A 144,179-nucleotide genomic window follows, 5' to 3' on the forward strand; every position below is an offset into this window, starting at 1 on the left:
TTCAGATAAGTGAGGTGAACAGTAACCACCTAGAACTCAAACTAAGAAAGTATTTTGATATTATTGAAATTTGAGTTGACTTTCAGAAATCATGAAAACACATTTTAGGATCCCTACGAAAATGCTTTGGATTGAGAATTTGACTAGTTGGAAAATCATAGAACTATGACAGAAAAAGAATGGTGCAGGGCAAAATAAAGAATGGGTCTTTTGTCTTCCTGAATTTGTGTCAGCCCACAAGATAACCTCATTAAAACTCCTCTTTTCCCATGTTAGTAGGTACTTCACAAACATAGAGGTAATGGGGGTAGCACAAATACTGACATTTATATAATTATACTATTAACTATTGCAAAAAATAACTTTGCCACTTATTAGATATGCCAAATGAATATTCCTATGTCTTCCATTGGTTTACAGTTTTCTAATAATAATAAAAGGCAACATCTGTACAAACAGCATTATTATCTTTGGCTATTGGTCAGACAACCAACTCAGCCAAATGATACATCTAATGCTAAACCATAAGAACTAAGTCAACTTATCGGAATCGTTAACTGGTATACCTGTGAGACATGGTATTCAGGGCCATTAGTTAATGAGAAAGTCACAAACCCTTCTGTTGACTCTACATCGTCTGCAAACCAAGCAACAAATTAAAATACTATATTAGACACAGATTACACATATCTAAGTAGGTCTAAATTAAAGATGTGAAAATCTTGGTCATTTTCTAGGTACTAAAATTAAATTTACCCAAATTTGGCTTATCCCAACATGGTTTTAGATAATGGCCATCCTCCATGGAAAGACCCCCACTCTTTTTTGAATGAGAAATAAGACCCTGCTCTTCAAGCTCAGAACCATCTAAATTAACAGTGCCTCCTCCACCTGGAAGCTTTTCCTTCAAAAAATCAAGAAGGGTCATTCTTTGCAAGAAAAGAGTGAAAATTTAATCTCATTTTTTTAATAAATTCAACTAGAATCAGCATCTCATTGCAGCAGCAATTATGAATATTAATAAAGTTAAAAAAATAAAAATAAATAAAAATAAAAAGAAGGTAAAAGATCAAATTTACTTTAATTGCTCTTGTTGCTATAAGTAAATTTAACAAAAACGAGGAGAGATTAAACTTCTTTAAATTTTAAGAAAACAACAATTTACTCAAGAATTGACTAAGTTGACCAGAGTCTATACATCTGAAAATCTAAAATGATTCTCTCTCTCTCTCTCTCTCTCTCTCTCTCTCTCTCTCGCTCTTTGAATTCTACTCTATTTTCTCATCAAACAAACAGAGGTTAAGCAAATAACTCTGTCAATTTCCACATAAAAAATGAACTGATTCCAAAGGAAACAACATGATAAAAAATGGGTTTTGTTACTTTTGCACTTTTGTCGTGATCTCAATCTCAATTGCAAACAAATCCCATAAAAAAAAAAAAAAAACAAATAAATAAAGTAACAAACTTTGAAGTGCAATGAGAAACAGATCCAGATAAATTGAAAGCATATAATGAAAAAAAAAAAAAAAAAAAACACACACAATAGGGGTTGTTCAGACAAGACTCACAGACACAGAATGAGAAAGAGTCAACAAAAAAGAAACAGTGTGTGTTTGTGAGTGAAAGAGAAAAGAATGGTGGTTGAAGAAGTAGCTTACTTCAACAGAATCAAAATGGTCACGCTTGATCATGTTCCCAAGCATCACAAACATGGTTATTGTCAGTATCCCTGCAACTACTTGCCTCAAGTCCACACCCATTTTCTCTGTCTCTCTCTCTCACTGTAGGAGTGGTTAAACTTGAAGTGAAGGTTAAGGGTCTTTAGGATATTTGCTTGTTGGTACTAAAGAAGGAAAGAAAGATGAGAGAGAGAGAGAGTGTGTGGGTGTGAGAATGAGTGATTTGTGTTTGTGTGTCTTTGAAGGCTACAAAATTTTGTGGGAAGTTACAAAAAGGCACACGTTGCGCAGAGACAGAGAAGATACTGAATGTGATGATAACCAAATTCTCTAATTGTTATTTAACACCACCGACACTTTCCTCAGAAAATGACGGCCTGCCTAACCGGTAACTATATTCTTTTTTACATTTATAAAATAAAAAAATAAAACTATATTCTTTTTCTTTTTCTTTCTTATTATGTATTTTTGTTGTTTTTGTTTTAATACTTTTTTTTTCTTTCTTCCTTTATTTTCTCTTTTTAAATTCAATCCCTACAACAAGTAAGAGACAAGCCATTCAAATACTATTATTCTACTATTGTTAGTGGCGGTTCCATGATTTTTTCTTTTTCGAAGCCAAGTTAAATATATATTTATGACTAAAAATGTTTTATTTCATAATTAAATTTTAGTTCAAAAAAGTTATATTTTGCATACTTTTATGGTATTAAAATCATTTATAATTGGATCTAAACTATATATTTTAGAATAGAGTCAAACATTAAACTCTCTTTGGGTTTAATATCTACATTTTTAGCATTTGAAAAACAAGATTAAGCGATAGTTTTTGAAGCTAGAAATTTTTTTCATTTAAAATATGCATAAATTGTTAATAATTTTTATGTATATAGCTAATTTAAAAAGAAATAAAATATTTGGGTTCTATTTTAGTATTTAGAGGGTGATTGAGGGATGGACGTGGACCATCTAATGGGTTTTTTTTTTTTTTTTGGGTAACAATTTATCTTTTCTAGACTAATTCAAAATTTGAGGAGCTATTATAAATTTATAAAAGTATGGGTGAAGGTTTTAGATTTTGAGAGGTTAAATTTCTAAAATTTCAGGGGGCCATTAAGGAAAATTTTACATGAAAATTAATTTTTTTACTATTATAATCAAGGGTATAACTAAAAATTTAAAAAGCCAAGGGTGGCCATGACCTTCTCCCCCCCCCCCCCCCCAAAAAAGCCACCCTTGGCTTCGCCTATTACCATCACACCCTTTTGTACAAATTTTTGTAAGATGGAGACCAATGTTCAAATCGTTACGAAGGAGTTTTACACTAATATATATTTAGATTATGATAGAATAAAATTTCTATTTTTGATATAAAAAATATATTTATTATTTTTTTCATTCTACCTTTTATTTTTATTTTTTTAATTCTTACAATTGAGTCATTGAATAACCTCTTTTGGGCATGCTGCATGCGCATGGCTGCCCAGCGTGGGTGTGCAACTAAAGTCATAGCTTGCTCGCATGCATACTGCGTTATGATAGAGTAAAATTTCTATTTTTGATATAACAAATATATTTATCATTTTTTTCATTCTACCTTTTATTTTATTTTTTTTAATCTTACAATTGAGTCGTTGAATAACCTCTTTTAGGCATGCTGCATACCCATGGCAACCCAACCTGGACGCTGTCAAGGCCATGGCTGCCCATAGTGTACATGCAACTAAAGTCATAGCTTGCCCGTGTGCATACTGCCTTAGCCATGATAGCCCAAGGTGGGCATATGCAGCCAAGGCCAAGCTGACCTAGAAGTCATTTTGCTGCTGTACTAAATTACAGCAATTTTTTTTAGATAAAAACAACAAGTTACCAAATTACAACAATTTTTTAGAAGCTGTGATTATACCAAATGGTTGCACTAAATTACAATAATATTTCTTAGATAAAAGCAATATCTTCTTAATATTTTAAATTATAGGTGCCACTTTAAATTTATTTATCTAATTCTATATATTGATTATTCTAATTATTTTTCTCAAAAAAAAAAAAAAAAAGATTATTCTAATTACTTGTATATCCTACTTAAATACTTACTGTAAGGACTCAATTCGTAACGACCCCAAAATGATGTGGGGTTCGTACGTTAAAAGGCCCAAACAATAAAATTTGTAGAGCGTGGGTTTGAAAGGTTAGGCCTTGGTCACCGGACGGTAGTTAGTCGTGGTGTTCATACAGAACTGAACCATGTTCGCTCGAGAAGTCTATCTCCTCGATACGGTCTGGGAGGCTCTGGTTCTTGGCCTTTTTTCCCAGTCCCTTTTTCTGGACCGCTTACTTATCCTTTTATCCTGGCCTTTACCCCTTCCTCCAACGTCCACGTGTAGGTCCAACTTTCCAGGGCTGATACTTGTTCCATCAACCTATAACCAAAGTGGTTGGGAGTAGTTGTAAAAACTGAAAAGTATTGCTCTGTCTGGTGCAGAGTATTTAATTGCAGTAATGGCAGCCTTTCCTTTGTTCTTTTTTGCCATATTGTCTAGGGGTCCTTTCTTTATCAACGCGGATGTGTTCGGTCCTTCCCAAAACTTCTCCTATGTCGTTCTTGCCCTTTCTTTTAGGAGGGCCTTGGGGATGCCGAGGACAGAGTCATCCTCGACTATGTCTCAAGGCTACTTGGACTTTTATTGTATGTCCTCGGCTATATCCCACCTCGGCTCGGGCCTTGGGCCCTAAGGTAAAATGGGCCAGGGTCACAATTTCTTTGGCCCCACACTTACCTAGTTTGCTATAAGGTCAACTTCAAGTCTACTTTTCTTTGTAGTTAGACATGTTTCGTGTTTGACTTACTTGGTTTTGATTCTTAAGAAATAAAAGACTTACATGGATTTGAATCATTTTAATTTTTAAACTTACATTAACGTCATACAAAAAAATGTATTATTTTTTTTTTGTTAATTACGTAATTAAGAATATGACTAGTGGATTAAAGGCAGTTCTCCTTGTTAATTAATTAGCATAAAAATGATAAATTTATTTCCCTAGTACAAATACATTTGGTGTTTGAATTAAATGTATTTGACTTAATGGTGTATATTATTTTAAAATCTCATTACATTAATGTCAAAAAGATATGAATCATTAATTATTTGAAAAAATCATAAATCTTTCATTAATGTAGGACAATGGTTGAATCCATTATAGCTCCACAATTAATATCCCAAATTTTAAAAGAAAAATAAAAAAGGAGCGAATTGGAGTTGCAATTATAAAATTCATCGATTTTACAAATCAGTTAATTTTCATCATAAAATGCAATGTAAAATATTTTATGGCATTACATTTTTTTAATGTACAACTATATTTTTACATTAAGCCACAAAAATAATAGGGATAATCTGATGAAAACAAGCTCGTACTTAGCGAGAAATTATACAATCCTGTGGTAGATCACGTTATTTGTCTATCATTCCATTAAAAGACTCACATTTGTTTAAAATTGTTGAGTTAGTAATTAGTTTTTGTTTTAAAAAAATTTCTAACTCAGTAATTTTAAACAGGTGAGAGTCTTGTAGTGGAATGGTGGACCACATCACTTGTCCACCATGAGGACCTTATAATTTTTCGTGCATACATGAAATTCAAGATTTTTCAACAATTTTTAGGACTATTTTGACTATGTGCTGCATAATAAATTATTACCAACAAAAAAGAATTCAGGACTATTTTGAAAATTACAATATAAGCAAACAATATCGAACAAATTTAATTAATATATATATACCATGTGAGAGGGACTGAGATGGATGATATGTCTGAAACTATTCTTGTTCTTTTCCCACAGACACATGTTGGAGTTTGGATCAAACAAAAATTATAAAGGAGAATGGGCCACCATTATCAATTGACTAATCAAGGCTGTTTACCGTTTACCCATTGGCGAATTAGCTTTAATTAATTATTCCTTTTTTTTTTCAATACATAAAAATCTTCCACCAATCTTGCACATGATTCCGATTTTAATTATAACTTTCTATTCCAACTAATCAAATAAATGGTATTTGTATAAGTAAAAGTCTTTTTTTATTATAATGACAGATTAAGGGATTTTAAAATCTTGATTACCATTTACCAACTCATGATATGATGATATCTAAGGGTACGTTTAATACACTGAATAAGGATTAACGCAAGAATTGTAATCTTTATTATTATGAATAAAATATGTTGTAATGTAATAATTAAAAATATTCATTAGTTTGGTTGTGAGTTATAACATTAGAATAATACTTAACATTTATTTTAGGAAATTTCTTACTTATACAATTATATCTCCTTAAAAATTGTTATTTTTAAATTTAAGAGAGATATGTGTTATTTTTTATGATTTTTTATTTTTATTATTATTAGATGTATATGGAAAGTTTGCTTATTTGGAAATATATTAAGTTTTGAAATTGTTGCATTTATTAAGGAATAGCTAATACAACATTTTAAAGAGGAATAATTATTCCTCATTTTGAAGAATAGCTATTCATAAAGAATGATTATTTCTTGTAATAAAAACATAACCAAACTAAAGAATAATTAAACTTTCGGTGGGTCTATGCCATGATATTGAGATGTTGATAAGAAAATTTTGGTGGGGGCAACGTGGAGAGCAAAGGAAAATTCATTGGAGAAGTTGAGAGGTCATGTGTCAACCAAAGGAGCTTGGAGGTTTGGGTTTTAAAGACTTGGTCAAATTTAATGAGACCATGCTTGCAAAACAGGTGTGGAGGTTATTACATGATCAAAATTCTCTGTTTTATTGGGTGTTTAAAGCCAAATACTTTCCTTTTGGAACGGTGTTTGATGCCAAAAAGTCTTTCCGATCATATGCATGGCAGAGTATATTGAATGCTAGATTAGTCATAGTTGATGGTATGTTGTGGAGAGTGGGAGATGGCTTAACAATCCGGGTTTATTGGGACAAGTGGCTGCCTGGGAAATTCCCTTCCAGGATCAGTTCACCACAGCTTGCTACCCCAGGTGATGTGCGTGTATCTTCCTTGATAGACCAAGATACCAAGACTTGGGACTGTGCATGGATTGATCATCTTTTCCTACCTTTCAAAGCAGAGAAAATTAAGGCAATACCTCTATGTGTCACTCACCAAGCTGACTGTTTGATTTGGCCAAGAAGTAGGGATGGTGAATACTCTATTAAAACTGGATATGAATTGCTGTGTGAAAGGGAGCAAATGGAGAAGGCTTTGGTATCAGATACGGCAAATAAAAAGCTCTTATGGAAGCAGCTTTGGAAGATGAATGTACCAAATAAAATAAAATTTTTTCTCTGGCGAGCGTGTTCTGAAGCACTACCAACACGGTCCAACTTAGCCAAGCGAAAGGTCCTGGATGATCCAACCTACCAGCTCTGTGGAAGTGAGCACGAAAATACGATGCATGCTCTATAGTATTGCAAAAATATTCTTACGGTCTGGGAATCGGGGTTTGGGTGGTTGAGGAAAGATTTCCCAATGGTGGTGTCATTTTCGGACCTGGTATCACTGGTTGGGGAGCACTCGAAGTGTTTGGAGCTCTTTGCTTCTATTGCTTGGTTAATCTAGTGCAGGCGGAACAAAATGAGGTGCAACGAACCGTGTTTGCCTCTTGGGAAGATCATGGACTTTGCTACCTCACTTCCAATCAAATTTCAGAAACACTTAGTCAGGCTGTTCGTGCTCCAAGGCCATAAGATGTAAAATGGAAACCACCTACAGAAGCTATGATGTGGAAAACTAATTTCGACGGGGCGATGTTTCCAGAATCTGATCAGGCTGGGATTAGGGTGGTGGTTAGAAATCAGGCAGGTCAGGGCATGGCAGCGTTATCAAAAAGAATACAAAAACCCAATTCAGCTGAAATATTTGAGGCGTTGGCAACGCGGAGGGCAGTCCAATTCACCTTGGAGTTAGGATTTAAGCAGTCAGTGTTCGAAGGTGATTCGGAAGTTATCATTAAGGCTCTTGATAATGAAGTTTTTTCGTCGCCTAGTGTTGGTCATATTGTAAAAGACATTTGGTCTATGTCAGGTTTATTACAAATCAAGTCCTTCTCTTATGTAAGGAGGCAAGGCAATTCTGTGGTTCATGCCTTAACCCAAAGAGCAAGGTTTTCTTTTCCTGTATTAGTTTGGATGGAGAATGTTCCACTAGATATTTTGCGTTTTGTTTCTTCTGATTTCCCAAGCTTTTAAAAAAAATTTGTCACGGTGTGTGGCTTCTCGAGGAAAAAAAAAAATAACTATTACATTACAGCGTCTATTACAGTCTACCAAATATGTCCTAAGTTCATACTTGTGGTTGGGTTGGAATTTATGATTTTTCTTAAAATTGTAACTTTCAACTCATGATTTTAAGCTAAGTTGACAAAACATGGCTTCAATTTAATTTAGAAAAATGGTATGTTTACAATACTTTCACAACAAATTTTAAGTTTTAGATTGTTATTGGTGCAAAAAAGTAATTTAAGTTGTGAATTCATATTAAAACTAATAACAACTTACCATCTATGATTAGTTGTGAAAATGTTATAAACATAGCACTTCTCTTTAATTTATGGTGTCTTGTTAAAATCAAGTTTTAAGTTTTAACTTCTTCTAAAAAATTCTTCTCCAAAAAAGAAAAATTCTTCTAAAAAAAATAAAAAATTAACTTCCTTTCAAGTTTTCTCTTAAAAAAAAAAAAATACTACTACTAATTTCTATTATTATTATTATTATTATAATAATAATTTCGATAGTTTAGCGTAAAACTAAAATCATGAGTTTAACTGATGAGTTTTTGTTTTTGGTAAAAATATTAGAATTTATGAGTTCATCAATTTTTAATTCTTTTAGAATATATTGATAATTGAAAGTGGGAGGATTTGAACCTAAATATTTTCATTAGAAATGTTAACCAATGAATTACAACAAGAAAGCTCTTGACTATTGGCAACCCAAGTGGTGAAGTATGCAAAAATTAGTTCAATACAAAAAAAGAAAAGGGGGGGGGGGGGGGACCCTTATTCCCAAGTGTTGGAATTCGAGTTTCAGTACAATTTATTTGTGAAGAACTTGAGATTGCTTGAATGGTTTTGTGGGAGCATTAATGGGGATGCTACGATGGTGATTGGTGCAGGTTTTAAATTCCTTGAAACTTCTAACCATTTATAAAGTTTCAATCATATCAAAATTTTGAACGTGTTGAAACTTTAGCATTAAGTTTTACAAACAAATGGGTTTTTTGTGTTATTGATTTTAGGTTTAGTTTAATTCAAGAAAATTATATTTTCTATTTTTTTTAGATGGGTGATTACATTGTTGTTCTATTCTGATTTGGATAGGATTTGTACGTAGACCCTGCAACTCTGGGTTGATTTTTTTTTTCTTTTTTGGGTAGTTTTCTAGCTAGGTGAATTTCACTCTCTTTATAGTCTCTTTTGAGTCATTCACATGAAAAATGTTTTGTTTGCCCTCTACTTTATTGCGTTAATTTAGATTTGAGTTTAGAATTACATGAGAATTTCAATGATTAATTAGTAGTAATAAGATGGCCAAGCATGCTCTAAATGGGGAGGAGAAGAAGATTTGGATTGAATTCTTACCAGCTTTAGAACTGACTAATCCTAAGTTAAAGGGTCGAGAAACTCAAAGCTATTATTCCACTATTCTTGAATAACTTGGCGTTAGGAATAATTTGGAGACTCAAGTGGTGGATATGCAAGCATGATAACTTATATGCTATTCTATATCGATCTCCATTAATCTAGGAACTTTTGCTTGCATTGTTATGTACCAGAACTAAGAACATTAGAGATTATGCATTGCATATATATAGTAGTTATTATATCAGCAATAATGTCTTTACCCATGATAAATTAAAATTATTGTTACCTCGATATTCTTAATCTAGCTCACGTACCACTTTAATAGGCGAACAGTCCAACCCTTAAAAAAAAAACTTACATTGGGTTTAGGGATAATCAGGGTCGAACTGATAACTTCTACCACATCAGGATGACACTCTACTACTGAGTTATATCCCTTGCCCTCCATCAAAAAATAGAACTAACTAATCCTAAGTCAAAGGGTTGAGAAACTCAAAGCTACTTTTCCACTATTCTTGAACAACTTGACGTGATAAACCAGCATTTATATATAGATGTAGGAAGGTCTGTTTGGTAGGTAAGAAGCCCATTTGGCATCTTTTCATTTGCTAAGAATTCTTGATGTGAATTAAACACAAAGACAATACAAGAATTCATTGGTTATGCTTGTTGAATTAATTTTTAGACCTTCTAACCCTAAACTTGATGGATTGTTCAAACATTTATTCATTTTAATTTAAAAACTTATCAAGACAAAAATCACAACTTTTCCCTTTTATATTGTAGAGATAATAATACTTTAATTTATTTGACCGTAGACAATATGATCTACTTTTTTATCATATAGCCTAATTTAGATTTAGTCATATCATTGTGATTACTGAAACTAATATATATATATATATATATATATATATATTCAAAATAATAGTGAGAAATATCACAAATGGTATCCAGTGCATGTAGAGTTTTGCATTTCGTTTTATTTTATTTTATTTTTTCATATTTACATACAGTGTTTCTCTTACCATTTAAATGCAAACACTTTGAACAATCAATAAATTATTCGAGAACTCCAAAATTATGTAGTATTAATAATTATTATTTTACTTCTTTTTTTCTCAAATAAATTATGTACTATATAAGTTCATAAACAAGCAGGGGCGGCGCTATATATATTTGAGAGTGTTCACAGGACTACCCTCAACTTGGAAAATAAATATATTTTATATCTTAAAAGAAGGAAAATCAAAATTAATATAGGTTGTTGACCACCCTAGAAAAAAAACTTAAACATCCTAAATAAAAATTTGCCCATTAAAAATAAAATTTTACCTCTCCAAAATTTTGGTCCATTGAAAATTGAACCAAAAAATTGCGAGAAATGCTATGTTCATAATATGTCCTTAATATTTTCATAACAAATCTTAAGTGGCAGGTTATTACTAGCAGACAATTTTTTTTTTTTTTTAATGATATATAAATTAGAACTAGGAACTATTGTTAATTAAAATTTATTATGAAAATATTGCGGACATAACATTTTTAAAAAATTGTCCAAACAAACAAATTAGCCTAAATCAAATGTTTAATTGTAATATTTTAAATTGTGTATTCAAAAGGCATGTTTTAAATTTTTTATCTAAAAAAAAATGCATATTTTCCAATAGCTAGTCAGTTAGTAAGCACTTTAGTCTTTAATTGAATTTATTGGATTTATGTGATACATCTTGTACATACACATATGCACTAAAATAATACCTCAATACTTTATTGAACATGATTAATGTAACGATTTAATGCCTAAGTTGAATATGTTGGATGAACATGTAGTTTACCCTTTATTTTTTTGTTAGCAATATAGAAAAAATTCTTATAAGGAAATCACTTTTATTGCAAAATTTATCTTCTAAGCAAATTCTTATTCACTTAAATAATCTTCTTTTAGATCCTGAACTATGAGAAAATGTCTCATCTTTTCATCCTAATGATCGAGAGAAAATAAAAAGAGCATATTGACAAAGATGTTCTTGTCAACCTCTTAGCAATGATTTCCCTAAAAAAGAAATTAGTGGAGCATTACATTGATTTAATCTTGATTAGTTTAAAGAATACAAAATATTGGTTGGAACATATCATAAAAAAAATAATAATAAAAAGATGCATTTTGTTTATATTGTTACTTATTTAGGTAATATATTAGTAATTGAAAGTGAGATCGGTAGTTTAATGATTACTTGGTTGTGTATATTAAAAAAAATGTAACTAATAACATTGATAATGAATCTATCATACAACAATTTCAAAATATGAAAAACTTGTAAAAGAAAATTTTAAAACTTTATGTATTTGCGACTGTTTTTTTTTTTTTTTTAATGTCAATATATTAAGTCTTATTTTTATTAAATTTTGTCTAATTTAAATTTCTTAATGACCACCCTTAACAAAATTTCTAGAACCGCCACTGTAAACAAGAGCAAAACTTGTATCCAATGCTTGTGTGTAATTAAACCGTTAGGATTTAGACATGTGTCATATACTTGCTATATATCCATATTTTCTAAACCATGGAGGAGACTTGTAAGAGTTCTAAATTAAATAAACTTGAAAATATTTGGATTTAATTGAACGTTTTAAGAGACGGTATTTATCATATTTTTAATAATTTTAGTAGAAACGACTTACCTAGTTACCAAATACTATTAGAGTTCTAATATATAAAAAATACTATTACAGTTCGTATCCTGTTGGGATTATAATCCAAATCCTAGAAGGAAACGTTAAACCTTAATATATATTAAGCCCTAACCGTGCGATTGTTTTCTTATCAAAAATCTTAAGAAAGCTAAAGTATTCTCTTCCATATCATCGGAAACCTTAGTTAATTAAGAAAGCCAAAGCATACATTCTCTTCCATATCAACAAAAATGGCTGGGTATGATCCTTATTTGACTTCTTCCGGTTTTGATCCTCTGAATTACCATCCGGACTTTGTAATCAAGTCATTCAAATCTGAAGAACCAACCCCGGAAGCCGGAGTTTTTGAACTCCGACTGAGAAGAAGGCATCAAGTTGTAGTTGTTGGGACCCGTAGCAATGGCACAGTAGGGTCATTGGTTTTGATGGAAGACACAGATACTTTGGATATCGTTGAAGGGTTTGACATTCATTACCATATCTTGAAGTCACCCAAGTCGCTGGAAAAAGAAGTTGATCAGATTCTCGACTATTTGGAGCTTAACCCCTATCATTGTAAACTTATGAGGCCCTTGATTGTGTCCAATCTTATTGATGCCTCTAAATATTATGGGTTCAACAACTTTTTGGTGGCGGCTAAAGTGGACCTCATAAGGACTGAAGTGATTCATGACGAATCTCTTGCTCCTTTTTTTTGGGATATGGATGATGATTGTAACGAATCTCTTGCTCGTTTTCTTTTGGAGAATTCAGAAACAGAAGTTGATGCTGATTACAGTGAATCTCTTGCTCGTTTGTTTTTGGATACGGATTCAGAAACAGAAGTTTGATGATGGACGTGGAAACACAGTTTGGGTGTTTAGGGGTTTTCGCTAGAGTTTTTTGTAGTGTTTAAGGTGCTGTATTTGTGTCATATCTGTTTTGTACTAGCCGTTTTATGTTATAATTTTTCTGAAATTGTGTGCGTCTTGTGTCTTTTTCTATATAGTGTTCCTAGGGTTTTCGTTTACTTTTTTTATTTTATTATTATTATATTAATATTCAAGAATCATATTCTGATCTGGATAGTTTTGGTTTTTTACTCCCTGCAACTATGGGTTTATTTATTATGGGCTTATTTATTTATCATTAGTTTTCTTGTTAAAATTTCAAAAAAAGAAATAATTGAATTTGGAATCATGAATCAATTGGAAATAATTGTTCAAGTATCTTACACAAAATAGTGGTTACATGTTTGTTTATTTATAAATTAACAATCCAAACTTGAGTCTTAGTTTTAAGATTGTTTAATAAATGAGCAGAGCAAGCAAAAAAAAGAAAAAAAAAGCATATAATAAACAAATAAATTGTTCATGAACATGCTCCAAAACATTAGGGCACGATTAAAAAATAATTTGAGCCTAAGCTCATTTATGGGCTTTGTAATAACCTTGATATGATTAGCTTGAGAAATAAACTCATATTACTATTACTAAGACTTTAATTAATTATTTTGTGTGTCTTGATATGATCCGCTTGAGAAATAAACTCATATATTACTATTACTAAGACTTTAATTAATTATTTTGTGTGTGTATTTTTATCATGTGAATTAGTTTTTAGATGCTTCTTTGTGTTATTATGATTCATCTAATCAGTTTTCCTATTTTAGGTTTTACATTTGTAGATTTGATAGGCATAATAACTTGATGTCCTATGCCTTTAATTACAATCAGTCCACACAATTAGAAGAGACAATTCAACATCCGACATTTGACAGTATATATCATATTAGATTACCATCCTCCAATTTGATCAGACAGAAACAGTAGAATGCATGCAGGATATCACTTCACCGAAAACCCAAAACATCCCACACATTTCATTTTCCCACAACATGATTAAACAAATGGTAGAAACAGCTTTTCTCTAGTTGGAAGCCTTAACCTTATGCACTTATTTTGCCATTTGTCATTCTTATTTGAATAATTTGGAATTTGCATTCTTTGGACTAATGGCATCATGCCTTGTTGTAGAATGGAAATTACCAATACAAAATAAGTGAATGAAGGAGTAACTATAGGGCTTGGCTTCTCTTTACAACGAAACCATCTTCACAAGCCTTTACATCAGAGGATCCTTGTCTAGAGGAACATGTTAAACTTAGCACATAACCTACTCAGGCTCAAAAAATATATAGCAGTGCATGCTAGCATCACCATAAAAATTATTACATAGAACACATGCACTAAATGATTTCCCAAAATTTCACTTTTAAATTGTAAGGTTTAAAAAATATAGGTAGCGCTTCTTGCTTTTTTGATTGATAACACATGCTTGATTGATCAGATTGTGTCTTGTTGAGTTGAAATTGTCACATAAAATTAATTATGTCTGTGGGGCCAGAGAATCTGTGATCCTGGCCCACTTTGCATTAGGGCCCAAAGCCTAAGCCGAGGAGAACAGTTGCTGAGAACGCATAATGAAAGTCCAAAAATGGCCTAAGAATCTGGCCAAGGACGATCTTATGCTCGGCACCCCACAGAACGCCTGAAGGAAAGGACGAGCTCAATGTAGAGGCAGGACAAGTGAAAAAGCTGCCAATACTGTAATAAAGAACTCTGCGCCTGACAGGTCCATGCTCTTCACCATGCTGTTCAACTTTTACAACTGCTCCCAACCACTCTAGGTATGGGCTGATAGGACAAGTCTCCACCCCAGAAAGTGAAACTGACACGTGGACATGGAAAGGAAAGTAAATACCAGTATAAAAGGCAAGAAGAACGAAGGGGGAAGGGGATCCCCCTAGAGAAAGAAGTCCTAAAAGAGGGAGAATGAGAGGAGCACTAAGCTCCTCGGACGAGGTCCGAGGAATAAAACCCTACAGGCCGCATCGATGGAAGGTTTAGTTAGTCACGCTAGGTCCACCCTCATATAAACTTCCATAAAAGCCACGATTAGACTGTTGTCCGGTGACCAAGACCTAGTCTTTTAAACCCCCGCTCTACAAATTATATTGTTTGGGCCCTTTACGTATGAGCCTACTATCATGTGTGGGTCGTTACAAATTGTGTCCTTACAATGTCCATCTCTATTTCATCTAGAAATGTATTTAGGCTTAAATTTTATATACGGGGTAAGGAGTGATGTAGGCATAGGAATGTGGAGTTCAGTTGAAATGGGATAATAATTACTCACAATTGTATGTTAAGTAAGCTCCAAACAATGCAGGCACACTCCCATTTGGTTGTATTAAACTGATAAATAAATTACTCATTTTGTTCAATCTTTAGCAATAATTAATTAATTAATCATTTTTTTTTTAAATTTTGAAAAGCAGATTATAGAAATAAATAAATAAATAATGGCACCAATTGCAAAAATAAAATAAAAATTGCTACTGTTAATGTATGGATCAAATATCAAAGGAAACAAGATCGAAATTCTCTTAGTGTTGTGAGATATTATTTGTTTGAAATAGTTGAACCTCATGTTATTATCATGGACATTTTACATTGATGATTGCGATAATATTAGATAACTCTATACTTGATTCGTGAATGTAGAAGTGCATAATTAAAGCAATGGTAACATAGCAGCCCATGCAGATAGCAACTTCAAGCTCTCATTAAGATATTAAGCTTCCCTATATCTATATTAATTATACCAGCTAGTCTACATATATATATATATATATATATATATAGCTAAAACGGAGAGAAAATTGAATTAAATTCTAAATTGAAGTCTAATTTTTTATTATATGTCTCATCTAATTTTTAAATTTATGTGTCAATTGAATTATTAGGTGTAAAAACTGAAGAGTTTAAATTCAATTAGATTCTAAGTTGAATTTTAATTTTTTTTAGGGGAAAAATTGAATTTTTATTGAAGTTCAATTTTATACCATGTGCCATCTAATTTTTTAATTTCTATGACAAGTAAACTATTGGGTGCAAAATCTGAAGAGTTTAGATCTAATTTGATTCTAAATTTTATATATATATATATATATATATATGATTTATATGTACCTTGCGGAGTTACACACTAGTTTAATTAATTACAACTTTTTTTTTTTAATAGTCACTGTATATGTGGCAAAGAACTAGACAAAGGTTAATTACAACTTTCCTTACGGTATTGGCATTACCATTCAACCGCAGACATAGGGTACTAACCAATTTAGTGATGAGGTAAAACTATGAGTCCTGAATTTTATGACTTTTCATAAGCTGTCTGCATAGTTTACTAGAATCTTAATTATCGGTTGATCCAACCAACTACGTACCATAATAATTAATGTACTTTTTTTTTTTCTTTTGAAAACGTAATGACTAATGTATTAGAGATTTTTTTTTTTTAAAGGGGAATATTCATTCAATTAAATGGATAAAAGATCATGATACAAAGCGTCCATGATTGGTGGGGGAGAGACCTCCATCCAGTACAAATCCTCATCTAATGTATGTCTAGCATATTGAGCCAAAACATGGGTTACCCTGTTCCCACCCCTCCTAATACAGCAAACACTAGACCAATGCAATCCCCTTAACAAATGACAAATATCATCCACAACATTGCCAAATAGAGAAGCATTTTCCACAGAAGAAGAGATGGCATGAATAACATTACTGTTATCACCCTTAATAATCAACCTAGAAAAACCAGCATCCACAGCAAATTTTATAGCTCTTCAGTAAGCAAGTAACTCCGCTTCTTCACTAGTGTGCACATTCGGTCCACTAGCAATCATAGCAGCCATAACCTCTCCCTTTTCATTTCGAACAATTGCTCCATAACCAATTTTGCCTAAGTTCAAAAATAGTGCTGCATCAAAGTTGAGTTTGTATGCCTCTGATGGTGGTGGTTGCCCATACCTCTCCACTTGGTTGCTACCACGCCTGAACATTCAACTAGGTTTAGGCACGTTTGAAATCTTCAATGCACTCTTCTTCTCTTTTGTTCAAGCTAGTTGGACTCTTCAGTTTTCCTCCATGCAGCAAAGTGTTTCACTAATTCCAGATCAGCCACGCTTGGGTCCAAAACAGCTCCAGCTCTTCTACTTTCAGGCGCTTCAAAAACTCCTCCATTAGTTGCAACATATTGGGTTGTCCATGCTTATATTTTTGCAGTTTACGGACACTTCCAGCCCAAATGTCTTGAGCCGCTACACAATCCCATAGAGCATAGATATAGATTTTGGTTCTCTTGTACAAATCAAACATTTATCGTCATGGATTACCCTTATTTTGGTTAGATTCATTGCTGTTGGTAAAATCTCATGGTAAGCTCGCCATGCGAAAACTTTGATTTTATTTGAGATCCGAAACTTCCATATTGTAGCCTAAACCTTTTCTGCAACACAGCCCCTAGATGTTCCAACCCGAGCTGCATTAGTTAGGAGTCTCCTCGCCACATGATAAGTAGACTTAACAGTAAACACACCCCTTGGATTATGCAGCCAAAATATAGTATCAGCTATATCTTTGGCTCAACGGAATTTGGCAGATTGCATTAGCTTCGTCCTTGTGAAAGATAGTCATAATATCCTCATATCTCCATATATTCAGCTCCGGATTGGTCAGCTCACACACCATCAGTTCACCCCAATTTTCTTGGATCGGATTTAGGACTTTGTTTGTGGGAAAATTAGGGAGCCACTTATCCTTCGAAGCATTGATTGAAGCTCCATTACCAACCCTCCAACAGTGGCCGGATTGAAGAATAGGCAATGCAGCCATCAAACTTCTCCACACATATGAGCAATTAGGTGATTCCTTAGCCTCTAGAAAATTTGATCTTGGAAAGTACCTTGCTTTAAAACATTGATAGAGTAGTGAATCATTGCCTTGAACCATCCTCCAACCTTGCTTGGCCAACATGGCTAGATTAAAAGCTCTTAAATCCCGAAATCCCATTTCTCCTTCTTTCTTTGAAATAGTCAGCTTATCCCAACTCTTCCAATGAATTTTTCGTTCATTGCCCACTTGACCCCACCAAAATTTTGCACATAATGCATCTAATTCATCACATAGTTTCAGAGGGATTTGAAATACACTCATAGTGTAGGTGGGTATGGACTGTGCCACAGCCTTGATGAGGATTTCTTTGCCAACTCTAGACAATAACATGCCCTTCCATCCTTAGAGCTTCTTCCAGATTCTGTCTTTCAAGAATGAGAAGGTGTGATACTTGGCCCTCCCAATCAAGTTGGTAGACCAAGGTAAGTTTCAAACTGATCAACCTCCTTCACTCCCAAAACCTCCAAGATCTAACCCTTCTGCCTATCCGAAGTGTTACTACTGAAATAAGCTGAAGACCTTTCCAAATTAATAATTTGCCCAGAAGCTCTTTTATAGGTATAGAGGATCTTTGCTATGGTTTCCCCTTCATCCCGAATTGCTTGACAAAACAGCAATAAGTCATTTGCAAACATAAGGTTTGTGACCTTTGGTGCCCCTCTACAAATGGAAACTCCCTTAATCCGCCCTTTTGATTTTGCTTTTTTTTAACAGTGCAGTAAAGCCTTCTGCACACAATAGGAATAGGTAAGGGTGATAATGGATCTCCCTGGCGGATTCCTCTAGATGGATGGATCATGCCATAAGATTTCCCATTTATCAGAATCTATTAGAGATTTAAGATTTCATAAATTTATTTAATAACAAAATATATAATACTAGCAAGAACTCAAAAGGTATATATATATATATATATATATATATATATATATATAAAAGAATACGAAGATATAATAGTAACAATATTATATAAAATATAAAAGAGTAAATCACATCTTGCTCCCTTAAGATTTCACAAATAACACCCTCTCTAGCTCCTAAAATATATAAGCGAGATGATACTCTAAAAGCAACAGAGAAGTTTATATATACCTCCTCACCTCATAAAATAATATTTTTTTTTAAAAGATCATGATTCCTAAAATATATTTTCTTTTAAAAACAAATAGAATATTTCGTATATATTTCAAGAAACATAGCACTACTTACCATATTTTAAAAAAATTTAGTAGAACCGACTTATCTAGTTACCTAAATTCGTATCCTATTGGGTTTATAATCCGAATCCCAGAAGGGATAGTTAAAACTCTTACTATTTATTAAGCAGTGCGTTTGTTTTGTCTATCAAAAATCTTAGTTAAGAAAGCCAAAGCATAGTCTTCCCTATCAACGCTAATGTCCGGTTTTGATCCTTATTTGACTGCTTTTGATTTTAATCCTTTGGATTACCATCTGCACTTTGGAATTGAGTCGTTCAAGTCTGAAGAACCAACCCCGGAAGCCGGAGTTTTGGAACTCCGACTGAGAAGAAGGCATCGAGTTGAAGTTGTTGGGACCCGTTGCAATGGCACAGTAGAGTCATTGGGTTTTACGGAAGACACAGTCAGTTTGGATGTCTTTGAAGGGTTTAACATTCATTACCATATCTTGAAGTCACCCAAGTCGCTGAAAATAGAAGTTGATCAGATTCTCGACTATTTGGAGCTTAACCCTTTTCATTGTGATTGCATCCGGCCCTTGATTGTGTCCCATCTTATTGATGCCTCTAAACAATATGGGTTCAACAGCTTTGTGGTGGCAGCTAAAGTGGACCTCATAAGGACTAGAGTGGTTCGTAACGATTCTTTTGCTCCTTTGCTTTTGGATGCGGATTCAAAAAAAGAAGAAGAAAAAGCTGATGATGATTGCAATGAATCTCTTGCTCGTTTGGTTTTGGATACGAATTCAGAAACTGAAGCCGTGTCTCTACCCGTTCTGTGCTCTTAGGGTTTTCGTTTTTCTTTTTTGCTCATTTGCTTTTGGATACGGATTCGGAAACTGAAGCAGTGTTCCTAGGGTTTTCGTTTTTCTTTTTTTAATTTTTTTTTTTAAATTAAATTTTTTTTTTATTCAAGATTCCCATACTGATGTGGATAGTTCTGGTTTGTACTCCCTGCAACTATGGGTTTATTTATTTATTATGGGCTTATTATTTATTGATTTATTGTTAGTTTTCTTGGTAAATTTTCAAAAATAAATAATTGAAATTGGAATCATGGATAAATTGGAAATAATTGTTCAAGCATCTTTCACAAAATATTGGTTACTTGAATCAAGTTGTTTATAAACCGTTTGGGCTTGGTTTGATAAAAAGTATGTTTATCTTTGTTTATTTATAAACAATTCAAATTGAGCCTTAATTTTAAGATTTTTTTAATAAAAAAGCCGAACCCAAGCAAAAAATTACAAATAAAAAATAAAAGTATATAGTAAATAAAAAATTGTTCATGAGCATGCTCAAAAATATTAGGGCACAATTAAAAAACAACGTGAGCCTAAGCTCATTAATTTATAGGCTTTGTAATAAGCTTTATTTGATCCACTTGAGAAATAAACTCATATATTATATTTCTATTACTAAGACTTTAATTAATTATTTTATGTGTGTATTTTTATCATGTGACAGTTTTTAGATGCCTTCTTTGTGTTATTATGATTCATCTAATCAGTTTTCCTATTTTAGGTTTTAGATTTGTAGATTTGATACGCATGACATAATATGCTATGTCTTTAATTGCAATCAGTTCACACATCTAGAAGAGTCAATTCAACATGCGACATTTGATAGTATATATCATGTTAGATTACCATCCTCCTTTTGATCAAGTAGAAACAGTAGACCACCAAGAAGGGTGGTCTAGTAGTCTTGGTGCCCAAGGATAGTAGCCTTCTCGTGGGATTAGAGTGAGGTTTGTTCTCACCTTGTACAGCAATAGTTAAGACCTAATCCAACATTTCTTAGTAGATGAGTACCCCAATGATCACGCTCATGGGAGTCCGCCACAATAGTCACCTCCGCTCATCCATTCAAATTCATTAAAAAAAGAAAAAGAAAAAAAAGAAGAAGAGTAGAAACAGTAGAATACATTTCACCTTAACCCCAAAACATCCCACACAACACATTGCATTAATTTCTCACAACATGATTAAACAAATGGTAGACACAGCTTTTCTCTAGTTGGGAGCCTCAATCTTATGCACTTATAATTTTAAATTTTGGAAAGCTGATTATGGAAATAAATAAATAATGGCACCGATCACGAAAATGAAAATATTGCTACTGTTAATGTGTGGCTCAAATGTGAAAGGAAACAAGCCAAAATTCTCTTAATGTTGTGAATATTATTTGTTTGAAAAGTTGAACCTTGTGTTATTATCTTTGACATTTTACATCTTACATTTTACATTGATGATTAGGATGATATTATAGATAACTTTATATTTTATTTGTGGATGTGGAAGTACATAATTAATTAAAGCAATGGTAACATAGCATCCCATGCAGGTAGCAACTTCAAGGTCTCATTAACCTTCCTTGTTCTTCTATATTTAGCCAGCTAGTTTAATTACAAATCTTGATAGTCACAATGAGACAAAGAACTTGAAAAAGGTTAATTACAACTTTCCTTATGGTATTAGCATTACCAATCTACCGACTACCGCAGACATAGGGTACAAAGGATGTCTGCATGTCTGCATAGTTTATTAGAATCTTGATTATCGATCGGTTGATCCAACCAACTACCATAATAATTAATGCATTAGAGATTTAAGATTTCATAAATGTATTTTAATAACAAAAGATATAATACTAGCAAGATCTCAAAAAAAAAAGAAAAAAAAAAACGAAAACAAAAAACAAATGAAGAAGATATAATAGTAAAAATATTATTTAAAATATAAAAGAGTAAATCACATCATCAAGATTTCACAAATAACACCCTCTCTCCAAATATGAGTGAAATGATAATCTCCTTTGAAATTTGTATAAAAGCAACAAAAAAGTTCATACCTCCATGAGTTTATTTGTCACATTTATCTAAAACTTGAAAGAGGGTATTATTTTATCCATGATTAAGAGGGTGTCATCCCATGAAAACTCAAAGGAAAGTTGGTGTAATTTATATATTATAAATCACACAAAATTTGGTTACAAATTTAGTTGTGATCATTGACTACAAATAATGATTACAACTCTTACTAAAAAACATTAAAACACATATCAAATTCCGTGCTATTGAGTTTTATTTAGCACTATTTGATCTATAAATTTATTTATTATACATAATTTTAAATTAAAAAAAATTAAAATTTAAACATTCAATTAATGACATAATTTTTGATTTTTGATTTTTTGAAAATTTTGCAACTATAAAAGATATGAGAAAAAAATTTAATCCAATAATAGGTTTGTCAAAATTAACATCTAATAAAAAGATATTAAGTAGAGTTGTAGCCACTAACTATAGCTAACTTTGTAATCAAATTGTCCTTATAAATTTACTATGTGATTTCTAACTATATTTATAGACCCTATTTAGTTATTAATTTAAGTATTTTGTATGTTGTCAAAAGCATTGTAATTCAAGTTTATTCCACTCTTTGTAATAGGGTGAGGATGACTTATATTTTTTTTATTTAACTCTTCGACCCTATGGAGTCTTCTTTTCTTATTTTTTGGAATTATTAAACTAGTAAACCATTAAAATTTCAAATCCATCCTCCCTAATATTATAACACAAAAAAGTAGTTTGTATGATATTGTTGACTACGGCCTTTGTTAGAATTGGACCAAAATCAATTGAACAAGAGTACAAGACCCGTCTTTAGCTCCACATTTATGTCTTCGTCACGCCGGTAACTGCGCTCTACTGGTATATAATACAAATCAATTGATTAAAATGGTAGTGCATGTGACACTTCTGCTTTCAGAAATAGTATATTAGATAAGTAACATGTGTGGCGTGTAGCGAAGAAATTGCAACTTTTACTTAATTGCTTCTGTGATGGTTTTCATTGTTAGAGATTTAAACAAAAAAACAAAAGGTTTGTTGAGTCAACGACTGTTTTAAGTGCTTTGTCTTGTAAACGAATATGAATTAAGATCTTGGACATAAAATAAAATAAGCTTAAGAATACAACATTTTTCACAATTATTTCTAAGCAGCTAGGTTGAGATTGATTCCAACAACCTCTTCATTTGTTAGGAACTCATGGGTAGAACTCATCATTGACAATTGGCTTGCAAGAGAAGGGTATTTAAAAGCTTATAAACACATGATTAAGTATACACTTAATCCTTGTAGGACATTAGAATTATAACATCATTGTGACAATGAACATGAGTCTTTTAGCAATATGTGGAGATTTATTTTTAGTTTAGAGATGCTTTGATAAACCATTGCAAGAGGAGGGTATCTAAAATCTTATAAACACATGATTAAGTATACACTTAATCCATGTAGGACATTAGAATTATAACATCATTGTGACAATGAACATGAGTCTTTTAGCAATATGTGGCGATTTATTTTTAGTTTAGAGATGCTTTGATAAACCATGGTATTGAAATCTCTTTTTAAGTAATGCTAGGGACATAGTATTTTTCACAACTATTTATATAACTTATTGTGATTGGAGTAATATCATTTTTATCTGAATCTACCACTTTTATTATGCATCAATCACAACAGACTATATCTGCCATGTAAAAGATATTATGTCCTTATGCTTATTGTTTTTTTTTCATGTCAGGCATCCCTATAAATAAAACTCAATATACAGTCAGTTATATGCTGATTACTTCTGCATCTTAGAGCCAATTCTTGCTCTTTGAAGGGTAACTTTTATTATGCATCAATCACAACAGGCCATATCTGCCATGTAAAAGATATTATGTCCTTATACTTATTGTTTCTTTTTCATGTTAGACATCCCTCTAAATAAAACTCAATATATAGTCAGTTATATGCTGATTATTTCTGCATCTTAGAGCCAATTCTTGCTCTTTGAAGAGTCTGTAAACTTTAAAAACTTTAAATCAATTGTTCCTTTCGAATTTTTTTTCCTGGAGAGAGAATTCTTATGGTATCTGCTGCGAAGTACATATGTTAGAAGATGTACATCCATCTCCACAATGAACATTCATTTTGGCCCAATTCTTTTTAATGGTTCTCAATTTACCATGTTCTCTGTTCCAAATTCCAAGTGAGATATTGATACCAAGACAAAATATCTAACTTTTGGAACTTCCTTCCAGATCTTCACATCTAGCATATGTACCTAATCAAGGTCTTAAACTTTCATTGCAAGTACAATCCTAGTCATTCATGAAGAATAAATATAAGGCATAAAGCGAAGAGATCAAAGATCATTGACAGCACAGTGTAATTTTATCTTGGACACTACTACTATCAGTCTATCAGTATGCTACATTGGAATTATACCACATATGATCTTTGTCACATGACAATATTCACTTCTTGCCATTCAGGTAGATATGCCCAGTTCATTACTAGAATTCCTAATCTAGCATAATGTTCATTAGAAGACACTAATAATACTAAAATGCTAGCCTACCTAATTATGCAGGTAGATGATTATGTGCTAGTTTGGATAGCACTTATTAGTGCTGTGTCTGCGTTTCCTCAACTTTTTTTTTTTTTTTTTTGCCGCAATGGTTGACCTGTTTTTCTGTGAACAGTGTACTTGTGCATTGTTCACGGATCTCATAAACTCCACTTTTTATCAACTTTTTTATTAAAAATGAGTCTTACAGCACTATTCATACATTTAAAAATTATTTTGATACAGTATTTTCAGTTTTCAGTTCTCAATTTCCGCAAAATAAATTCTATCCAAACAGACCTTATGGTTACAAATGCCTGAAATCTGTGTTGGAATGGATGAGATTGCATTCTTTAAGCATCTTTGTTCCAATAACTTTTAAGTTTTAAGATGAGGGAGGAAGAAGAAGAGGGTTGGGCCTGATAGCAACTCTATGGCGAAGGAGCGAAAGAAACTGAAGAAAAAAATTTCTGTTTTATGAGGGTATTGGGCTAAGGATTTGGCCCAACAAACCCACTCAAAAATTATTGGTCTTCTTGATCCAAAATAGCTCATCATATTAAAATTTTCTTAGCCCAAGTGTTACTCGAATAAATTGATAATGGACTCTTAAAAAAAAGGATTCACTTTTCTTCTTCCGTTTAGTCTTCTTGATCCAAAATAGCTCATCCAATCAAAACTTTCTTAGCCCAAGTATTACTGAAACAAGTTGATAATGGACTCTTAAAAAAAAAATGGATTCACTTATTAATTTTAACTGAAGTGTACTTATGCTAGAATGAATTTATAAAATTATAAAATTCCCTTTTTATGATGTGCCAAGTCTGCAATTAAGAGAATAATGATTATTATGTTTGAATTTGGGAGTGCTGACATATATGAGTCCAAATCTTCTATCCCACTTTTCCTGCTCTACTCTGTGCTTCACCAATAAAAACATACTAGATGTTCACCTAACTAATTAAATACTACCATTATTGACTTATTAATACTACCATTATTAATTAATGGTAGTAATTAATTAATTAGGTGAACATGTGGCAAGTTTTTATTGGTGGAGTAAAGAGTGGAGCAGAAAAAGTGGGACAGAAGATTTGGACTCAACATATATATATATAAAGCACTTACAAGAAGAAATAGTACAAATAAGATTTTCCTGAAAAAGAATTCGGGAAAGATTACAAGTTTAGTACCTTCCAGAGGTAGCCTAGAGACTAAAGGGAAGTTTAAAGCTAGTAAGAAAATAAGTTATGAATACAATTTGAAAGTGATAGCCCTTTTATAGGTAAAATAAGCACTATTTGCATGGTGGAGAGCAACTAGAATCAACACTCGGTAGGGAGCAGCAAAAATCATTTAGGAAGTAATAGTAGCAAGAATCAACTTTTACTATTCAATTGAAATCAACTCTTGTGGGGAGCAATAGGAACCATTAAGGAAGTAATAGGAGCAAGAACTAGCTTTTACTATTCAATTATCAAAATCTAAAATATGATAGAGCTTTTGAATTTTGCGTAAAAATAGTGTCTCAGTACTTCTTGTTATTCCATCCATAACATCTTAACAAACAATTTGCATAAGGAAACAATTGATTTTCAATCAGTTCTTCATTTCCTTTTACAATAAGTTGTTCATTGCATTGATCTATGCACTGCAAAGAGATAAGATACGCTGCGCCTTTTGGATGATGCTTCAGTTCGCTAGTGCAATATTCAAAACTCTTAATAACACATCTTGCATAAATTAAATGCTTATCTTCTTTCAGAAAATCTTCACAACTCTGAAGCTCTCTTGCAATGAACCACTTATGAAATGGTGTTTGAAAATGTTTAAACGGACGAGCATGCAAGATTGGAGGTGAATCCAAATGACAATAAATAGTGGTAAGGTCATTAGTTCTTTTATTTTTTTATTTTATTTTTTTTTTTTTTAGAATACTAAGTATTTTAACACACATACACATAAAGGGAGAGGAGAGAATGTTTTAAAGAAACTAACAATGGTAAGGTCATTAGCTAGTGCTTTAACGAGGATAAGGACAACCAGCTCTATCTTTACAACTAGCAGTTTTTTCATAAATTTTTTAGCCATTGATTTTCTCCACTTTAGAAATTTTGCTATTTTAACTTTAATCTCAAACCAATAATCAAGGCTTAAACTAGCATTCCTTATATAAATATGAATGATTAAATACGTTTAATTAAAGAATCTTTTAATAAAAAGAAGTACTTGATTATTTTTTAAGTTGAATCTTCTAAATCAAATAATATCATTTCGCCAAGGTCATGAAATACCCACTTGGCACACAATATATTATGTCAAAACACCCATTTTAAAGTCATTAAATTAAAATATTGGTTATTTACCACAAAAGGTAAATAAAGCTAAATTTTAGGAGTTTTCTTAGTTTTTTATTTTTTAAATCAGGGGTATTTTACTTTTATTTGGATGAAAAAGGAATAAAAAAACTAAATTTTAGGAAATAAAAAGATTAACATGAAAAAAAAAAAAAAAAAAAAAAAAAAAAAAAAAAAAAACTTAAATTTTAGGAGTTCGTCCTATGAATTCAAAATGAAAATTTTTATTTAACATTTATTATCTTCTTTTTAAGAGTAGCTACCTTTTATTAATGAGCGTATTTTTGAATTAAAATTTTTTTTTTTGAAATCCTCTTATAAATAGGATAAAAGGAAAAAGAGAGTCCAACTCTAATTATGGGCTCTTTGCTCATTGTCTGTTCTATCCGGTCCAGTCCAGCCTAGTTTTTGGGACCGGGACCAAAACCCAAAATTTTAAACTACAGTTTGAGGTTCTATTGATAGTTAGCATGCCCATTAACCCGTCACATCACCCACCCAACTTACTGGTCCAACCCGGCCCATTTCCCAATTCCCACCCGCTTTCTTTTCTTCCCAATTCGATTCACCAGAAATCCAGATCTATTTTCCCCTTCCCCTCTCTCACACTATGTGATACTACTCTCTAGTCTCTCTCTACACAAAACCAATTTCCCACACAGATCCAATTCCCCAACAGATCGGAATTCCAATTCCCACCCAACAAAAAAAATGGAAAAATCATGCAGTCTCCTCGTCCACTTCGACAAAGCAACCCCAGCACTGGCCAACGAGATCAAAGAATCCCTGGAAGGAAACGACGTCGAATCCAAAATCGAAGCCCTCAAGAAGGCGATCATGCTCTTGCTCAACGGCGAGACCATCCCTCAGCTCTTCATCACCATCATCCGCTACGTCCTCCCTTCGGAGGACCACACCATCCAGAAACTCCTCCTGCTCTACCTCGAGCTAATCGAGAAAACCGATTCCAAGGGAAAAGTACTCCCAGAAATGATCCTCATTTTCCAGAACCTCCGCAACAACCTCCAGCATCCCAACAAGTTCATACGCGGCGTCACGCTTCGGTTCCTCTGCCGCCTCAACGTGTCCGAGATCGTCGAGCCGCTTCTGCCGTCGATCCTGTCCAATCTCGAGCACCGCCACCCGTTCGTGCGGTGGAATGCGGTGCTGGCGGTGATGTCGGTCTACAGGCTGCCGCATGGGGAGCAATTGCTGGATTCGGCGTTGGAGATCATCGAAAAGTTCTTGACTTCCGAGCAGGATAGTTTGAGCAAGCGCAACGCGTTTCTGATGCTGTTCAATTGCGCGCAGGATCGGGCGATGGATTATTTGTTCCGGAATGTGGATCGAATTGCCAATTGGGGCGAGCAGCTCCAGATGGTGGTGCTGGAGTTTATTCGGAAGGTTTGCCGTGCGAACAAGGTGGAAAAGGGGAAGTATATAAAGATTATCATCTCGTTGCTGAACGCGCAGTCGACGACGGTGGTTTACGAGTGCGCGACGACGCTCGTGTCGCTTTTGTCGGCGTCGACGACGATTCGTGTGGCGGCGAATACTTACTGTCAGTTGCTGCTGTCGCAGAGCGATAACAACGTGAAGCTGATCGTTTTGGATCGGTTGAATGAGCTGAGGATTTCGCATCGGGAGATTATGGTGGATTTGGTGATGGATGTGCTGCGAGCGCTCTTGACGCCGAATTTGGATATTAGGAAGAAGACGATTGATATTGCCTTGGATTTGATCACGCCGAGGAATGTGGATGAGATGGTGATGATGTTGAAGAAGGAGGTTGTGAAGACACAAAATTTGGAGCATGAGAAGAATGGAGAGTATAGGCAAATGCTGGTTCAAGTGATTCATTCTTGCGCGATCAAGTTCCCAAAGGTCGCGAGCATTGTGGTGCATTTGTTTATGGATTTCTTAGGCGATTCCAATGTGGCTTCAGCTATTGATGTGGTGGTTTTCGTTAGGGAGATCATTGAGACCAATCCAAAGCTTCGTGTTTCAATTATAACTAGGCTTTTGGCTACGTTTTACCAGATCTGTGCCGTGAGGGTTTGCTCGTGTGCACTTTGGATCATTGGTGAGTATTGCTTGTCTCTCTCAGAAGTGGAGACTGGGATCGCGATGATCAAGCAGTGTCTCGGGGAGTTGCCATTTTTTACAGTGACTAAAGAAGGGGAAGTGCAAGATCAAGGTGCGAAGAAAGTTCAGCAAATGAATTCCACCACTGTTTCTTCTCGAAGGCCCGCGATTCTCGCGGACGGGACTTATGCTACTCAAAGTGCTGCACTAGAAACTGCTATGTCGCTGCCTACATTCGTTCAAGGATCGTTGTCTTCGATAGGAAACTTGAGATCATTGATTCTATCGGGCGACTTTTTCCTCGGGGCAGTTGTGGCTTGTACATTGACAAACCCTGAGAAACAGGCCCTGGAAGTCTCTGGCTGAGGCATGAGAAACAGGCCCTGGAAGTCTCTCATGAAAAGTAAAAAAAAAAAAAAAAAACTGTCAACTACCAAAATTGCGAATAAAACAACTGCATACATGAAGGTTTTCCTTATTATGAGGGCACATGGAGTAAGCTAGTGCTTTATGCCCTTCAAAAGTTTACAGCTTATTACCAGTGGCAGTATTCCACACCTGCACAGAAATGAACTTTCACAAATGCAGTCCAACATTGTTTTTATACCGAAAGAATATGCCAAGTAAAGTAAACCATAACAGTCTTGTCCTCTCCACAAGTTATGATGCATAGTTTTCTGTTTTGATTTGAAAAGGCGAGATCATTAACCTTACCGAGATGAGCATCAATCTGAGAAAAAAAAAATTCCATGGCAAATATACAATTATTAACAAAAGGGGCTAAACAAACTAGTTAGCATCGTAGATGGTACTGCAAATCATCACCTCTATCATAGGAATATATTTGCACTATGTCTTTCGAATATACAATGCCTGATATGGAAAGTTTTATATTTTAGAACAATGGTTTAACCCACACGAGGGAGAGTGTTAGAACAATGGTCAAATGATTGAATTCACACTTTCCTAATACTTCAAACTTTTGGAACAAATGGTAATTTAATAATAAAAAAACCAATAAATAAATCCTCTGAAAGTAACATACCAAAAATGGCACCATCAGGACTGTACATCACACAGTTTACATATAATCATAATTATTGGCCAACAACGCCTATCATCTAGTGAAATAGAGATTATTAGACTCATAAATTTTCCTAGCACATATTCTCCAACTTAAAAAATTATATACTAGTTACGTCAGTCTATGTAGATGTTTGTCAAACTTCCAAGGCCATTGAACAGGCTCGAATGTCCCAAACATTGAAGTTTTGAGAAACAAGCCTCTCCCTCCTACCTATTTCCCAAATTTTGATATCCCCAATATTCATTCTAGCTGAATTTGATAGAACATAAAATATATAATAGAACAGAATTTTAGCTAAAACAACTACCCTTTGACTATCTTATGGTACAAAAATTTGAAGATCTATAGTACCAGTAGATGAAGCATTAAGAGCTTACCAAGAAGCAAGGCTTGTTGCAATGGATGAAAATTGATGGTGTTGACAGCAGAGCCCTGATTCAAGTTGACAATGACAATAGCAGGACATTGGAGGACTCAGATGGGATGAGAGTCTATAGAGGCCCCCACCTTCTTGACAAAATGCTTGTGAAAATGTGGCAGAGGAGATAGTCTGGTAGACTGCTGATAATGTCAATATCATTGTCATATAAAGACAAAACATGGAATTAGAAAATATTAAAAACAAAGGTGGCACTGCTTATGCTTTATTTTAGCAATACAAACATGAAATTGGAACTGTAAGGACTGAAATTGTATTGGCCCCAAAATAGGAATGGGCTCGAACGTTGACGGTCCCCACAATAAATTTGTAGAGAGTAGGCTGAAAAGCTAGGCCTTAGCGAGCGGGCAATTGTTAGTCATGGTGGTTATGGCGGTTGCGCAGAGATGAACTGAGCTTATACAAGGAGATTTTCTCTTTGGTGCAATTTGAGTGACTCCTGCTCTTGGGCTCCGGAGGGAGTCCCCCTTCCTGGATTGCCTCTTCCTCCTTTTATACTAGCTTCTACTCTCCCTTGAATGTCCACGTGTAGGTTGAGATTCGTAGGGTTGATACTTGTCCCATCAGCCCATACCCAAAGTGGTTGGGAATGGTTGTAAAGGCTGAAAAGCATGGCTCTGTCAGGTGCAGAGTACTTAATTGCAGTAACGGCAGCCTTTCCTTTGTTCTTTGTTGTTTTAGTACTTTTCCTGTTCGGTGGAATGACTCGGGGTGTCATCATCAGGACCGAGTCGCTCCCTTTGTCCTCGGCTATAGTTATGGCCAAGGAGGGTCCTTCCTATGGCTGAGGAGGATCCTTCCTTGGATCGGGCCTTGGGCCCAACGCGAACATTGACATGGGCTTCTCAGTTTTATACCCGCACAATAGCCCCTCAAAATCCTGCTCTTCGGCTCCTCAGACGAAGAGGAGGGTTTTGGTGACATCAGGCCTACGTCATGGCTTGCCAAGTCTCCTCCTTTAGCAGTGCTGGAGCCTTTTCACTTGCCTGAAGCACATTCCTGGCTGTGAGACATTCCTTTAGTTTACCCACGTTGCGTTCCTACCATTTAAGTACACGAGGCGCGCCTTCATTAAAGTCTCTTTATGAGGAGACGCTAATCCAACGGCTGAAGACTGCTTTGGGAATTGAGTGGGACTTATCTCATTTGTAGTTTTTCCTTGGGGATTTGGATGGATTAAATGCCACAAGGCTTGCCCCCTATATAAGAAGTACGGTGGGAGGTCATTCCCTTTATTTGCAGATCCTTTAAGCTTTTCAAATTCCTAACCCTCCAATTGTGCCAAAAGTCCCCATTACTAGTGTGACTGAGCCTTAGGAGGTGAGATGGTCAAAGCTAGGGTGAGGGTGAAAGAACTACTTCCTCTTTAGAAGCCTTGGGTATCTTCAAGATTCAGAATGGCCCGGTCAGTGCAATGGAGACAAAGACTCAAGACATTTCTTCTCCCCGATAAGGCAAGAAAGGAGCCTCTTATTCCTTCAGCCAAAATTCGAAGTAGGTGGAGGTTGCATTAGATTTTTGGTGCGATAGCACTGAGATTTCCCATTGCCGGTACCATTCGTGCTCACCCGATTGATGCTAATATGATACTTGCTCGATTGCTGTTAGAGTAGGTATGGGGACTTGGCGTCCCCGCTTTTTCCTCTCTTCCATCACTGGTGTCATCCAGACTTGCTTAGTTGCTGTTAGAGTAAGATTGTGGACCAGGTGCCTCTGCTTCTTCTTCTCTTCCATCACTGGTGCCATCCAGACTTGCTTAGTTGCTGCTAGAGCAGAATTGAAGGATCTATCGTTTCTGTGTAGTCCCCCCCCCCCTTTTTTTTTGTTTCTGTAGTTAGTTTCTGGTATAGGCTTGTCTAAGCCCCTTTTTGGTATGCTGTACTACTTCTTTGTCTAATAAAAGATGACTTTACCTCATTTTGTGTATTCTTTCTTTTCTACAATAGTTATTTTGTGAATGGATGTGCTGGTGTCTTTTTCTTTCGAACAGTACTTAGGGCTGATGCCCTCGTTTAGCAAAAAGTTACCTCTTTGAACTTATCAAAACTGGAGGGCGCAACAATGCCGACTTTAAATAGGTTGACCACATGAGACTAACCGGAATAATAGTTGAATGTTCTGTATTACGTATGGGGCGATCACCCGAGGATGTGTAACCTAAAATGAACTATCCAAGGGGGTCGTCGGGCACCAGGGTGCTCTACCACGTTTCAGATGGTATTCATAGCCTTAACTTGTTTTAGGCATTCGGTCCGAGGACCAAGGCATGACTGTACCTGGTCTAAACACTTGGAAAGGTGCCATTGTGTGTTAGTTTCCATAGAGCCGAGGTCCGAGGACCGCACGGGACTTCCATTCTGTCTAGGATTTAAGCCTTTCTTGATATGGTTAGTTTCCAGTAGGTTTGAGTTCGAGGACCATGCAAGACCTTGGTTCTGTCCAAAACTTATGTTTTCTTTTTAAAGTAGTTGGTTTCCTTATAGGTTTAAGTCCGAGGACCATGCAAGACCTTGGTTCTGTCCAAAACTTATAGGAATTCGGTGAATCGGGCTACTAGACCCGCGAGGGTTAGCCCCTTGACAAATGTGTGGGGCATATACTTGATGTTAGAAGCCCCTAGAACTGCTTGTGCCACTGGCACTTCGTAGTGTAGCCCTGAGGGTGAGCCGCATGTAGCACTGCCAAAATTCTCTCTTTCGAGGGACCCTTGTTGGTAGGGGCTTGATCCTACCATGACTAACAGCTGCCTGCACCAACGCACAAGCTTTCCCACAGATGGCGCCAATTGTAAGGACTAAAATTGTATTGGCCCCAAAACAGGAATGGGCTCGAACGTTGACGATCCCCACAACAAATTTGTAGAGAATGGGCTGAAAAGCTAGGCCTTAGCGAGCGGGCAATTGTTAGTCATAGTGGTTATGGCGGTTGTGCAGAGATGAACTGAGCTTATTTAAGGAGATTTTCTCTTTGGTGCAGTTTGAGTGACTCCTGCTCTTGGGCTCCGGAGGGAGTCCCCTTTCCTGGATTGCCTTTTCCTCCTTTTATATTAGCTTCTACTCTCCCTTGAATGTCCATGTGTAGGTTAAGATTCGCAGGGTTGACACTTGTCACTTAGCCTATACCCAAAGTGGTTGGGAGTGGTTGTAAAGGCTGAAAAGCATGACTTTGTCAGGTGCAGAGTACTTAATTACAGTAACGGTAGCCTTTCCTTTATTCTTTGTCGTTTTAGTACTTTTCCTGTTCGGTGGAATGACTTGGGGTGTCATTATCAGGACCGAGTCCCTCCCTTTGTCCTCGGCTATAGTTATGGCCAAGGAGGGTCCTTCCTTGGATCGGGCCTTAGGCCCAACGCGAACATTGAAATGGGCTTCTCGATTTTATACCCCCATAGGAACATTTATTAGAAGTATTCAAGTACTAAGCTTTGGCAAAGCCTAGACAAAATTCTTTAATAAAATAATGAAACCCCTATCCTTAAGTCTTACTATCATGATAAATATGGATCTGACATAGACTAGAAGTGTTGGAGGTTTTCAATTATCTTAAATATGCAAGAATACAAGTTTATTGACCAAATCGGAATCTAAACTAGCCTTAATTTAGTAACCTTAATCATTAATTTAGTTATAAAGCATGGATACTTTTCACATATCTCAGCACCTATATTTCACCAATAATATTGGTCAAGTCACCAGGTTTAATTGAAAGCTTGGTCATTTAGAACTGTCACTACTTCTCACAAACAACTAGGCAAATTTTTATAGGGAACTAAACATTCACATTGGTAGGCAAACAATAAGTGGAGCTTGATTTTAACAAAAAGGTCTGGATGATGACAGAATCACTATCATTGTAACCATAACTTTGGTATATACACTTGTGGGGCCAGAGAACTTACGACCCGGCCTACTTTCCACTAGGGCCCAGGGCCCGTACCGAGGAAGGTAGTCGCCGAGGACGAGTAGGGAAAGACCAAATGGCCTAGAGACACAGCCGAGGATGACCCTGTCCTCGGCATCCCAAGACTTCAAAGAGAAGAGCGACATGTCGACAAAGGCAGCCTCCAAAAGGCCCCTAAAAGAAGAAACGAGTAGAATGGGACCCACATGGGGGTACGGAATGAAGGTGGTTCAAGGTAAATACGTCTCCTCTGCATTGAATGCGCCCACAAATGTCTTAGCCATATTAATGAGAAAAGACGCCTGAACAGTGTGGTTTCGGTTAGCGCAACTAACAAAAAGCAGGGGGAGGCGACTGATGGGACATGTAGTTGAATAGGGACCTGCCGGATCAACAGGTGGAAGGTCAAGATCAACCAAGATGGGCTATATAACGTGAAGACCTATGCGCCAAAAAAGGGGGGCTCCCAGACGACGGAGTCCTAAACAGGAGAGAATAATAAGAACAAAAAGCTCATTGGATGAGGTCTAAGGACCGGAGCCACTCATGACATATCGGAATAGATTTTTATTAAACACGTCAGGTTCATCCTTGTGCAAATCACTATGGAAACCATGACCAACTACCGTTTGGTGACCAAGACCTAACCTTTCAAACCCATGCTCTACAAATTATATTGTTTAGGCCTTTTTACGTGCGAACCCAATACCATTTTGGGGTCGTTACAAATCGAGTCCTTACAACACTATTTTGAGAAGATCAGCCTATTAAGGTTTATCTTCTGTCTTATAAGATATTGTCTTTATTAAGTCCGTTAAAATCAAACATACTTCTAAATTAGATTATAGCCAAGAATATAGAAGTAGAACTGGATGCAAAAGCTACGGTGGAGTGGGTGTCTGATCCTTCTCTTTTGAACATTTCTCATTTTGCTCTCATTTCGGATTGCATGAACTTACTGGGACAATGATTCCAAGAGTAAAGATTAAGCATTGCTTTAGGGAAGCTAACTAGTGTGCAGATCATCTTGCAGCAACTAGATTTTATGCTTTTTGATGTTCCCCTTTCAGATCTTAAGTTTTTGTTGTATTTTGATTGTATGGGCAAATTCTCTGAGAGGAATTGCCTTATTTCCTTTTAGTTGTTTTAATATAATAGCATTTATTTGCACAAAAAAAAAAAAAAAAATGGTGAAAGTGATTTTGTATCATCAACACATCCATCAAGACCAAAGTCCAGTTTAATATATTAAAAGTCATTGCAACATGTTACCCAAAAACCGTGAGAAAATAGGTTGAATAGGATTTTAAATGTACAATAAAAGCATTGCAACTATTATGGTTGTAAAGGATTTTAAATGTAAAATAATATTTTATATATATATATATATATATATATATATATATATTGTGGGGGCCCAAGGACTGAGGAAGGGATTATTGAACTGTTAGTGTTGGTGTTAGGGTATCAGGTACCCGAGGAGGGAATCACCTGAGGAGAAGGGGAGAAGAGACAAAAGGTTCTTAGGAGTTTCAGGTGGGAAAGGCTGGTTGAGAAGAGAGAATCATGAATGTAGGAGAAGTTTCAAGCAAGAAGTATCCTGTTACCTCCGCATTAAATGGTGGGCAACAGCTTTATTAGCTACATTGATGAGGAAGTAACTTAAGCAGTGTAATTCATAGCTCAACAACTCCTTTTACTACCTTCATCAAATGTTTAAAGGGGCAGATGTCACACTGAGAACCTTGTTATGTAAAGATGGAGGGTCAAGATGTGAAGTAGGGAATAGTATATAGTATATAAGAAAGAAAAAGTTCTTAGAAAAGTGGATCGAGAGGGAGAAGTATCAGAAATAGAAGAGTAAAAACCAGGATATTGAGAGAAGAGCGTGAACATTGCAACTTTTGGTGTAATATTGGCCTCCTTGGGCAAGCATGTAACAAGCTCTTTACATACATAATCCACCCTATTTAGTCTTTTTCTCCCTCATTCCTATCCTTGGGCGAAGCCCTCTCTTATTGTTAAATCCATTCTCTTATAAATATATTGATTTGGCCCTAACTGAACTGTAGGAACTTTACTATTCTAAGTGGGCTTGTATCGTTTGATCGTTGTGTCCTTACACACACACACACAGATATATATATATATATATATATATATCAGTAAACTATATCAGATATGACTACAAAATAATTTAAATAATTAGTTTTAAATAATTAGTTAATTACTACACATTCTTGTATAAATACTATACAAGAATGACATAAATATTTACTCCACATCATAATCATAAAGGTAAACACAATAAGCGATAGTAATAAAATTAAATTATTGGATTAGATTTTTTTTTAAGCAATAGTAATAAGCAAAAGTCATAAAGTCCAATTAAGTTCTTAATGTCCGTACTATTCAATAATGAGTACCACAATAAATTCCTGAAAATGGCATTTGTGAAGTAGTTTTATTAAAAAGAAACATATACAATACCCCAAAAAAAAAAAAAAAAAAGAAGGGGAAATTTGTAAGAGGGAGAGTTGGTGACTTACAAAGAGTTCAAATAAAGAGGGTCCAGATTCCTGCAAGCCACCATTTGATTTCTGACTATCACTGAGAGTCATCACTCACCATCAAAGGGTTGTACTCTCTTAGTCTTAGGGTGTGGTATGTGAGTAGAGCTACCTTCTCCACTAGCTCCATTCTCATCATCACGACTTCGCTTACTTTTGATATCCTCTTCAAAATGATCAACACCCTCATTATAAGGAATTATGTTGCTGCTGCACTCACTCTGACCCATGCAGGGCCGGCCTAAGCGTTTTGAAGGCCTAAGGCGAAATCTTCAAATGGAGCTTTTATATTATCACTTAAATAATATTTAACTAGCATTTTATACAATAATTTTTTAAATCTATTATTTTTACTTTTTTTTTTTTGAGAAAATGATAAAATTATAACAAATTTTACTACAAACTAGTGTTATAATGAATGTGATCAATGACACGAGGCTTACAAAAATACTAGAAATATTATAAAATTTACAACATGAGAATTACAAAGATAAATCACCAATCACAAATATTTATTCAAAAATGCATTCAATAGTTTGTTGAAATTCACCTATCATATTCATTATCACATCAAATTATAAAAGTTATGAAGACCACCATACACCTTTGGTACAGTGATCACTCCACAAGTATAAGTTCTTGTGGAGTGTGAGGGGCAATTATTTAAGTTTTTAGAGGAGAGTTTCGCACATATATACACTTAGATTAAGTTAGAGTAGAATTTTTATTTTGTATAAAAATAATTAAATAAATAAAAGTTATATAGTAAATTTATAATATTTTTAACATTTTTTCTATTTGAATTACTTGTGATTAGTAACACACCTATTTATTTAAATTTGTCTTACCTCTATCTCTAGCATTACTTGAGCCTTCTTAATAGTGAAAAAAATATAAACAAAAATATTTTAATATCTCTAAAAAAAAATATTTATATATAAAAAATAAAAAAAATTGCCCTCAAATTTGAGGCCTTCTCTAGTAAAGGGACCCTAGGCAGTGGCCTAAGCTTAGGGCAGGCCCTGGACCCATGCTGCGTATCAGATCTTCAATTTCTTCCTCGTATACCACATGGCCCCACATTTCTTTGTCTCCAGCCTGTTCTGTTCCTCAATATCTCCATACATTACCTTATGGGACCCGCATTTCCTTGTCTCGATCATGCGTTCACCTTCGAGTATGAATTCAATCCCAACTTGACAGCTGGATCCATCAGCAATTTCAGGTAATTCTGCTCCAAGGAAGAATTCGATTGAACGAGGAAATAAATAAATGAACCAACAATGATCCGACTCAACCGTATTAAACTCTCCCGAAACACGTGCGGGAAAAAAACTCGTAAAGTCCCTTCCATTGGCTTTAATGCGACACGTAAGCTCGTAACTGTCATAACCACGATGCTGGTGGTGTCGAAAAATAGCGCAGAGAGCAATTCCTCTAATTTGTTCAAATAAATATGAAGGCAGTTCCAGATTTATTAAAGCCCCCACACTATGATGCCTAAACCAGTTCGGAACTTCACTTCCGGGAAGAAAAACATCAAAGCTACGTTTTGTAGTTGATTCTCGATAGCACAATTCCTGAAACATAAAAACCAACCATGAATCTCAAAAAAAAAAAAAAAAAAAACCATGATCTTTAAAGCTGGCTGAGAGAGAGACCTGAAAATATTCTCTTAGCATTGCAGTGAACAAGTCACAACAGCCTTGATTTTCAACAAATTGGAAACAATTGAGAAGATAAAAAGATTTTCCTGAATCATCTTTCATTTTAAATGGTGGAAAAGATTCCAATGAGGCACATCCATTTGCCCGAACTTGAATGTAAGGAGTCATCAATCGAGGCAACAATTGAAGATTCTTGCAATTCTCCACCCAAAATTCTCTCAACTTAGATAGTAGATTAATGCTTTCAGGAATGAAAACAAAATTATTTCCACTTAGATCTAATTCTTTTAATGAGGACAAACAGCCAATATCACTAGGGATTGATTGAAGATTGCAGTTCCTCATATTCAATCTAGTTAATGAACACAAACCTGATACAGATACCAAGCCCATGAGATCTGGAGTTTTTGACATTGACAGCCCATTACATCCTTGGAAAGATAGTATTTTGAGATTTTTTAAGCAAAAGATGGAGGAAGGTGGCTCTCTTATAGCAGTTCCACTTACATCTAGTTCCTTTAGGCCTTCTAGATTCCCCAAATTCATTGGCATATTGTCAAGTTTTAAGCAACCAGATAGAGTGAGAGTTTTTAGTGATGTCAAACTACAAATGACTCCAGGAAGACTTGAAAGGTTTTTGCAATTTGTTAGATCCAATGTGATAAGCCCAGTTAACTGCTCCATTGATAATGGTAGATCTTCTATAGCAGTACCATCCAAATAAAGTTTTAGTAAGCATGACATATTCCCCACAATTTCTGGAAACTTCTTCAGCTTTGAACAACCTGAAAGAATAAAAATTTCAAGAGATTCCCAACTGATCTCGCACGGAAGGCTTTCAAGACATTTGCAATTGCTCAAATCCAACAAAATAAGATGTTTGAGATCTCCAAGGGATGCGTGAATCATAGACAATTTTGTGCAACCTTTGAGAATCAGCTTCTTAAGATTTGGGACTCTCGGTAGTCTTGAAAGGTTTTTGCAATTTGTTAGATCCAATTTGATAAGCCCAATTAACTGCTTCATTGATAATGGTAGATCTTCTATAGCAGTCCCATCCAAATAAAGTTTTAGCAAGCGTGACATATTCCCCATAATTTCTGGAAACTTCTTCAACTTTGAACAACCTGAAAGAATAAAAATTTCAAGAGATTCCCAGTTGATCTCGCATGGAAGGCTTTTAAGACATTTGTAATTGCTCAAATCCAACAAAATAAGATGTTTGAGATCTCCAAGGGATGCGTCAATCGTAGGCAATTTTGTGCAACCTTTGAGAATCAACTTCTCAAGATTTGGGACTCTAGCAAAATCCAAAGTCATGATCAATTCTCTAGAATCACTGAGGTTGATGATTCTTAGCCACTTTAAACTCTGTTAGCATTGAAAAACAACCAAATAGAGAAAATTCAACGATTATGAACATATTTTTACCACCAAAAAAATAAAAACCTTGTTTCACATGAGTAAAGATCTTACCCAGTTTCCCTCCCATAGTTGTTTGATACGGCTACAAGGCATAATGAGTTCAACAAGTTTGTCAGGATTGAAATTTTTTGGCATGAATTTCAAAGGACATTCAGGCCAATCCATAAGACGTAAATCACTTGAAAGAGAATTAAGTCCTTGAGGAAGGCGCACATTACAAATTTTAAGCAATCTTAGATTTCTCATCTTTGAGAAGGTTTTAGCATTCAAGTCCTCTACTTTTTCTTCAACATTCAAGTCCTCTTCTTTTGAACAGGTGTTGATGAATATGCCTTCAACTTTTTCAGTTCCCTAGTAACCAACAAAAATAAAAGAGTAATTGCATTGGAAGGTATTAACAAAAACTTTAATGAATCTCACACACACACACACTCATAACAAAGCTTAAGATTATGCATAATCAACTTACTGTATTATTTTTTAGTACATGAAGGACATCCTCCTTAACCCACAATCTACTCCGTCTACCGAGTTCTTCAAGGGATTCATGACGAACAATTTCCTTACCCAATTCTTGTAGTAAATCATGCATCCATAATTCTTCTTCATCTAAGATGGTTATAAGAGATTTTTCTACAAGTATGTCTATATCAATGTAAGGCTTGTAATGGGGAGTTTGTAGTATGTTTGCTACACGATATTTAGTCATTCCTTTGAAGAAACAAGCAATATCCAAAAATATTTTTTGCTCTATTATCTTTAGGCCATCAAAACTTATACGGAGCACATCCAGGATTTTCCATTCCGGATTTTCTTTTAGTCTACCTAGTTCAGATTCCCATGCTTTTGGATCTCTACGAAACGTGAAGGAGCCCAAAACTTTGAGTGCTAAAGGAAGGCCTTGAGCATAACGTACAAATTTTTTAGATAGCACCTCGTAACCTTCTAAAGGATTTTCCTGCTTGAAGGCTTTCAGACTAAAAAGCATAAGAGCTTCATCATTATCCAATTTCTTAGCCTTGTATATATTTTGTTCAGCCACTTCATGTCTAATTAACAAATTTTGATCCCTAGTTATTATAATGATCACACTCCCTTCACCAAACCAACTTCGCTTGCCTGCTAAAGCTTTTAATTGTTCAGGTTGATCCACATCATCAAGAATGACAAGAACCTTCTTATGACATAATCTACTACTTATCAAATTGATTCCCGGTTGAACATCCCAAATATCAATATTTTTTTCGAACAAGACATCAGAAAGAAGTTGTTTCTGTAAAGTAACTAAACCACCATTTCCACTTTTTTCTCTGACATTTGCAAGAAAACTGCTGCCAGCAAAATGACAACGGATTCTATCATATAGGACTTGTGCAATAGTTGTTTTACCGATTCCACCCATACCCCAAATCCCTATAAGGTGAACATCATTCAACCCCATTCTTAAACATAAATTCTCCATTTCCTCCACACGAGATTGTATTCCAACAAGATCCTCATGAACACCTGAGTATGAATAATGCAAGTCACCAATTGATTTTCTGGCAATCTCTTCGATAATTGTTGACTCCTTCCTGCCAGGAATATATAACAATAATTTTTTGAGTCGAGATAGGCCATAACAAGACAGAAGGCTCAACAAGTGTACTATTTTAGATTCGTTCATTATAGAAAATGGAACTGTAAGTTCCACAATATGAAAAAGATATAATAAATTGTGAAATTGACAATATAAATTTTGTATTACATATTTGGGCTGCTGTAGAAAACATAAAATAGTAAGCCATTGTTTAAGAAGGAAAAAAAAAAAAAAGATCATCATTGGGTGGAAGTCATCTGTGTAGTGTTACCTTACCATTAAAACTAAAGTGCACGTATAGTAGTCTTGGTCAGAAAGAGTTGGAAGGTAGCTATTGCCTTTTAGATCTGGAATTAACAACTTTCAATAAAACTTCAAAAAAGAAACATTTCAATTTTACATGATTCTTCATTACAACTTGCATGTCATGTTATATTGTTTCTTGACTATATTTCTAATTCATCTTTTGGAACTCTTCGGGCTTTCATTGCTTCATTTTTAGAATAAAATAGAAAAATAAAGAATAGATGCCTATGATCCCAAACGAATGTAGTTTAAATTATTGTTTCTGCAGAATGAATATAGGTTCTTGCTTTCAAAGAAAGGAGCTTGCCTGCTCGGAGGTAGGAGCCTTTGTGCAATTCCTGTACTTTCTGAGTGTAATTGGGAATGGAATAAATTTTCAAGATTGAGGTCAGTAACAACGCATTCTTGAGGAATCATATAGAGAATGGTGAGGCATTGAGGGCGTGTTCTATGGACTTATATGGAATCAGAGATTCTAGCTGTGATTAGTGGAAATGGAAAAAGGTTCAAATATATTAATCTATATATTTGGTTAGTTGGGACTCTTTCAATACTGACAAATTCAATTGCACAGCTACTTATGAAGCCATCAAATAGTCTCATTCAGTTCTAGATTAGTGGAAAAATATTTGGTTTTCAAATGCTTAAGCATTCATTTATAGCTTAGTTTATGATCTAATAAAAAAAAAAGGAAAAAATGATCAATACACAAGTAACAAGTTCAGTGGGGAAAGAATGGAAACGCTATTCTCATTTTCTGTAATTTTTTCAATCACAGTAGTAAGCTTTTTTTATGCCTACAATTCACAAGACATATTAGGAAAATTGACTTGAATTGTTGATCATTATGCAGATATATTGATGATTGGGAAGCAGAATTCAGATGGGTTATACAAGGCAGCAGCTTTGGTCTACACTTCTAGTAGCTGCTAATATCTATTATATATAAACTAGAAACAAATCAGAGATTTCATGCTGCGAATTTTAAAGGTGAAGAAGCCATTTTCAAAGACATGAAGAATGATATAAAATTTGAATTTGCAAAAATGTTAAGGGGAGACGCACACAGAGGAAAATAAGAGTTCCAGGAATTATGCTATTTATAGTTACTAACTGCTGCTTAAGATTGTGCTCCGTGTCTACAGCTTAAGCTGCTAGTTTTGATCTATTATTTGTTCAATTCATCAGTTGTATTAAAAGATAAAATCAATCATTTCAGAAAAGAAATTAAGCTTGCTTAGGCTTCGTATTAATATAATAAAGTGACCGGTTGAAAATTCCAATTTTATACATTATATGAGAAACTCATCAAATTCCCTACGTAGAGTAATTGATTAAAGTCCACTTGTAACTAATCTTTTTTTTTTTTTTTTTTTTGGGTTTTGAGTAAGACACTAGTAACTAATCAAGTAGCTAATATTTGAGTAATGGACACAACGTAAGTATTAAATTCAGCGATCCACGATTAGATTTATTTTCTATCTGGCTGAGTAAATATATTATATAACATAACTTGAAAAAATTTATTTGGCCAAGTGAACAAAGCAATGATGTATAATATTTATATTCTGAAAGTGTGCAAAAGAAATTCTTACTTATTCCGTGCATCCCATCCAGAGAGATCGGCAACTTGAGTCAAAGCATCTCTCCACGATTTCAACTTCTCTTTGTTCTTGATAAGTTCTTCATGTTTAGCAAAGGCCTTTGCAAAACTGCCCTTCTGTTTTCGTACATCAGATGGATCTACACCATAAAAAACAGGCAAAATTGTTAGCCTAGTCTTTTTCTTGCACTCAACAATCTTTACAAGTTCATCCAAGCACCAAGACGAAGACGCATAGTTTCTTGATAGAACAATGATTGCAAACTTCGACTTTTCTATAGCATTCAAGAGCTTCGGGGAAATGGGTTTTCCTCTCTCAAGTCCTTCATCATCTCTAAAGGTCTTAATTCCTTTTTGATCCAAAGCAGCATAGAGATGGTCTGTGAAGTTGTTGCGGGTGTCCTCACCTCTGAAACTGAGGAAAACATCATACTTCCATTTGGGCAATGAAGAAAAAGAAGCTATTTCAGAGGTTATGGAAGCCATTGGAAACTTACAAAGCTTCAGTGTGTGTGATATCAGCCGTGGCTTTGGTTAGAGGCTTAGAGCTATATTATCATATGCGAATAGTTCACTTGTAAAGACTCAAAAAGAAAGAATGAATAATTTAAGTCTTCTGCGATTTTTATATTATTTTTCCTAATTCCTTTTAACTTTTTTGTAAGTCATAACTTTTAGGAAACTTTTAGGAAATTTCGTAAGGGATGCTAAGAAAATATTATACAACTGTAAAGTGTAAACACAAGATGCCTTTATTTCCCACTTCCACCACCCACCATCCCGCACTCTCAAAAGAAGAGAAAAAAGGCGATAAAGTACTCTATTGAAAAGGAATAGTGTGTAAATATTAAGAGTTGGTTTGGTACATGTGTTTAAAAATTAAAAATTATTATTTAAAAAATTTTGTAAAAATATGTGTGGATGAAAAAATATGTAAAAATATGTGAAATATTGTTTAAAAACTGAAAATTGTTGTTTAGAAACACTTACCAATCACTCCCTAAATTCTCTATTAATATAGATTCGTTTCTTTGGCCAATCAAGTCAACAAAGCTGCCATAACCACAATTTGAGGCATGGTTAAGTAGTAGAATAAAGTATGACTACTTGAGTAGATATGTTCGCTTTTTCTTGTCCTTTTTTTCCGAATGAGTAGATATGTTCTCTTACTTCAATGCCTATTATTGATTCTCCTACTTCGTAAAATGAGAAAGAATCCAAAGTTGAATGGAGCCAAAAGAATTCTCTTTGTACAAAATTTATAAAGTTATCCTCAGGGTTTCCTTGAAACATGTATTGAATAATTGATTGATTGAGCTTGCCGGCCACTTAGTAGAGCTCTTAGGATTTGAATCCGGGTTAATAGGCTAATAGTCATTGGACATGCAATTATCCCTTGATTGGTGTGAGATATAAAAGTTAAGATGGTAAAAGAAAAAAATTAACCATTTATTTTTTTCATCATTTTTTTAACTTTTAACTTTTTTTTATTATTTAACTTTTACATCTCACATCACAAGATAATTACATGGTGCAGTAGTCCTAACTAGGACTATTACACTGATCTAAGGCTAAATCCGAGCTCCTAAGCCTATTGGGAGTCTTTGTTTATTTTTCTTTCTTTTTAAATGGAATTTGAGTCATAGGCTTTCTGTCTTATCCAACAAGCTAATAATCATTTTCATTTCAAGAGGGTTTTTCAATTGACTATTCTTTTTTTTGAAGTGTGAAAAACTGGTGATAATCGCAAAACATAAATATGATTTTGATCTTGTTCTTTTCTTATGTGGAACTGTTCAATAATATACTCATTTGTACCTAGAGGTCCCATATTTAAGAGCTTTCCATTTTCCATGAATTTTCTATCATGCCCTTTTACACCCCTTTTTTTTATTGCTAACTATAATTTCATTTTTTTTTAATAATATGAACAATTTCACAAAAGTACACCTCTCAAAAAAAAAAAAAAAAAATTTCACAAAAGTACAAGGAGTAGCGTTAATAAACAATATTTATGTCAGTTTCAAAAAAAAAACAATATTTATGTCTAAGGAAAAAAAATCCTTATCGAATTAATTAGTAAGAAGAAATTTCCTTAGGTATATTCATACTTTTTTTTTTTTTTTTTTTTAATGTAATCAGTAGCTTCTTTACTTTTTCATAGTTGTCCGTTTATTTTAAATCATAAATCTTGTAATTTTTCAGTTCACATAAGAAGCTAAGTCTAATTGACAACAAATTCTGTGTGGATAATGAATGTCCATCCCCAATAACTAATGAATATAAAAACTCTCATTTTTCTTCAAAAGATAGTTATGAGCTCCTAAACAAAATTGAATTGATAACAAATTTTATTTATTTATTTTCTGGTTTTTAATTTGTGTAATATATATACCTACTTTATATTTCAATTCAAGGCTAGAAAAATACCAACATTGTGGTCGAGTTCATTGTTAGGAATAGCTATAATCTTTAGTCAGTACAACTCAATAAGGCAAAAACTCAAGGTGTACCATTCGTCCGATTCAATGCATTCTCAATAAGGCAAAAACTCGACTGCCAGAGACATCATTGTGTTAGTAATGTGAACAGATTTGATAGTGCTTTAGATCTGATGTAATGAAAATGGATTTGAGAATGCCTTCTGTACCAATTTCTTAGTACTACTCTATTTGTATTCTCCAATTTCATAGTGGAATTTTCTATGCAACATCTTTCTCAAGCCCAACATAGTACTACTCCTAGGTTAGCTATCTTTATTTTAACTGTTCCTCAAGCAGAGAGCTTTATAATGAAGCTGTGTGTTAAAGCTCTAGGTGTGCCTACCATTACTTATGACATGGCTGTCCAGACTCGTCTTCTTCACAAGCTTGGTGAACCAATTATCCTTTTCGGAGAAAAGGAGATGGAAAGGCATGACAGGTTACTGACGATTATGGGAAACTGGATGCTGAAGGGCAGTTATTGTTGAATCTCATGAGGAGGAGGAAGAGGGTGTGGCTTTTGCTGCAAAAGCAAATGTTGAGGAAGAAACTATTTAATATCCCTTTTAAACACAAGGCACTTTGGCTCTCAAGAATGCTAGAGTTGATATTGCAAAGAACTCTCTTCCGCTGGCAGCTTCGTGTATTACACTTGTGCAGAGGAAAAGGAATGATCTAAATGAAGATATGGATGCAGATGCAGAGTTGGATTGGGGTCTGAAGCAGGAAGGGATTTTTATTGGGGAACACTGGGCACTCTTTGGTTGTTCATTCTCCAGACATGGCAAAGTGCTCTAGGCTACCAGCTCTGTAAGTGGCATTACTAAGCTGTGAAGCATAAATCAAGTTAAAATGGTTCCTACATCGAAGGGACACAAAGAGCTTGAAATGATTTCTGCATTTAATGCAAGTGTTAGTCCACATTGAACTTTTAACTGTCTCACTTATATTGGGGAAGTTGTGCAAGAAATCTTGTAAGGGACCTTGCAAGGAGAATTAAATTGAGATCACAGTGTTTTGCATACCGCGTAAGATGGAAGATTGTTTTAAGGCACTCCAAAAGCAGTGATGTTTGGCCGGTTTGGCGATTTGAGAGGCCTTATAGAAGTGGCTGCAATCTATCAGGAATCAAAGAAGCCTAGTTGGCTGATATTGTTTCTGATATGGGGGTTCTAAAGAGTCAGACACAAAAGTTATGTTTCAAGACCATTGACCAAAAGCTATTCAGGGAATCTAGTGCTTAGTAGAAAACTCCTACATATTTATATAGCTGGTCGAGGGAAATTTTGTGAGTCTACCGCTGACAGCAGGTGTTTGTCTGTTGAAGCTTTCATGTTCTTGACTATAGTACCAAAAATCTTTAATTCTTTCATTACCTTGTTAATTAATGTGACAACAATAGATTGGGACCTAGCAAGTTTTGAAAATTTCGTGCAAAGCGGCTTACAACCACAACTTTTCACATTACAAAACACTAGTCAAATGTAACTTGTGTGCCTTTGCATTGAAACTATTTTAATCCCTTATGACTTCTATTTTGAACATTTATAGATAATTTATTTAAGCCTATCCACATTGTGCCATGTTTGGAGACATCAGCTGCTTTAGAGAATTTCTTTTTCCTGTCCAAGTAGCAAGAGGTTAGTTAGCTAGTAAATTATGTGGATTCTTTCACTAGCTCAATCATTATTTGTTCTTTTTCCTTATTAGCATTGATCTTCATCCTGATACTCAGAAGTTTCAGTCATTGAAAATTCTTGACAATGATTTCAACTTCACCATTTTTTCCCTTATTTTTTTCATTAATCCTTTATGAGAACCCAAAATCATGAGAATTTCTGTAAACAAATAAAAGAATGTGCCTCAAATTTTTTTTATCATCTATTCGTGTTAAATTTCATTTAATCATTTTAATACATTGTCAAGTCACACATAGATAAGATATACCCTGTTTGATGATCTTTCTATATGATGGAGTCACGGAGCAATAGTAACAACCCACATCAAGTTTCTTTGCCTAAAATATACTGCCTTTTGATAATAAAAATAAAAAAGTTCATTTAAAAAGTTTAAAAAGTTGAGGGATGAAGAACCACGTGGACCAGTGGAATCTTCAACCAAATTTTTTTCCTTTTCCAATCCATAACCTTTTTCTTCAATTTCTTACCGATGTCATCCTCCATCAACTCTCTCAAAATTTTATCCATTTTCTTTTGTCTTCCATCGTGATCAATTTCCATGCGAATGCCCTATCCATTGCAAGTATTCTTGCAATTTGTTTTCTGTTGCCCATAGAATAGTCAACAAGGCATGAAACATTTAAGTTCGTTTTAGCATTCTTAATTTAATACACAGAATCCTGACACCCAGAAATTAAGGCATTGTAGTGTTTAAGTCGTTGCTCAAACATTGCGTTGCTCACACCCGGCCAATCACTTGCAAATGAAGCCTTAATGAGGACAAACTAATGCAGCAAAACCTAAAATGCCCCACCTGGTATGAGAACCTGAATTTAAGTACTCAATTTAATGAATTTAACAGACACATCCTCTCAAATTCCATGAAAATAATTAACACAACATAATAAAAATCCCTATTGCATAATAAAGTCCTTAACTTCTAGAATTTTCTAACTAATAAGAGCTTGAAAATGAGTCCTCAACCTCATGAACTTTACAAACAAACATACCTTCCAATAAAAGCCCCATGAACTACAAGTCTTCTATCATCTGGAGGTATCAACTGCATGATTTTCAATAGAACGCAAAAGCTGTAGACCATCAGCATTTGCAACCATTTTGATTCCATTCTCTCTTGTTGATATTGCGAGCAGTATCCCTTCCTTGTTAAATTGAATGCAAGGAGAAGACTAAAAGATATTCAAGGAAAAGATTGTTTAATTATAAGAAGGGCTTCAATACTTCCAAGCACATCAAGAAAAGGGCTTCCACGGGCATTACCGGTAATCCACCCTCTAAAGCAGTAGTTGTAAAGATGTTAACATCGTCCATGTACCAAAATTTTATTTGAAACTCATCAGCGGTAGCTAGGAACCGGTTCTTCATTGTATCAAATTGAACAATCCCCACAGACCCCTTCCAAAGCCCATTATATACAAGCTTGATAGCCCCCTCACTTTCATTCTATTCAGCAAAGTATGATTCCCCTTCTTCACTAGTCCCACATGAGAATAGCCTATGATGCACACAATAAAAGAAACATGATATAAAGCTTGAGAAATTGCTCAATTACAGTGAAAAATTTAAGGAAATAAATAGTTGGATAAGTAATGTAATAAAACATCCTTACTACCTTGTCCCGTCAGCACTGTAAGCCATTGCCGTACAAGATTGGCCTGGAGCATCCTAGTCAATTCTTGAACCCAAATTATCATATAACCAAGCCTTAATTTTCCCATTGATATCTGCTGAAAATATGAACTGTAGGAAGCAAGAAAACCCTCAATGATCTATACCAAATCAACACAGCAGGAGAGCCAGAAGGGTTTTGGGGGGGGGGGGGGGGGGGTTGTGTGTGAGAGGGGGTGTGGGCAAGTGGCAACCCTATGGATTATTAGGGTGTGACAATTAAGATTCACATTTCCCATTATTTTCCCAAAAGCAATTTAGAGTTGCAAGGAAAAGGTGGAAAAGAATAATGCCATTTTTTGTACAAAGAAAATAGCAATATATATATTAACCATAATACTTCAGATGGAAAGAAGAAAGCTCAAATGTTAATTTGACAAAACAAAAGCAATGAACAAAGGGAAAAAAGAAATCTCTCGCCTCAAACTCTTTTTGCAAAACCGTATCCTGATTAATGCATGAGCCCCCTCTGCAAGCATAGCCTTAGTGTATAATAAGTGCACCAAAATATTTAGGTAAAGCTGCTAAGCTTAACAATAAAATAGCCTAAAACTCTGGCTGAGGCATGAGTTACAAACCTTGAATGTCTCCCAAGAAAAGTTAAAGAAAAACTGTCAACTAGAAAAAGTGCAAATAAAACAATGGAATACCTGAATGTTTTCCTTATGATGAGGGAACACGGAGTAAACAATTGCAGAAGCACAATTATTAACAAAAGGAGCTAAAAGAACCAGTTAGCATCATTTTTTTATAATGACCGAAAACTATATGAGTATACAAACACACACACACACATGTATAAACAAACCTCAGGTGGTTGCGCAAATCATTACCACCATGATAGGAATATATCTGCACTATATGTTTCAAATATGCAACACTCGAATGGAAAGCAGGAAAGTTCATAAGAGATGCAAATTGTTTCACAAGGATATAACCCTTTTCTGCCCTGTTTTGTAATTGTAAAAGAGCCTTACTAAATGTCCTATTGTTGAAAAAGAAAACTCAAATGCTGAAAATAAAAATGCAATATGTTATTATTCACATATCTGTTATATCTGGTTATAAATTGAACAATCCACAGAGGCCTCTGCCTGGTTAACAAATGCTTGTGCAAATGGCATCCCGGATTGGGAGAAAGAAGAGTATGTGACAAAGGAGACAGTCCAGTAGATTTCTGATAATGACAATGTCAATGTCGTTCTTGTCAGTGTAATTTCTCTGCCTCTCTCTCCTTTCCGCTCTCTCTGCTCTTTCAATTCTCTGCTTCTCTATCCTTTCCATTCAATCGGCTGCTTCTAATTCCAAGCTATGTTTCTTCTAAATGAAAATTTGAGGGAAGGAGCGATTAAGTGAAGGGTATGAATTCTTTTATTATTATTTATTTTTAATAATTCAACACAGACTGCGCCTGCGGCTGCAATTATACATAAAAGAGACTAAAAAATGATCAAGAAATCTGTACTAAGCATACGCATAGACGTCAATATCTCAGACTACGAAAATAATGTATGATAGGCACCAAAAAAAAAAAAAAAAAAAAAAACATGTACACAACAGACATGCTTTAGACCTAAGCGAGAACTTCCACAGAAGTCATCTTTTCCGCTAGATATAGAAATGTCAACTGAACATATGCAAACGTCAATAAGAATTTTAGCTCCCGAAATATTCTTCTGAAATTTTGATGAATATTCTTCAGGAAATCAAAAGCTTTAGTGTTTTTGTGGACTTCGACTAATAAAAGAGACTAAAATATGATCGGAAAATCTGTACTAAGCATACACATAGACATCAACATCTCAAACTACCAAAAAAATGAATGATAGGCACAAGAAAAAACATGTACACAACAGACATGCTTTAGGCCTAAGTGAGAACTTCCACAATAGTCATCTTTTCCTCTAGATTCAGAAATGTCAACTGAACATATGCGTTGTCGTCAATAAGAATTTTAGCTCCTGAAATATTCTTCTGAAATTTTGATAAGAATATTCTTCAGAAAATCAAAAGCTTTAGGGTTTCTGTGGACTTCGACTAATATCAAGTGCTTGTTCCAGCAGTTGAACAGGAAGCACCAAAGGTGCTAATTATCGGTCCCTGAAAATAAACAATGTAATTAAGAAGCATGTACAAATTTGAAGCTCCTATAAAAGTTAAAATAAAGTAGTACCTTTTCAATAGTTGCAGGAGCCACTCTGGAGGTATCAACAGCTTGATTTTCAATACAACACAGAAGCCGTACACCATCAGCATTTGCAAGTATTTTGATTCCATTCTCACTTGTTGATACAGCAAGCAGTATCCCTTCCTTGTCAAATCGAATGCATGGAGCAGCCTAAAAGATATTCAGGGTAAAGACTGTTAAATTATAAGAGCTTCAAAATACTGCCAAGCACATCTAGAAAAGGGCTTTCCATGGGCATTACCAGTAATCCACCCTCTGCAGCAGTAGTTGTCAAGAGGTAAATATTGTCCATGTCCCAAAATTTTATTTTGAATGCATCACCGATAGCCAGGAACTGGATCTTCATTGTATCAAACGGCACAACCCCCATGGACCTGTTCCAAAGACCATGATATACACGCTTGATAGCCACCTGATGTTCATCCAATTCCGAAAGGTATGATCATCCTTCTTTACTAGTCTCACATATGAACAGCCTTTAATGCACACAATAAAAGAAACATGAGTGATCTCCCAATCAAAGTGAAATTTTGATAGAAATAAACAGTTAGAACAGTAGAAAAACATCATTACTACCTTTCCCGCCAGCACTGAAGGCCATTGTCTTGCAACATTGGCCCCATGTGCGACAGTTAAGTAGTTGATTTAAGCGATCATCTAACCAAGCCTTAATTTTCTAATCAATATCTGCTGGATAGATGAACTGTTGGAAGCAAGAGAACCTTCAATATTTTAGCTTATTTTATTTATATTTAAAAAAGAACAATGAAAAAAAGAAGATAATTTCTTCTATCAAAGGAAAGAAAAAACACAATTTTCTTCAATCCTTTTCCTCGCATTTGTGAAACAGTAGAATGGAGTAGATATCCCTATAAGCATTCCCATCTACCCACAAAACTGGGATTAAAATCCCATTCATCCCATTCTCGAAATATCCTCATTCACCAAGTTGTAGGCATATTTTTAAAATGGCTAAAAAAGCCGTGTAATAAAAGTTTCTTTATTTCTTTTTCACTGTTTGGTTCTTTCCCCATGCAACAAGGAAAGTTTTTGAAATCATTTTCTGATTTCTGAGCATCAGCATAAAGTCATGTGTGCTGTTGATGGAAGGAAAGGGAGATGTACAAGTCAAGACTGCAAGAGCTGTTCCCTCAGAAATCATGGAGTTTACCAGATTACATGACTAAAAATGATAGCCCAGACCATGAATCCCGCTTCACAGCCACCATCATGCCCTATAATAATAAACCAAATCCACAGTGGCGAACCTATCCTTAGGATATGACAATTAAGCTTTTACATTTTCCATTAAAAAAAAAAAAAAACAATTTAGATTGGTAAGGAAGAAAGCAGAAATGAATGGTGCCATTTTTAGCACCAAGAAAATTGCAATATAAATTGACCATATGGGTTATTAATGAAAGCAAGGATGGTAGTTCAGATGGAAAGAAAGAAAGCTTTATTTGACAAAACAAAAGCAATGAAGAAATCTATCACCTCTTAACACTTTTTGATAAACCTTGTTTTGATTAATGCATGAGCCCCCATAGTGTCAAATAAATGCACTGAATAATATCTTGAGCCTAAAGCTCTGGCTGAGGCATGAGAAACAAGCCTTTGATGTCTCTCATGAAATGTTAAAGAAAAACTGTCAACTAGCAAAAGTGCAAATAAAACAACTGAATACCTGCAGGTTCTCCTTATTATCAGGGCACACAGCGTAAACTGGTGCTTTATGCCATTCAAAAGTGTACAGCTTATTACTAGTGACAGCATTCCATAGTCCACACCTGCGCAAAAATGAATTTTCACAAAAGCAGTCCAATGTCGTTATCATACAGAAAGAATATGCCAAGTAAAGTAAACCCTAACAGTTTTGTCCGCTCCACAAGTTATGATGCAAAGTTGTCTGTTTCAATGTGGAAAGGCAAGATCATTAACCTTACCACTTGAGTGTCAATCTATAAAATAAAAAATAAAAAATAAATAAATAAATAAAATCATGGAAGATACACAATTATAAACAAAAGGGGCTAAAAAAATCCAGTTATCACTTATCATTAAACTTTAAGAATCACTAAAAACTAAAGAGTGTCCGTACACACACACACAAAGACACAAAGATGTGTGTGTGTGTGAGAAATTACACTACATATATATAAACAAACCTCCAGGTGGTTCCGCAAATCATCACCACCATGATAGTAATATCTCAGCACAATATGTTTTGAATATGCAATGCCTGAAATGGAATGCATCAAAGATCATCAGAGATGCAAATTGTTTCTCAAGAATATCAATCCCATACATTAGGCCCTACTTATTAATGGAAAGTTTGGACTCACACATGATGGAGAGTGTTAGAACAATGGTCAAATGATTATATTCACACTTTCCTAATAATTTAAACTTTCAGGACAAATGGTAATTAAAAAAAAAAATCAATAAATAAATCCCCTCAAAGTAACATACCAAAAAGGGCACCATTAAGACTCCACATCACATGGTTTACAGATGTAGTATAATCATTGGCCAATGATGCCTATCATCAAGTGACCTAGAGATTAGTAACCAAATAAGTTTTCCTAGAAATACTCCAATTTAAAATTTTATGTACAAGTCTGTTTCATTCTGTGTAGATATTTGTCAAATCTGCAAGGCCATTGAACAGGCTCCAACATCCCAAATATTGAAGCTTCGAGAAACAAGCCTCTCCCTCCTACCTACTTCCCAGATTGAGATATCACCAATATTTGTTCCAGCTGAATTTGATAGAACATAAAACAGATAATAGAACAAAACCTTAGCTTAAAGATATAAAAGTATTGGAAGTAGCGAAAGCTTATACCAAGGAGCAAAGTTTGTTGCAATGGATGAAAATGTGTTGACAGCAGAACCCTGATTCAAGTTGACGACAACAGATTTTGGTGGAGTCAGATGGGATGAGAGTCCAAAGAGGGCCTCACCATCTTGACAAAATGCTTCTTTTTTGAATTCTTTTTTTTTTTTTTTTTCATAATTCAATAGTTATACAAGAAGTTTGCAAAGAAATTATGGAATGGCTGGTAATCAATTCAACCCAAGATGGAAAAGTGGATTAATAATGAAAGCGGTGAGTCATGATAGGCACTAGCATGAGTGACCCACTTGTCTAAAACTGAAAAGAAAGCATTGCTGAAACAAGGAATGAGAATTAATAATGTTCTCTAAATCAAAAGGCAGAGACGAGATAATAACAGAGACGTGCAAGAATAGTAGATAAAGTGACTTTTTTACATTTTAGTGATGCTAAATACATTTTCAAATGGAAATACTTTTAGTATATAGAGTTTTCATTGGTTTCAAAAAAAGTATATACAGTTTTCAGAATACAATTTTCAATTTTAAAATATTTAAAATAAACATTCTAAAAACACTCCATGCTAAATATTTATAGCATGGTAAATATTTTGAAAATGCAGACCTCACATTGTGTCACTAAAAACAACTTTTTCTTAAAAATTGATGCTCACATTGTGTTACCTCCATATTCTTAATCTAGCTCACGTACTACTTTAATAGTCGAACAATCCAACCCTTGAAAGAAAGACTTACGTTGGGTTTAGGGATAATCAGGCTCAAACTGATAATTTCTACCATGTCATGAGTTTATATCCCTTGCTCTCCATAAAAAAAAAAAGAACTAACTAATCCTAAGTCAAAGGGTTGAGAAACTCAAAGCTACTTTTCCACTATTCTTGAACAACTTGATGTGATAAACCAGCATTTATATATAAATGTAGGAAGGTCTGTTTGGTAAGTAAGAAGCCCCTTTGGCATCTTTTCATTTGCTAAGAATTCTTGATGAGAATTAAACACAAAGACAATACAAGAATTCATGGGTTGTGCTTGCTGAATTAATTTTTAGACATTCTAACCCTAAACTTGATGGATTGTTCAAACATTAATTCATTTTAATTTAAAAACTTATCAAGACAAAAATCACAACTTTTCCCTCTTATATTGTAGAGATAATAATACTTTAATTTATTTGACCGTAGACAATATGATCTGCTTTTTTATCATATAGCCTAATTTAGATTTAATCATATCATTGTGATTACTGAAACTAATATATATAAATATATATATATATATATTCAAAATAATACTGAGAAATATCACAAATGGTATCAAGTGCATGTAGAGTTTTGCATTTCGTTTTATTGTTTTTCATATTTACATACAGTGTTTCTCTTACCATTTAAATGCAAACACTTTGAACAATCAATAAATTATTCGAGAACTCCAAAATTATGTAGTACTAGCCGTGAACCCATGCGTTGCGCGTGATAATTATTTTTATGGTGGTTTTATTAAAAAAAATTACAATTTAAACTAATCTAATAATGAGTAATGTATTTCGTAATTATATTTTTATTTATTATAGGAACAATAATAAATGTAATATAGAAACAATCCAAAACACCAAAAAAAACTTAAACTAAAAAAAATTAATAAAACTTAACAATGATTAATTTAACCAATATTAGGATAAAATTTTGTTTTTAGTAATCTATTAAGGTTATTTTCTTTGTAGAAATTATAATTTCGGCTACCCAAAACATATTATCAAATAAATAATTATTAGCAAAATCTAAGAATTAAATTTCTATACATGCATTGTTATGAAATAATAATAATAATAAAATTGCAAAAGTTACAATTTGTCACCTATCCGATTATTTTCGTTTGGCTAACCTTTGCTTTTCTTTAAATAAATGACATTATAGAATACTCCTAATACAACTATTAAGAGTACTTTGTCCACCACAAAGGATTAGAAAATAAACAAAAATTAGTAAAGTCTCATAGTTTAACATCTAAATCAAGCACTATAAAAAATCATGATATATAACAGAATAAATACCAAATTATCCAAATCATGTTATGTAATAGAATAATATTATATTTTTATATGCTATATTTAATTCTTTAGAACACAATAGGATAACATTTAACAATCAAAGAGAATAAAAAATAAAAATAAAAAACAACAACAACAATTTAAAAAACAAAACTAAATCACAATTTAAAAAACAAAACTAAATCGCATTAACCTAAAATAGAGTTTTAAAAAATATAAAAAATTATCAACCTAAAGTAGAGATGCAAGAAAAATAAAAAAATCCACTAGAAAATTTAGAGAGAGAGAGAGGGGGGGGGGGAGAGAGAGAACCTTTTTTTTTTTGTGAGAGAAAACTATGCATAGAATATAAGAGATAGTGACAACTTTATAGTAAGAAGGTGTGAATAAGAAGAGACAAAAATAAAGGAAGATGAAGGGAAAGAGGAAGAATGATATTAATGTAGAGGGTAGTGGGAAGATGAAAAGGTAAGGGGGGAGAAAGATTGAAGAAGTAGTGGGGAGATGAAATGGTAAGGGAGAGAGAAATGTTGGAGAAGTGTAAATATTAAAAAAATAAATGTTAAAAACAATTATAAGAAAATTGGGAAAAAAAAAAAAAAAACCCTAAAGCTTAAAAGGCTTGAACGTTTTGTTTTGTTTTTTTTTGTTTTTTTTTTTTTTTTTTTTTCCCTTTAAGCTGAAAATGTTCACACAAAACCCTAAAACTGAACTGAAAAGGTTTTGGGTTGGGCTTGATAGTAGAACTAAATAAATAAGAGGTGAGCTGGATTAATTATGCAGATTTATTATTATAGGATGATAGTGAAAGTAAATAAATAAGTAGTGGGCTGGATTTATTATAGGGTGATAGTAGAAGTGAATAAATAAGTAGTGAGTTGCATTTATAGGATTGAAAATTGTAAAAACCATTTTAAAATTGTAGGACAAATTATATTTTTAAAAAGAAAATAAAAAAAAGAATGACGTGGCAACTGATGTGGCGCAACGTGAGAGCAACAGAATTAAACACTATGCTTCAGCTTTTAGTAATATATAGATTAATAACTATTATTTTACTTCTTTTTTTCTCAAATAAATTATGTACTATATAAGTTCATAAACAAGCAGGGGCGGCGCTATATATATTTGAGGGGGGTCACAGGACCACCCTCAACTTGGAAAAAAAAATATTTTATATCTTAAGAGAATGGAAATCTAAATTAATATAGGTTGTTGACCACCTTAGAAAAAAAAACTTAAACATTCTAAATAAAAATTTGCCCATTAAAAATAAAATTTTACCTCTCCAAAATTTTGGTCCATTGAAGATTGAACTAAAAAATTGCGAGAAATGCTATGTTCATAATATGTCGTTAACACTTTCACAATAAATCTTAAGTGTCAGGTTATTACTAGTAGACAATTTTTTTTTTAATGATATATAAATTAGAACTAGGAACTATTGCCAATTAAAATTTGTTGTGAAAATATTACGGATGTAGCATTTTTTAAAAATTGTCCAAACAAACAAATTAGCCTAAATCAAATGTTTAATTGTAATATTTTAAATTGGAATAGAGCTGTGATCGGAGCCATGCCCATGCCCATTTCCCTCTCCCAAACAGTGAATGAAATGGAGGCTATGGTGTGCCAGAAAGTGGTTCAGTTTGCAAAGGATTTGGGTCTTCAGAAAGTGGTTATCGAAGGCGACTCGTTGGTCAATACCCTCTCACAAGGGCTTGGCTGTCTCTCCTCATATGGGAATGTCATTGATGACATCTTAGTTCTTGCTGATGATTTTCAGTGGTGTGAGTTTCATCATGTTAAAAGAATATGTAATGTGGTAGCTGATATGTTAGCCAAAAAAGCTAAGGATTTGTTAGGGGTTCGGGTTTGGTTGGATGACCTCCTTGAAGACATTCAACCCCTAGTCGTGTTTGATGTTCATTGATTTTTGTTTTCTTTTTAAATAAAAGCCCAGGCTTGATGTCTGGTTTCTCAAAAAAAAAAAAAAAAAAATTGTGTATTTCTATTTTTTTTTTTTAAATGCATATTTTCCAATAGCTAGTCAGTTAGTAAGCACTTTAGTCTTTAATTGAATTTATTGGATTTATGTGATACATCTTGTACATACACATATGCACTAAAATAATACCTCAATACTTTATTGAACATGATTAATGTAACGATTTAATGCCTAAGTTGAATATGTTGGATGAACTTGTAGTTTACCCTTTATTTTTTTTGTTACCAATATGGAAAAAATTCTTATAAGGAAATCAATTTTATTGCAAAATTTGTCTTCTAAGAAAATTCTTATTCCCTTAAATAATCTTCTTTTAGATCCTAAACTATGAGAAAATGTCTCATCTTTTCATCGTAATGATCGAGAGAAAATAAAAAGAGCATATTGACAAAGATGTTCTTGTCAACCTCTTAGCAATGATTTCCCTAAAAAAGAAATTAGTGGAGCATTACATTGATTTAATCCTAATTAGTTTAAAGAATACAAAATATTGGTTGGAACATATCATTAAAAAAAAAAATGATGCATTTTGTTTATATTGTTACTTATTTAGGTAATATATTAGTAATTGAAAGAGAGATCAGTAGTTTAATGATTATTTGGTTGTGTATATTAAAAAAGATATAGCTAATAACATTGATAATGAACCTATCATACAACAATTTCAAAATATGAAAAACTTGTAGAAAGAAATTTTAAAACTTTATGTATTTGCTACTTCTTTTTTTTTTTTTTTTTAATGTCAATATATTAATTCTTATTTTTATTAATTTTTGTCTAATTTAAATTTTTTAATGACCACCCTCAGCAAAATTTCTAGAACCGCCACTATAAACAAGGGCAAAACTTGTAACCAATGCTTGTGTGTAATTAAACCTTTAGGATTTAGACATGTGTCAAATACATGCTATATATCCATATTTTCTAAACCATGGAGGAGACTTGTAAGAGTTCTAATTAAATAAACTTGAAAATATTTGGATTTAATTGAACGTTTTAAGAGGCGGTATTTATCATATTTTTAATAATTTTAGTAGAAACGACTTACCTAGTTACCAAATACTATTAGAGTTCTAATTAAAAAAAAAAAAAAAAAATACTATTACAGTTCTTATACTGTTGGGATTATAATCCAAATCCTAGAAGGAAACGTTAAACCTTAATATATATTAAGCCCTAACCGTGCGATTGTTTTGCTTATCAAAAATCTTAAGAAAGCTAAAGCATTCTCTTCTGTATCATCCCAAAGAAAGCTAAAGCATTCTCTTCTATATCATCCCAAACCTTAGTTAATTAAGAAGCCAAAGCATACATTCTCTTCCATATCAACAAAAATGGCTGGGTATGATCCTTATTTGACTTCTTGAGGTTTTGATCCTCTGGATTACCATCCGGACTTTGTAATCAAGTCATTCAAATCTGAAGAACCAACCCCAGAAGCCGGAGTTTTTGAACTCCGACTGAGAAGAAGGCATCAAGTTGTAGTTGTTGGGACCCGTAGCAATGGCACAGTACAAGTTGTAGTTGTTGGGACCCGTAGCAATGGCACAGTAGATTCATTGGTTTTGATGGAAGGCACAGATTCTTTGGATATCGTTGAAGGGTTTGACATTCATTACCATATCTTGAAGTCACCCGAGTCGCTGGAAAAAGAAGTTGATCAGATTCTCGACTATTTGGAGCTTAACCCCTATCATTGTAAACTTATGAGGCCCTTGATTGTGTCCAATCTTATTGATGCCTCTAAATATTATGGGTTCAACAACTTTTTGGTGGCGGCTAAAGTGGACCTCATAAGGATTGAAGTGATTCATGACGAATCTCTTGCTCGTTTTTTTTGGGATATGGATGATGATTGTAACGAATCTCTTGCTTGTTTTCTTTTGGAGAATTCAGAAACAGAAGTTGATGCTGATTACAGTGAATCTCTTGCTCGTTTGTTTTTGGATACGGATTCAGAAACAGAAGTTTGATGATGATTGATGATGGACGTGGAAACACAGTTTGGGTGTTTAGGGGTTTTCGCTAGAGTTTTTTGTTGTGTTTGAGGTGCTGTATTTGTGTCATAGCTAGAGTTTTTTGTTGTGTTTGAGGTGCTGTATTTGTGTCATATCTGTTTTGTACTAGCCGTTTTATGTTATAATTTTTCTGAAATTGTACGTGTCTTGTGTCTTTCTCTATATAGTGTTCCTAGAGTTTTTGCTTACTTATTATTATTATTTTAATATTCAAGAATCATATTCTGATCTGGATAGTTTTGGTTTTTTACTGCCTGCAACTATGGGTTTATTTATCATGGGCTTATTTATTTATCATTATTTTTCTTGGTAAAATTTCAAAAAAAGAAATAATTGAATTTGGAATCATGAATCAATTGGAAATAATTGTTCAAGTATCTTACACAAAATAGTGGTTACATGTTTGTTTATTTATAAATTAACAATCCAAACTTGAGTCTTAGTTTTAAGATTGTTTAATAAATGAGTAGAGCAAGCAAAAAAATAAAATAAAAAAAGCATATAATAAACAAATAAATTGTTCATGAACATGCTCCAAAACATTAGGGCACGATTAAAAAATAATTTGAGCCTAAGCTCATTTATGGGCTTTGTAATAACCTTGATATGATTAGCTTGAGAATGAAATAAACTCATGTTACTATTACTAAGACTTTAATTAATTATTTTGTGTGTCTTGATATGATCCGCTTGGGAAATAAACTCATATATTACTATTACTAAGACTTTAATTAATTATTTTGTGTGTGTATTTTTATCATGTGAATTAGTTTTTAGATGCTTCTTTGTGTTATTATGATTCATCTAATCAGTTTTCCTATTTTAGGTTTTACATTTGTAGATTTGATAGGCATAATAACTTGATGTCCTATGCCTTTAATTACAATCAATCCACACAATTAGAAGAGACAATTCAACATGCGACATTTGACAGTATATATATATCATATTAGATTACCATCCTCCAATTTGATCAGACAGAAAAAGTGGAATGCATGCAGGATATCACTTCACCGAAAACCCAAAACATCCCACACATTTCATTTTCCCACAACATGATTAAACAAATGGTAGAAACAGCTTTTCTCTAGTTGGAAGCCTTAATCTTATGCACTTATTTTGCCATTTGTCATTCTTATTTGAATAATTTGGAATTTGCATTCTTTGGACTAATGGCATCATGCCTTGTTGTAGAATGGAAATTACCAATACAAAATAAGTGAATGAAGGAGTAGCTATAGGGCTTGGCTTCTCTTTACAACGAAACCATCTTCACAAGCCTTTACATCAGAGGATCCTTGTCTAGAGGAACATGTTAAACTTAGCACATAACCTACTCAGGCTCAAAAAATATATAGCAGTGCATGCTAGCATCACCATAAAAATTACTACATAGAACACATGCACTAAATGATTTCCCAAAATTTCACTTTTAAATTGTAAGGTTTAAAAAATATAGGTAGTGTGCTTCTTGCTTTATTGATTGATAACACATGCTTGATTGATCAGATTGTGTCTTGTTGAGTTGAAATTGTCACATAAAATTAATTATGTCCATCTCTATTTCATCTAGAAATGTATTTAGGCTTAAATTTTATATATGGGGTAAGGAGTGATGTAGGCATAGGAATGTGGAGTTCAGTTGAAATGGGATAATAATTTCTCACAATTGTATGTTAAGTAAGCTCCAAACAATGCAGGCACACTCCCATTTTGTTGTATTAAACTGATAAATAAATTACTCATTTTGTTCAATCTTTAGCAATAATTAATTAATTAATTATTTTTTTTTAATTTTGAAAAGCAGATTATAGAAATAAATAAATAAATAATGGCACCAATTGCAAAAATAAAATAAAAATTGCTACTGTTAATGTATGGATCAAATATCAAAGGAAACAAGATCGAAATTCTCTTAGTGTTGTGAGATATTATTTGTTTGAAATAGTTGAACCTCATGTTATTATCATGGACATTTTACATTGATGATTGCGATAATATTAGATAACTTTATACTTGATTCGTGAATGTAGAAGTGCATAATTAAAGCAATGGTAACATAGCAGCCCATGCAGATAGCAACTTCAAGCTCTCATTAAGACATTAAGCTTCCCTATATCTATATTAATTATAACAGCTAGTCTACATATATATATATATATATATATATATATATATATATAACTAAAACAGAGAGAAAATCGAATTAAATTCTAAATTGAAGTCTAATTTTGTATTACGTGTCTCATCTAATTTTTAAATTTATGTGTCAATTGAATTATTAGGTACAAAAATTGAAGAGTTTAAATTCAATTAGATTCTAAGTTGAATTTTAATTTTTTTTAGGGGAAAAATTGAATTTTAATTGAAGTTCAATTTTATACCATGTGCCATCTAATTTTTTAATTTCTATGACAAGTAAACTATTGGGTGCAAAATCTGAAGAGTTTAGATCTAATTTGATTCTAAATTATATATATATATATATATGATTTATATGTACCTTGCGGAGTTACACACTAGTTTAATTAATTATAACTTTTTTTTTTAATAGTCACTGTATATGTGGCAAAGAACTAGACAAACAAATTACAACTTTCCTTACGGTATTGGCATTACCATTCAACCGCAGACATAGGGTACTAACCAATTTAGTGATGAGGTTAAACTGTGAGTCCTGAATTTTATGACTTTTCATAAGCATGTCTGTATAGTTTACTAGAATCTTGATTATCAGTTGATCCAACCAACTACGTACCATACTAATAAATGTACTTTTTTTTTTCTTTTGAAAATGTAATGATTAATGTATTAGAGATTTTTTTTTTTTTTTAAAGGGGAATATTCATTCAATTAAATGGATAAAAGATTATGATACAAAGCATCCATGATTGGTGGGGGAGAGAGCTCCATCCAATACAAATCCTCATCTAATGTATGTCTAGCATATTGAGCCAAAACAACCCTGTTCCCACCCCTCCTAATACAGCAAACACTAGACCAATGCAATCCCCTTAACAAATGGCGAATATCATCCACAACATTGCCAAATGGAGAAGCATTTTCCACAGAAGAAGAGATGACATGAATAACATTGCTGTTATCACCCTTAATAACCAACCTAGAAAAACCAGCATCCACAACAAATTTTATAGCTCTTCAGTAAGCAAGTAACTCCACTTCTTCACTAGTGTGCACATTCGGTCCACTAGCAATCATAGCAGCCATAACCTCTCCCTTTTCATTTCGAACAATTGCTCCATAACCAGTTTTGCCTAAGTTCAAACATAGTGCTGCATCAAAGTTGAGTTTGTATGCTTCTGATAGTGGTTGTTGCCCATAAGTATGTCTGCATAGTTTACTAGAATCTTGATTATCGGTTGATCCAACCAACTACGTACCATACTAATTAATGTACTTTTTTTTTTTCCTTTTGAAAACATAATGATTAATGTATTAGAGAATTTTTTTTTTTTTTTAAAGGGGAATATTCATTCAATTAAATGGATAAAAGATCATGATACAAAGCATCCATGATTGGTGGGGGAGAGACCTCCATCCAGTACAAATCCTCATCTAATGTATGTCTAGCATATTGAGCCAAAACAACCCTGTTCCCACCCCTCCTAATACAGCAAACACTAGACCAATGCAATCCCCTTAACAAATGGCGAATATCATCCACAACATTGCCAAATAGAGAAGCATTTTCCACAGAAGAAGAGATGGCATGAATAACATTGCTGTTATCACCCTTAATAATCAACCTAGAAAAACCAGCATCCACAACAAATTTTATAGCTCTTCAGTAAGCAAGTAACTCCGCTTCTTCACTAGTGTGCACATTCAGTCCACTAGCAATCATAGCATCCATAACCTCTCCCTTTTCATTTCAAACAATTGTTCCATAACCAGTTTTGCCTAAGTTCAAAAATGGTGCTGCATCAAAGTTGAGTTTGTACGCCTCTGATGGTGGTGGTTGCCCATACCTCTTACCTTGGTTGCTACCACGCCTGAACATTCAACTAGGTTTAGGCACGTTTGAAATCTTCAATGCACTCCTCTGCTCTTTTGTTCAAGCTAGTTGGACTCTTCAGTTTTCCTCCATGCAGCAAAGTGTTTCACTAATTCCAGATCAGCCACGCTTGGGTCCAAAACAACTTCAGCTCTTCTACTATCAGGCGCTTCAAAAACTCCTCCATCAGTTGCAACATATTGGGTTGTCCATGCTTATATTTTTGCAATTTACAGACACTTCCAGCCCAAATGTCTTGAGCTGCTACACAATCCCATAGAGCATAGATATAGATTTTGGTTCTCTTGTACAAATCGAACATTTATCGTCATGGATTACCCTTCTTCTGGTCAGATTCATTGCTGTTGGTAAAATCTCATGGTAAGCTCACCATGCGAAAACTTTGATTTTATTTGGGATCCGAAACTTTCATATTGTAGCCTAAACCTTTTTTGCAACATAGCCCCTAGATGTTCCAACCCAAGCTGCATTAGTTAGGAGTCTCCTCGCCACATGATAAGTAGACATAACAGTAAACACACCCCTTGGATTATGCAGCCAAAATATAGTATCAGCTATATCTTTGCCTCAATGGAATTTGGCAGATTGCATTAGCTTTTTCCTTGTGAAAGATAGTCATAATATCCTTATATCTCCATATATTCAGCTTCGGATTGATTAGCTCACACACCATCAGTTCACCCCAATTTTCTTGGATCGGATTTAGGACTTTGTTTGTGGGAAAATTAGGGAGCCACTTATCCTTCGAAGCATTGATTGAAGCTCCATTACCAACCCTCCAACAGTGGCTGGATTGAAGAATAGGCAATGCAGTCATCAAACTTCTCCACACATATGAGCAATTAGGTGATTCCTTAGCCGCTAGAAAATTTGATCTCGGAAAGTACCTTGCTTTAAAACATTGATAGAGTAGCGAATCATTGCCTTGAACCATCCTCCAACCTTGCTTGGCCAACATGGCTAGATTAAAAGCTCTTAAATCCCGAAATCCCATTCCTCCTTCTTTCTTTGAAATAGTCAGCTTATCCCAACTCTTCCAATGAATTTTCCGTTCATTGCCCACTTGACCCCACCAAAATTTTGCACATAATGCATCCAATTCATCACATAGTTTCAGAGGGATTTGAAATACACTCATAGTATAGGTGGGTATGGACTGTGCCACAGCCTTGATGAGGATTTCTTTGCCAACTCTAGACAATAACATGCCCTTCCATCCTTGGAGCTTCTTCCAGATTCTATCTTTCAAGAATGAGAAGGTGTGATACTTGGCCCTCCCAATCAAGTTGGTAGACCAAGGTAAGTTTCAAACCGATCAACCTCCTTCAATTCACTCCCAAAACCTCCAAGATCTAACCCTTCTGCCTATCCGAAGTGTTACTACTGAAATAAGTTGAAGACCTTTCCAAATTAATAATTTGCCCAGAAGCTCTTTCATAGGTTTGGAGGATCTCTGCTATGGTTTCCCCTTCATCCCGAATTGCTTGACAAAACAGCAATGTGTCATTTGGAAACATAAGGTTTGTGACCTTTGGTGCCCCTCTACAAATGGAAACTCCCTTAATCCGCCCTTTTGATTTTGCTTTTTTTAACAGTGCAGTAAAGCCTTCTGCACACAATAGGAATAGGTAGGAGTGATAATGGATCTCTCTGGCGGATTCCTCTAGATGGATGGATCATGCCATAAGATTTCCCATCTATCAGAATGTATTAAAGATTTAAGATTTCATAAATTTATTTAATAACAAAATATATAATACTAGTAAGAACTCAAAAGATATATATATATATATATATATATATCTATCTATCTATCTATCTATATATATATAAAGAATAAGAAGATATAATAGTAACAATATTATATAAAATATAAAAGAGTAAATCACATCTTCCTCCCTTAAGATTTCACAAATAACACCCTCTCTAGCTCCTAAAATATATAAGCGAGATGATACTCTAAAAGCAACAGAGAAGTTTATATATACCTCCTCACCTCATAACATAATATTTTTTTTTAAGAGATCATGATTCCTAAAATATATTTTCTTTTAAAAACAAATAGAATATTTCGTATATATTTCAAGAAACATAGCACTACTTACCATATTTTAAAAAAATTTAGTAGAACCGACTTATCTAGTTACCAAAATTCGTATCCTATTGGGTTTATAATCCGAATCCCAGAAGGAATAGTTAAAACTCTTACTATTTATTAAGCAGTGCGTTTGTTTTGTCTATCAAAAATCTTAGTTAAGAAAGCCTAAGCATAGTCTTCCCTATCAACGCTAATGTCCGATTTTGATCCTTATTTGACTGCTATTGATTTTAATCCTTTGGATTACCATCTGCACTTTGGAATTGAGTCGTTCAAGTCTGAAGAACCGACCCTGGAAGCCGGAGTTTTGGAACTCCGACTGAGAAGAAGGCATCAAGTTGAAGTTGTTGGGACCCATTGCAATGGCACAGTGGAGTCATTGGGTTTTACGGAAGACACAGTCAGTTTGGATGTCTTTGAAGGGTTTAACATTCATTACCATATCTTGAAGTCACCCAAGTCGCTGAAAATAGAAGTTGATCAGATTCTCGACTATTTGGAGCTTAACCCTTTTCATTGTGATTGCATCAGGCCCTTGATTGTGTCCCATCTTATTGATGCCTCTAAACAATATGGGTTCAACAACTTTGTGGTGGCAGCTAAAGTGGACCTCATAAGGACTAGAGTGGTTCGTAACGATTCTTTTGCTCCTTTGCTTTTGGATGCGGATTCAAAGAAAGAAGAAGAAAAAGCTGATGATGATTGCAATGAATCTCTTGCTCGTTTGGTTTTGGACACGAATTCAGAAACTGAAGCCGTGTCTCTACCCGTTCAGTGCTCTTAGGGCTTTCGTTTTTCTTTTTTGCTCATTTGCTTTTGGATACGGATTCGGAAACTGAAGCAGTGCTCCTAGGGTTTTCGTTTTTTTATTTTTTTTTTAAAATTGTTTTTTTTTATATTCAAGATTCCCATTCTGATGTGGATAGTACTGGTTTGTACTCCCAGCAACTATGGGTTTATTTATTTATTATGGGCTTATTATTTATTGATTTATTGTTAGTTTTCTTGGTAAATTTTCAAAAATAAATAATTGAAATTGGAATCATGGATAAATTGGAAATAATTGTTCAAGCATCTTACACAAAATATTGGTTACTTGAATCAAGTTGTTTATAAACCGTTTGGGCTTGGTTTGATAAAAAGTATGTTTATGTTTGTTCATTTATAAACAATTCAAATTGAGCCTTAATTTTAAGATTTTTTAATAAAGAAGCCGAACCCAAGCAAAAAATTACAAATAAAAAATAAAAGTATATAGTAAATTAAAAATTGTTCATGAGCATGCTCAAAAATATTAGGGCACAATTAAAAAACAAGTTGAGCCTAAGCTCATTAATTTATAGGCTTTGTAATAAGCTTGATTTGATCCACTTGAGAAATAAACTCATATATTATATTACTATTACTAAGACTTTAATTAATTATTTTATGTGTGTATTTTTATCATGTGACAGTTTTTAGATGCCTTCTTTGTGTTATTATGATTCATCTAATCAGTTTTTCTATTTTAGGTTTTAGATTTGTAGATTTGATACGCATGACATAATATCCTATGTCTTTAATTGCAATCAGTTCACACATCTAGAAGAGTCAATTCAACATGCGACATTTGATAGTATATATCATGTTAGATTACCATCCTCCTTTTGATCAAGTAGAAACAGTAGACCACCAAGAAGGGTGGTCTAGTAGTCTTGGTGCCCAAGGATAGTAGCCTTCTCGTGGGGTTAGAGTGAGGTTTGTTCTCACCTTGTACAGCAATAGTTAAGACCTAATCCAACATTTCTTAGTGGATGAGTACCCCAATAATCACACCCATGGGAGTCCGCCACAATAGTCACGTCCGCTCATCCATTCAAATTCATTAAAAAAAAAGAAGGAAAAAAAAGAAGAAGAGTAGAAATAGTAGAATACATTTCACCGAAACCCCAAAACATCCCACACAATACATTGCATTAATTTCCCACAACATGATTAAACAAATGGTAGACACAGCTTTTCTCTAGTTGGGAGCCTCAATCTTATGCACTTATAATTTTAAATTTTGGAAAGCTGATTATAGAAATAAATAAATAATGGCACCGATCACGAAAATGAAAATATTGCTACTGTTAATGTGTGGCTCAAATATCAAAGGAAACAAGCCAAAATTCTCTTAATGTTGTGAATATTATTTGTTTGAAATAGTTGAACCTCGTGTTATTATCTTTGACATTTTACATTTTACATTTTACATTGATGATATTATAGATAACTTTATATTTGATTTGTGGATGTGGAAGTACATAATTAATTAAAGCAATGGTAACATAGCATCCCATGCAGATAGCAACTTCAAGGTCTCATTAACCTTCCTTGTTCTTCTATATTTAACCAGCTAGTTTAATTACAAATCTTGATAGTCACAATGAGACAAAGAACTTGAAAAAGGTTAATTACAACTTTCCTTATGGTATTAGCATTACCAGTCTACCGACTACCGCAGACATAGGGTACAAAGGATGTCTGCATGTCTGCATAGTTTATTAGAATCTTGATTATCGATCGGTTGATCCAACCAAATACCATAATAATTAATGCATTAGAGATTTAAGATTTCATAAATGTATTTTAATAACAAAAGATATAATACTAGCAAGATCTCAAAAAAAAAGAAAAAAAGAAAAAAAGGAAAACAAAAAACAAATGAAGAAGATATAATAGTAAAAATATTATTTAAAATATAAAAGAGTAAATCACATCATCAAGATTTCACAAATAACACCCTCTCTCCAAATATGAGTGAAATGATAATCTCCTCTGAAATTTGTATAAAAGCAACAAAAAAGTTCATACCTCCATGAGTTTATTTGTCACATTTATCTAAAACTCGAAAGAGGGTATTATTTTATCCATGATTAAGAGGGTGTCATCCCATGAAAACTCAAAGGAAAGTTGGTGTAATTTATATATTATAAATCACACAAAATTTGGTTACAAATTTAGTTGTGATAATTGAATACAAATAATGATTACAACTCTTACTAAAAAACATTAAAACACATATCAAATTTCGTGCTATTGAGTGTTATTTAGCACTATTTGATCTATAAATTTATTTATTATACATAATTTTAAATTAAAAAAACTTAAAATTTAAACATTCAATTAATGACATAATTATTGATTTTTGATTTTTTGAAAATTTTGCAAATATAAAGGATATGAGAACAAAATTTAATCCAATAGTAGGTTTGTCAAAATTAACATCTAATAAAAAGATATTAAGTAGAGTTGTAGCCACTAACTATAACTAACTTTGTAATCAAATTTTGTCCTTATAAATTTACAATGTGATTTCTAACTATATTTATAGACCCTATTTAGTTATTAATTTAAGTATTTTGTATGTTGTCAAAAGCATTGTAATTCAAGTTTATTCCACTCTTTGTAATAGGGTCAGGATGACTTATATTTTTTTTGTTTAACTTTTCGACCCTATGGAGTCTTCTTTTCTTATTTTTTGGAATTATTAAACTAGTAAACCATTACAATTTCAAATCCATCCTCCCTAATATTATAACACAAAAAGGTAGTTTGTATGATATTGTTGACTACGGCCTTTGTTAGAATTGGACCAAAATCAATTGGACAAGAGTACAAGACCCGTCTTTAGCTCCACATTTATGTCTTCGTCACGCCGGTAACTGCGCTCTACTGATATATAATACAAATCAATTGATTAAAATGGTAGTGCATGTGACACTTCTGCTTTCAGAAATAGTATATTAGATAAGTAACATGTGTGGCGTGTAGCGAAGAAATTGCAACTTTTACTTAATCAATTGCTTCTGTGATGGTTTTCATTGTTAGAGATTTAAACAAAAAAACAAAAGGTTTGTTGAGTCAACGACTGTTTTAAGTGCTTTGTCTGGTAAACGAATATGAATTAAGATCTTGGACATAAAATAAAATAAGCTTAAGAATACAACATTTTTCACAATTATTTCTAAGCAGCTAGGCTGAGATTGATTCCAACAACCTCTTCATTTATTAGGAACTCATGGGTAGAACTCATCATTGACAACTGGCTTGCAAGAGAAGGGTATTTAAAAGCTTATAAACACATGATTAAGTATACACTTAATCCATGTAGGACATTAGAATTATAACATCATTGTGACAATGAACATGAGTCTTTTAGCAATATGTGGAGATTTATTTTTAGTTTAGAGATGCTTTGATAAACCATGGTATTGAAATCTCTTTTTAAGTAATGCTAGGGACATAGTATTTTTCTTAGCCCAAGTGTTACTCGAATAAATTGATAATGGACTCTTAAAAGAAAGGATTCACTTTTCTTCTTCCGTTTAGTCTTCTTGATCCAAAATAGCTCATCAAATTAAAACTTTCTTAGCCCAAGTATTACTGAAACAAGTTGACAATGGACTCTTAAAAAAAAATGGATTCACTTATTAATTTTAACTGAAGTGTACTTATGCTAGAATGAATTTATAAAATTATAAAATTCCCTTTTTATGATGTGCTAAGTCTGCAATTAAGAGAATAATGATTATTATGTTTGAATTTGGGGATGCTAACATATATGAGTCCAAATCTTCTATCCTACTTTTCCTGTTCTACTCTATGCTTCACCAATAAAAACATACCAGATGTTCACCTAACTAATTAAATACTACTATTATTGACTTATTAATACTACCATTATTAATTAATGGTAGTAATTAATTAATTAGGTGAACATGTGGCAAGTTTTTATTGGTGGAGTAAAGAATAGAGCAGGAAAAGTGGGACAGAAGATTTGGACTCAACATATATATATATATATATATATAAAGCACTTACAAGAAGAAATAGTACAAATAAGATTTTCCTGAACAAGAATTCGGGAAAGATTACAAGTTTAGTACCTTCCAGAGGTAGCCTAGAGACTAAAGGGAAGTTTAAAGCTAGTAAGAAAATAAGTTATGAATACAATTTGAAAGTGATAGCCCTTTTATAGGTAAAATAAGCACTATTTACATGGTGAAGAGCAACTGGAATCAACACTTGGTGGGGAGCAGCAAAAATCATTTAGGAAGTAATAGTAGCAAGAATCAACTTTTATTATTCAATTGAAATTAACTCTTGTGGGGAGCAATAGGAACCATTAAGGAAGTAATAGGAGCAAGAACTAGCTTTTACTATTCAATTATCAAAATCTAAAATTTGATAGAGCTTTTGAATTTTGCGTAAAAATAGTGTCTCAGTACTTCTTGTTATTCCATCCATAACATCTTAACAAACAATTTGCATAAGGAAACAATTGATTTTCAATCAGTTCTTCATTTCCTTTTACAATAAATTGTTCATTGCATTGATCTATGCACTGCAAAGAGATAAGATACGCTGGGCCTTTTGGATGATGCTTCAGTTCGCTAGTGCAATATTCAAAACTCTTAATAACACATCTTGCATAAATTAAATGCTTATCTTCTTTCAGAAAATCTTCACAACTCTTAAGCTCTCTTGCAATGAACCACTTATGAAATGGTGTTTGAAAATGTTTAAACGGACGAGCATGCAAGATTGGAGGTGAATCCAAATGACAATAAATAGTGGTAAGGTCATTAGTTCTTTTATTTTTTAATTTAATTTTTATTTTTTTTAGAATACTAAGTATTTTAACACACATACACATAAGGGGAGAGGAGAGAATGTTTTAAAGAAACTAACAGTTGTAAGGTCATTAGCTAGTGCTTTAACGAGGATAAAGACAACCAGCTCTATCTTTACAACTAGCAGTTTTTTCGTAAATTTTTTAACCATTGATTTTCTCCACTTTAGAAATTTTGCTATTTTAACTTTAATCTCAAACCAACAATCAAGGCTTAAACTAGCATTCCTTATATAAATATGAATGATTAAATACGTTTAATTAAAGAATCTTTTAATAAAAAGAAGTACTTGATTATTTTTTAAGTTAAATCTTCTAAATCAAATAATATCATTTCGCCAATGTCATGAAATACCCACTTGGCACACAATATATTATGTCAAAACACCCATTTTAAAGTCATTAAATTAAAATATTGGTTATTTACCACAAAAGGTAAATAAAGCTAAATTTTAGGAGTTTTCTTAGTTTTTTATTTTTTAAATCAGGGGTATTTTACTTTTATTTGGATTAAAAAGGAATAAAAAAACTAAATTTTAGGGAATAAAAAGATGAACATGAAGGAAAAAAAAAACTTAAATTTTAGGAGTTCGTCTTATGAATTTAAAATGAAAATTTTTATTTGATATTTATTATCTTCTTTTTAAGAGTAGCTACCTTTTATTAATGAGTGTATTTTTGAATTTAAAATTTTTTTCTGAAATCCTATTATAAATAGGATAAAAGGAAAAAGAGAGTCCAACTCTAATTATGGGCTCTTTGCTCATTGTCTGTTCTATCCGGTCCAGTCCAGTCTAGTTTTTGGGACCGGGACCAAAACCCAAAATTTTAAACTACAGTGTGAGGTTCTATTGATAGTTAGCATGCCCGTTAACCTGTCACATCACCGACCCCAACTTACTGGTCCAACCCGGCCCATTTCCCAATTTCCACCCGCTTTCTTTTCTTCCCAATTCGATTCACCAGAAATCCAGATCTATTTTCCCCTTCCCCTCTCTCACGCTATGTGATACTACTCTCTAGTCTCTCTCTACACAAAAACCAATTTCCCACACAGATCCAATTCCCAACAGATCGGAATTCCAATTCCCACCCAACAAAAAAAAAAATGGAAAAATCATGCACTCTCCTCGTCCACTTCGACAAAGCAACCCCAGCACTGGCCAACGAGATCAAAGAATCGCTGGAAGGAAACGACGTCGAATCCAAAATCGAAGCCCTCAAGAAGGCGATCATGCTCTTGCTCAACGGCGAGACCATCCCTCAGCTCTTCATCACCATCATCCGCTACGTCCTCCCTTCGGAGGACCACACCATCCAGAAACTCCTCCTGCTCTACCTCGAGCTAATCGAGAAAACCGATTCCAAGGGAAAAGTTCTTCCCGAAATGATCCTCATTTGCCAGAACCTCCGCAACAACCTCCAGCACCCCAACGAGTTCATCCGCGGCGTCACGCTCCGGTTCCTCTGCCGCCTCAACGAATCCGAGATCGTCGAGCCGCTTCTGCCGTCGATCCTGTCGAATCTCGAGCACCGCCACCCGTTCGTGCGGCGGAATGCGGTGCTGGCTGTCATGTCGGTCTACAGGCTGCCGCAGGGGGAGCAGTTGCTGGATTCGGCGCCGGAGATCGTCGAGAAGTTCCTGACTTCCGAGCAGGATAGTTCGAGCAAGCGCAACGCGTTTCTGATGCTGTTCAATTGCGCGCAGGATCGGGCGGTGGATTATCTGTTCCGGAATGTGGATCGGATTGCCGATTGGGGCGAGCAGCTCCAGATGGTGGTGCTGGAGTTGATTCGGAAGGTTTGCCGCGCGAACAAGGCGGAGAAGGGGAAGTATATAAAGATTATCATCTCGTTGCTGAACGCGCAGTCGACGGCGGTGGTTTACGAGTGCGCGACGACGCTCGTGTCGCTTTCGTCGGCGCCGACGGCGATTCGCGCGGCGGCGAATACTTACTGTCAGTTGCTGCTGTCGCAGAGCGATAACAATGTGAAGCTGATCGTTTTGGATCGGTTGAATGAGCTGAGGATTTCGCATCGGGAGATTATGGTGGATTTGGTGATGGATGTGCTGCGAGCGCTCTCGACGCCGAATTTGGATATTAGGAAGAAGACGATTGATATTGCCTTGGATTTGATCACGCCGAGGAATGTGGATGAGGTGGTGATGATGTTGAAGAAGGAGGTTGTGAAGACGCAGAATTTGGAGCATGAGAAGAATGGAGAGTATAGGCAAATGCTGGTTCAAGCGATTCATTCTTGCGCGATCAAGTTCCCCGAGGTCGCGAGCACTGTGGTGCATTTGTTGATGGATTTCTTAGGCGATTCCAATGTGGCTTCGGCTATTGATGTGGTGGTTTTCGTTAGGGAGATCATCGAGACCAATCCGAAGCTTCGAGTTTCAATTATAACTAGGCTTTTGGATACGTTTTACCAGATCCGTGCCGCGAGGGTATGCTCGTGTGCACTTTGGATCATTGGTGAGTATTGCTTGTCTCTCTCTGAAGTGGAGACTGGGATTGCGTCGATCAAGCAGTGTCTCGGGGAATTGCCGTTTTTTACAGTGACTGAAGAAGGGGAAGTGCAAGATCAAGGTGCGAAGAAAGTTCAGCAAGTGAATTCCACCACTGTTTCTTCTCGAAGGCCCGCGATTCTCGCGGACGGGACTTATGCTACTCAAAGTGCTGCACTAGAAACTGCAATGTCGCCGCCTACATTCGTTCAAGGATCGTTGTCTTCGACAGGAAACTTGAGATCATTGATTCTATCGGGCGACTTTTTCCTGGGGGCAGTTGTGGCTTGTACATTGACAAAGCTCGTGTTGAGATTGGAAGAGGTGCAGCCATCGAAAGTTGAAGTGAATAAGGCATCTACGCTGGCTTTATTGTACATGGTGTCGATGCTCCAATTGGGTGAATCATCGGTTCTTCCACAGCCAATTGATAATGATTCTCGTGATAGGATTGTTCTTTGCATGAGATTGCTGTGCAATACTGGTGATGAAGTAAGGAAGATATGGCTGCAGTCTTGCAGAGAGAGCTTTGTGAAAATGCTTGCGGATAAGCAGCACAGGGAGACAGAGGAGCTCAAAGCTAAGGCCCAGATATCTAATGCACAACCAGATGATCTTATCGATTTCTACCATTTGAAGAGCAGGAAGGTAAGGCATCATTGCCTATCTTATCTCTTGTGCATGTTAAACTTACATTGCATCATGAATTGTTTTATCATTACTTTTAGATTTGATGCTTGATAGATTATGCTGATTGTAGTTCATGAAATTTATTTGGATAGTATGCCTAGGCGGAGCTTATTCATAGGATTTAGAATCTCAAGCTGTATATGATACTTACATAATCATGAATATAAAAAACTAGAGTTAAGAAATAAAAGAGGAGAGAGAAGGGCTGGAAACAAGAGCAAATAACATCATAGTTGAACTTCATATTGAAGATATCTATTTAACAAATATTGTGTGCTATGAGACATTGCGTTTTATAAAATTTTGGATGTATTAAGAAGCACATTTTAAGTAACAATGTCAATTACAAGTGACAGTATTTACAATATGGTCTTATTGATCAGTGGATGAAATTGTGAAAAAGTGCTATTATAGCCAATAATGGATTTAACATAGATGAACTCCATGTTTAGGAGAAAGAAATAATTATTACCAGTACTTATTGATACTTCCTGAATTTATGGATGATTCATGATTTAATAGTGAAAAAATTAAAATTCTATCATAGTCTTTTATTTATTTATTTTTTTTTTTTGAGAAACATAGAGTCTTTCTTGAACTGAACTTAATAGCTAATTTTTGGGCTCTCTTATAGATACTGATATGGGATACACATATGAATTATAATGGACACGGTGATACATCAATTTGAAAATCTAGTATACAATATGGAAGGGTATACTTTAAATAATCTGTATTTAAATAAACATTTTGAATGACATAGTATGCTAATCTCTAGTTTGAAACGTAAATAACAAATTATATGTAAAGAGTAGAATTAATTAAAAAGTTATTAGCTTTAGAGAGAGAAGAATTTCATGACTCTTTAACTTATCAAAAAAAAGAAAAAGAATTTCATGACTCTTTAACTATGCCTGTAAATATAGCCAACTGATTGGAAAAACTTCAATAGGAGTTTCATTGGGTAGGCATGGATGAGCAGAAGAAATTCTATCTAGTAGATTGGAAAATTTAAGTATGCCATTTCGTATAGGTGGGTTGGGTATAAGGAAGTTGACTACTCTCAATTAGGCATTATTGGGAAAGGGCTCTTGAGAGAGTGATCTTTTATGGAGGATATTGCTGGGGATTGCATATGGGGTTTGTTCTTGGATCTTGGCCATCAATCTCATGGGTTTGGGGTCTTGAAGACAATCAGGGAGGGTTAGGAGTCTTTTAGTAGATTTACTAAACATACTGTTGGCAATGGTAAATTTGTAAGGTTCTGGCATAGAGCTAAACAATGGGGAGTGCACTGGAATCCAATTTTTATTGAGGTCAGCTCAATATTTTGGAGCTGGAAGTGCTTACAAAGTTTTTTGATCTTCTATATTCACCATCTATTCAAGAGCTTATGGATAACAAGATGAATTGGAGGCTGAGTAAAAATGGGCAATTTACTGTTAGGTCATTGTTCGGGGCACTAAGAGGTGGTGTTCACTCTGATTTTCCTTGGAAGGCAGTTTGGAAGACCAAAGTTCCTATGAAGGAAGCATTTTTTGCATGGATGACATTTTTTATGTTTGTGGGGCGTCGGGGTACTTAACTAATTTTTTGCATGGATGACATTTGGTATTGCACTTCCCAGTTGCTATGTATTATGAAATTTTATCTCTGTTATCTTTGGAGTGAAGTGAGTGATGCCTAAGACAGTGAAAGGTAAAGAAGCTCAAAGTCCTTTGGAATTGGATTTCGGAATATTGCCCCATCTTGATTAATGTGTCATTTATGGAGAGAGAGGAATAGGAGGATATTTGATGACCAAGAGTTGTCCATGGAGAGTTTAAATATCAATTGTAGGTTTGTATTATTGCATGTCATTGGATGCCCATAGACCTCTGAAGTCATCTGTTTTCATAGACTCTTTGTATTTGTGATTTGTACTAGGAACTTTTGGGTATAAATCCTATAGTAGAACTTACCCTTGAAAACCGGCTTGCAGAGGGTGATGTAGGACAAATTAGGGATATCCTTATTCTTGGATACTTATTCTTGGGCTTTGCCTTAGCATTAGCCTTCCAAAGAGAATATCTTTTCTTTAGCCAACGTTCACGACGGCTCACTCTAGCAACATTGACCCGATGGTAGCCTTTTCTCTTTTGGTGGCTCCACTCACCTATCAGTTATTTTAATCTAGCCTCTAGGCCACCTCCTCTAGGATCCAACCACAAAGCCGCAACTCATTTGATCTCATACTCAATGAGCTACACCTGATTACTGGGGGTGGTGGTTGGCTCTGATACCAAATCTTAGGAACCTATGGGTAGAACTCACCCTTGAAAAAGGGCTTGCAAGAGGAGGGTGCTCAAGAGCTTATAAACACATGGTTAAATTTATACTTAATCCATGTGGGACACTAGGATCATAACATGTGTATGTGAGAGAGAGAGAGAGAGAGAGGAGAGAGAGAGAGAGAGAGGAAATTTTAAAAATTAAATAATTAATCCTGTTATATCCGGGAGTATCTGTGCTTCCTTGGTCACATGGGACCCTTAAACATTTAAAGAAGAAAATCTTGTTGTGATGATGTATACAGAGCTTGTGAAATTTTTTATTATTATCTGTTGATCAGTTTTTACGGTCAGCTTCTTCTCTCTGCCCGTATTCCTCAGTTCTTGTTTCAAATATTTGAGTTTGATATGCTTTCTTATATGCACATATTTTCAGGGTATGAGCCAACTTGAGTTGGAAGATGAGGTCCAAGATGATCTAAAGCGTGCCACTGGAGAGTTCACAAAGGATGGAGATGATGCAAATAAGCTCAATCGGATTCTTCAGCTTACAGGTTTCAGTGATCCTGTCTATGCTGAAGCATATGTGACAGTTCATCATTATGACATAGTCCTTGATGTTACTGTCATCAACCGAACCAAGGAGACCCTCCAGAATTTATGCTTGGAGTTGGCAACCATGGGTGATCTCAAACTTGTTGAGCGACCACAAAACTACACCCTAGCTCCAGAGTCAAGCAAACAAATTAAGGCAAATATTAAGGTCTCTTCAACGGAAACAGGAGTCATTTTTGGTAATATTGTATATGAGACTTCCTCAAATGTTCTTGAGAGAAATGTTATTGTCCTGAATGACATCCATATTGATATAATGGACTACATCTCCCCTGCATCATGTGCTGATGTGGCATTTAGAACAATGTGGGCTGAATTTGAGTGGGAAAACAAGGTACATCTTTTTAATCATTACTCCTATTTTAAACTATGTATTTATTTTTTTTTTTTGAGAAACAAACCGTGTATTTATTGGTTATGCATTTGTTTCAATAATCTGAACCTTATTTATTTATTTATTTTTTATAATAATAATAATCTGAACCCTATTGGGTAGGCTTTTTGTCCCCTTCATTGAAGTGATCATACACGCTGCCTTTAAAACATATTTAAAATGCCCCTGAAGGATTTTGTTTTCTTCAATGCCTGGTAATTGTTTGAATCCATTTCATTCAAACATGAAATGTTAAAGTTGAGACCAATTGTTTTTGGCCCAAATGACATCATCCCCCCCCACACCACACACACAACAACAATAACAATGGGGTGAGTGTGAGTTTCATTAAGTTCAATCCTGTATGGTTGCATGAGTTGTATTTATGTATCAAAAACCTTAAATAAAACTTTTTAATTATGTTTGAAAGTGATGATCGTAGATGGTGAACAATATGATTCTGCCAAAGGTGCATTTTAACAACACTGAATATATGTTGGTTTTTATTATTAGTTGTTTGCATCCATGCATGATGCTGCTGCATGCTATATTATTCTAGAAAAATGATCTGCTTATTTGTCTTTGAAATGAAGGGGGCCCATTTCATTGTCAATATTTAGTTTTCATGAATCTAAGGTTGTACATGGTGCCACATCATTTAAAATCAGTTATAATTCCTTATTGGGTACAAAACTTGTACTCCATTTTATTTGTAGAAATTGAGGCTCATTTTGATGGTGCTGTACTTGAGCTTTCTTTTCACTAGCAAATTTACCGACTGGAAGCTGGTGCTTTTGTATGTTAGGCTAGGGACTTAACTTTTTTTTTTTGGGGATAAATTGGTCAGGGGACATCTTCATTCATTATTTTCATATGTGATGCTTTTAGGATGTTTGTTATCTAATCAGTTACCTTTGCTAGTGATCTGTGACTTGGGTAGGATGTTAGTGACATTATTCTTGCATTTGCCTTTGGGTAATTCCCCATCTATGTAGATCAGGTTTTAGTGTTTTAGGCCAAATTTCTCAATGTCTAAGTTCCTGTGGCATATGTTGTTTCATATCCAATAGACAATGTCTTTATCTCTTTTGTCTTTAGTTTTAGTATCTCTTCCTCATTTTGTGCTTGCAGTATCTTAGCATTTTGGGATTATTGGTCAGCATTCTAATTTATATAAATATAATGTTTTTTCTCAGGTTGCTGTAAATACTGTCCTTCTAGATGAGAAGGAATTTCTTGACCATATTATCAAGTCTACCAACATGAAGTGCCTCACACCTCCGTAAGTTCTATAACTCTGCATTAGGCTTTCTTTTCCTTATGCTAATTGACTAAGGATCTATATGTGTGTGTGAATCATTTGAATGTATTAGTAATCATTTGTCTTTTTTTTTTTGGGGGGGGGGGGGGGGTTTATTTCTATTTTGATTGAACCATTGTGAATTATAACGTATAGTATAAGGAAATATGTTGTACTCTTGTTTGAAGTCTTGGATGTATGTCATGTTATACAGTGTTTGTTTCTCTTTTGGTTTGGGTGAGACTTGAGAGGGATACAGATTTCATTGTTAATTTTGGTTTATGGCATGCACAAAGATGATATATAAATGCTGCAGTATAGTTTGGGAAAGAAATCTATGATGATTCCTATAAAAATCGCCGTATTTTACCAATTTTTTTATATAAAATGCTCATCACATGATTTTTCTTTCATAATACCATGTGAGCCACCTGCTCCCCTTCCTTTTGGGTTCCTCTTTTTCTACCGTACCATAAGTAATTGTAAATAGAAAGTAAATAATTGCCCAGTCAACATGATATAATTTTTAGGGTGTTGGAACTTAGTGTAGGCAACCTTGATGCCTTGTATTAAACAAAGGAAAAAAAAAAAAAAAAAAATCAAATACAGTGGTTTTGACTTGATATATATTTTCTGATCCTAAACTAATTTAAATTTAGCTTGTCAGTCTTCATGTGTTATTAGTAATATGATGAAGCAGTGATGGGGATTTTTTTGGGTTACCAATCCCTACAAAAGTGTAGCGTAAATATGTATGAACTCACTTTTAACTTATTGTTTTTTGTTCAACACAAACTCTATTGGTCAATGCATGAGAACAGAGATTAAAAGAAAAATGGTTTTTATGTTAGTGTTGATTGGGATTATGATGATTGTTTGACAGTGACCTTTTTCTTATGATACTTTTTAAATGCTGTCATATTGCAATCTTATATAAGAATTATTTTTTTATTATTACTATTAACCTTTTGTATTATATTTCAAAAATTTCTAAAATGGAAAGTGAGATAGAATAACAGCATAATAAAAAAATTTCAGATTTTACTCTACACCTCCAAAATTCTACATTGGAAAACCTCAATCAGTGGCTATTTTATATCCTGGAATAGAAGTTCATAAGCTTTTGTGGATTTTGGAGGCTCAATTTTGGTTTACCGTCCAATGTTTGCAGATTAGGTTTAGGCTGATGAATTAATGAAAAAAAGATAGGGGATTTGGGACTAAGGCTTTCTTGTTGTTTTGGGGGGAGATGCGATTAAATTATTTAAATCCTGCAGCCAAATGAAACTTTCATCCCACTTAAACACAGGCTGTGGATAAGAGGTTTCCGGTTCTAATCCTGTGAGGTACATGAGTCAAATTACCAAGCCCAAAAGAAGAAAAAAATATTTTATTTATCAAAATAGAAAAAAGGAAAAAAGGGATGAAACCCTACAGAATCATCTCTGTTTATAATTCCCAAGTTCAAGATCGGAATTCTTAGACATTGCCGATATGTGCACATATTATTCAGCAGCTATATATTGGGTGACAGTAGTTGAATCCATTGCTATAGATCTTTATTTTGCTAATATAAGGGATATCTTCTAACACAACAATTATTTTCCCCCAACTTATTATGCACGATGGAAATATAAAGCATGGATCCTCTGAATTTGTTACCTTCTCTGTCTGATGTATGAGGTGCTCAAAGCATAAATCTTTTTTTTAAATTTATGATCGTAACTCATTTAATAAATGGAATCATAGTGTTTCATTTGAAAGAACCCCAAAACTGCCTAACCACCTGACATTGTAGGCAGGATGGTACTTCCCCCATGTACTAAGTGTTTGGGGGTCCGCTTAGGTGGGGGGGGGGGGGGAGGGGTTTGAGCTGTGGGGTTGCAACGTATAATTATTTCTAACTAATATAAAAAAAAGTTGCCTAATATACTTGCTTTTACTGTTATAGAAGTTAGTTTAACTAGTTACATTTTTCCTCTCATTACATCCTTTTGTATTAAACTTTTTGGGAAGAAATGATTGGTGACTGACTGATTTTCATTTGTGCTTGTTCTGATCATTCCTTGATTGGAAATCAGATCGGCTCTAGAAGGGGAGTGTGGGTTCCTTGCTGCTAACCTCTATGCAAAGAGTGTTTTTGGGGAGGATGCCCTGGTGAATGTTAGCATCGAGAAACAAACAGATGGTAAGCTGGGTGGATACATCAGAATAAGAAGTAAAACTCAAGGTATTGCCCTGAGTCTTGGGGACAAGATCACTTTAAAACAAAAGGGAGGCACTTAGACTGGACCGGATGCTTAATTTCTGCCCATTTTTTGAAGCTCTTAGCCTTATTCAGTTCCAACCTTATTTGTGTCCCTTTGATGGCAGCATTACTTTTATCTGTGTCTTTGTGTCACTTATTATTTACATCTATATTAACTTGGAGATCCAAATTTGTTATTGTTTTGAATTTTGCATCAGCCGTTGCACTTTTACAAATAGTGATAGGCTTGTGATAATATTGGCATACATTGATGTGAGACAGTTTTGTGCTGTGGCCTTATATTGTTATGTCAAACTTTTAGTTGATTTTTATATGAATATCAGTACTCTCTCTCTCTCTCTCTCTCTTTGCGTGTGTGTATGTTGACTTATTCTTATTGCTACCTAGAAAACAATTTTCATGAAGAAATCTGCTAGAGTTAGTGAGACGGACTTTTCTATTTTAGATCACTTTTGCTTGCAGAAGACAGAAGGATGCATTCTAACAAAATCGCACACCAAAAAATTATTATTTTTAAATAAATTCAGAATGAATTTTGAGATGAATCGTGTTCATTTGAGAATTGGTTATTTTCAGTAGCTTATTTGCTAGTCTTTATCAAAAGATATAGTTTTTGACAATTTTATGTTAAATGCGTCACAAAAAGCTAAAAGTTAAAAGTTAGTTTATTAAAAAAAAAAAAATAAATAAAGCTAGGTTATTTGCACCCAAAAAAAAAAAAAAAAAACCCTAAACTGAGACAAAGCAAAGAGCAAAACCTTTTTCATCAATTCCCAAATGCACAAGAAAACTGTCCCACGGAAATCATTATTGATGGGTGCTTTGTGGAGTAGTTCTCACTACTCAACTTCTGATGATGAACCTACTCTCACAAGTCATAGAGTTTTAAAAACTTTTGATTGCATGGTTGTTGCAACAGACTGTAGTGTTCAATAGCCATTGATGCTAGGGCGGCTCTTATTGGATAGTATGACATTAGTTTCTTCTATTTTGTGACGTGTTGTCCACCCAACTGTACCTAAATTCAGTGGGCCTTTTCTTTACTTTAGAGGACAAGGTTGAACTGAAAGTGGAGTTGCACCAACGCAATCTAACAGTAGATCGCCTTATCAAGAGAGATAATAACTTTCTCAGTGTAAATGGTAGATGAGAGTTTCCCCACGACTCTAGGAAAATCACAAGGTGTATTAGTGGATAATGTTATTAAATGCAAAGCTAGTTCTTATTTTGTCATTTTTTGTTTTCACAATCAAATTAAATTACTTTTGTGGTTTGTTAAACGATCCCAAGAATAATCACCTTTTAAAAGTTTAAACCTTTTTCTTTTTTGTTTAGGGAATGTTGAAGAATTTTAAACCTTGATCTTTTGTATAAATGGAGGGGATATGACCTGTTTAGAAATACCAATGAATTTAGCCAATTCCAATTGATGAAAAATACTAAGAGTGTCATTCAAAAAATGGTTTGAGTGTGCAGTTCATGAAGTAAAACTCAAGCCATAAAATATAATGTTGTCTAGCACATGATCACGGTTTTCTTCCCTGTTCTAGGAATTCACTCATTTGGTCATGTTGGTTGTGGTATCTGAGATATTTGTTTGCAAGTGAGGATTGGTTTGAATATGGTAGTCTTCTTCTTTTACTTTATTTGGTGATGGTTGGTGAGGAAAAGTAAAATAAGTGTTGGAAAAGAAACCACAAAGGATTTCTTTACTATACTCTCAGCTTGAATTAAAAGCCTAACTACTAGTAGTTGGTTGGTGCATTCTAAGAATGGCCATGGCTGTGGTGGAGAGCATTGAGAATCTAGTATCTGCTAGGCAGTTGTTGCAGACTAGCTTGGAGAAATCAAGAACTCATGCTTCTGCACTAGACAAAATGGGGCCTAGATTGGAAGAGATTAACCAAAGATTGCCATCTTTGGAAGCAGCAGCAAGATCCATCTCAATACAACAATGTGCGTTTTCCAGAATTAGAGACCATGTTGATCGTGCTATAGGACCTGCTGTTGCAGTTCTGAAGGTCTTTGATACTGCTCGTGAGCTTGAGAATTCACTCTTGTCTGACCCTTGTTCTGATCTCTTTGATTACCTCTCAGTCATGAATCTTCTTGAAGAAGCATTGAAATTTCTTTCTGACAATTGTGAGCTAGCAATGAAGTGGTTGGAGGGCATCTTTGAATGCGTGGAGGACAATGCAGTCACCAATGATTGGTGCCTCTTGAATGTGAAGAAATCTTTGAGAATTCTACAGGAGCTGCAAGTCTATGAGGAGCGTGCCCATCTTGAAGGAGGGTCTCTCAGTGCTGCATTTAGAAAGATAGAAATTGAATTCAAGCGGCTTCTGCTAGAAAACAGTGTTCCTCTTGTTTTGGATTCCCTAGCAACATCCGCTGCAGAGCAAGCCTCCGTTTTTGCTTCATCATCTTGGCCTGTGCCTGTCGTACAGAAGTTGCAGGCTATTGTTCAAAGATTAAATTCTGATAACCAGCTTGAGTCCTGTATGTCTGTATATGTTGATGTGCGAAGTTCAAATGCTAAACAAAGTTTACAAGCTCTTGGTTTGGATTACCTTGAGATGTCAATCACAAAATTTGATGATGTGCGGAGCATAGAGGGGTACATAGACCAATGGAGTAAGCATTTGGTGTTGGCAGTGAAGCACGTATTTGAGCTTGAGCATAGACTCTGCAATGATATCTTCGAGAAGATAGGATCAGAAGTTGCAATGGGATGCTTCTCAAAAATTGCTTCTCAATCTGGAATCCTTGCTTTTCTCCAATTTGGGAAACGTGTGGCTGAAAGTAAAAAGGATCCCATCAAGCTCTTGAAGCTGTTAGACATGTTTGCTTCTTTGAACAATCTGAGATTTGATTTCAATCGGCTTTTTGGTGGAGAAGGCTGCATCAAAATAAAGAATCAGACAAGAGATCTCATAAAAAAGATTGTTGATGGCGCCTGTGAGATTTTCTGGGAACTTCCTCTTCAAGTGGAATTGCAGAGGCGAAGTTCTCCTCCTTCAGATGGCAGTGTTCCAAAGCTGATAAGCTTTGTAACTTTCTACTGTAACCAGCTGCTTGGCGATGATTATAGGCCAATCTTGACACAGGTTCTTGTAATCCATCAGAGTTGGAAACAAGAGAAGTACCAAGAGGGTCTTATTCCCAACCAAGTTCATGATATAATGAAAGAAATTGGGCTAAATTTGGATGGATGGTCAAAGGCCTATGAGGATATCTCCTTGTCCTACCTCTTCATGATGAATAATCACTGCCATTTTTGCTATCTGAAAGGCACAAAGCTTGGGGATATGATGGGAGATTCTTGGTTAACAGCACATGAGCAGTACAGAGACTTTTATGCAGTACTCTACTTGAAGAAGAGCTGGCAAAGGCTTCTGGCACCTTTAAGCCAAAAGGGTCTAACTTCATTGTCTGGTGAAGATTTGGTTGAGAGGCTAACTACATTCAACGAGGCTTTTGATGATTGTTATAAGAAGCAATCCAACTGGGTTATCTGCAATGAAATCTTGAGGGAGAAAGTATGTAAAAATCTAGTGCAAGCTATTATACCTGTTTATATGTGTTACCTGCAAAACTTCAGTCTTTTGGTCGAACAAGATGCTAATGCGGGCAAGTATGTGAAATACAGCGTGCAAAATTTAGAGAAAATGCTAAGCTCTCTGTTCCAGCCAAACCTAACTAGTCTTGGGGTTACTAAACAAGGACTCTTGCTTGGTAATGTGAAATCCACCGGACGGGGTATGGAGAATATGGTCAGCTCTCTGTTCCAGCAAAAGTTAAGGAGGTACGGCAGTATCAAACAAGCACATTGGATTGGTAAAATAAAAAATTTTGTGACCAACCAATTCCGCTTGACACTTACCGCAATTTGATAGTATGCCATTGTCAAGAGGCAAAAGAACAGCTTTCCCTAAGCATACTGCGTGGGAACACTAATTAATTTCTTTTTATCTTGATGTTTATAAGATGTCTTCTGCAGTACCTAGTTTGCTTGTAGGTGTAGCCTTCTACAAATTGTCAAAGTAATACATTGCCTTATTTTTCAAAGTACCTAGTTTGCTTGTAGCCTTCTAAAAATTGTTTATATTTTTCAGAGTAACACATTGCCTGAACATGTTGCCCATATCTTTGCGACTAGATTATGCATGTTCATAAGCCGAAGGCACATGACTTTTTTATTTTTTAAGGATGACAATGCCGTAAATTGTCATGAGTATAAAGTTTTTGAAAGTCTGTTAAGCATAAAGATTTATGGCCACACCGTTCGTGACCCACCCCCCCCCCCCCCAAAAAAAAAACCACATTATACACTGTTTCGAAAGTATAATAAGTGTGTATTCATTCCTTTTATATAATGATGAGTCCCGCTAATTTAAATTCACTTTGAAAACCACTATTCATGTGAGATGAATAAGTCTACATTTAATGAACCTTGAGTATTCTACCCAATAATTTTCTATATCAAAGTAAATAAAAAATAATTCGATGAAGCAAGGTTGTGGCTTGTGGTGTTACCATGTTAGTATTTCAGAATTTCATAGACTATTTAAGGAAATTAAAAAATCAAATGTTGTTGTCTGTGGAGTTAGGCAAAATGATTTTTTTTTTTTTTTGTTTTTGTTTTTGTTTTTGTTTTTGTTTTTTTTTTTTTTTTTTATATGTGTTTTTGATTATAATATATAGGAAATATATTATTAATGTATTTTTATAATTATATATTTTTGCTCAATTTTATTAATTATTTAAATGTAATTTGGATAAGTTTAATCAATTAAGCATGATATTTCTTCTAAAAAAATAGGCATGATTCTCTCCTCATTTTTAATCAAAGTATCCTTTCAATCCAAACAAGTTTGAGTCATGAAATTGTTAATAAAAGGATTTCATGATTAAGGTTTGGTATAAAGAGATGCTATTATGTTTTTTCTTTTTTCTTCCAAATAGACCAATTTAAAAATTACAAGTATACAACATTAGAGTTTGATATGGGTAAAAATAATTGTTTTAGAAAAAAATATAAAATATTTCATAAAAAACACCATTTTGACAACCTACTTTAAAGAAATAATTCTAAAATCATCTCAAAGTATTTCTCGATCTCTTTGTCTCCTCTCTCTCTATAACCCATGGCTCTAGTGGTCCAACTCTCTCTCAAACTCCCTCCTACTCTCACTTTATTATCTATTAATACTCTTAAGTTGATATATATTTACAATTATATAAAAAAAATACTTAGTAATATATAAAAAATAAAAATAAAAATATATTTATTAATAAATGTAACTGGCTACAGTTGTATCTTATTTTTTCAAAAATTGTCCTGTCACTTCACCACACTTGCACTCTTCCTAGGTGCAAACATTCCATATGATTTTCACACCGTCCGAAATATGGAATTAACCTGAAATTTCTTGGCATTTGAATCCCAATCTAACCTCTATAACACTGTACTCTCTCTTGGCGCACGTTTGGTTTTCCTTGCTATTGTGCGCTCGAGCCATCTCCGGCCGCCTCGCGAGCTCTGCTCCGTCGTCGACTCTCGTTGCCCCCTCTGTGGGTCCTGCTAGCTCCTTAGTGAGTTCTTTGTCTGCCCATTTGGTGGGTTTTCTCAGTCCTTTGTGGGTCTCGCACCAACGAAACTCCGTCAATCTACTAGTAGCCGCTTCTTCTGGTCAGTTATTCCATTGTTGTGCTTTAATTTCTGTTGAGGTAGTTTAGCTGCTGGTTTGGGTTGCTGAAACTTTGCATGAGATTGTTTGATGTTTTATCTTGTTAGATTTGATTATGATATGGTGGGGGATATGCTATTGAGGTTTTGATTTCAAGACCAGCAAACACCATGAGGATTCTTTCCTGGAACTGTTGAGGGAGTAGGTAAAGCCCCGACGGTAAGGGCATTAAAGGCCCTTGTTAGGGAAGAGAGTCCAGATATTGTGTTTTTGGCTGAAGCTAAAGTGAAAATTACTCGTTTTGAAAGAATAAAGCAAAGTATTGATTTTGTGGGATTCCATTGTGTGGAGGCTGTTGGTAAAGCAGGTGGGCTAGCTGTGTTGTGGAAACAAGGGGTGAAATTGGAGGTGGTGTCTGCAAATAAAAATGTAGTGGCTTCCCTGGTTTACTCAGATCCACTTGACCAAGTGTGGATGTTGTTGAATATATACGGACCTCATTCTCAAGTGGGTAAAGAGCACTTTTGGGAAAATGGTAAGTAACATGGTAAACTCCTTTTCGGGGTCTTGGATGGCAATTGGGGATTTTAACAGTATTAGCAATAAAGGGGAGAAGAAGGGGGGACTGAAAGTCTGGGAAAAATCCACGTCCAGCTTTAGAAATTTTGTGTTTGATTCGGGAGCAATCGACTTGAGGTTCAATGGTAATATATTCACATGGTCAAATAGAAGAGAAGGTTTAGTGAATATCTAGGAAAGACTAGATTGTGCTGTCTGTAATCAAGAGTGGCAGTACATGTATCTTAAGGCAGGGGTCATGCACTTAGTAACATCGTCATCTGATCACATCCCCATATTATTGTATACCCATCTGGAAATAGAAGCTAGAAGCAAGCCATTTTGCTTTGAGGCCATGTGGACTAGGATGATACAAGTGCAGATGTGATAGAAAAGGCATGGCAGCTGAGGATTGAAGGTTCGCCTTGCTTTAAGCTAGCAAGGAAGATTCAAGACTCAAGAAAGGAGCTGATAAAGTGAAACAAAAATCACTTTGGGCATACAAAAACAAGAATCAAGGAATTGGAATCACGTCTCTTGCTGAGGTACAAAGGCTTGAGCCCACAAAAGAAAACCTTGAGATAGAAGCTGCTATATGTCTGAATTAGAGTAGTGGATGGAAAGAGAGGAGCTAAAATGCAATTTTTTTTATTATTATTTATCCACCATAACCAGGAGAAAAAGAAATCGAATAAATGAGATAATATTAGATAATGGAGTTTTGCTTCTAAGCAGAAAGGAAATAGGAGAGTATTTTGAAAATAGTTTCAGATAGCTATATAAATCTGAAAACCCAAGGTTTCCCCCTGATCTTGAAGGGCTCATTGAGCCGTGCATAGAGGAGGCTGATAATGAAGAATTAGCAAGGGTCCCGTCAGAAGAGGAGATAAGGAAAGGAATGCCAGGGATTTTTTTACAGACATTACTGGTCCACTGTTGGCGATCAGTTGATTGAAGTTGTGAAAGAGTTTTTTCAGAGAAGGCTGGCTGCTGAAGGAATTAAATCAAACGTTCATCACGCTAATTCCTAAAACCCAAGGTGCGTCCAATTTCAATCAATTCAGACTTATAAGTTTGTGCAATGTGAGTTATAAAGTAATATAACATTTTTTGTCATTTTAAGGTCATTTTGGACCAAATATCCAATCAAATAAAGTTTTTTTACAATTCTAAAAGCTGCCTAAAAGGATTGCAATAATCCACTGTTCTATATAGTGCATAACAAAGTTGTCATTTTTGGCAAAGGAAAAGCAACCAAGTTTGATAAAAAGTAAACAGAATATAGAGAAAAAAAGAGAGGATCTAATAGAAATAAGGAAGTCCATAATGTTTCCAACGTACGCCGTGTCATTGACGATGACAATCAAAATTCACACTTTCTTTAGAATTAATTAGAGGAAGAAATTTTTTTTCTTTCAAAAATCTAATCTTTCCAATTCCTCATTTCCAAATTTTTTTCACATTTTCTCAATAACCAAACAAAGCATGACCCAAGAAATTCTTTTTCTAGTGAAAGATACAACCCCCGATAATTCAATGGATGAAATACGAATTTGTAATTAAAATAGAACACAATTTTCTTTTCCTCACCTTTCTTGGCAATTAAACATATTCATTTTTTCTAAAATGTTTAAATATTTTTATGGAACTAAATGATGGAATAAACAACAGAACGAACCTTCATGCAAAGGAAGACTTGGTCTTGTCTTTGGAACATGGTGAGAACGGTAATGAAATCAGATTTAGTTTGTCTTTTTGGTTTTTTATTTACTATTTTTTCCTCAAAAAATAATTGAAATAATTTTTATGATTTAAGCTTCATTTGGATTACGCTCCACGTTCACGCGCCTGCGTCTGCGTCTGCCTTCTTCTTCTTCTTTTTTTTTTAAATTTTTTTTTATAACTTTTCCAATAGGTTCTGTGCACTGTTTATGAGATCTATAAACTTCTTTTTTCAACAAAACTTTCATTAAAAATAGGTCCCACGTTACTATTCACACATTTAAAAATTATTTTGCTATAGTATTTTCAGTTTTCAGCAAAATAAACAGTATCCAAACGCACATTTAGTGTAAATAAAATCTCTAAAAAATGAAAATACGCTGTGTTTAAGGTGATTAATAGAAACAATGCGTCATTAACAAGGAACAACACATTTATGATGAAGACTAACGAGAGGACTTAATTAAATAAATTAAAATTTAAAGAACTAAATTAAAATTTAGACAAAGTTAGAGGGTTTTATTTCTAAAAGCCTATTTAATATTTTTAAAGTTTAATTTTATGGTTATCCATACCTGATTAAGTTTATGTTTATGGTTAAGACTTACGAAACCTTTCTTCCATAAAGTCAAAACCCACAATAAAAATCAAACGCTTCTCATTTTTCATTATACTCTTTAGAATGAGGAATACTATGAAAGTAACTAACAAAAGGGTGCAATTTATTTTTTAATTTTATGCTATAATGTTTGTTTGTTTTGTTTTTGTGTTATCTTATTACTATCATTTATCGCTATGAGTCCATGGTTGTTTTTAGTGGGATGACCACTAAACATTGGCAAACTTGATTATTTAGAACTCAAGTTCATAGGAAAAAGCATTTTGAAAGTTTCCAAACATATTATTAAATTCCTAGGCACCACTAGTTTGTGAGTTATTATTTAAAATTTGGCAAGAAACTATTTTATCCCCTTGCCCCTTTTACTTTTTTCAGTTTAACTTTTGAATTATGTTAAAGGTCTAGCACAATAACTTTTTTCAGTTTAACTTTTGAATTATGTTAAAGGTCTAGCACAATAGCTCCTATAACTTCAATTTCACTTTGTCAAAAAACTATAAACTCCAATCTTATTCAAAATTGAAACATCATGATAATATGTACAAGCAACTACAAGGGGGCTAGTTGTAGTGCTTCTTGAAATTCCATTTTAGGATTTTGGTGGAAGAACGTATTTTCATTAATCCAAAACCAAAGAATTGGTTGGGTATCAGAATAGGTTAATTGTACTAATTAGTTGTGATACAATGATTTGGTTGAAGTCACTTGACTATATTAGGATTCTTAGCTTATTCTTGTACTATAATTGTGAGCTGCACTGGCAAGATCCTGTGTTGATGCAAATGAGGTAAGTAAGATGATTCTACATATTCCGTTCACTAGTGGATTGTAAGACAGTCTCAACCTTAGGTGGACAAGACTTTTCATAGCCACAATGTATCCAATCACATAAGAATCTTCACAACTTTATAATCATTAGTTTTGCGATTAAATCCAAATTCAATAGAAGTGTGGAACGCATTGTTTAATGAAGAATGGATGATACTGTGTGACTTAGGAAGATGAACTCACTGACACAAGGGTTCCTAAAACGTAATATGTTAGTCTAAATGAATCACTAGTTTTGAGATTAAATCCAAACTCAATAGACATGTGGAACGCATTGTGTAATGAAGGATGGCTACACCGTGTTACTTAGGAAGATGAACTCAATAGCACAAGGGTTCCAACAATGTAAATGATTTATGCATCCCATGGCGGTGGAGGCTCGGCATTGCGGGCAATTCGTCGATCAAGCAATTTGTAGTGATGTTGACACTCCTTGAGAATAAGGAATGCATAGAATGTTAGTCAAATGAGAGATAGTATTTTTGTTACTATTTTTATTACTACAAATGATCATTTTTATTGTTCTTAGTTTGAAATACTTGACGATTTTCTTTTTCTATAAAACAATAAACATAAACATATACTTAAACATTAATTTTATATTTTAAACAATAAAATAAACTAAATAATGTTCTAAGTTCATTGCATATGTGCACGTTTTTTGTACTATACTATCTATACACATAAAAGAGAAATGAGAAGTTTTATGTTAAAACCAAATTTGAGTTACAAAATATTTTTAAAATTCAACTATGTAAAGAAAATAATTCTATAAAAAGGAAAAAAAAAAGGATAAGAGTATAAATATTTTTCTCAATCCATGTTAATAAAAAATAATTCACCGAAGCAATTAAAATAGTGGCCTGTGGTGTTAGTATTTTAGAATTCATAAACTATTTAAGCAAATTAAAAACCAATTGTAGCATGTGGAGTTAGGCGTAATGATTTATTTAGTATTATTTTTTTATAGCTAATATGTATTTTGATTATAATATGTCTAAAGTATATTATTAATGTATTTTTTTTATAATATTATATTTGAAATCTATTAAAAAAATAAGCTCCATGTTATTAATTATTTTAATTTGGATTAGTTGAATTTTCCTTTTTTTAATTTTTAATTTTTATTAGAGTATCTATTCACTTGAAACAAGTTTAAGGCATGGAATTGGCAAAGAAGAGATTTCATTAATATGGTTTGGAATAAGGCATATATATATATATATATATATATATAAATAAATAAAAGAGGATTCCCTTCTTTCAATTGGACTTTTTTGTGGTTCAAAAATACTCTCATTAATGAAGACTAACTTCATGTAGAAATAGGGTCATAAATGTCAAATAACAAATTTCATTTTGAATTCAAAAAGAGAACTCTTAAAATTTAGGATTTTTTTTCCCTTTACGTTCAAAAAAGAAATTATAGTCATTGCTTATCTCTAAAGTTTATTATTTCTATTTGTTTGAAAAATAAAAAATACATTTCTAAATTATAATAGATGCAAATTATTAACCTTTACAAAAAAAAAAAAAAAAAAAAAGAAGAGAAAAGCCTTTGTGCACATGCTCATGCGCGTGCTAGAGGCTAATATATATGTATGTGTGTGTGCGCGCCTTACAAAATTAAAGTGATTTTGATTTTTCCCCCTAAACCTAATGTTTCAAAGTATTGATTATCACATAATGTCTGAGCAAAAAGATCCGAAGTACATATTTCTAAAATCCAAAAAAGGATTAAATTAAAACCAATAATTGGTAACTTTGGAACGTGCCTGTCGTGATGGAGGGTCTCTCAGTGCTGCATTTGAAAAGCTAGAAATTGAATGCAAGCAACTTCTGACAGAAAACAGTGTTCCTTTTGCTTTGAATTCACTGCAAGAGCAAGCCTACGATTTTTCTTCATCATCTTTGCCTGTGCCTGTCATATAGAAGTTGCAGGCTATTGTTGAAAGATTAAATTCTGATAACCAACTCAAGATGTGCATGAATGTATATGTCGATATTCAAAGTTCAAATGCTAAATAAAGCTTACAAGCTCTTGGTTTGTGATAGGCTAGGAATATATTGATCCCTTGGTAAATTAATAAATTAATTAGCCAAGGTAATTAATTAGATTCAATTACATGCTTTAAGCGTGGTAGCACAAACAAACCACCAACTAAATTAAATGCAGCGGAAAATAAATTTGACACAGGTGATTTGTTTATGAATGTGGAAAACCACCGAGGCAAAACCCCACCGGTTGAATTTAAGGTCACCACTCCCGAGAATCTACTATTATCAAAACAAGCAATTTCAAGTAAAATGAATTCCAGTACCTTATACCAACCTACAGTTAAACCCTTACCCCAATACCCAATTAGACTTGTAATGTAGTGACAATCTCTCCTTTCAATACGGCTCCCGTACGTGATTAACCAATGATGCATGGATCTTAGTACGTGACTAAGTCCACAACAACCCTTTGATTGTTGTAGTTGATTTGCAGCAGTTTCACATAGAAACACCAATAAGATCTTCAATGTTGGTGCAAGAGACTTTGCTTGGTTATATAATCCAAAGGCGTACAAAAAAAGCAGCAAGAACTCTCTTTTTTGTAGAAGGAGGCTAGGGTTTCAAAAAGAAAACCTTATGAAGCTCTCTAGGGTTAGGGTTTTTTTTTTTTTTTTTTTTTTTTTTTTTTTTTTTTTTTAAATTGAGCTTAATGGGCTCTCCTATTCCAAAGAGGTTTACACAAACCTTGGGCTTTCCTAGTCTACTAAGAATTATACAAACCCACAAACCTTGGGTTTTTCTAGTCCTATAAGGATTATACAAACCCATAAACAAATAGCCTTTTAGAATAAAAATGTTGCTGGCTATAGTCTGAATCCCATAAGCTCAATAGATCGAGACATGTGTTGAGCTGTAATGAATTTCGTCAGATCAAGCTTCTTTTGAGGAGGTATCGAGACCTACAAATTGCACTTTTCTTGAGCAGTTCTTGAGTAATCTTCATGTCTTCAATTCAACCACTTGTAATGATCATCTTGAACCTTCTTAGATTTATCCAAATACAAGTAAAGTGCGTTTTGTCAAAGGATATGCCAATTACATAAGAATATGTCCTTAACAATTTGGACTACCCTGAGATGTAAATCACAAAATTTGATGATGTGCAGAATACAGAGGGGTACATAGACCAATGGAATAAGCATTTGGTGTTGGCTGTGAAGCACTTATTCGAGTTTGAGTATAGACTATGCAACGATATATTCAAGAAGATAGGATCAAATGTTGAAATGGCATACTTCTCAAAAATAGCTTCTCAATCTGGAATTTTTATTTTCTCCAATTTGGGACCCCATCAAGTTCTTAAAGCTGTTAGACATGTTTGGTTCTTTGAACAATTTGAAACTAGATTTCAATCGTCTTTTTGGTGTGGAAGACTGCATTGAAATCCAAAATCAGCAAGGGATCTCATCAAAAGGAAAGGCGAAGTTCTTGCTATTGTAATCAGTTGCTTGGTGATGATTATCGGTCAAACTTGACTGAGGTTTTTGTAATCCATCATGTTAGGACATATATGAATCATGTTAATAATATATGTCATTTAGAATTGACAAATTCTTTGACAAAACGCACTTCACTTGTAATTAGGTAGATCTATGATGGGTTTAAGTCTTCAAGAATCATGTTGTTCAAGTCAAGAGTTAAATCCATGCAAATCTGTTCAAGAAACAAGTGAAGAAGTACTGTATTTTAAAGCTCGACAGTTAATTCGACAGATTTCTTCTATCGAGGTTTGAAAGGTAGTTTTAGCTTGATGCTCGACAGTTGCTTGATGGATAACCTATCTATCAAGATTTATGAAAATAAGTTTTTTAGATCCAATTTCATGCATATCCATGTGTATGTGTTTAGGCCTTCTTTTCTCACAATCCTAAACATTTATAAGTATTATTTTAAGGGCCGTCATAAGGTTATTGCACTTGTTGTTGCAAGCATATTGTGACCGGAGACAATTTACCCTAGTTCATCTTTCTCTTGAAGAAGCGGTTGTGTTTGTACACCGTAGGGTTTTGTAATCAAGGAGTTTTGTGATCTTCATCATGTTGATGAACTGAAGAACTTTGCAACCAACATCATTCTCAAGTTGGTGTGTTAGTCACGTACCTGGATCCATGCATCGATTGGTTAGTCACATACTGGGAGCCGTGCATTGAAAATGAGAGATTGTCACTACAGAACAAGTCTAATTATGTATTGGGGTAAGAGTTCAACTGTAGGTTGGTATAAGGTATTGAGATTCTTTTACTTGTAATCGCTTGTTGTGATAATAGTGGATTCTCGGAAGTGATGACCTTAAGTTCACCCGGTGGGGTTTTTGCCTTGGAGGTTTTCCCCATTCGTAAACAAATCACCATCACAGCTTTATTTTCCGCTGCATATTAACTTAGTTGGTGATTTTTTTGTGCTACCACGTATATTGCTTGTTAATTGAATTAATTATTAACTTTGCTAATTAATTGGATAATTTATCACAAGGGGTCAATACATTCTTGGCCTATCAAGTGGTATCAAAGCAGATTCACTTTGATTAGGTTTTAATCTTTGCTGTATGATCCATTGACCCCTGTTGTCGTGGCTGCAATTGGCACGAAAAGATCTTTGGTTTCAAATACATCTTGTTTTTCTAATCTCTACTTAATTGAGTGTATCAGAAAGTGCAAGTCTAAAAGTTATTTGAAATCTATCATGATGATTATTAGACAAGATCTTAGCATAACAAAGAAGAAACTAGACTGTCTCAAAATGAAAATGTGCAGATGAGTTTGTCTGAGAAGAGTGAAAGTTGAAAGCTTTGTTCATAAATGGCAGATGAGAGAAAACACCATTCCTACTGATTTGTCATCTAAGTATGAGGTGTGCTTCATGATGAAGTCCACATTTAAGGTTATGGACATGTGCTTGTGGTACGTTGATAGCGGCTACTCATGACACATAACTAGAGACCAATCTCTCTTTAGGTTTTTGAGTTTAAGAAAGGTGGTAATGTCACTTTCGATGATGGAAGCAAATCACAGATTAAAGGAAAGGGAACCATCTCTCTACCTAGACTGCCAGACATTGCAAATGTGCTATTTGTAGAAGGTCTGAGAGTGAACCTGTTAAGCATAAGTTAAATATGTGATTAAGACTTTATGGTGTTGTTCTCAAAGGGGAAATGCCTTGTGTTGAATGAGTATGGAAAGAAACTCATAAGTGGTGTTCGCATTCTAGACAATTGTTATGGTTGGTCTCTGATGCTGATATTGTGTGCAATAGCATTCGTTTACTAAATGAAGATCTATGGCACTAAAGGATGGGACATGCTAGCTACAAACATCTTTCAATTGTATCTAAGCATGAATCAGTTTAGGGATGCCAAAGCTCAGTAGACTGAACAATGTTGTGTGTGGACCGTGTCAGCTTGGGAAATAGACAAAAGCTAAACATCCGGGCACTCAGACATCCGCTACATCTAGACCATTAGAGCTACTACATCTGGATCTTATGAGTCCGACTAGAACATAGTCTCTTGGTGAAAAGAGATACATCATGGTTGTGATAGATGATTTCACTAGGTACACTTGGGTCATTCTTCTAAGATCTAAATCAGATGCTCCTGAGCACATTGAAGCCTTGTGCACAAGATTGCAAAATGAGAAGAGCTTAAAGATTGATCGAATTCGAAGTGATCACAGTAAAGAATTTGAGAACTCATACATGGAATCCTTTTGCACTTGGTCAGATATATCTCAAAAATTCTCTGCTCTTATTACTCCTCAGTAGAATGGTATAGTAGAAATAAAGAATAGGGTTATTTAGGAGATGGCTAGAGCCATGTTGCACAACAAAGATGTGGTTAGAAACTTGTGGGGAGAAGTCGTCAACATTGCATGTGACATGATTAATATGGTGTATTTCAGATCCGGTACCAAGAAAACTCCCTATAAGTTATGGAAGGGAAGGAAGCCAAATGTTAAGTATTTCAGAATCTTTGGAAGTACTTGTTTCATTCTCAAGGATAGAGAGAATGTGAGAAAATTTGACTCCTGAAGCGATGAAAGAATATTTTTAGGATACTCCTCTATAAGCAAGGTTTCTCGGGTATACAACAAGAGAACCATGAAGGTGATGGAAACTATCAATGTTGTTATCGATGAAGCTTTAGAGTCCGGCTATGAGAAAATTAGAGAAGAAATCCCCAAAGAAATTCTTCCTCCCGAGTCGAAGGATGTTCAAGAAATTGTTGATCAAGAGCCCGTATCTCCAAGTACTCCTGGCACTCCAAGTGTTGTAGAAGGTTCAGCAGACATACTTACCTCACCTGATTCTGAATCTCATGAAGAGAAAGGACATTCCTCCAGGATCAAGTTGAATCATCCTTCTGAAGTTATTGTGGGAAACATGAATGAACTTACACTAAAGAAGCGTACAGTTGATAAATGTGTTTCTAACTTTGTGTCCTATTCTTGTTATTTGTCGCAGGTTGAACTCACCAAGGTTAAGGAAGCTCTTTAGGATGAAAGTTAGGTTGAGGTTATGCATGATGAACTGCTTCAGTTTCAAAGGAATGATGTCTGGACTCTAGTACCTAGACTAGAAGGTGAGCACATCAGTCAAAGTGGATATTCCATAATAAGGCTGATGAGGAGGGTAATGTGATCCGTAACAAGGCTCGTCTTATGGCTCAAGGATACTCTCAAATGGAAGGAGTAGACTATGATGAGACATTTGCTCCAGTAGCTTGTATGGAGTCCATCAGGATTCTCCTAGCCCTGACATGTCACTTGAAGTTCAAACTTTACCAAATGGATGTAAAGACTACTTTCTTGAATGGGTTCCTTAAAGAAAATGTCTATGTGGCTCAACCAAAAGGATTCATTGGACCACACTTTTCAGACCATGTGTTGTACCTCAAAAAGGCACTCTATGGCTTAAAGTAAGCCCCTAGAGCTTGGTATGATTGGCTCACACAATACTTAGTATCACATAGGTTCACAAGAGGAAAAGTTGATCAAACTCTCTTCATCAAAAGGAAAGACGGCGAGTTGATAGTTGCTCAAGTCTATGATGATGATATCATCTTCGGGTCGACAAAGGATGAACTTGCTTATAGTTTCTCCAAACTCATGCTGGACGAGTTCGAGATGAGTATGACTGGAGAGTTGAATCACTTCCTTGGGTTGCAGATCTGTCAGCAAGAGTCAGGTATATTCATATCTCAATCTAAAGATGCTAAAAATCTTGTGAAAAAGTTTGGTTTGGAATCTACTAGTTCTGTTAGAACCCCTATGAGCCTAAATGTTAAACTCACTGTTGATTTGTTGGGAAAAAGTGTTGATTCGTCTCTATATAGAAGCATGACAGGTAGCTTTCTTTACCTTACTGCTAGTAGACCTGAAATTAGTTATAGTGTGGGAGTGTGTGCTAGATATCAGGCTAATCCCAAAGAGTTTCATATCATTGCTTTGAAAAGAATCATAAAGTATGTCAAAACCATTACCGATTTTATTGTGTGGTATAGTAAGGACACAAATGATGTCTTAGTTGGATATTCTGACGCAGACTGGGCTGTGAATTCTAATGATAGAAAGAGTACTCCGGGGGGTTGTTTTTATGTGTGTAATAATCTTGTCTCTTGGATGAGCAAAAAGCAGAATTTCATCATCCACTACAAAGGCTGAATACATCGCTGCCGGTAGCTGTTGCATCCAACTTCTATGAATGCAAGAACTCCTCCTTGATTATGGTATTCGTCAAGAATATCTTACCATCTATTGTGACAATATCAGTGCCATCAACATCTCTAAGAATCTTGTTCAACATTCTCGAACTAAACACATAGAGATTCGACATCACTTCATTCGGGAGCTTGTCAAAGATGGTACTCTCACTCTTGAGTGCATTCACACTGATGATCAGAAGACTGATTTTTTCACCAAACCTCTTGATAGTAAACGGTTTGAATTCCTTCACCAAAACATTGGTGTTATCTCCAAGGATTGATCTCCTCTCCTCCTCCTCCTTCCTCATGCATTTGCATCTAGTTTTATACTTTGCTTTGTTCAACATGTTTTTGTTTGTTTGTTTTCAATTTTGCTTTATTTTGTTTTTCATAAAAATTTAAAAAAAAATAATTAAAAATCAGAAAAATACAAAAACAATATGTGGTTTGTGTACATTAGTACTTGTGTATCATGGATAACCATTGAAAGAGAGTTTTCTAAACTTTGTATCTTTTGTAACTTAGATAAGTATTTCTATGCACAACTAAGCAAGTGAGTTTTATGGCTCGTGTTTGTGATAAGTAAGATTAAGTAATCTTTTATCACTCTTTTCACTAAGCAACTAAGCCATTTAACACTCGTATCACTCTTTTTGATGGGAAGGACTAAAAAATCCTAAGAGAAAGGCATAAATAATCATCTCACCATTGTTGCCCGCCAATCATGAAATGGCATCTGTATGCTTCGGTATCGCAAAAGTGCAATGTCAAAAACTTAACATAATTAGGTATTTCTTTTCTCTCTCTTATATGCCCATGCATGATATGCTTAACAAAAGAAAAATATGCAAAGAATGATAAAAGTAAAAAGTATCAAAATGCTTTATATATGATTGCAAGCGTGTCTTCTAGGAGATGTGAGAGTTATAGGATGTACCTCGAAGATGATAGTCCCCATCAAGCTGTTATAATTGTGTGTGAGTTAAATTGATGTACTCATATTCCAAATCGTTATAACATGTAGACACTTATACAATTTTGCGATGTTTTTCACACATAACGCGCAATATTCTTTGCTATCTTTGATACATGTGCATGTACAATGTGATTTGGCCATTACAAGGAATATATGTGTTAATGTATGCTCACTAAACTGTCTTGACTTGTTTTTGAAATATAAAATTGGTAAGACTCATTTAGTGTGTGTGTATGTATTTTGGATCTAAATACTTGTCATTTTTCTTATTGAGAGACGTTTGTGAGAGCTTAAAATGTTGATTGGATCTTTGGTTGAGTAGCATGCTTGATTGCATTCATTTATGTTTTTTTCTCTTCCTTGAAAAATTGTTTTGTGCATTTCTCGACAGCTTCTCAATACCTCTCGACAGCTAAGCTATCTATCGAGCCTCTTGATCTTCTTTCTCGACAGCTGTTATCATAATCTCGATCCATTGGAGTTTTTAAGAATTTGTCTCGATAGCTTCTCGACAGATTCTTGATCCATCGAGAAAGTTTCTGACTGCTCGATAGATGCTTGATAACAATTCGATCCATCGAGGTCACTTTGCTGTGGATAGGTCTCGATAGCACCTCAACAGCTTCATCTATCAAGATTTAGTGCTTGATAGTGTCTTAACACCTCTTGATCCATCGAGCTTCGTGTTTCTTTATATAGCTCAGCGCGATAATTTCTCTTATTTTCTCCGATCTCTCTTGATAGTTTCTGACCCTTCACCTCCCAAACACTTTTCTCTCTCTCTAAACCTCTTACCCAGTGATCTTCGGCCTAGATTGATCTTCCCATCTCTGGTATGATCTTGTTTTCACTCTTTTTCATGCATTTCATTCATATAGATCTAGGTTTTTGGGGTTTTTGAAAAATTTTGGGATTTTTCAAAATTGATGAGGTTTTTACAAAAATTTTGGGTTGGGTTTCGCTTAAATGATCCTATATGTTCATGCATTGCATCACATTTGCATTTTCACATTGTTTCATGTATTATAGATGTGTGTTTACTATGTTGAAATCATATGTGCTGGTAGGATTGGATTGGGCTGAGCCCATGATGTATTTATTGTTGCATGTCACATGTTCATACATTTTTCATGCATACGTACCATTCATTTCCTTCTTATTGATATTAACTGTGTTTGGTACTTTTTTGCGTCTCTCTCTCTCTCTCTCTCTCTCAGTTAGTCTATTCATGGCACCTAAAAAGAGCAAGTCTACTCCGTCCCGGAACCCTTTTCGTTTCGGGGCATCATCTTCTTCCACTATTGATACTATCCCTTCTTGTGTCAGGTTCCGTGATGATAAAGCCCGTAAGGACTTTTTGGAGAACTTTTCTTGACGCGGCATTCATTCGAAAATGCTAAGTAATTCTTTCGGATTTTTCTGATACTAACCTTCCCACTGTCATTCACAGTAGGGGTTGGGAGTTCCTTTGTGACATCTCGGTCACTTGTCCCTTTGTGATCATGTAGGAGTTCTACTCCAAGATGCTTAGATTTGATTACTCTCTACCTCATTTCATCACTCGCGTTCGAGGTACGTGCATTGTAGTCACTCCGGATCTTATATCCGAGGTGCTACACATTCTGAGGGTATCACATCCTGATTACCCCGATTGTCCTTGTCTGCGAACTGTGTCCAAAGACGAACTCTTGTCTCTCTTCTGTAAGACACCTTCATCTTGGGGTGAACGTTGTTAGGACATATGTGTTTCACATGTTGGAAATATATGTCACTATTTTAGGTAATTGACTAATCTTTTGACAAAATGCACTTTACTTATATTTGGGTAGATTAAGGATGTGTTTAATGCTTCAAGAAACCTTATTTCAAGTTCAAGTGTAAAAGCCGTGCAAGTTTGTTGAAGATTCAAGTGTGGAAAGTGCTGTTTATTAAAGCTCGACAGCTAGCATCTATCGAGACTTAGAACTGTTTGAATCTTGTGGCTCAACAGCAGCTCAACAGGTTTATAAAGTTCAATTTTTCAGGACTGTTTTTCATCAAATCCGTGATTATATGTTTGGGCTTTCTTTTCTCACAACCCTAAACATATATAAGGATTATTTTAAGGGCCATCAAAGGTGACACAAGTTGCACAAGTATTGAGCAAAGTTTGTTCATGCAAATTGTGATTAGAGATAGAATTTGCTCTAGTTCATCTTTCTTGTGAAGAAGCTGCTGTGTTTGTATACCGTAGGGTTTCGTGGCTAAGGAGCTTCTTGATCTTCATCGTGTGATGAACTGAAAAACTTTGCAACCAACAACCTTCTCTAGTTGTTGATTGAAGTCGCGTACTGGGATCCGTGCAATTGGTTAGTCACGTACTGAGAGTCGTGCATTGAAAATGAGAGATCGTCACTACAGAACAAGTCCAATTGGGTATTGCATTAAGGGTTCAACTGTAGGTTGGTAGAAGGTACTGAGATTCCTTTACTTGTAACCGGTTATTGTGATAATAGTGAATTCTCAGGAGTGATGACCTTAAAATCACCCGGTAGGGTTTTTGCCATGTAGGTTTTCACCATTTGTAAACAAATCACCGTGTCAATTTATTTTTCACTGCATACTTAGTTTAATTGGTGATTTGTTTATGCTACCACGTGTTTGTATGTTAATTTGATTAATTAACAAACTTGGCTAATTAATCAATTAATTCATCATAAGGGGTCAATACGTTTTTGGCTTATTAAGTGGTATCAGAGTAGGCACACTCTAATTAGGGCTAATCTTTGCTGTGTGATCCATTGACTCCTGTTTGTTATGGATAGAGGACAGTCTCTTATTTTACCTCCTTTATTTGATGGCATTAACTATGCATACTGAAAAGTACGCATGAGAGGTTTTTTGCAATCTTTAGATGAGAAAGTGCGGCAAGTTGTGGAGATAGACTGGACCAAGTTTAAGGAAGCACCAGTTGATTGGGATGATGCTAAGATCAAGGCAGCAAATTTCAATAGCAGAGCATTGAATGCCTTATTCAGTGCAGTCATAAAAGAGGAGTTCAAGAAAATATCCTCCACTGAAACTGTGAAGGAAGCATGGGCCATTCTCTAGACAACCTATAAGGGAACCAAGGCTATCAAGGATTCAAAGCTACAGAGGCTCACTATAAGCTTTGAAGAAATCAAGATGAAGGAGGATGAGTCATTCGATGAGTTCTATGCCAAACTTAAGGACATGGTAAATTCAGCTTTCAATCTTGAGGAAACCATTCCTGAACCCAAGATTATGAGAAAGGTGCTCAGATCTCTACCCGAGAGATTCCAAGCCAAGATCATCGCGATCGAGAAATCAAAGGACATTGACAAGATTCCTCTAACAGAGCTGGTTGGTAATCTGCAGACCTATGAGTTAGGTTTAACGAGGATTGGTAAGTTGGGTAAGGGCAAGAGCATGGCATTGAAGGCCAAGAGTAGTGACACTGATGAGTCTTAAGACGATGAAGATTCTAAGATGAAGTCTTATATTACAAGGCAATTCAAGAAGTTCATGAAGAATGCAAATGGGAAGGGCTTTGACAAGGACCGTAGGTGATCTAGCTCCTCATAGTTCAAGAACCAAGACAAATGGAAGAAGGATGCTAGGGATGGCGGTCAGTACACTGTTCCCTCAGGACCAAAGTGCTTCAGGTGCCAAGACTTTGGACATATGAAATAGGAGTGCCCTACATATCTCAAGAGCATTGGGAAGAACAAGGCACTTGCTACTACATTGAGTGACACAGAACTTGAGGATGATTCAGAAGACGAGGATAATGGAATTCTGAATGCCTTCACTACCACTGTCAATCCTACTGAGGGGATTGTTGAAGATGTGGATGAAGAAGAGGAATTGGTGGAGTCTAAGTTTAAGAAGATGGATGAACAAGATGACATCCACATAGCCTATACAAAGTTATACAAGATCTCAGAAAAGCATGAGAAGTTGTATAGGTTGACCACCAAGAAGCTTAGTGATGTGGAGCTTGAGTGAGAAGAAATCTTTACAAAGTTTGATGAAGCCAATCAGACTATTGGAGCATTGAGGTTTGAGAATAACTTCTTGGTTGAGAAGACTAAGAAGTTTGAGGCAGAATTGTTTCAAGTCAGAGCTCAACTGGAAAGGACTTCAAGCGCTAAGCTTGATGAGATGCTCAATCTTCAGAAATCTGCTTCCGATCGAACTGGTTTGGTGTATGATTTCTCTTCTCCTAGTGTTGCTTCTACTAGTATTACTGTTTTTGTTCCTCTTAGCAATAATGTTGAAATTGAGAACACTAATGTCAAAACTGATTTAGCTATTGAGAACATAGATAAAGGTAAATCTATCGTAGGAGCACCCGCTAAGCAGGATAAGAAAGAAGTTAAAAACCCTAGAGCTAAGAAGGCTAACTCCTAAAAGCTTAAACAGAAGAAACAACATCTTTGTCATCACTGTGGAGCAGCCGGCTATATTCGACCAAATTGCTATAAGTGGTTAGCCATTCAACAGAGCAACGACATGATCGCATCGAGAAATCAGAATCAGTTTCCATCATCTTTTGCTCCTCTTGGAGATCTTTTCAAAACTCTCATGTTCCTTTCGAACTTGAACAGTTTTAACTCTTCCCCTTACTGCCAGATCAAGGATTTGCTAGACGAAAAGGTTCTTCCAAGGTGTGGAAGGAAAAGGGCTCCAAGTAATTCTGTCACTTCTTCTCTCTCTCCCTTTCTTGTTTTTGTTGTTTCATTACTTGTGTGTTTTGCTTTATTGTTTTGAGTCAGTCTAGTTTTATGCTTTACTTTGTTTTGTTTAACATGTTTTTGTTTGGTTTTGTTTTCAGTTTTGCTTTTTTTTGTTTTTCATATAAAATTAAAAAAAAAAAATTGAAAAATTGAAAAATACAAAAACAGTGTGTGTTTGTGTACATAGGTACTTGTGTACCTTGGATGGCCATTGAAACAAAGTTTTCTAAATTTTGTATCTCTTGTAGTTTAGATGAGCATCTCTATGCACAATTAAACAAGTGAGCTTTGTGGCTCGTGTTTGTGATGAGTAAGATTAAGTAATCTCTTGTACTTAACACTCGTATCACTCTTTTTGACAGGAAGGATTAGAAAATCCTAAGAGAAAGACATAAATAACCATCTCACCACTGTTGCCCGCCAATCATGAAATGACATTTGTATGCTTCGACATAGCAAAAGTGGAATGTTAAATGCTTAAGATCATTGGGTATTTATTTTCTCTCTCATATATGCCCATGCATGATTTGCTTAAAAGAAAAATATGCAAAGAAAAATAAAAGCAAAAAAATCAAAATGCTTTATATATGATTGTAAGCGTGTATTCTAGGATATGTGGGAGTTATAGGAAGTACCTCAAAGGTGATAGTCCCTATCAAACAGTTGTAATTGTGTGTGAGTTAAAGTGATTTTCTCATATCTCAAATCGTCATAACATGTATACACTTATGCAATCTTACGATATTTTTCACACACAACACGCAATATTCTTTACTACTCTTGATACACGTGTAGGTACAATGTGATTTGGCCATCACAAAGTTTACATGTGTTAATGTATGCTCACTAAACTATCTTGACTTGTTTTTGAAATATAAAATTGGTTAGAATTGTTTAGTGTGTGTGTGTGTGTTTTGGGATTTATGTGCTTAACATTCTTTTTGTTGAGAGATGATTTTGAGAGTTCAAAATGTTGTTTGGATTTTTGGTTGAGTTGCATGTTTGATTGCATTCATGACTGTGATTTTCTCTTCTTGAAAAACTGTTTTTAAGCAATCTTGACGGCTCCTCGACACCTCTCGATACCTAGCTTATCTATCGAGCTCTTTTGTTGCTTTTTATCGTAATCTTGACACCTCTCGATAGCTAGGTTGATCAATCGAGAAACTTTTTGTCACCTCGATAGCTCTTCGACAGATCCTCAATCCATCGAGATTCTTTTTGCCTTGGACACTTGCTTGATAGCTTCATTTGTCGAACCCTTTAAAGCTCGACACCTCTTAATCTGTCGAGAATTACTGAGCTTGTATATAAAGGGTCAGCGTGATTCAACTCTCATTTCGCTCAATCTCTCTAGACTTCTCACCTCCCAAAACCTCTCTTTCTCACTCCCAACCTCTTCCTCAAGTATTTTTCGGCCTTAATCAAGTTTTCTTCACTTGGTAAGTGTCCTAATCCTTCTTTTTCATGCATTTTCATATCTTTTGACCTAAAAATTGGGGTTTTTGGAAAATGTTTGGGATTTTTCAAATTGATGAGGTTTTTGCAAATTTATTGGTATGGGTTTTAAAGATTTGATCTTAAAAACTTCATGCATTGCATCTCATTTACATTACAACTATATTTTCATGCATTTAGATGTGTGTTATATATGTGCAACTGATTGTGTACTGGTAGGATTGGATTGGGCTAAGCCCATAATGCAATTACCTTTGTATGTTACATGTTCATGCATTCTCATGCATATGTTCTTTCTATTCACTATATTTTGATATATTTTTTGCTGCTTGGGACTTTTCTGATTGTCTCTTTCTCCTTCTCTCTCTTTTGTTTGTGTTAGTCTGCTTCTATGGAACCCAAACGCAAATCCACTCCGTCTTGGTACCCTCTTCATTCCGGGGCATCCATGTCTTCTGATCCTACACCATCCCATGTTCGGTTCTGTGATGAGAAGGCCAAATCAGACTTCTTTGAGAACTTTTCTTGATGAGGCATTCATTCTGAATGCCAAGTCATCTTGTCGAATTTCTCCAACACTGACCTTCCCACTGTCATCCATAGTATGGAATGGGAGTCACTGTATGACATCCCGGTCACTTGCCCATCCCTGCTGATCCAGGATTTTTACTCCAACATGCATGAATTTGATTTTTTAGTACCTCTTTTTATTACTTGCATTCGAGGTACACGCATTGTTGTCACACCAGATATTGTGTCCGATGTGCTTTGTGTCCCTAGGGTAGAGCATCGTGACTACCCTAGTTGTGATCGTCTTAAGACCATGTCTAAAGACGAGTTTATTTCTTCTTTTTGTGAGCGCCCTTGTAATTGAGGTGAGCGTTTATTCACTTACTGTTTCGGCTTTGCTAAAGGCCTTAGTTTTCTTAACATGGTCATGACCTTTGTTCTTCATCCCTTATCTCATTATAACTCTATTATAGAGCCCCGTGCTTGGTTTTTGCTTTCAATTTTAGAGCATCTTAGTATAGATTTTCCCTCTCAGTTCATTCTTTCTATCATAGACGTGTATAGGGATTCGGCGACCCGTGATAAGCTTAACTTCCCTCTCAGTTCATTTTTCCCTTGTCCGATCACTTCTCTATTATGGGTGCTATATATGTCGTTACCGTTAAACTGAACGAGGCATAGTTTCGGTTGAGGCGGTCCGGGTCAGCAGCTCCTCCCACTCCTTCAGCTCCATCCATATCTACTCCCTCTTCTTCTATGAGCGGTCTGACTCTCGGGGATATCATGGCATAGCTTCAGTGCATGGATGCTCACCTCGACACTCTCAATAATGAGTTGTGTCAGGTGAACACCTGTGTTGGTCGTATTGCACGACCGCGGGCGGTCATGGGTGGCTTCGTTGCTTCTCCTCCACTTACTCCAGAGGCTTTTGAGGATGAGGATGATGATGATGATGATGATGCTATTGCTTCCAATGATGAGGATAATGGAGATGCTAGCTCTTCTAGTACTGACGAGATGTCTATTTGACACTCTTACCCTTTGTCACTCGTGACAAAAAGCGGGAGTAGTTTTGGTTATAAAAGTAGTCATATTAGGGGGAGAGTTAATATAGGAGATTTTTGTTAGGGGTAGTGTTGATATTTAGGGATGTAGTGAGGTTTTTATGTATCTTTTTCTTTTCTCTCCTTTTTAGATACATTGTTCTTGTACATGGGTCTTGTGACCATTTTGACATACATTGTACTTATATTTTTTATATATAGATGTATGTTTTTTTTTTCACCTACCCTTACATGTGTTGTTTCTTTTCTTGGTTTATGCACATGCTTCTTATTTCTTGTATGCAATCTATTATTTCTGTTTCATACAAAGATGCCTTGATGAGTTTTGTTTAAAATGTTTCAGAAATATAGATTGTCAAAGTCTACTTGCCATAAACTCTCTTCTTGCAAAGTTTTTCAAGAGTTTGTGTTAAGATAGATTTTATTGTATTCAACAAGTGAATATGGGTTGAATGATTTATGACTTCTCTTATATGTTCATTTGTTTGTTATGGTTTTGTCACGGATTGCCAAAATGGGAGATTGTTAGGACATATGTGTTTCACATGTTAGGAACATATGTTACTCTTTTATGTAATTGGTTAATCTTTTGACAAAACGCACTTTACTTGTATTTGAGTAGATCTAAGATGTGTTTAATGCTTTAAAAAACCTTGTTTCAAATTCAAGTGTTAAAACCATGCAAGTCTATCCAAGATTCAAGTGTGGAAAGTGCTGTTCATTAAAACTCGACGGCTAGCATCTATTGAGACTTAGAGCTGTCTGAATCCCGTGGCTCGATAGCAGCTCAACAAATAGGTATCTGTTGAGGTTTATGAAGTTCAGTTTTTCAAGACTGTTTTTCATCCAATCCGTGATTATATGTTTGGGCTTTCTTTTCTTACAACCCTAGATATATATAAGGATTATTTTAAGAGTCGTCAAAGGTGACACAAGTTGCATAAGTGTTGAGCAAAGTTTGTTCATGCAAATTGTGACCAGAGACAGAATTTGCCCTAGTTCATCTTTCTTATGAAGAAGTTGCTGTGTTTGTACACCGTAGGGTTTCGTGACCAAGGAGCTTTTTGATTTTCATTGTGTGATGAACTGAAAAACTTTACAACTAACAACCTTCTCTAGTTGGTGATTGAAGTCGCATACTAGGATCTGCACAATTGGTTAGTCACGTACTGGGGGCTGTGCATTGAAAAGGAGAAATTGTCACTACAAAACAAGTCCAATTGGGTATTGGGGTAAGGGTTCAACTGTAGGTTGGTAGAAGGTACTGAAATTCCTTTACTTGTAACCGCTTGTTGTGATAATAGTGAATTCTTGGGAGTGGTGACCTTAAAATCACCCGGTGGGGTTTTTGTCGTGTAGGTTTTCCCTATTCTTAAACAAATCACCATGTCAATTTATTTTCTGCTGCATACTTAGTTTAATTGGTGATTTGTTTGTACTACCACACGTTTGCATGTTAATTTGATTAAATAACAAACTTGGCTAATTAATCAATTAATTCATCACAAGGGGTCAATACGTTTTTGGCCTATCATCAATTTTTGCCTAAGGCCCCTAAATGCATCAATCCACCCTTGCTCCTTATAGACATCTTACTCAACAACATTCTCCACCACATCTCTTCTGTCACCCAAAATAACCACCTAATCCTTGCTATCATCCACCATAATTTCGTTCACATTGTTTATTCCCCTAAAACCCTTCTTAAAAGTGAAAGAGACAAAAAAAGTGCGAGAAGTGAAATATTTTTGGTATTATTGCCACTACCCGGTAGGTGTGTGAGATAGGGAACATAGGGAAGTGGTTTGGTGGTAAGAACTTAGCTTCTTGAGGTTTGTTGGATGTACAACATAGGTGAGGAAGAAAGGGAGAGAGAGTGAGAACAGAATTACAGAAATAAGTGCGGCTGGGTTGGGTGAGAAGAATTGAAAGTGAGAAACCAAAGTAACATGAAATGAACCAAAAAGAATGGCTAAATATAGAATTTGCTGCAGGATGTTAGCCCTTTACTAGATCAGACTACCAGTACAAGATGAGATGAAGTGAGAATAATTACGTACAATCCAAATGTGACTTCTTTAGGAAAATGTGTTTCTTAGAGTTAAAGCTCTTTTCTTGCTTGCCGAGCCACAATAATGGACAATTTTGATTTAGTGGCACGTCACATAATGATATATATGGTTGTGTTTGCTTCCTTTGGCCAAATGTCATTTCTTTATATATGTTTGTTTCACTTTCAAAGTATATTGATATAAAATACTTGTTTGTTAAAAAGAAAGTGACTGAGGCACATATATTGAGCCAAATTTCACAGAAAAGTAGTATTAAATTTGTGCAATGAAATTCATTAATATAGCTATATATATATATATATATATATATATTTTGAGATGTTTAATATAATTGTATTGAATGTTAAGGATAGTATAAATTTTATTGAAATAGATTTTAAAATAGATAATTTGATGTGAGTATTAAAAAGTGATTGTGTAAAATAGAAAGAGACATTACCAACACCATTAGATCTGTGGCTTTCAAAACTCAGATGGATGTTGCTTTTCTAGGTTATTTGTTGTCTGTATAAGAAGGGTGTGTTGTGTTTGGTTACCAAGAAAGTTCACAACAAGAAAAGAAAATGAATTAGAGATTAATTTGTTTTGGATGTATTGTGTGACTAGTTAGCTAGAAAGTGAAAAAAACCAAACAAACAATAAAATCCAGACAATCAATTTTTTTTTTTTTTAATGAGGAATTAATTTTTTTTTGAAATTTTTTAATTTTTATTTCTAATTTTTTTTATGAGTTAATGGTAGGAACAAAAAATGTAGAGACCAAAATGGTATTTTTGCCAATAAGAAAATAGATTCTTATATGATTATACAAATAAAATTTGTTGCACAGGGGTGAAAAAAAAGTAGAATTGATTGTGGATAGGCAGCATCCAAAGAGCTGGAGTGTCATTACTATTGTACAAAATGTAATAAAATCCAAATTTAATTCCCTTTTTTTTTTTTTAATTTATTCCATCTAGCATTCAATTGTTTTGATAGCATATCTATGTGATTTAGATTTTGACAAAGTTTAGGTACAAAATTGGTTGTAGCCTTAAGTTACAACTTTATTTAAATTTTTTTTTTTTATACTGGAGGTGAATTTTGACAAATCCACCACTGTATTACATTTTCTTCTTATATCCTCTATTCTTGCAAAATTTCTAGAAAATTAAAGATCAATTACTATGTCATCAATAAATTGTTTAAATTGTAAGTTTTTTTTTTTTTTAGTTTAAAATTATGCATAAAATATAAGGGCATAAAGAACATGCAATCCAACTATTAGATTTTCAAAATATGTAGTAATGTTGTAGCCTTAGGATACCAATTTTGTAACTAAATTTTTTTCATTTAGATTTTATTTAATCACAATCTTGGACTAATTCATTGTCAACAAATTGTTGAAGAAGTGTTTTATATAATATTCACATGGCATTCTAATCATTGTGCACATGATATGTGATTTAAGATAAATATAGTCATATGTGATTTAAGATAAATATAGTCATATTTATATTTTTTTTACGTATAAAAAAAATCTAAAAATGAGAACATAAAATATAAGAAGAAATCTTTAATGGTTCTAAATATAAAAAATAATGATGTAATGTTTTTTTTCTTTTTTGTTTAGCTTACATAATAATATATTCATGGGAAATTCATTGGTTTATAAGCTCAGTGGATTTCAATGATACACTAGGCAACTCAGCACTGCAATAGCATTGTTGCCAATACCAACTGAACCTTGGTTTGAGAAAATTGTTGCTTCAAAATTCATTTGATAGAGAATACAAAGGAAAGAATTAATTAAGACAATAAATTGTAAGTGCAATTCATAAAAAGGAAAGAAAAGATATTATCTAATTTAGAAACAAAAAAAAGTATTAATACTATTAGTAGATGGATTTCTAATTTTAAAAGGAAATGTTATTCTAAAAATGTATGTAATTATTTGTATAATAGTATTAAAGTACTCCTATGGAAATAAACTAATAAAATAATTTTTGCAAAAAGAGAAATTAAAAGGGAGCTAGATTTGTGGGTTCCAGTTAGCTCAATTGGTAAAGTTTCTGATGGTTGAATAAGAGATCTGGAGTTCAATCCCCGCCTACACAAAAAACTGATTGGTGTCTTGGTCTGATGATAAAGAGCTATCATCAGGAGCGGACGCCATAGGTTGAAACTCTCTCAAAAAAGGGAGCTAGATTTTTGTTGTTTTTACTTACTATGATGGAAGGGGCTACTTTGCTCTAGCTAGGGGAACATAAAATAGTTTTCTTAGTACACTTCATAATTTCTGTCATCTTCCTAAGAGACACGTAGATTGATGTGAATATTCCTCTTTTTTTTTTTTTTTGGGGGGGTTAATATGCTAGATGACAGTTGATAATTGAATGCAACTAGATAAAGTATTTTCAGATACCTCAAAAGCTAAAAGAAGAAAACAGATAATACGAAAGAGAGAGTTCAAGTGATTAATTAGTACCACCTCAGTGACATAATGCATAAACATCTAAATCATCTGTAATATCCTTAACATAACTCGTGGATAAACTAAACTTATAATTTGCTCAAAATTCAAAGCCACAAAAGGTACTGGAATAGTTGTAGTCTCCAAATAGCTGTTGATTTACGTTGGAGAAAGGATCTTGTTGACTTGAATTGAGCCATGAAGGCTGATCTTCACCTTCTTGGGCAACAGCATGAATCATTTGAAGCTGCTGCATTTGTTGTTGTTGTTGTAGTTGTTGTTGTGCATTATGAAAGGCTATTTCACCGTTTGTCTTCTCTAGCTCAGACTGAGCCTCAATTATTTGTTCTTGGAGTCGAGAGATTATCCGAACACTTCCATAGACTGGGTCTTCAACACGTGAACTTGCTTCGAAAGACATGCAATCAGCTGCCACAGGTCGTAAATGCAGTGGAAGTTGCTGCAATGCCAAATGATGAAAAAAACTTGAAACCTGCTTTCTTGTTTTGTTTTTGTTTTTGGGTAAATAAACTAGAGAGATGAAAATCATTAATTACTCAGGCAACTTAATTTGACAAAGAATCTATTTCAAATGATAGTGCTTTCACGCTTTTTTGTGACAGGTATTAAAATTAAACTTGATAAAAGTAAACAAAGAGTCTATATATGGAAAATATCAAACGGCTTCAAGACTAATAAAAAACATTTCCATTAGGAGTAGAGTCAATTAAATTAGTTGCTCAAATAACTAAATTCTAAAAGAATAATGCAGATTTTGTTAAAAATGGAAATTGAGATGAATTTAAATATTTTTGATCTAGTCAACTTCATTAGGTAGTAATATTCACTTACTCAAAACACTTATAAAATTTTTCTCAAGTGTTGTTTCAAGAAAATTTAGGAGGAAAAGGTACTAAACAAATTTGATATTAACATAAAATGATGAACTCAAAGCTTACAATGATAGGAAAAAAAGAGGAAAGTAAAACATGTTCAAATTCATATTGATTATAGAAATGGTTGTTTTATTTCCTAGAACAAAGTAAGAACTGAAGAACAACACTAACAATAGTAGATAATAGTACAAAACATATCATCTTTGCATTATTATTGTAGTAAGGTTTTTGCTCTTAGCTCTTAGTCATGAATGTCGATTCTGTAATGTACTTTGTATTTAGAAAATGGGTAAAATTTGTTTCCCTACTAATGTATTGGAATAAAAGTAAACAAAAAAAAAAAAAAAAAAACCCAGAATATGTAATTAATTAAATAAATAAAACTAAGTCAGTGTCATTTGTTATCTTCTTTCACTATATTTACCAATCAAAGATGAATTAGAGAAAGAATCCATTAAGAAACATCTTAATGAGATCATTAACACCATCTATGTGATTATTTCAATAAGATAGAAAGCTTTTCGGTGAACGACAAACAAGCTGAAATATTAATCCCTCCTCTATATATGCATATGAAATAATATCTATATTATACCTTTATGTTAACTAATTAATAAATGAAAAATATGTTACTAGCTATTAACATGTGTGTGTATATATATATATATATATATATATATATTTTTGGTCCTACCTCTAGCATTTTGGCAGTGTTGCTAATACCAAAGATTTTGTGAACACAAGCGAATCTTTGTGGATTGGTTGGAGGAAAATATGGTGCAAGAACACAATCTTTAGTGCATCTCCTTCTCAAAGATTTGCAAGCTGCACATCTAGTTGAATGGGACATTGTCAGAATTTCGAGAATCTACTCAAAGATTTTCTTTCAAAACTTATTCTAAAGAAGAGATTTGGTTTCTATATATATATAATGGTGATAAGTTTATAGCTGAATTCATAAAGGGGTTTGCCGGTCTCATAGAGATTAAAACAGCAATAAATTACAAAACCAATAAAAGGTGAAACACTACTCAAAAACAAAAATTCTATTCCATACAATTTCCTTATGAAACAAAAGGTAGTAATTTCCTTATGAAACAGAAGGTAAAAGGAGAATAATATAGTTTCTATTAAAGTAGGGCTGGCCGAATTCAATTTGAGGCCTTTGGCAAAACCCTTAAATAGGCATTTGTGTGTGTGTGTGTTTTTTTTTCCCTGAAAGAAGGCATTTGTGTATTTAAATATCACTTTAAATGATATTTATTTATTAACCATCAATTTAGTTAATTTTTTGTTTATAAATTTTAAAAAATAAAATAAAATTCATTATTCTTACTTTTTTATATCGACTAAAGCATTTAATTGATGCTAGAGTAGAGATACTACAAATTTTATTACATAAACCTTACAATCACAAATTAGAATAAATTGATTTAAACATTCATTTATTATGTTGTTTAAGTAGCACTAGTCTATTCTTGCAAAATAAGTTGCAAGTATTATGCAGTAAAATTTGTAGTAACTTTAATATTTTTCATTTACTTAATAGTGATTTGGTTGGATTTTGATTATTATATATACGGGTTGCATTCAACTTACACATGATGTAACTTTAAATAATGTTACATCACTCAATATTTTAAATTGAATGCGAATTTTAATAAATTCACTGTTAGATTACATTATTTTCGTACATTCTCCGTACTTGCAAAATTTCAAGATGATTAAATATTAATAGTCATGTCATTAATCAATTGTTTAAATTCATATTTTTGTAGTTTAAAATAACGAATAGAATATGAGTTCATGGATCGAATGATAAATAACAATTGATTGGTATAAATATTGGTATATGTATGTTAAAAACATATAGAACGTATAATCCAACAGTAGAATTTTTAAAATATAAATTCAATACTAAGTTATTGGGAGGTGTAACGTTACTTAGAGTTACACTAAATGTAACTGACACCAGATGTAACATTACTTAGAGTTACATTAGATATAACATTGTTTAGGGAAGAGGTTAAAGCTACTATACATTTTACTACAAAAACTTGAAAAATGAAGTGAAAAAGAATATGATTGGTGACACTTCAACAAGATAATATTTGAATATTTGAATTACTTATACTTGGGCACCAAAAATTTGTAAGGCCTATATAATAAAACGTAGTAATTCTAGCATCAATCAATTTTTTGGGTCTTTTTAAAGGAAAATACTAAAAGCATTACAAATTTTACTACATAAAATTTATAAATTGTTGCGATAACCTATTGCCATAGAATTTTTTGCAACAGTGGGCAACAAAATTTTTTCATTGCAATAGGTGTTTATTGCAACAATTTTGAGTTTATTGCAACAAAAAATTTCGTGCAATAGGGCTTTTTTCTTGTAGTGATTACTTAATAAATGAATTAATGTTTGAAATGTATTTTGGTGATTGTGACACATAAGTTTGTTATCCAATAAAACTTGCAATATCCCTAGCATTACTATTCTAATTAAAAGTGGAGGGGAAAAAAATTCACTTTTTGGCTCCCACATTTTGAGGCATTTCTCTAGAAGGCGAGGTGATATAATATGTATATGATACATGTATCTATTATTTCACATGAAGATAGACCACATTTGTGGGACCAACCCCATGTGAGAGAGAGAATTAATATATACATGAGAAACACGATAGATTCTCTCCTAGTAAGGGGCCCTAGATCAGAGCCCAGGCCGACGCAATTTTTGTTGCATGTGGCGGGTGATTGTGTGCAAGCTTAAGCTAAAATTAAAGAAGGACGGCAAGGGCTGATCAATTGGCTTTCTACAGGTGAAGATATTTTTGAACAAAAAAGTCAAAAACTTTGCATGCATTTGCATGCGCATGGCAACCACTTCTATCATATCTATCTTTTTGACTTTAACTAAAGTAAATAAACAATTGCTTTGTTCAGACCTGAGTAGTTTAATTTTTTATTGCATCTTTACTTAATTAATGAGCATTACAAGTTAATTTTTTTTAATTATATATATATAAAAGAAAATTTCGGTGCATGATCTTTTAGTTCAAAATACATTTTGCACGTTAATTTTTTTATTAAAAAACATTTTGGGTGCCTGATCTTTTAGTTTAAAATACATTGGTTTAATTGATGTTTTAAAACAATACTAAGGAGTTAAGTACTTTATATTTATTATGGCATATTTATCTCCATCACTTTAAGAAAAGTAAATAAATATATAGCTGCTTTGCTTTGCTGAGTGATCTAATCTTTTCCTCACTTCTTACTTAATGAGTGTTATAAATTAACTTTTATTTTAATTTGGGTGCCTGATCTTTTATTTCAAATTACATAAAGTTTAGTTTGTTAAAGTTAATAACACAACTGCTAAAGTATTTTAGTGTCAAATAAGAGATATGTGTTTGAGTATCACCTACACCAAAAAGAAACCAATTGATATCTTGATTTGATGGTAAAACATGATCATGGAGCAAGACGTTATAGATTTTCAATCCTAACTTACCTTATTTGTTAATAATAATAATAATAAAAATAATTAAAATGAATGTGATTAAAAATCATTCATGTTCGAACTATGTTTGGGTCTTACTTAGAACATCAATTAGGAAACAATAATTAAAATGAATGTACATGTGTTTTATGACATGGTTGAGATGCATTTTGAGATTTGTTGTATTATTGTTTTATGTGAAAATATGGGCATGTGTCTCATCATCTTATGAACAATTCACTAATTAACTTAATTTTCAAAACTGTTAATGGTTTACACTTAAAAACAATACTAGGAGGTTTACCCTCAAAACTTATGTATACAATTATGTTCTTCAATACTTAGCAAAAAAAGAAAAGAAAAAGAAAAAAAGAGTCCAATACGAAACATTGCTGTTGTCTAGCTAGCTAGGTCTTGTATTGAGTTGTGCAGACTGAACTGAACCGTTGAAATGGAATAATACTGGAAAGGTTGTAAAGCTTTATTGTTGCCATTGAATACTTTTTTTTACTACTCTTTTAATTTGATGGTTTGATGCATGCATAGGCATTTGTGTCAAAACTGTGGGAAGGACGAAGGAATTTTTGCTACTTTGCAATGCAAGAAATATATATATTTATATATATATATATATATTTTTTTTTTACATTGCCAATTGATTATTATTATAGAATACTAATTTAAAATTTAATTTTTTTTAAAAAATCCAAAACAAAAAAGAAAAAGAAATTCCAAAAATGATAATTATAGACAAATGAGAACGCCGTCTGTAGTGTGGGGATCAAACCCATGACCATGCCACGTGGTTAAAAGCCACACGCTTTACCACTGAGCAAAGACAGGTTTGTTATACTTCTGAGTTTAATATACATACATACATACACTTTTTAGCTTGGATGAATTGCACTTACAAACCCACTTCCCGTCTCTATGATGATTGATTACTCTCAGAATTAGATTTAGAAGAGTTTCATTCTTGTGTATTTTCGTTGCAGAAATACCACATTTTCAATTGCATCACTTTATCACGGTATTTAGCATAGTATAACACTTTAAGAGCATCTACATCACTTTACCATGCTCATGATATGATATTCAATGCAATTGGGCTAAGTTTGTCAAATGAGATTTTCATATGCCCAACGCGTGCCCAACAACCCAAGTGTCACAAAAGATGAAACCTTTCACCTGACCACCCACTTACGTACCATTTATTTCGATTAAAAATAAAAAAAAAACTACTTTTGGTTAAAAGAAGACTTATGACAAACACGTTTTTCTTTCGTTAAAATGTTTTTAAAAACGACTCTATCTCACATCACGTAAAGCAAATGTGGTAAAATTCAAGCTTTCAAACTCATTCTCAAGATTGCTATCAAACACAAGAAAATTAAGTAGTCTTGAACAAAAAGAATTTCGTCATTTTCCAAAAAAACAAAATGTTCATATCAAAACTGACAAAGCCTTATGGCGTGTTTGGATGGAGGGGGGAAGTAGAGTAGTTGGCTAAAAATAAACTAATTTTGTGCTAAATCTACTCTACTCCCTCTCAATCCAAACAGACCATTAGTTGAAAACATTGTGTGACATTGCCCATCGAGTCGGTTGGTCGGAAGAGTCAGATTGATCGCTTCATTGAGCATGCCTAACATTTACACCAGGATTTAAGATCTACAGTTTTTACAAAAAGCATATACAACTTTAGACCATAACCCCACTTTTAAACGTGCATGGAATTATAATTGCTTTGTTTTACCAAATTCGTGTTTAATTTATTCATCATGCAGATTGATAACAAAAGTTCATCATAAATTTGTATTCGTGGTTCAAAACTTTTTCCTTCACAATGTTCACATGAGCTGAACCCAAGAAACTTTCATATAAGGATAATTTTACCATTTTTTAAGGGCAAGTCAAAATTGCTAAGTTGTTATTTGTTAAGTTGAAAATACTTCAGAAGTACCTAAAAAATTTTCTCAATATCATAATCACCAAAAACTTGACCATGTAATCCAATTTTATTTTGATTATGAAAAAAAGTGTTTTTCTTGGATTTTTTTTCTATACGTTTACTTCCTCAAAATCTTCACATTTTTCTTTTTACAGCCATATTTTCTTTAGAAAAGAATAAAATACATGTAGCCAACCTAAATAGCCTAAAAGCATTCACATCAAGAATGCTAAAAAGCCAATTTTAGCACAAACACACAAAAATACCTACTACATCAAACCTCTCAAATGCTAAAATTTTTTTTGACTTCACCCCCTAAAGTTTTAATGTTTTGATCAACTCCCCTAACGTTACATAATGTTTAGAAAAGACCTAAATTTCATATTTGATGCTGATGTGATTGTGAAATGCCACGTAAGATTGTCATGTATGCTAATTGGGCCAATCAAACCATGCCATGTTAATTATCTTATAAAATAGAATAATTAAAAAATAAATAAAACTAAAACAATTTTCTAAAATCCAAAAGATGATTCCACTTTATCAACATCCAATCAAAACCCATCAATCTCAATCTCTGGCAAGAAATCATTGAATTGCTATAACAATCTCAATCTCCGATGAAAACCGTAAACATAAATAGTAAAAAAACCAACAAAAAACGAGCTTCCCCTTCTCAGCTCACACTTAGCTGTGCACTAGACACAATTGGGCACAGATTGGGGGAAATTAACCAAAGATGGCCATCTTTGGAAGTTGCAGGAAGACCCATCTCAATGCAACAATCTGCATTTGCTAAAAATTAGAGCCCATGTTGATAGTGCAATAGAACCTGCTGCCGCAATTCTAAAGGTCTTTGATACTGCTCATGAGCTTCAGAAGTTACACATGCCTGACCCATGTTTTGATCTCTTCGATTACCTCTGAGAACCAACACGAGATGTGCATGTCTGTATATGTTGATGTTCGAAGTTCAAATGCAAAACAAAGTTTCAAAGCTCTTGGTTTAAATTACCTTGAGATGTCTGAAAGCTCACTTAGTGTGTAAAACACTAATGAATGTTTAGACCCTCAATTACAAAATTATCAAAGCAAGCTTATATTCAAATAATTGATGTGCGGAATGATAAATATGAGCTATACCAAAAAAGGCAAAACGCTCTAAACCATAATTAATCACAAGCACAGAAGCAATTAAGAGGAATAGAGTAGGGAAGAGAGAAGCAAACACAAAGATAACACCAAGACGTGTTATCAAAGAGGAAACCGAAGAACTTGGCGAAAAACCTCTCCGTCACCCTCCAAGCGGTAAAATGATCCACTAGAAAACTAGTTGGGATACATGAATAGCAATAGACCCTCCAAGCCTAATCTACCCGATACACCTAAGCCCTCCAAGCTTCTTACTCCAACAAGATTACGCCAAACCGTGTTTTCTTTAGCTTTTCAGATCCCGCAATAAGCTCCATAGTACATCCGCCATCCTTGGTACCAGTGCTTCTCAAACTCCAAAAATACTCTCAACACTCTAAATGGGTGTAGGTTGTGTTTGAGTACAAATCTCCTCTCAATGGATATAACAATGGGAGAGGGAGGGAGAAGAGACTACAAAAGATTTCTCTCTAAGAATGAGTAGCTCTCTCTCTCTCTCTAATAAGGTGGGTGTGTTGTAGAAACCTTTTTTAGAGTTTTTCTCTTAATAGGCTCTTTTCAAATTTTGTGGGTAATGAGGGTATATATAGTATGAGTAATGGGAATACGAAAAGTCACAATTTTTAGTAAAACAGGGGAACTTTGCGGGTCACTTGCGACAGGTGCAAGTCGCGAATCCAAGTCACGATATAACCTCCTGGACAGGTTGTATTGAGTTGGATATTTGGCCTGACTGTTCACCTTCCTGCATGTGCTTCTCATGTGACCTTCAACTGTCTTGATCAAATCTTCACTACTTAATACTAAAGCCATTACAAATAAATCCCACAAAAATATAAGGAAATAAATTAATGCAATTACAACACTTTTTGTCATGGAATAAGAAAACACTAATGTTATGAGAAAAATAATAAATTAACAATCTCCCTCTTTGGCTATTCCATGACAAAACACCCTAAAACAGACTCTAGACTTAAACATGAGTTTGAGAACAATGGAAAAACTCACTCACACCTAAATCTAGAAGTTGTGATGAACTTGGAACATATATACCTGTAACCTGAAACACTAACACAAAACACATTAGACCCTCAAGGTAAAGCAAGTAATAAAATGACAAGTATAATGTAACAAGTAAATTGCGATCAAGTAATCACAATGTGAAACATATGAGCAACTTGATCATACACCAAAACAGTCATATAGAAATTACTACAATAATCACATAGCAAAACAAATGATCATCGGAACATGCATTCAATGAAGCATAATAGCATAAGGATGTATGCATGTCCAACACACAAACGCTATGCAATGAGAACAACAAAGCATAAATACTAAATATAACTCAAAGCACCATAAGCAAACAAAAAAACAAACAAAACAGAGTTTTCTTATTAATATAATGTCTTCTCCCCCTTGGTATATACATCTCCCCTATGGAATATATCCCTCCCTACAAATGTGTATGAGAAATAGAATTTCTCCCCCTAAGAATGTGTACAAGAGTCATATAGAAATGACAAAACTCTCTAGCATACTACTCTAGAGTATACTCTCCCCTTTTTTGACACGAATAGACAAAGGGTCAAGGAGAAAAGAGGGCATAAGATGAAGGTATGAACAAGGATAATGATGCATGAGGGGTGCAATATGAATGAGAGATGGAGATCAAAAAAAAAAAAAAAAAAAAAAAAAAAAAAAATACTACAAAGCATAAGGTAAACATGACATGCTAGGATGAAGAAACAAGGTATAGACCAATGCATGACAAGGGTAGCAAAGGTGTTTGCAAGAGGTGGCTATGTGCAATGTATAACCAAAGCATAGAAAATGCACATGTGGGGCAAGATGTGTTAAATACATAACCAATAAACCAAACATGTTCCCAATGAGGAAACATAAGAAAGCCCAAAGTTTGGTACTCATCGGAGTCCAAACAAGTGAGAAAATACCTAAGAGGCATTTTATCAAACATCTGACGTGCACACTATGAACAACAATGTAAAACAATACATGAACATCATGAAATCCACCCTTAATACATGTTCTTTTTGCCATAAGGGGCCAATATCCAAAGAAAATCATCAAAAGAAACAAATCTCATGCAAACAATTTGACAAAAATTAAGTTTTCCCTACCCCTATGATGAAAATCCAAACCAAGAGCACAAAAACTCTCCAAAACATAATCTAAGGATCAAAATCAATGAAAAGAGTTTAGAATTACCTTAGAGATGTTAATGGAATGAAAATCCATTCAAATTGGTTGGGTTTTGATGTAAAAATATTGTAAGAGGGGTTTTAGAGAGGATGGGAGAAGTTTAAAACAAATTTCCCACGAAAAGTTTTTTAAAAAGCTAATTCTAGGCGTTTGGCGACTGGGCGAGTCGCGACAACCTTTGAATGAACTCGCCACTAGCGAGTGAGTCGCCAATAGCGAGTGAGTTGCCAAACGAGTAGTCAAAACTTGCTACTCGAAAATGAGTGGCCAAACGAGTAGCCAAAAATTCTGACACCTGTTTTTCAACACAAAACATGCTTAACACAATGAAAAATAAAGTAAGCACTAAACATGAACATAAAAAGTGATAAAAATCACTTCCAAATACATATAAAATGATCAAAAATCTTTTTAAATTGATCAAACATGTAGTTGAACACATATACAACATATTTAATCAAGTGTAATCGAACAAATGAATAAGACATTCATTGAACATTAGGCATGTGTGTTGTGTGTGTGTATCAAATGTGGAATAGTCCTTAACCTAGAGTGAAACTTCAATGATCAATTCAATCAAGTCATATACAACTAGTACTAAGTCAAGTGGTCTATTTCAATTATAGAAATGAACATATATGATCTCCCACAAGAAAATGATTACATATCTTTGAAGCTTTTCATTTGGCTTTTTACAATTCATAACATTTGATCATTTTTTTATCTTTACACTCATTTTTGTGAGCGATGCCTGAAATTTTTGATATTTCAATTTGATGAACAAGTTTTTGGCTTTTGGCTTTTGGCACCATACATTTTGAATACATGTCACTTTCCCTTTTTCCTAGTTAAATAATAGTTTGTGCGACGGCTTTTTTAGCTCATTATCTCTTTTTGAGATTTAACATTGGTTGAGCTCTTGAAGCCAAAAAAAAAAAAAAAAAGTGAGAAGAGATATAGGCACAAGTCTACGCATGTATCAAAACCAACATGACTATTAACTAATCATTCATGACAAGCTTGAAGATCGATTTACAACAATCACACATAGATGTTAAGATTTTTCTCACATTGATAGATGTGCATACATAACAAGCTAAGCTCATAAATGCACTAAGTCATTAGTACGAAGGTACAAGGCTAAACTCACATGTGATATGTGCTCAAACATATACGATCAAACTTTTTGAATTTTTCACTCTTTATGTGGTTTTGGATTTTTTATCCACACAAAACTAAAATATAAAAGTAAGATAAAAAAACAAAAACAATGCATATAAAGAAATGCAAGATGCACAAAATACATGAAGATATGACATTCAATGCATGACGGGTTCTACAAAGATCAAAAGAATTTGATCAAAGACCAAAAGAGCAAAAGCTCAACCATAGGAACCCTTCCTCATCCAAATGGAATAATTGTTTGGAATGAGTGTCTCATGAGAAGAAAGACGAAGGTTGGAAGAATGAGAACCGGAGATGCACATAGACAAGGGGGTATGAACATCAAAAACTTTTTCAACAACTTACCAACCAGTTTTGCTTTCATAGCACAACTTCCAAGAAGTTCAAGTTTCTCTTTTCTTTTGATTCTTTTAAGAGCTTGAAACTTAGTGCAATGAGGTCTAAGATGACCAAAGACACCACAATGGTGACAAACAATGTGTTTAGGTCCACTATGCTTTTTGGAAAGGGATCTAATAACATGGTTTTGTTCTCTCTTCAAATTAGGACATTGAGGTCTTATATGACCAATCACACCACAATGGTGGCAAGTTGGAACAAACTTAGATCCATCCAAAACCTTAGGTTGAGACCTAAACAGAGGCTTTGACTTAAGAGTCTCTCTCCACCTTTTGATTTCTTTTGTATGGAGGAATGTACACCGATTTGTCCTTTGAGGTAGAACACATAATAGGCACAAAATTGGGTACCACAACATGATTGCAACAAATATTTTCATCATTTTTAGCAATAGGTTCAGCAATCAAACACTTGGTATGCATCTTAAGAAATTCATTTTCACATTTTAGCTCATTAAAAAGTTTGTTAGACAAAACAAGTTTGGCATTCAAGTCCACATTCAAACATTCAAACTCTTTCAGCTTTTCAAGAGAATTTTCAGCAAGTTTCTTATATTTCTTAACCAATTTGTTGGATTCATTGAGCTTAGCAATCAAATCATCCTTTTCACAAATAAACTTGCTCAAATTCTTACGAAACTTCTTTTCCTCTTTCTTCAAGAGTTTGTTATTTGGAATTTACAATTATGAGGATTAACACTCATAGAGGCATTTTCACAAACACATGGCATATTACATTCACAAACATCCATAGAAGCATACAAAGCACTATCCATAGCAATAAACATAAGGGATCAAGGATTACACTTAGGTAATGAAACCAAAACAAGTGTGCCCGCTCTTATATCAATTGAAAGCTCACTTAGTGTGTAAAACACTAGTGAATGTTTAGACCCCCAATTATAAAATTACCAAAGCACGCTTATATTCAAACAATTGATGTGTGAAATGATAAATATAAACTATAACCAAAAAGGCAAAATACTCTAAACCATAATTAATCATAAATACAGCAGCAATTAAGAGGAATAGAGTAAGGAAGAGAGAAGCAAACACAAATATAATACCGAGACATGCTATTAAATAGGAAACTGAAGAACTCGGCGAAAAACCTCTCTGCCACCCTCCAAGTGGTAAAATGATCCACTAGAAAATTAGTTAGGATACATGAATAGCAATAGACCTTCCAAACCTAATCTATCCGATGCACCTAAACCCTCCAAGTTTCTTATTCCAACAAGGTTACCCCGAACTGTGTCTTTTCTAGCTTTCTGGATCCCGCAATAAGTTTCATATTGCATCTGCCATCCTTGGCATCTACCAATGCTTCCCAAGCTCCAAAAACACTCTCAACACTCTAAATGGATGTACGTTGTGTTTGGGTACAAATCTCCTCTCAATGGATATAACAATGGGAGAGGGAGGGAGAAGAGACTACAAAGATTTATCTCTAAGAATGAGTAGCTCTCTCTCTAATAAGGTGGGTGTGTTGTAGAAACCTTTCTTAGGGTTTTTCTCTCAATAGGCTCCTTTCTGTGGGTAATGAGGGTATAGTATGAGTAATGGGAATATGAAAAGTCACAATTTTCAGTAAAATAGGGGAACTTCGCGGGTCACTCGCGATTGGTGCAAGTCGCGAATCCAAGTCACGAGATAACCTCCTGGACATGCTGTACTGAGCTGGACACCTAGCCTGACTGTTCACCTTCCTGCATGTGCTTTTCATGTGACCTTCAGCTATCTTGATCAAATCTTCATCACTTAATACTAAACCCATTACAAATAAATCCCACAAAAATACAAGGAAATAAATTAATGCAATTGCAACACTTTTTGTTATTGAATAAGCCAACACTAATGTTATGAGAAAAAATCATAACTTAGCAATGTCAATCACAAAATTTGATGGTGTGCTGAATATAGAGGGATACATCGGCCAATGGATTAAGCATTTGGTGTTGGCAATGAAGCACGTATTTGAGCTTGAGCATAGACTCTACAATGATGTCTTCAAGAAGATAGGATCCAAAGTTGCAACAATTTTGAGTTTATTGCAACAAAAACTTTCATTGCAGTAGGGCCTTTTTCTTGTAGTGATTACTTAATAAATGAATTAATGTTTGAAATGTGTTTTGGTGATTGTGACACATAAGTTTGTTATCTAGTAAAAATTGCAATATCCCTATCATTAATATTCTAATTAAAAGTGGAGGGGAAAAAAAATTCACTTTTTGGCTCCCACATTTTGAGGCATTTCTCTAGAAGGCGAGGTGATATTATGTGAGTGTTTGGATTCACGTTTTTCCAAACACGTTTGCATTTTTTTTTCAGCGCGTGAACAGTAACATCACATGGATTCACTGTGTAGAAGACAAAGGGCATTATTCAGGCACTGTTCATGGGTCTCACGACACTATTCACACATTTAAAAATTATTTTGTTATCGTGTTTTTAGTTTTCAGTTTTCAATTTCAGTAAAAATAAGTTGTATCCAAACGAACCTTATATGTATATGATACATGTATCTATTATTTCACATGAAGATAGACCACATTTGTGAGACCAACCTCATGTGAGAGAGTGAATTAATATATACATGAGATGATGAGAAACACGATAGATTTTCTCCTAGTAAGGGGCCCTAGATCAGAGCCTAGGCCGACGCAATTTTTGTTGCATGTGGCGGGTGATTGTGTGCAAGCTTAAGCTAAAATAAAAGGACTGCAAGGGCTGATCAATTGGCTTTCTACAGGTGAAGATATTTTTGAACAAAAAATATATTCGGTCAAAAACTTTGCATGCGCATGGCGACCACTTCTATCATATCTATCTTTTTCACTTTAACTAAAGTAAATAAACAATCCCATCAAAAAAAAAAAAAAAAAGTAAATTAACAATTGCTTTGTTGAGACCTTAGTAGTTTAATTTTTATTTGAGTACTATGTGCACCTCACATATGTGGGGGCTTCATACTTTAATTTTGACTTTTAGGGAATACTAATGTTACAAATTGAACTACAATGTGTACTTATCAAAAAAAAAAAAAGTTCAGTTTTTTTAATTTTTAATTTTTTTAAATAATAGTTTAATAATTTAACCTTACTTTTATATTTTAAATATTTATTATTCTACTAAAAAAACTATTTATTATTAAAAATAAAAAGTCATAAACGTCAATGTGTCGCTAAGGCAATAACCCAATTTCCCATTCTCAAAAAAAAGGGGAAAAATGAGTAAACGTGTGGTCGTGTGGGACTGCCAGTGGGAAGTTTCTTTTTTATTTTTTTCTCCCCTAAATCCTTTACCACGCTTTTTTTTTTTCCTGAGAATCTTTTACCACACATTGCAGGTCACATTCCTACTCTTTTATTTTTCAGTTTTCTACTTTACTTTCCCCAAGACCTCTTTCTCTTGGGTAAGACTCTCTCTCCCTCCTCCATCGTCCTTACAGGCTACATTAGAGCATCTCCAGCAGTTTCAGCAAATTTTTATATTATTTAGAGAATGAACAGTAACATTTAGCTTTTACATACCCACTTTTTCAAATACACTTCCAACAGATTCTCTATCTCATTCTCTATTTCATTTAAATATTGTTTCTTCATTCATTCTTTATCATCATTTATTCTTTCTATATTTATTCCCAACAATTATATTTTTTTTTAATGAAAAGTGTTATATTTACAACATTTTTTGCAATATTTTCACAACAAAATTTATGTGGAAAGTTGTTTTAATTTGAACTCACCACTGAAATTATTTTTTTTCTCGCCAATATTAACTAATAACAATTTGTTATTTAAAATTTATTATGAAAATATTGTGGTAGAATTTCTCAATTAGGATTTTTTATTCTTTATATTATTTTTTATTATTTCATTTCATTCTCCTCCACACACGTGTCCTCTATCCCCCTTTCTTTTATTTCTTTTTCTCCTCCAGAATGTTCTAGCAACATCTCATTTGCTCTTCTCTGTTCCTCAAAAAAAAAAAAAAAATTTGCTCTTCTCATCAGAGAAAAGAGAGAGACAGAGACAGAGAGAGAGGAGAAGAGGTCGGCGTTCACCATGCCGTCGGAGATCGAGGTTCACCATGCCGTCGGAGATCGGCCACCATGCACTACCACGTCCACCGTCCCATCGCTGCTCGTCCTCCTCCCCACCACCAGGCTGGGTCAGATCGACTTGTTCTTTTTTTTTTTTTTTTTTCATATTTGCTTGTTCTGATTCAACTTTATTTTATAAGAATTGGAATTTGTTTTGTGTTCTGTGTTTGGATTATGTGAGAAACGGGGTCAGATCGGCTTGTTCTTTTTTTTTTTTTTTTTTTCTCATATTTGCTTGTTCTGATTCAACTTTATTTTAAGAATTGGATTTTTTTTTTTGTGTTTTGTGTTTGGATTATGTGAGAAACAGAGAGAATGAGAGAAAAAAAAATCCGGAGGAGAGAGAAAGAATTGATATAATAATAGCTGGTATAATTTTTTAATTCAAGAAATTCGATTGCTAATGTACAGTAGCCCATCAGACCTGATGGGCTATTGTTCATGAGCCAAAAAAAAAAATCCAGGTTTACCGAATCTGCTGGAGCATGAATGGAGCATGAACAGTGCACAGATTCTCCAAATTTTAGCTAATATACCCGAATACATACATTGCTGGAGATGCTCTTAGTACGTGTTCTTCAACTTAAAACTAAACTGTATTAGTGTTTGGCTTTTGGTTGAATGGGTCGGTCCTATATAGTTTTTAAAACCATGGGTTAAATTACAAATTGCACCTCCAAGCCTAAAATTTAATTCAGTCTTTCAATTTCATTTTCGTTTAATCCAGCCATTTTAATTTCAACTTTATTCAATCCAATCCTTAAATTAGTTTCCGTAAAAAATGCACCATTACTCACCCCCCCCCCCCAAAAAAATGACATTATACACTATTATACACTACACCAAGAATAGTCTCGCTAATTAAATTCACATTGAAACCCACTATTCATGTGAGATGAATGTGTATACATTTATTGTACCACTACATGCTCTATAATTTTCCTAAAACGATTGTAGTTTCATTTTTTTTTTTTAGATTTTCTTTATATGAAATTATTGAAAATCATTTTCTATTTTATTATTTGAGAAAAAAAGGAGGTAAGAAGTAGGTTTCAATAAATAAATAAATAAAAGGAAAGAAGTAACCAAAAAAAAAAAAAAAAAGACAACCAAAACAATAATGGAGAAGGTTTGGTTATAAATTGGGTTGTAGGTAGCAGCTACAATTCCCACTAAAAAAAAAAATTAACAATACTACATATTTGGAAAATTTAACTATTGGATTACATGTTCTTTATGTTCTTAACATACATGCCAAATTTCGTGTCAATTGGATGTTATTTATTATTCGATCCATAAACTTATTTTTATGCATAATTTCAAACTAGAAAACTTGAAATTTAAATATTTGATTAATGACATAGCTATTAATCTTTGATTTTCTTGAAATTTTACAAGCATAGAGGACATAGGAAGAAAATTTAATAATAGATTAAATTTTTTTAATTAATTCTATTTTCCACCTCAAATAATAATGGATTTTTTCTTTTTTGGGTGATTTAGTGTAAATAAAATCATTAAAAGAATGAAACTACGTCATTTTTGAGGTCACTAATGGTGCATTTCTGATAGAGATTAAGGAGATGACTAAATTGAATAAAGTTAAAACTTAAAAAAGATTGAATTGGACTTAAGTTAAATTAGAGAGATGAATTAAACATTTGGCAAAGCTATAAGGTTTAATTTGTAATATAATCTATTTAATATTTTCATATACAAGTTTATGGTTAGTCATCCACGTTTATGGTTATGGTTATGTTGAATACTCACAGAACCAAACCCTTCTCATTATTCATTATACTCTTTAGAATGAGGAATGATATAAAAGTTAGTCACATAAGCAATGGTATTTTTGTTAGGAAAAAGTTTTAATTCTCAACTTATTTGAAGCTATTTTCCTTCAATCTACTATGTGACAATTGGAGAGACTATTCATATGTGGTTTTAGTCATATGACTTTTTAATGATTCATGTGATTTGTTTAGATGATACACATATAATTTTGTTCATAGCCACGTAATGGGTTGCAGGAGTTAGCTTTAAACCGATTCGAGCCATAATCTATCATTTTTGTTATTTATTGTTGTTGCAGTGTAGTACTTGGCAAATAATCTATCCTCTATAACAGTCTAATTCTTCTCGTTTCCAGTCAGTGACATAGCTAGATACTGTTTTAAATAAATTATGAAAATACAACAACCGACACAAGGGGGAGAAAGTTTTTCGATTTTAGGCTATAATTTTTTTTCTTGGTCTAAATACTACAAATACATGGTTGTTTTTAGTACGTATGACGATCACTATTCGGGTTGTGAGTATGATTGTCAAATATGGCATCCCCTTTTGTGTGAGATTTTAATTTGCATGGATGGATCACTCGTTGAACCCTAAAGTGGTGCTCAATGCAAAACAAAGTGTTCATTGAAAAAGTGGCAAGTAATGGGAATCTTCGGTTTTTCATCGAAATGAAAAATGCATTGATAGTTAGTCAAGTAAGATATAGAATATTTGTCTAAATTCTAACTGCAATAGTAGTTACTACTGTTCTTACTATGAAATCATTAATATTTTTTTATATATAATAAAATAAACATAAACGTAAATTTGTACGTAAACATAAATATTTAATTTAAATAATAAAATAAATTAAATAATCATCTACATTCGTAACATATGTGCACTTTTTTGTAGTGTGCTATACACATTAATAAAAGAGAAATTATTGAGAATTTTTATGTTAAAACCAAATTTGCGATGGAAAATATATTTTAAAATCAACCACGTATAGTAAAAAGTTCTATAAAGAGAAAAAAAAGGGATAAGGATATAAGATTTTTCCTATATTTAAGTAAATAAAAACTAATTCAATGAAGCAATGTTGTGGCCTGTGGTGTTACCATGTTAGTATTTCAGAACTCAAAGACTATCCAAGCAAACTGAAAACCAATTGTTGTTGTATGTGGAGTTAAGCATGACGATTTTTTATTTTTCTTGTTTATATGTGTTTTTGGTTATAATATATATGAAATCGGCAATAAAATATTTTATTATTAAGGTTTGGTATAAAGTGATCTTATTATTATTATTATTATTTTCTTTTAGATAGACTAATTTTTAAATTACAACATTAAAGTTTGGGGTAATTTTTACTTCCCCCAAATTTTCAATGTTGTAAAGTTGTGATTTACAATTAATTTGTGTTGACTTTAATTCCATGTCAAATTTGATTATAATTTTGTTCAATCTTTCGTACCCTGTATTTTATGTGGAATTTCATTGTAAGGGTTGTGTGTGAGAGAGAGTGTGAAGACTCAAGGCAAAATGAAGACCAAAGAAGTTTTCGCAGGTAGCTCGCGAGAAGCCTTCCCGCAAAGTGAAGCATATGCTCAGCACATGACTGGCATGTGAAGAGTCATGACAGATGGTGACAGCTGGTTTTTGCGAGTATCTCACGGGTAAGGTCTTCCTACAAGATGCCTACAAAACATTTTGTTTTGCCAATTTTCCATATTTGATACACCAGGTCTCTACCCACACTATATATACCCACGTTACCCACATATGTTGAGGAGTGCTTTTCATAGAGAAAACCCTAGCCACTACCCTTGAGAGTGAGAGATTTTCATATCCAAAATTCTCTATACAATCCATTGTGGTTTCCTCAACTCCTATCTCTCCATTTCCAAATTCTTGAGAGGTTGATAGCACAAACACTTGCCACACCCATCCTAAGTGTGAAGTGAGGTTTTGGTGCCGGTAGGAAGCATTGGAAGAAGTCATTTGTTTGGTGGATGCAATCAGGCTGAATTGTGTGATTCGGAGAACTAGAGAAGACAAGGCTTCGTTAAGTCAGTTGGTAGCAGGAGCTTGGAGGGCTCGAGTACATGGGGTAGACTAGGCTTGGAGGGCAGCGGAGAGGTATTTCGCTGAGTTTTTCGATTTCCTCTTCGATAACACATCGGCGTGTTATCTTGTGTTTGTATTCTTCTTCCCTACTTTTTTAGCTTTCATTTTACTGCTGTGATTTGTTGAATATGGCTTAGAGTAGTTATATTGTTTATCCGCTTGCATTTACTCTATTCAGCACTTAGTTTAAGTTGGAGTAAAATCAACCGAGCCGTAATTTTAATTTGGGGGTCTAAATAGCTCTTATGTTTTCACACAAATTCAAGCTTTCAATTGGCATTTGTGTATTTCAATATTGCTTAAAATTAAATTTTTTTTATTATCCATCAATTTAGTTAATGTTTTGTACTATAAATTTTTACTAATTCAAAATTCATTTTTCTTACTTTTTTATATCAACGAAAGCATTTGATTGATGCTAGATATATTACAAATTTTATTATATAGACCTTATAATTTGACGTGTCACGAATTAGAATAAATTGATTTAAACATTAATTTCTTATGTTGTTTAATTGGCACTAGTCTATTCTTGCCAATTGTAAGTGTTATGTAGTAAAATTTGTAATAACTTTAACATTTTCCATTTACTTAATGGTGATTTGGTTTGATTTTTATTATTTTATTATGTATATATTTTTTTGGGAAAATGTTTAAGCTGCAATAAATTTCACTACAAAAAACATTAAAAAAGATGTGAAAAAGAATGTGATTGGTGGCCCTTCAATAAGATAATAATTGAATATTTGAATTACTTCCTATTATTGGTGATGCAACAATTTGTAAGACTCATTTAATAAAATTTGTAATAATTCTAGCATCAATAAATTTTTTTTTGGTCTTTTTAAAGAAAAATGCTAAAGGTATTTTTTACATAAAACTTATAAATTGATGTGACAATATATATGATTATTTCAACTACTTAATAAATGAATTGATGTTTGAAATGTGTTTTCAAAATTGGTAACACATCATTCTGTAAGCTCTATACGGTAAAATTAGCAAAATCCCTGACATTACTCATTTTTTAAAAGTGGAGGGGGAAAATTGAAAATCACTTATTGGCCCCCACATTATAGGGTCATTTCTCTCGTGGGCAAAGCTAGAAGGGGCGAGGGCCACGAGGCCTGCCCTTGTGACTCCTCCTAAAATTTCATTGCAATGTGCCATGAGGGTTTAGCTGCCCATGTTTCAAAGAAATTATGCATGTTTTATGTGAAGTTACACAAAAATAAGTGACTCTGACACATGAAAAAGAAAGGTAAAAAAAAAGTCATCTCAAACACCAAACCACATCACCTTTTTGTCCATTTCACTATTGTTATAAGTAGCTTCTGTCTTGTCCCAGTTTTTCAACCTTTTCACTATTTATTTTCTTTTTTATCATTATTTTCACAATTTTTACTATTCATGATACTTTTTAGAGTACTTTATTGTTAAGTGATAGTACAAATTTTATTGCTTACGTCTTATAAATTGGCATGTTGCCAATCACAAAAAATAATTTCAAACATTTATTCATTATATTTATTAATTAACACTAATCATATTTTTACCACATCAGTTTGTAAACTTTTTGTTGTAAATTTTTGTAGCTATGGATTGGTTATTTTTGTATAGTTATTTACTTATTTTAATGATATGAAATATATTCATGTTTTCTTACAACTGTTTATTTAATTTGTTATTATAATCGATTAATAGTTTTTAAGATTAATTTCACTTTTAATATTGTTTTTTAATTTTGCTCCCTCTGGACTAAAATCCTGGTTTTCCCATTGATTTTTTCTAATAGGTGAGGTGATATTATATATATATATATATATATATAGGTTCAGTTCAAGTTACACCTGGTGTAATTTTAAATAATGTTAATTACACTACCTAATATTTTTTATTTAAATGCGAATTTTGATAAATCCACTGCTGGATTACATTATCTTCATATATTCTTCATACTTACAAAATTTAGAGATGATCCATGATCAATAGCCGTGTCATTAATCAATTTTTTAAATTCAAGTTTTCGTAGTTTAAAATAACATTTTTGAACTTTAGGGTCCGTTTGGATACAGCTAAAAACTGAAAACTAAAACTGAAAACTGAAAAACACTGTAGCAAAATAATTTTTAAATGTGTGAATAGTACCATGGGACCCATTTTTAATAAAAAGTTGCTAAAAATGAGGTTTGTGGGTCCCGTAAACAGTGCACGGGACCCACTGATGTGGCTGAAAATTGTTTGACAAGTCAAATATTGCGGCTACTATTCATGAACAGTAGCCGTAACAGTAAAATTTGTCCCTAAAACATGTGAAAAAAAGAAGAAGAAAAAAACGCCAGACGCAGACACTTTCAGCCGAATCCAAACATACACTTAATGCTGTGGTTAGTACATCCCCTAAACTTTTAATTTTGCTAATTTAGCTCTTGAACTTTGCACATCTACCAAATAGATATTTCTATCACTCTGCCGTAAAATACTTTAACTGAAAATTCACATCACGTGAAAGAAAAAAGGCGAAAAGCACATTTTAGTCCCTACATTTTCAGGCGATTCCCATTTTAGATAGAGCTAGGATCAGTTGAGAAAGAAAGAGAAACCGACCAAAGAGATTTCTAGAGTAAATTGACCAAGAACATTTCAAATTACATTGTTAACGTTATTCTAAACATATTTTAATGAGACAATTATTTTGGACATTTACTTGACAAAACCAAAAGAATATAGTAGACATAAATCTTCATCTCCTCAATTGGTGTTGTATAGTAGACATAAATCTTAAGGGAATTAGAGTATATCCATTTGAATGGGCAAGTACAGCTTTTGCAGTTGCTAATTTGCAAGCTAGTCACTGACCCGAAATTTTACACCACCACAAGAATCAAGATACCACCATACCCATCAACCAAAAGCCTTGATGGCCCCCACCAACTCCAATAATCCCAACGCAAACATCCCTCTCCTCTATCTTCTTTAACAATTCTACCATATTCATTATTGAGAATATGAAAGAAGAGTGGTGAGAACACAAATAACAAACAAATAAAGTAAGATCTGCAGAGAAAAGTATTGTGAAAATATTCATGTGAAGTTCATCTCAAACAGGAAAAAGAAAGGTAAAAAAAGTTCATCTCAAACACCAAACCACATCGCTTTTTCACCCATTTCACTTTGTTATAAGTAGCTTTTGTCTTGTCCTAGTTTTTCACCTTTTTCACTATTTTTATCTCTTTTTTTTCTCTTCTACCACTATTTTCACAATTTTCACTATTAATGATACTTTTCAGAGTATTTTATTATTGAATCTAGCCTCCAAATTTTGGCAGGTTGAAGGTTGGATTTTTCTTAGCATGTATGCAAAAAATCAGGGTAAGACTCCAAGAAAAGTATTGTGAAAATATTCATGTGAAGTTCATCTCAAACAGGAAAAAGAAAGGTAAAAAAAGTTCATCTCAAACACCAAACTACGTCACTTTTTCACCCATTTCACTTTGTTATAAGTAGCTTTTGTCTTGTCCTAGTTTTTCACCTTTTTCACTATTTTTATCTTTTTTTTTCTTTTCTCTTCTACCACTATTTTCACAATTTTCACTATTAATGATACTTTTCAGAGTATTTTATTACTGAATCTAGCCTCCAAATTTTGGCAGGTTGAAGGTTGGATTTTTCTTAGCATGTGTGCAAAAAATCAGGGTAAGACTCCAAGAATTGCTCCAAAAAAGACCTATTATTCCTCCTCAACAAATCAATGTTTCCTGGTACCATAGCGGATTTTTTCCTAAGGCTATGTTTGGTTGGGGTGAAAACAGGGAGGATGGAAAATAGAGGGAGAAAAATAGGGTGGAAAACACTGTTTTCCATTGTTTGGTTGGGGAAGGAAAATGGGGAAGATAGAAAACCTGGGAGAAAGTTTTCTCTCCAGGGTCCACATTTTTTACCCTCCCAAATCAGGAGGAAAAGCTAGAAAGAAACGTACTGTCACAACACTTTTACACAAATACCTCATTTCTCTCTCCTCTCACAACTACAAACACAACAATCTTTCTCTCAAACATCTCTAAACTCAAGCATAATCAGATTATCAGAATACAAACTCAAAAACACAATTTTAAAATTAATCAAATCATAACAATAAAAGCAAAAAAAAAAAAAAGAAAAAAAGAAAAAGAAAAAAAAAGACAAAAGACAGAAGACAGAAGACATCTAACCCATCTGGATTGCGTTGGGGACAAAGATGAGCGACGGCTCCAGGCTAGGCCAACTACTTTGGGACAAAGATGACCCATCTGGACTGTGTTGGGGATGAATGTTCTAGAATCAAGTAAAAAGAGAGAGAGAGAGAGAGAGAGAGAGAGAGAGCTAAAGAGAAAAAAAAAGAGAGAGAGAGAGAATGAGAGCTACTAGTATAGTGCTGGAACGTTCTTGAATGAGGGATAAAAAGAAAATAAAAGAAGGGAGGGATAGAGATAAGGACAACGTGTGTGGAGGAGAAAAAAAAAAGTATGGATGAAATGAAATGAGAGAAGGGAGAAATGATATAAAGAACAAAAAATCCTAATTGAGAAATGTTACTACATTATTTTCACAATAAATTTTAAGTAACGGATTATTATTAGTTAATATTAGTGAGTAAAAAAAAAAAATTCAGTGGTGGGTTCAAATTAGAACTAGTAACAACTTTCCACATAAATTTTGTTGTAAAAGTATTGCAAAAAATGTTATAGACGTAACACTTCTAATTGAAAAATATAATTGTTGGTAAATTTTATATTATTTAATGAGTACAAATAAATCTATTTCTTAACTATTATGTAACAAGGGTATAATAGTCAATTTATATAAACTACATTTTCTATCCTCCCAATTTTCTTTTCAACCAAACAAAAGAGTTTTCCACCCTCTTACTTTTCCATCCCTCCAACCAAACACACACAAGGTAAAACTAAATATTTTCTATCCTCCCACTTTTCCACTCCTTCAACTAAACGGACCTTAAGCGCTCTTTAGGGGGGAAAGAGTAGGAGGTGTCCGAAGAGGCTATCTAGGCTTGGCAGTAGCAACCCCCCCAAGTGCTACCATGGTCTTCTAGGGGTCCCAAGGGTAAGCCACGACCTTGGCATCCCACCCATGGGGCATGCCACGGCCTCACCATGCTGCCACTGCCCCTTAGGCAGCATGAATGCTAGGGCCTTGCTGCCTATGCCCAGGGGCATGCCAGCGTGCCCACACAAGCATGCCATGGCCTTAGCTGCGTGCCTTGGCCTTAACTGCTTGCTCGTGGGGGTTGCCATGGCCTTGGACTTGGCAGCATGCACATGAGCATGCCTTAGCCTTGGCTGCCTGCCATGGAGGCTGCCTTGGCCTTGGCTGCTACTTGCCCGTCCTTGGTAGCATGAGCATGGGGGGCTGCCTTGGCCTTAGCTGCTGCATGCCCTGGCACGCCGTGCTGCATCGTCCCGCACTCTAACAAAATTGGCTTATGCCTTTTTCCATTTTTGTGTCCCTAAATTCATTCCATGGTTTTAGAAGAGGATTCTAGCAAGCAGTTTGGCATTCCAAGCGTTTTTGAATTTTTTGTGATTTTTCCTATTTTTCAGCTTTCGAAAATCATAAAAAGTAAAATATGTTGAATCTGGCCTCCAAATTTTGACAGGTTGAAGGTTCAATTTTTCTTAGCATGTGTGCAAAAAATCAAGGCAAGACTCCAAGAATTGCTCCAAAAAAGGCTCATTATTCCTCCTCAACAAATCAATGTTTCCTCGTGCCAGAGCTGATTTTTTCCTAAGTGGTCTTTAGGGGGGAGGAGGTATTCGGAAATGCACAAGGACAACCCCTCTTGAGCTTAGCCACAAGTAGGCATGCTCATAACGAGCCCTCAGGCACCCAACCCCACGTGTTCCATGGTGCGAGGTGGGCCCTAAATGCATCGCCGGGGTGGACCCAGGTTGGCATTTCATATGTACGTGGTATAGTTGTGGCGCACTCTTACAAGGCGGACGGTGTTAGTTTCACCCATTGCCACGCAGAGCAAGCCTAAGGTGATGATCAAACGCATTGTGAAAGCTCTCTCTGGTTCCACTTTTCCTCAAGGCCACACCCACCTGTGCCCAGTGGCGAGGGGTCGATGGTCTCAATAAACGTGTGGTGGGGAATGCATGCATCCTTGGTTTAGCTTGGGCACGCTTGCTTACCTGTTGGTTTGTTGCAGCCCTTGGCTGTTCCTGATAGGCCTTGGCTAGACATTAGCATGGATTTTGTGGAAGGTTTGCCTAGGTCTCAATAGAAGTTAGTGGTTTTTGTGGTGGTGGAAAGGTTCACCAAGTATGTTCATTTCATTCCATTGGCTCACCCTTACATTGCTCTCAAGGTTGCTCATTTGTTCATGCAGCATGTATTCAAGTTACATGGTATGCCCTCTACAATTGTGAGTGATAGGGACCTAGTGTTTACTTTCAAATTTTGGTATGAATTGATGAAATTGCAAGGAACTAACCTGGCTATGTCTTCTTCATATCATCCCCAATCAGATAGGTAGACAAAAGTGGTGAATAAGAGTCTAGAACACTACCTAAAGGCCTTTGCTACTGACAGACCTCACTCTTGTGTGGATTGGCTACCCTTAGCTAAATTTTGGTTCAATACTAACTTCAACACTTCCATTAAGCTCACTCCATTTGAGGCACTTTATGGCTATCCTCGTCCTAAGGTTATGGAATATGTCCTAGGTGTTACAAGGTTGGCAGCTGTTGATTCCTATTTGGAAGATAGGTAGCAACTTTTTTCATTGCTTAAGCACAATTTAAATGCTTCTCAAGAGAGAATGAAGTGGTTTGCTGACAAAAAGAGAGTGGATAGGTCCTTTGAGGTGGAGGATTGAGTTTATCTTAGGCTTCAACCATACAAGCAGTCCTCAGTGCAGTCTAAATAGTTTGGGAAACTTGCTCCTCGTTTTTATGGGCCTTTTTAGGTTGTGCAGAAGGTGGGAAAGGTTTCTTATAAACTTGATCTACCTGTGGGGTCACAAATCCATCTTGTGTATCATGTTTCAAATCTCAAGGCTAAATTGGGTGCTCATGTGGTTCCTAGACTTGCCTTGTCTATTATGACTGCAGATCATATTCTTGCCCTTGAGCCTGTGGCTATTTTGGACTCTAGAACTCATCAGTTAAGGAGCAGACTCATCACTCAGGTGCTGGTGCAGTGGCAAGGTGAGAGTAAGGATGATGCTACCTGGGAGAGTTTATTTGAATTGCAATAGAAGTTTCCACACCTTGTGGGCAAGGTGCTTTGAAGGAGAGGGCATTGTTAGGAGTGTCTAGTTATATGTGTGCGTGTGGTGTTGATGGGCAATGCGTGTGGTGCTGATGAGGCGTGCATGTGGTGTTGCATGGGGTGGTGTTGCAAGGTGTGCCTAGGCTGCTGATGTGGGGGGCGTATGCTGCTGATGGGGCGTGCGTGCACAGTTGATGAGGGGTGTGTGGTTCCAGTGCAGCTTGGGTGTGTATATGACTATGCTTCAGATAATGATTGTATTGATTAGCTAGCACTGTATACTTGTATTGTAGGTTAGTTACACGTGTATTACTTGTAGTGGTGATGTGTTTACCTCATGGTTATGTGGCATAGGTGTGTTTGCTGATGTGGTGAGTTAGAGTGAATAGCTGTCAAGGTAGTTACACAACTAGCATTCAGTTAGTAACTGAGGGTATTAGACTTGGCAAATGAGATGGAAAGGGTATGAACTGTTTTTTTGTTAGTTCCATAATTCCTTTCTCTGTTTTTCTCTAGTCCTTCTAATTCTCTTTCTGTTCTTCCCTATCCCTGTTCTTGGAGGTTGGTTGCCCTCAAATTCAACTGTCAAATCCCAAATTCCTTGCAGAGGGATACATTGACAAATGGAGTAAGCATTTGGTGTTGGCAGTGAAGCAAGTATTTGAGATTGAGCATAGACTCTCAAATGATGTCTTCAAGAAGATTGGATCATAAGTTGCAATGGGAAGCTTCTCAAAGAATTCTTCTCAATCTGGAACCTATTGAAGCTGTTAGACATGTTTGCTTCTTTGAACAATCCAAGATTTGATTTCAATTGTCTTTTTGGTGGAGAAGACTGCATTAAAAGATAGAATCAGACAAGATATCTCATAAAAAAAAGATGATGGTGCCTACCTCTTCAAGTGGGGTAGCAGAGGCGAAGTTCTCCTTCAGATGGCAATGTTCCTTAGCTGATAGGCTCTGTAACTTGCTAGTGTAATCCGCTGTTTGTTGATGGTTATAGGCCAATCTTGACACTGGTTCTTGTAGTTAACAGCACATGAGCAGTAGAGACTTTTATGCAGCACCCTACAGCTGGGAAAGGCTTCTGGCACCTTTAAGCCAAAGGGTCTAACTTCATTGTCTGGTGAAGATTTGGCTGAATTCAATGAGGCTTTCGATGACTGTCATAAGAAGCAATCCAACTGGATTATCTGCAATGAAATCTTGAGGGAGAAAGTATGCAAACATCTAGTGCAAGCTATTACACCTGTTTAAATGTGTTACCTGCAAGAGTTCAGACTTTTGGTTGAACAAGATGCTAATGCTGGCAAGTATGTGAAATTCAGCGTGCAAAATTTAGAGAAAATGCTAAGCTCTTGGTTCCTGCCAAAGCTAACAAGTCATGGGGTTACTAAACAAGGACTCCTGCTTGGTAATGTGAAATCCAACCGACGAGGTATGGAGGTACGGCAGTATCAACATGCACATAGGACTGGTAAAATAAAATTTTTTGTGAACAACCAATTCCACCTGACCCTTTCCGCGATTTGATATTATGCCATTGTCAATAGGCGAAAGAACATTGCTCACTGCATTGGAACATATTTCCCTTCAGTACCTAGTTTGCTTGTTTCCTTCTACAAATTGTGTATATTTTGAAAATTGAATGTTACTCATTGCCTGAACATGTTGCCCATGTCTTGGCAACTTGACTTCCATATTCATTAGCTGAAGGCACAACATGCCTTTTTTTTTTTTAGTTGACAATGCGGTAATCTTTCACAAGTACAAAGTTTTAGTAAGACAGTTATAAAGCTTTATTCGTGAAATTATAGAATTTTCTTGGGTATGGGTGTTAAGGAGCTTAATTGCATAATTGGGTACATCTTTTTTAAGTACATAATTAGGTAAGTCTATATTCTATAAGCATTTGCACCGACTATTGTAAAATAACATAAAGCCCAAAATATAGCCAATGAAGCCCAAATCACCTACATCAAATTATGAAATAGATAATGCAAAATACGGAGTAAATTTTTTCTATGGGCCTTGTGCAATTATACTAATCACTATTATTTTTATGCAAAAAGATTTTTTATTTTATTTTATTTCTTTGCTTTTTCAATGGTGAAGGAAGATAGTGAATGTTAATTAAAGTGTGTGAAGAGAGAGAAACGATTAAAAATAGATAAAATTGATATTTTAAAATAGATAATTTAATGTTGGTGTTTTGAAAAATAGTTAGTTTTATTAGAATAAAGTAAATTCTTATTCTAAAATAAATAGTTATTTTGCATAAGCAAATACGAATGCTTAGCAAATCTCCAATTTTCTCAAGAACATATGAACTCTAATTTTGAAAATTTTCAAAAATCATGAATTTTTTTGATATTAAAGTATAGGAATCATGTATATATCATGCCTAAACAAAAACCCATTCATCATTTCAAATCAAAACACACAAAATCATCAAAAGCCCCAAATTTTCTAAGCAAAGTTTTTGTTTCTTGCCTTCTTATTTTTCAAAAAGTTTCTAATGGACTTTTTGATCACGGATGTAGCTACTTTGAGAGTAGAGTTCAATGAGTGATTGCAAGTGTGTTTTCTAGGAGATGTGGTAGTTCAAACCAAAAGGTCCAAAACCATCTTTATAGGATATTCAGCACCAAAAAAAAAAAAAAAAAAAAAAAAAAAAAAAAAAAACCATCTTATTAGGATGAGATTGAGTGAGAGTTGTTATCAATTTGTCACTCTTGATATTAAAATCCAGGTCTTGTCGTCAAAACACATAATCTAGTTGTAATTTCCAATAAAAAAAAAATAAAAAAAGAATCTAAAGTTATGTTTGGTAACCATTTTTGTTTTTTATTTTTAAAAACTTGTTTTTGGAAATATAAAGAAAAAATAATTTTCTTGTATTTTTGAAATCAAAAACATTTTTGGTTGGTTGAAATTAAAAAAAAAAAAAATTATGAAGAAAAAAAATTCTAAAATATGTTGTTATTAGGATTTAAAATCTAATGCTAACTTATAAAAAGAGATATATTCATTTAATCAAATGTGCGTTTTCTTTGAATTTTGAAAACTAGAAACTGAAAACAGCTTTTTGGATATTTTCAGTCTCCTTCACAAATTGAGTTTTGAGAACGATTTTTGTTTTCTATCCATTTTGAGTTACCAAACAAGTTTTTTAGTTTCAAAAATAGAAAATAAAGGAAAAAATAATTACCAAACATACCCTTACCATTCCTTGACCCTATTCCTTCTGTTTTTTTTAGTTTTATTTATTTATTTATTGTTTATCAAAATTTGAACGTACGTAAAACTTAAACCAATCCCATTTCTTCCATTGCCTAATCCCAAGTTCAGATGATGCTAAACCAAACTATTAATTCTCTCTCAGTGCAAACATTCTATATGATTTTCCCACCATCCGAAATATGAAATACGAAATTAACCTGAAATTCATTGGCATTTGAATCCCAATCTAACCTCTACAACATTGTTAAATCAAACTTCAAACTACCAATTACTGTGTTCCCTCGTCAGAATTAGCAATTGAAATTCTTGTCATTTTGAGGTTATTTTGGACCAAATATTCAATTCAAAGAAAGTTTTTTAAAATTCTAAAAGCTGACTAAGAAAGCTGTCATTTTTGGCAAAGGAAAAGCAACCCTGTTTGATAAAAATATAAACAGCATATAGAGAAGCAAAGAGATTTAATTAAAATATGTATGAAGGCTGTAATGTTTCCAACATACACAGGGTCATTAACGATGACAATCAAAATTCAAACTTATTTCCCTTTCTTGCACTTTGGAATCAAGCAGAATAATTTTTTTTTTTTTTTTTTTTTCAAAAATCTTGTCTTTCCAATACCTCATTTCCAAATTTTATCACATTTTCTCAATAACCAAACAAAACAAGACCGAAGAAATCCTTTTTCTAGTGAAATAGACAACCAAGTAGTAATTCAGTAGATGGAATACGAATTTGAAATTAAAATAGTACACTAAATTTTCGTTGGAACACGGTGAGAATGGCAAAGAGATCTGATGTCGTTTGTGTTTTTGGTTTTTTATTTACTTATCTTGTAAAATAATAATTGAAAATCATTTTTACGATTTAGTATAACTAAAATCACTAAAAAAACGAAACTACGTAGTAACAATGCATCATTAACAAGTAACAACACATTCTTTCTCAAAAAAAAAAAAAAAAAAAAAAAAAGTAACAACACATTCTGATTTCTGACGGAGGCTAATTAAATAAATTAAAACATAAAAAATAAAAAATAATAATAAAAAAACTTCAGACAATGTTAGATGGTTTAATTTCTAAAAACCTATTTAATATTTTTAAAGTACAATTTTATGGTTAGCCATACATTTTTATGTTTATGGTTAAGAATAACTAAACATTTCTTCCTTGAAGTCAAAACCTAAAATAAAAATCAAACCCTTTGCATTTTTCATTATACTCTTTAGAATGAGGAATACTATGAAAGTAACTGACAAGGGTGCAATTTTTTTTTTTTTTTTTTTTTGATTTTATGCTATAATGTTTGTTTGTTTTTGTTCTTAAAGGTCTAGCACAATAGCTCCTATAACTTCAATTTCACTTTGTCAAAAAACCGTAGACTACAATCTCATTCAAAATTGAAACATAATCAAACAATAAATCGTGATAATATATATACAAGCAACTATCAGGGGAATAGTTGTAGCGCTTCTTGAAATTCCATTTCTAGGATTTTGGTGGAAAATCCTATTTTCATTAATCTAAAACCAAACAATTGGTTAAGGTTCGGAATAGGGTTTGTGAATTATACTTAATTTGTGATACAATAGTTTGGTTAGGACTATTTAATGTTTCCAGTTCCAGCTATATTCTTGTAACCCAATGCAGAGTCCCGTTGATAAAATCTAGTTCATGACTACTTGCAG

General features: G+C 34.2%; 10 protein-coding genes and 1 pseudogene across 14 annotated transcripts in view; 5 read left to right on the plus strand and 6 right to left on the minus strand.

Annotated features, from left to right (window-relative positions):
- LOC115991684 (protein MANNAN SYNTHESIS-RELATED 1-like) overlaps positions 1-1,996 on the minus strand; it is a 5,588-nt gene extending 3,592 nt beyond the window's left edge. The window contains exons 1-3 of the mRNA XM_031115526.1: positions 1,662-1,996; positions 757-904; positions 567-637 (exon numbers count right to left, since the gene is read on the minus strand). Of these exons, the coding sequence (XP_030971386.1) occupies positions 567-637; positions 757-904; positions 1,662-1,763 (321 nt within the window). The 5' untranslated portion in view covers positions 1,764-1,996. The remainder of the gene's footprint in view (positions 1-566; positions 638-756; positions 905-1,661) is intronic.
- A 5,483-nt stretch (positions 1,997-7,479) lies between these two features.
- Positions 7,480-7,920, plus strand: LOC115991308. The gene has a single exon (XM_031115017.1). The coding sequence runs from the start codon at positions 7,480-7,482 to the stop codon at positions 7,918-7,920; it is 441 nt and encodes a 146-aa protein (XP_030970877.1).
- A 9,547-nt stretch (positions 7,921-17,467) lies between these two features.
- On the minus strand, positions 17,468-18,124 carry LOC115991309 (uncharacterized mitochondrial protein AtMg00310-like). Its single transcript, XM_031115018.1, has one exon. It carries the CDS (start codon positions 18,122-18,124, stop codon positions 17,468-17,470), a length of 657 nt encoding a protein of 218 aa, XP_030970878.1.
- Positions 18,125-27,296: 9,172 nt separating this feature from the next.
- On the plus strand, positions 27,297-29,265 carry LOC115991972 (coatomer subunit beta-2-like). The gene has a single exon (XM_031115984.1). The coding sequence runs from the start codon at positions 27,469-27,471 to the stop codon at positions 29,206-29,208; it is 1,740 nt and encodes a 579-aa protein (XP_030971844.1). The 5' UTR covers positions 27,297-27,468; the 3' UTR covers positions 29,209-29,265.
- Positions 29,266-37,805: 8,540 nt separating this feature from the next.
- Positions 37,806-43,971, minus strand: LOC115988539 (TMV resistance protein N-like). 2 transcript variants are annotated; one of them, XM_031112112.1, is made up of 6 exons: positions 43,411-43,970; positions 40,400-41,504; positions 39,982-40,281; positions 39,787-39,876; positions 38,500-39,444; positions 37,806-38,418 (listed from the first exon to the last, which is right to left on the minus strand). In XM_031112112.1, the coding sequence occupies exons 1-6, from the start codon at positions 43,902-43,904 to the stop codon at positions 37,879-37,881; spliced, it is 3,474 nt and encodes a 1,157-aa protein (XP_030967972.1). In that variant the 5' UTR covers positions 43,905-43,970; the 3' UTR covers positions 37,806-37,878. The 2 variants fall into 2 exon arrangements, with proteins under 2 accessions (XP_030967972.1, XP_030967971.1); XM_031112111.1 differs by having other exon boundaries at positions 38,500-39,876; positions 43,411-43,971.
- Positions 43,972-48,413: 4,442 nt separating this feature from the next.
- LOC115991310 lies at positions 48,414-50,553 on the minus strand (annotated as a pseudogene).
- On the minus strand, positions 50,479-51,927 carry LOC115993037 (topless-related protein 4-like). Of its 4 annotated transcripts, none has more exons than XM_031117306.1 (3): positions 51,699-51,927; positions 51,443-51,607; positions 50,479-50,586 (listed from the first exon to the last, which is right to left on the minus strand). In XM_031117306.1, exons 1-3 carry the CDS (start codon positions 51,825-51,827, stop codon positions 50,554-50,556), a joined length of 327 nt encoding a protein of 108 aa, XP_030973166.1. In that variant the 5' UTR covers positions 51,828-51,927; the 3' UTR covers positions 50,479-50,553. The 4 variants fall into 4 exon arrangements, with proteins under 4 accessions (XP_030973166.1, XP_030973165.1, XP_030973167.1 ...); XM_031117305.1 differs by having other exon boundaries at positions 50,479-50,589; XM_031117307.1 differs by lacking the exon at positions 50,479-50,586 and adding an exon at positions 50,644-50,686.
- A 21,158-nt stretch (positions 51,928-73,085) lies between these two features.
- On the plus strand, positions 73,086-82,547 carry LOC115989260 (coatomer subunit beta-1-like). The gene is made up of 4 exons (XM_031112931.1): positions 73,086-75,339; positions 78,088-78,600; positions 79,836-79,921; positions 82,021-82,547. Exons 1-4 carry the CDS (start codon positions 73,288-73,290, stop codon positions 82,223-82,225), a joined length of 2,856 nt encoding a protein of 951 aa, XP_030968791.1. The 5' UTR covers positions 73,086-73,287; the 3' UTR covers positions 82,226-82,547.
- An 895-nt stretch (positions 82,548-83,442) lies between these two features.
- Positions 83,443-86,281, plus strand: LOC115988975 (exocyst complex component EXO70A1-like). The gene has a single exon (XM_031112618.1). The coding sequence runs from the start codon at positions 83,981-83,983 to the stop codon at positions 86,099-86,101; it is 2,121 nt and encodes a 706-aa protein (XP_030968478.1). The 5' UTR covers positions 83,443-83,980; the 3' UTR covers positions 86,102-86,281.
- A 26,471-nt stretch (positions 86,282-112,752) lies between these two features.
- On the minus strand, positions 112,753-114,398 carry LOC115991311 (LOB domain-containing protein 24-like). Its single transcript, XM_031115019.1, has 2 exons — positions 114,243-114,398; positions 112,753-113,112 (listed from the first exon to the last, which is right to left on the minus strand). Exons 1-2 carry the CDS (start codon positions 114,396-114,398, stop codon positions 112,753-112,755), a joined length of 516 nt encoding a protein of 171 aa, XP_030970879.1.
- A 22,926-nt stretch (positions 114,399-137,324) lies between these two features.
- LOC115991313 lies at positions 137,325-139,237 on the plus strand. Its single transcript, XM_031115020.1, has 4 exons — positions 137,325-137,366; positions 138,188-138,252; positions 138,368-138,386; positions 138,947-139,237. The coding sequence occupies exons 1-4, from the start codon at positions 137,325-137,327 to the stop codon at positions 139,235-139,237; spliced, it is 417 nt and encodes a 138-aa protein (XP_030970880.1).
- The last annotated feature ends 4,942 nt before the right edge of the window (positions 139,238-144,179 follow it).

This window comes from Quercus lobata, chromosome 5 (assembly GCF_001633185.2).
Source record: "Quercus lobata isolate SW786 chromosome 5, ValleyOak3.0 Primary Assembly, whole genome shotgun sequence".
NCBI classification, from domain to species: Eukaryota; Viridiplantae; Streptophyta; class Magnoliopsida; order Fagales; family Fagaceae; genus Quercus; species Quercus lobata.

Coding starts and splice junctions, on each gene's coding strand:
- LOC115991309 (XM_031115018.1), bottom strand. CDS start 18,124: ATGTTATTGTCTAGAGTTGGCAAAGAAATCCTCATCAAGGCTGTGGCA.
- LOC115989260 (XM_031112931.1), top strand. CDS start 73,288: ATGGAAAAATCATGCACTCTCCTCGTCCACTTCGACAAAGCAACCCCA. Junction 75,340..78,087: donor ACCATTTGAAGAGCAGGAAG/GTAAGGCATCAT, acceptor ACATATTTTCAG/GGTATGAGCCAACTTGAGTT. Junction 78,601..79,835: donor AATTTGAGTGGGAAAACAAG/GTACATCTTTTT, acceptor GTTTTTTCTCAG/GTTGCTGTAAATACTGTCCT.
- LOC115991311 (XM_031115019.1), bottom strand. CDS start 114,398: ATGTCCCATTCAACTAGATGTGCAGCTTGCAAATCTTTGAGAAGGAGA. Junction 113,113..114,242: donor ACACTGCCAAAATGCTAGAG/GTAGGACCAAAA, acceptor TTGGCATTGCAG/CAACTTCCACTGCATTTACG.
- LOC115991972 (XM_031115984.1), top strand. CDS start 27,469: ATGGAAAAATCATGCAGTCTCCTCGTCCACTTCGACAAAGCAACCCCA.
- LOC115988975 (XM_031112618.1), top strand. CDS start 83,981: ATGGCCATGGCTGTGGTGGAGAGCATTGAGAATCTAGTATCTGCTAGG.
- LOC115993037 (XM_031117304.1), bottom strand. CDS start 51,827: ATGGGGGTTGTGCCGTTTGATACAATGAAGATCCAGTTCCTGGCTATC. Junction 51,608..51,698: donor CTGCAGAGGGTGGATTACTG/GTAATGCCCATG, acceptor AATATCTTTTAG/GCTGCTCCATGCATTCGATT. Junction 51,370..51,442: donor CTCCTGCAACTATTGAAAAG/GTACTACTTTAT, acceptor GTTTATTTTCAG/GGACCGATAATTAGCACCTT.
- LOC115988539 (XM_031112111.1), bottom strand. CDS start 43,904: ATGGCTTCCATAACCTCTGAAATAGCTTCTTTTTCTTCATTGCCCAAA. Junction 39,877..39,981: donor AACTATGGGAGGGAAACTGG/GTAAGATCTTTA, acceptor CAATGCTAACAG/AGTTTAAAGTGGCTAAGAAT. Junction 38,419..38,499: donor TGCTAAGAGAATATTTTCAG/GTCTCTCTCTCA, acceptor TTTATGTTTCAG/GAATTGTGCTATCGAGAATC.
- LOC115991313 (XM_031115020.1), top strand. CDS start 137,325: ATGGAGGCTGCCTTGGCCTTGGCTGCTACTTGCCCGTCCTTG. Junction 137,367..138,187: donor CTGCTACTTGCCCGTCCTTG/GTAGCATGAGCA, acceptor GGTTTGTTGCAG/CCCTTGGCTGTTCCTGATAG.
- LOC115991308 (XM_031115017.1), top strand. CDS start 7,480: ATGTTTCCAGAATCTGATCAGGCTGGGATTAGGGTGGTGGTTAGAAAT.